At 36.9% G+C, this 104,058-nt stretch overlaps 1 protein-coding gene and 2 pseudogenes across 1 annotated transcript; 2 read left to right on the forward strand and 1 right to left on the reverse strand.

Moving 5' to 3' along the window:
- The first annotated feature begins 5,613 nt into the window (after window positions 1-5,613).
- On the forward strand, window positions 5,614-87,537 carry ADGRG4 (adhesion G protein-coupled receptor G4). The gene is made up of 23 exons (XM_016127491.2): window positions 5,614-5,689; window positions 13,565-14,197; window positions 26,790-32,795; window positions 36,240-36,334; window positions 38,004-38,068; window positions 39,557-39,596; window positions 40,811-40,890; window positions 42,349-42,512; window positions 43,975-44,107; window positions 45,868-45,986; window positions 53,245-53,461; window positions 54,496-54,658; window positions 57,313-57,447; window positions 62,060-62,179; window positions 63,331-63,376; window positions 65,049-65,152; window positions 67,409-67,530; window positions 69,412-69,680; window positions 76,166-76,244; window positions 78,724-79,004; window positions 85,476-85,577; window positions 86,514-86,681; window positions 87,413-87,537. The coding sequence occupies exons 1-23, from the start codon at window positions 5,614-5,616 to the stop codon at window positions 87,535-87,537; spliced, it is 9,342 nt and encodes a 3,113-aa protein (XP_015982977.2).
- Window positions 80,408-81,273, reverse strand: LOC107501385 (annotated as a pseudogene).
- On the forward strand, window positions 81,394-81,512 carry LOC118608555 (annotated as a pseudogene).
- Window positions 87,538-104,058: the final 16,521 nt, after the last annotated feature.

Below are 104,058 nucleotides of genomic sequence, written 5' to 3' on the forward strand. Positions count from 1 at the left end.
TGGCTTTGCCTTACCGAGAATGTGAGATATGAACATGTTAATACTTCCTTGTCCTCTGTTTTCTGCTAAAAAATTCCGAAAACTCCCCTCCTCCCCATTTTCTCAATAAAGTGAAATGAGCCTTAGTTAAGTGAGCAAGTACCTGCTTAATGGTCCAATTGAATTAAATTGATAATCAACTAGCATCTAAAGATAATCCTTAATGAAAACTGGGAGAGAGCCATAAAATTAATGGGTTATTGCAGGTATGTAATAACCTGAGAACTTTGCTCATGCTGATTTTATGCTTGGGCGAGCAGCCTTGTGACGTGCTGTGAGCCACAAAAAGAGGATCTGCCATGGTCAATAAGCTCCATAAAGCGAAGAGCAGAGAGGCTGGTTTGATTCAGAAAAGGAGGGGACTGAGGCATGGCCATTAGATAACAAGCCTCTTGCTTTTTGTTCATTCCATTTCACATCAAACATAGGGATTTATAGACTAAATCTGCTTATTCTTCTGGATTCCACAGTATCACAGGAGTGGGGAGTTAAAGGAGTCCAGTTCTCAGGTGAGTGTCTTCTCTTTCTCTCTCCCATCCTCTTTCCTTCTTTCTTTCCTTCTTTCCTTTTTTTTCAATTTTTAAAAATTATAAAAGTAACAACTATTTATCATAAAAAGACCAAATTATATATAAGGCTATGAAGTATATAGCAGATCTTAATCTCTATTCTTTCTCTTTTTTTCCCTCCTCTCTTTTTCTTTCATTTCTTAGGAAATTGTAAAAAGAATGCATGCTCCTTGTAAAACAATTAAACAGTACAGAATGGTATGACATATAAATGAAACCTATTTGATGCCCATTTTTCCTTTCTATTTTTCTCTTTGTCTTCCTTCCTGTTTTTCCTCCCTTCCCCTAGTACTCCATTACTTCCTTTTTCCTTTCTTTCATTTAAAAAAGTTACATACATAACATGATAATTTTAAAAGAATCAAGAAATATATAATTGTGTGACACATAAAATGAAAAGTCCTCAGCCCCCACCGCCTTCCTCAAGCACCTTTTCATGCCTAACAGTCATATAGATTTACCTTATTCCTTTTAATGGCTGCATACTATTCTGTTGCGTGAATGTCCCATGATTTATTTATTGGGTGCCAGGTAAGTCTCTGAAACATACCTTGAAGTTGTTATAAAAGTTTAGAGGAAGTGCAAGAAAAATATAAATTGGATTGTTAGCTGTTGAAAATTCCATTTTATAGATAGCGATCATGTCCATTTCTATAGCACTTCATACCTTGAAAATTGCCTTTGAAATTACCTCATTTAATTCTCTTCTATAGTGTCCCTGGGAAAGAGGCAGATTATTATCTCCATTTTTACAGATAAAGAAACTGAGGCCCAGGGAAATGAAGGAACAGAAATATGTTCTCATAGCTAGTAATGGATTCTCAATCTGGTCCACTTATAGCACTGTAAATTTAAGTTCCATTTCATCTTGCAAGTCATAAAAGATATAGACATCCCCTCACTTTTAAGCATGTAGTTTAGAAAATCAATCCAAGTCATACAAATTCCCTTATTATTCTAATGAGAAGGGCAGTCGAATTCTTGGTAAATGTGAAGAGCCTTATTAATGGCCGGTGCTCATAACAAGTCCAAAATTCATTTGGTTTTCTAATTGGCTTATCTTACTTTAAATGTAAAGTGAGTCTAGTCACTCAAAATTCCACTTAGAAGTGGAAAGAAATATGTTGCATTATCCTATAGGAAAAGAAACGTTTAAATCAGTAGTAAATTGTTCAGAAGTATATTTTATTTAAAATCAGAAAATGCCCATCAGCATTCTACTACCAAGATTCTGTAATATGTTTCTGTAGACTTTGGTGTTTTAGCATCATTTTGGTTGGAGAAAAGGATTTACAATGTGTTTCCCAAATAAGCGGCTGTAGTTACAATTATTTAAGGAGAGAAGCTGGGTGAATGTAACACATTGGCCAGGTTTCTCTAAACAGATCTGTTTTAAAATAAAAATGATTTGATGAGTTACTTTTGCCAACAAGGTCTTCTTGCACAGTGGTTCCTTCAAAAAATTGAAGATCATTAAAACTGCAAGTTGTTGAGGTGAAGTTGTGGGCATTAAGGTTTTCAATGCATCATGTTTTGTAATTATGCGTTTAATGTCTGTCTTCCCCCCTGGGCTAACTGCCCCATGAGGGAAAGTATCTCTGTCTTGTCTTTCCAGGACTGTATTCCCACTGTGTAACGCAGTGTCTTTCACATAATAGGCACTTAATAAAATGTATGAACAGATGTGCAAATAAATCAATCAGTGAGGTTTCAGCCAGGCTGCATAATTCAGGCAAGTGTCTATATTGCGGTTGACTGACATGGCTTTAGGCAATAGGAAAAAATCTAGAGTGAAATGTGAAGGAGAAATGTGGTCACATACACTTAGCAATTATTTTGAATCTGAGCTGGGCATATTTCTGACTTTTTGAACACAGGTTTAGACAATGAAAGGACACCTATATCAGAGGCTTTATGGATTGATTCTCATGTCGAATTTTATCTTTCTCTCAGGTAAGAAAATGTATTCTTATTACTTATTTCAATGTCTCATGTATAGTAGGGTACAGTAATAACCCACTTGAAAAGTTGTTGGGCTGCCTCTCAATGACTTTCTTTTGGTCTATATGGCTGTAGGACAAGCTGGAGCTTCAGTAAATGAGTCCATTCACTCAGGATTATGCATGACTTATGGAGAACTGGCCTCAAGTAGATAGTAGCTTGGACTACTGTTTTTGACATTGTTTTAATGCAACTCTAAAATACCATTTGGTGGTTAATCCACACATAATAGAAGTTGTGGGGGTTTGGGGGGCTATTTTTCTCATGCATAATGCTTTATTTAAAGCTATCTGGAGCATTATAATGTCATCTTTCTGTTTCTATTATACATACACGGCAACAGTCATGGAATACAGTTGGGAAAAGTGAGATGTGCCAAAAGCTAGACACTGATTCACAGTGACTTACAGGCATGTGTTCTGGGGGGGGCCCAGACCTTGCCTTGACTCTGTGACAGGAATGGGGATAGATTCTGTTCTCTATTCTGCAGCAAATAGATGTTTAAGATAGTTCAGCTGAAGTAGCTGATAATTTGGAGACTTAAGGAAAAGGTTGTCTTGGAAAACTGATTTTGTCCCCATTAAGTAAATTCAATTAATACTATTGCTTATTTAGCATATCAGTCTCTAGCTAAAACATCATACATGCCAGTGAGTGACAATGCCTGATGAAATAGATCTGGGGTTTAATTTGGACAGTTCTTAGATTCGAGAGCTAATATTCTATAAAAATACCAAATCCTCATTACCATCAACAACAAACACTGACTGACTTCCCGCTGTGAGCAGGTCCTGATGGGTAACCATGTTCTTATACTAAAGCTCAAAATGGCACACTGGCAACTTTGTCACCTGACCTTGACAACCTACACAGATATTGACTTATCTTTTCCCTGACGGTTTCCTCAAAGGCAATAAACTGTGTTTGCTCCATTTCTTTATCCAAAACATGCAGCATAGGTCTTGACACACAGGTTAGGCACTCAGCATATATTTACTGATTTAATAAATTAATGTAATTTGAAATTGCAAAACTTTAAACACCTGTATGGTGGTGGGGTATATGACGCAAACTCTAAGTAGGTTATTTTTTTGGTGAGGGGTCAGGGTTCATGGAATAGAGGGATCCAGGAATAGAGGGATCTAGAAATAGAGGGATCAAGGAGTCTTCTGTGTAGTCATGGAAGAAAAAGTGGAAGAGTGTGTGATATTGGAAAATTAGAATGGGTTTTGTGAGGAATGTCTTTGGTCAATGAAGAGTGTGATAGATGTGCAAATTTTAAACCTGCAGAGGTCAATTTAAAGTAGTTACAAGGTTTTTCAGACTAATTCTCAAAGCCATAAGTCAAGACAATGATTTCTTTAGGTTATCAATTAGGCCTAATTGTCCTTCACTTAGGAATTCATCATTTTCTTCATGGAAAAAGAAGATTCTCTCCTTGAAACAATGGTGTAACTAAGGTTCAGTCCTCTTCAGGCTCCAGACAAGTCACCAGCCTCCCAACTATGAGGGTCATGGTAGAGGGGGCCAGCGCCAAGCCTAGATTAGGCAGAGGGTGACTTAGCTTCTCTAACTGGAGGGAGCAAGAATGTGGAGCAAAACTGTGTCCATGAAAGAATACCAGAAGGAACCGAATCTGTTCTAAGGTCTAAGAGGTGAGTGTAGACCCAAGCAAGAAGGGGTGAAAACTGAGGTCAAGGAACTGAATAGTTGAAGAACGAAACAGAAGGAAAAGAATAAAGCAGAAATAGCCTCCAAACTGGTCTCCCTGCCTCTACTCTTGCTCTGTTATATCCATTCTCAACACAGTATCCAGAGTAATCCTTCAATGTATCAAGTCAGATCATGCCACTCTTGCCAATACATTTCCATCTCAATTAGAATATCATCCAAACTCCTTAATAAGACCTAAAAGCACTGCATGTTCTGGTCTTACACTCTCTCTTGGGCTTCATTTACTACAATGCTTCCTCTCTTTGCACTCCAGACACACTGGCTTTCTTTCTATTTCTTGAACATGCCAAGCATGATTCCACCTCAAGACCCTTGGACAAGCTATCGCTCATGTCTGGGTCTTTCTTTCTTCACATCTCTGTAACCCTACTCTTTTTCATCTCCTAGGACTAAGTTAAAATGGCTCTTCCTCAGAGAGGCCTTCCTTAACTATCCTATCTATTGTAGACATTCCCATCTTTCTCATCCCTACCCTTCCCATTATCTAACTTATCAGCCTCTTGATTTCCTTCAGACCATTTTTCACAATTTATGGTTCTTTTCTTTACTCATTTATTTATTCTCTCTTTCTCTAAAACATAAACTAACTAAGGCCAGGGACCTGGTGTGAACATGAGTTCATTCTATCACTGAACTCCAGCACACATAGTCAGTGCTCAATGACCATCATTGATGAGCAAATAAATTTTCCAGGGTGCTTCTGGCTTTATGATTAAGAAGACCCATTTTGTTGGGTGAGACATGAGTCTTGAACCCAATGTTTGAACGAACGATCAAATTACCTATATGGGGGTAATTCTGCCTTCTATTCTAAGAAAGACTGTTAGCAGGTCACATACATGGTCAGCAGCCTGGGTACTAGAGAAGTGGATGTGTCAGATAACTCTGTGATTGGTGACTGGTGACAAAAATGAGGCTCAAAGTTGGATATATGGAAGATCTAGTTTATCTAAAGATTCATTGGTTACTCACAAGACCAGTGGGAGACAGATAGTAACTCCTGTTTTGTGTGGTTGTCCATTTCATTGCCACAGTGATGTGGGTAAAGGAGGTCCCTGGTGTCAAGCACCTATCTGTTTTATTTGCTCAGACGGCATGGTCTGCTAGACCAGAAACTGGTCTAGAAAGTTTTTCAATGCTCTTGAACATTTTTTTGCAAAGATTTGTGATACTAAGAGCCAGAAGACCCCTTGCTCAGGTAAAGGTTTCATATACTATGGAAATGAGTGTCTACCCTCTTCCCTTTTATGAATGAGTAGTTGAAGCAAACATGGTGTACCCCTGGCATAATGCTCACCTTCAGTGTGGCCACATTATCCACAATATAAACACAGCCAATGCCTCTGGTGGGCCCCTTCCCCTAAATATGCTCTGCCTCCTCTCCTTCTTCTGAAAGTAAGTATTGCCAGGTGGTTAGCTGGGCCTTGAGCCTTATCCAGTATTATGAGTTGAAACGTGTCCCCACAAAACTCATGAATTGAAGTCTTAACTCTAAACACCTCAGAATGTGATCAAATTTAGATATAAGGTCATTACAAATGTAATTACTTATGTAAAGATAATGTTATATTGGAGTAAGGTGGACCCCTAGTCTTATATGACTAGTGTCCTTATAAAAGGAAAATTTGTACACAGACATGCACACAAGGAGCAGGCCATGTGAAGATAAAGGCAGGGATTGCAGTGATAGAGCAGACACCATAGAACACCAAATATTTCCAATAAACCACCAGAAATTAGGAAAGAGGCATGGAACGGATCTTTTCTTCAGAGCTCTCAGAAGGAAACAACTCATTAACACTTTTTATCTTGGACCTCTAGCCTCCAGAATTGTGAGACCATCAATTTCTGTTGCTTAAGCTACCCAGTCTGTTGTACTTTGTTACAGCACCCCAGCAACAAATATATCAGACACTGATGGTTAGTTAGGCTCTCTGGATCTGAAATCTTGGGCGTAATAGAAGAAAGCAGGTCACCTCATTGGGGATAACCAGTGACCAGGTCATGCTCACAGTGCCTGACCATTGGTCTACTCTTCCTTAGATGCTGCAGAGCAGTGCACCTAGAATCTTAGTCTCCTAACCTTTGAATGAAGCACTTCAGCATTTCAAGTAGAATCTTTTCCAAAAGAAGACCAAAACAAACAAACAAACAAACAAACAAACAAAGTACTGAGCATATTCAATGATTACTTAATGTGGTCTTCATAAAATAAAGGGATAAATTATTCAGATTGTCTGTCTTTTAGGGCTCAAAACCTTTTAGTCATTGACTTTTAAAATGAATATATTTATTACTTTTGAGGTCTCACAGGGAGAGGGAACTCTCAATTAATCTTTTGCCAAAAGTTCTCTAAAATGGAGGGTAGGGCACAAGTTCAGTTTGTAGTTCAAAACTTCTCATTCAATACCAAATGCTTCACCTACAGCCCTCCATCTGCCCACCTATTAGCCTCCAACTCAGTGCCCTAATATATTTATTCAGTAAGTAGCTGTAAAAAACCAACTATGTGCCAACTATTATGGTAGGTACTGGGAACTGGCATGAGGGACCAAAACTCTGGTTATGCCACTGCCCTGAAAGTCAGATAATACAAAAGTTGGAGCATTCTGGGGAAAACTTACATTGTTTAATGCTCAATGAATTCAATTCAGCTTAAAAGTTGCTTAAACATGGCATCACCTGGCAAAGCAACTTTGAAATTTAGCAAAAAATAAAATAAAATTATCAAATAGTATAACCATTGTGACAAGAGTTTTATTTCCCCCCAGGCCAGAGAAAGACCTGGGCACAATGTCTTGCTATATCAACCTACAAAAAAAGTTAAAAAATGGTAGCTGGCAGACAAAAACATCTTGAGAAAAGGAAACTACAGACTAATATCCCTTATGAATATAAATGCAAAAATTCTTAACAAAATGCTAGTAGACTGAATCCAGCAATATATTAAAGGGATTATATACCTTGACCAAGTGAAATTTACTCCAGGAATGTAAAGGTGGTTCAACATATGAAAATTAATCAATCAATGTGATACACGACATTAGTAGATTGAAGGTGATAAAAACAAATATATATATCTCTCAATTAATGAAGCAAAAGCATTTGACAAAATCCAACACCTTTCATGATAAAAATACTCAAAACACTATAAATAAAAGGGAACTTCCTTAACTTGATAAAGAGCATCTATAAAAACCCAACAGTGAACATCATTGTAATTGTAAAAAGCTGAAAACTTCCAAGATCAGGAACAAGACCAGAATGTTCACTTTTATCACTTCTGTTTAATATTACACTAGAAATTCTAGCCAGAACAATTGAGCAAGAAAAAAAATAGTAAAAGGTATCCAAACTGGGGAAAAAGAAGTAAAATTATCTCCATTCACATATAGAACATCCTCAAGAATCTGCAAAAAGAGAGATATTTAAGGTAATAAACAAATTCAGCAAAGTTGCAGGATGCAAGATCAACACACAAAAATTAGTGATGTTTCTATGCATTAGCAATGAATGATCTGAAATGAAAGTAAGAAAAGAATTTTATTTATAATAATCTAGAAGAGTAAAATACCCAAGAATAAATTTAATCGAGTAGGCGAAAGACTTCTACACTCAAACTACAAACATTGCTGAAAGAAATTAAAGAAGATCTAAATAAATGGAGAAGATTCTGCATTTATGGTTTCAATATTAAGATGGCAAGATTTAAAATTACGATGGCCGATAGTCCCCAAAGAGATCTACAGATTTGATGCAAACACTATCAAAATCCCAAAGGCCTTTTTTTTAAACAAATGTGAAAAAACTGATCTTACAATACATATGGAATTGCAAGGGACGCTAAATAGCCCAGTCAGTCTTAAGAAAGAATGAGGTTAAAGGATTCACACATCCTAATTTCAAAATTTACTGCAAAGCTACAATAATAACACTGTGTTTTTGGTATAATGATAGATATAGATTAATGGAACAGAATTTAGAGTCCAGAAAGAAATCCATACATGTATAGTCAATTTTACAAGGGTGCTAAGACCATTCAATGGGGAAAAATAATCCCTTTAAAAAATGGTGTTGGGACAACTAGTATGTAAACAAATATCTGTGTATCCACATACACATGTGTATTCATGTAAACACATTTAAACGATGAAGTTGGGCTCTCCCTTCACAGCATATGCAAAAAATTAACTCAAAACATATAAAGACCTAAATGTAAGAACTACAACTATAGAAGTCTTAGAAGAAAGCATAGAGATAAATCTTACTGACCTTGGATCTGGCAATATAGCCTTAGAAATGATACTAAGAGAATAAGCAATAAAAGAAAAAATAGATAAATTGGACTTTACCGAAGTTAAACACTTTTGTGCAATAAAGAACACTATCAAGAAAGTGAAAAGACAGCCTACAGAATGGGAGAAAATATTTGCGGGTCATATATCTAATAAGGTCCTATATCCAGAATATATAAAGATGGTTACAACTCAACAACAAAAAGACAAACAACCCAATTTAAAAAGGGGGAAAAGGACTTGAATATACATTTCTCCAAAGAAGATAGCAAATGGCCAACATGTACATGAAAAGATACTCAGCGTCATTAGTCATTAGGGAAATACAAATCAAAATCTCAATGAGATACCTAGGATAGTTACTAATTAAAGAAAAAAGCAGGAAACAATGTGTTGCAGAAGATGTAGAGAAATTGGAACCTTCATATATTGCTGGTGGGAATGTAAAATGGAGTAGTCACTGTGGAAAACAGTTTGGCTGTTACTCAATAACTTAAACATAGAATCACTATATGACCCACTCCTAGGTACATAGCCAAAAGAAATGAAAACATGTGTTCAAATAAAAGGAATGCCATAGATGTTCATAGCAGCACTGTTCATATTAGTCAAAGGGCAGAAACAGCACAAAAATCCATTAACAGATAAACAAAATGTGATATACTGATACAATGGAATATTATTCAGCCATAGAAAGAATTGCAGTACTGACACATACTACAACATGGATGAACCTTGAGAATATAATGCTAAGTAGAAGAAACCAGAACCACATATTGTATGATTTCATTTATAGAAAATGTCCAGAATAGGCAAATACATAGAGACAAAAAAAAAACAGATTAGTGATTGCTAGGGTCTGGGGGAGGGGCAAATGAGGAGTGACTTGCTTAATGAGTACAGGGTTTCCTTTTGGGATAATAAAAATGTTCTGGAACTAAAGAATGGTGATGGCCATATACTACTGTGAATGTACTAAATGCCACTGAATTATATACTTTAAAATGATTAAAATGGTGAATTTTATGTTATGTCAATTTTCTCAGTACAAATAAAATGGCACCTGGCATTCCTGGGGCTGTAACATAGCCATTTAAATGAGGTTTACGATAAGTTTTTCCTAATGTGGAAAACACTTATATCATGTTAGATGAGAAAAGCAAGGTGCCATATTTTTCATACAGTATGACTTCAGCCACGTAGAAACAAACAAAACCTGTGCATAGAAAAAAAAAAAGAAATCTACCAAAATGTTAATGGTGGTTGTCTCTGAGTGCTGGGACTCTGGCTGACTTTGTTCTTACCTTTTCACTTTTTAGTACTTTCATTTTCCTTCTAAAATACATATACAGTATCACTTTTATAAAGAAAAAAACACTTGTTTTTTAAAGTGAGGAAAACAAAAAAATGTAATTTAAAATAAAAGGAAGCAAGATAGAGGTAAAGAGACATAGAGGAGACAAATCAAGAGAGAACATGCTTCAGGAGAGCAATCATGTAATTTGGACTTAAAAATGACCAGGGAACAGATGGCAGCATCCCAGCAGACATCTGCAATGGATAGTTAAATTATATGCAAAGACACAAGTGGCCTTTAAAGCAGACCCTGGAGAGGCCCAGCAGAGAATACAGCTTGCCTGACTAAACAGAAGGGTAAAGCCCCTAGACTGCTTCATCACAGCCTGGCCTCCTTCAAGCCCTACTGGGGGCTTGGAGGCTGTAGTAGGGCTCAGCACAAATGTGCTTGCATGTGTGAGGGTCCAAAAGAGGTTGTCAGAGAAAAAAGAGGCTTCCAAGAATGACATTGGCATTTACTTGGAGCTTCACAGTCTATAAACATTCTCACATACATAACCTAAACATTAGTTATATTGCATCGTCTTTCTTAATGGACCTGTGAGTAGGTAATTATTATTCCCATCTTACCACGGAGGAACGAGACACAGAGAAGAGATGTGAGTTTATTTAACATTTATATAGTGCTCACTATATGCCAGACATGCCCTAAAAGCTCTTGCATGTAGTAATTTCTTATGTTCATGCAGCTAGTAAGGGGCAGAACTAGGGCTCAAATCTGACTTTTTGAACCCTACTACACCATGCTTCTGCTCATATCTAAGCAGAACTTACAGATATGCCTGCAGAATCTCAAATATAGCCACAAGTGGTTATATCTATCTATCTATCTATCTATCTATCTATCTATCTATCTACTATCTATCTATCTATCTATCTATCTATCTATCTACTATCTATCTATCTATCTATCTATCTATCTATCATCTATCTATCCATCCATTTATATCTATTTTTCTGAATATAAATGTAACACATGATTGTATAAAAATGCAAATATTGCTGAAATAAGTAACATAGAAAACAAAAATCCCCCTAAATCCCACACCTAAAGGTATTCATTCTTAACTGTTTCATGTGTGTTCCTCCAGATTTTTTCTATATGTATGCTAATATACATATTTTCTCTTATTTTTAAAAATAAGATAATACTATATCTACACTTATGTAACCCTCATTTACATGATATGAAGCCTTGAAAATCTCTCCATGACTATATAGATCTACCTTGTTTGTTTTAATATTCTGTTGTATAGAGGTAACGATTGCTTAACTAGTCACTTATTGTTAGAACATAGAGATTTTCATATTTTCTCAATTATAAACAATGCTGCAATAAATATTCTTGTTCTTGCACCTTTGTATACATGTACATTTGTTTAGATTAATAGAAATGGAATTGCTGAGTTGAAAGCATATACACAATTATACAAAATTAAAATCGTAATAGATGTTGGAAAATTACCCTTCAAAAAAAAAGAGAGACTATATTAATTGGTACTCCCACCAGGAGTGTATCAAAGTGACTTGTTTCCCCACAGGTCCATCAAAACTTGGTATTCTGTCGAAAATGTCATTTTAAAAGGCAAATATGGTGTCTTTTTTATAATTTTAACTTGCATTTGAAAATAATGAGAAGCCATATTTTTATATTTCTGATTTAGTAAGTTGCTTATTCATGTCTTTTGGCAACTGGTTTTATGCTAGTATATTGCAGAGAGGAGAGGCCCTTGTAGACCACATAAGATTATGGTACATTCTCTTTTAAGGGACAAATAAGCCCTGGAGATTTATGGTCATCATAAAACTCATTCTTAAATGTTGTACTTGACATCATTTTGGAGGGCTGAACAGAAACGCAATGTTGACATAATCAAAACTTGGGTTTCACTGTGATTATTGCTTTGTGGGATTAACTCCTGATTTTTTAGCCGCACGAAAGATAATATAATCATATAAGCCAGGGATAGAAATAGGATTTGTTTATGCACCATGGGCAGTTCATAAATAGCTCCCTGGCAGGTGGATAGCTTGAGTTCTGGCACATAGGGGTGTGTGTGTGTGTGTGTGTGTGTGTGTGTGTGTGTGTGTGTGTGTGTGCGCGCGCGCGTGCATGTGCATGCGTGCGTGTGGACGTACGCTGATGAATGTGTGTGTACGTAGGTACGTCCTTGTTTGCTTTTAGAAGATGTTCACTGGGGGAATAGAGGGAGAGAATAATGTAGGGCTAGAGAATATCTAGAAGCTTTCATTTGGAGACATCTCCCAGAAGCAGAGAAGTAGTTATTTCCTGCCAGCCTCTATAGTGTGCTGTTAATGTCTGTCAGTTTTAGAGTGGTGATCTAATTCAGAGAGAGGTTGGAATTCCGTTTTGCCACAAGCTTTTTTTTTTGGTTTGTTTTAGGCTGTGCAGGGACTGGAATGGAATTAAGTTGATGTTCAGCAATCATGTGATATTTGCCTAATAGCCTGGGGTATGAGGTTTGTAACGGTGAGAGTATCATGATTTGTCAATGGCTTCCTATAAAACAAAGGGCATACTCAATTTAAATTTTCATAGATATTGCCAAATTGTCCACCAAAAAACTGTACCAATGTCCTTCAGCAGTATTTTGAGAGGACTTTGCATACATCATCTCAATCTTCGAACAATCTTGTAGGGTCGGTAGGTAGGGGTATTATCTGGCATAGACTATAATATGAATGTTGGCCCCTAGAGTTGTGCATACATACAACACTATGGACTTGAATCCCCATTTTACTGAAGGAAACATTGAAGCATCAAATGGTTAAGTTACTCGCTCAAATTATACAGGTGATGAGTGTCAGAGCTAGGATTCCAACCCAGGCTGTATGACTTCAGAGTCGATGACAACCTGGTTCATGGCTGTCTAGAGTGTCTTAAAGCTGCTGCAGCCCCCTCTGGGGAGATAGAAGGAGGATATCAGGATATACTCAGAGAAGTTCCATTCCTCCCATTTCTGAGTGCAAACAGAAGTCCTGGCACTTTAATATTGTCCAGCCGGTCATCCTTCAGACCCCTTTCAGTGCCTTCAGTGAGAAGCAGTCTTCAGAGACAGAGTAAATTGGGTAATTTGGCTCAGAAAAAAGCATTGGAGAAATAAATTGTTGTTGCACTGTGACTATAATAAGGCAGTTAGGTAGATGGAAATAGTTGTCTTGTGATTATATGACTGGGGATTATGTGCAGCAAATTTTAAGTCCAAGCTGCCTTTTCCTTTGTCTTCCTCCACCCCACTAGCCACACACTTCTAAGTGCCTTCGCAAACTGTCCAGCTTGTGTGTGCTCTAAGAACGCTAATCTAATGTTTTATATCATCCCAGGCAAAATATAGTTAGGAATAAACTCTTCTACCAAAAAGTCACATACCAATGTCAAATAGAGATGGTTTTTGTATATCTACTATTCAGCTTATATGCACAAGTATTGACTCATGATAGTATTATATAATCTGGATTTGACTATATGGCTAAAGAAGATGACAAAATTGATTTTTTTGTTACTGAAATTTTATTTGCTTTCTCTTCCCCCTTCCCAAAATTTGACAGAGGCACTTTCACTAAAAGGAAAAAGGCTGGATTTTTATGGAAGAGCTGACACATATGTAAGCCTGATGAGTACCATTCCAGAACTCAGGCAATTCACAGCATGCATTGACCTGGTATTCGTGGATGACAAATCAAGTGATTGGATGGCTTTCTCCTATATTACTAATAACACCTTCCTGGGCAGAGAAGGTGTTATTAGTAATATAGTAATAGACCTTGGACTTTCAGGAGATCATCAGCAGCTAATACTATACAACTTGGGCAAGATCTTTTATATCCCTTACCACCTCACCCCATTTCAAAGGCATACAGTATGCTTGATGTGGAATGGTGTGAAGGGTAGATTAGAGCTCTTTCTAAATAAAGAAAGGATACTGGTAATGATGGATCAACCACAAAACCTGACACCTAATGGGACTTTGGTTCTAGGACATTTTCTCAAGAACAGAGATAGCCAGGTCAAAAGCGTAGTGCCTTGCTTCACTGGCAGCTTGTACTACTTTCAACTCTGGGACCACATCCTGGAAAATGAGCAGTTTATGAAGTGTTTGGCTGGAAATGTAGTTGGTTGGGAAGAAGATATTTGGCTCGTCAACAAGATCATTCCAACTGTTGACATGAGACTGTGCTTCTGTGAGTAATTTATGAATTGTTCTCCTTAGCAAAGGTAGCACTGATGAAGTACTCTTTTGCTCACCACTGCAACAACCCACTCTTAGGCCAAGGCTCTGTCTTCCTCAGAGGGGCCAAGGTTGCCACAGTTTTATCATCTACTCTTTAATGTGGAGCAAATACTGATTTATTTTGTATTTTATTTTGATGTGATTTAAAACTTTGCAAGAATAGGACATAGAACTTCTATGTATTCTTTACTCAGATTCACCAACTGTTACATTTTCCTTATATGTTTTATGATTCTCATTCTCTCTCACTTTCTCTTTCTCTTTTACCCTTCCTAACTAAACACACACACACGCATGCACACACGCATGCACATTATCTGTTTCTTAATGATTGGAGAGTAAGCTGCAGGCATAATGCCTCATTACCCCTAAATATTACCCCTAAATTTCTTAGTGTATATTTCCTAAGAACAAGGACATTCTCTTACATAACCACAGTACAATGGTCAAAATCAGGAAACTTAATATTGATATAATACTAATACCTAACTCATAGTCCATATTCAAATTTAGCCAAGTATCCTAATAATTTCCTTTATAGCTATTTTTTGCTTAGTCCAAGATCCAGTTCAGGATCACACATTGAATTTAGTTATCATGTCTCATTAGAGTCTAATCTGGAACAGAACCTTAGACTTTCCTTGTCTTTCTTGATGTCAATTTGTCCCATTACTAGTGATAATAACTTTGATCATTCAATTCTGATGATGATTGCTAGATTCTCCCACTGTAAAGTTACTATTTTTTCATTTGTAATTACTAAGTAATTTCTAAGAAGATATTTGGAGGCTATGTAAATATCCCATCTTATTAAATTTCACCCAGTAGTTTTCTGCCTGTTAAAGATTCTTGCCTCAATCACTTATTACTAGGATGGCTGCAAAATGATGATTTTTAAAATTCTGTTTACTACATTTATTAGTATTCTATTGGAAAGAAGAGTATTCTCTTCTTCCACATTTATTTATTTATTTTTTCAGTTGTTTATGTGTTTGTATCAGCATGAACTCATGGGTTCTTACTTTATTCAACGGGTTACAGTCTGTTGCTATCATTTATTTCAATGTTCAAATTGACCCAGATTTGCCCAGTGGAAGTTTTTAAATTTGGCTCTTGTGTCCTTTTGACATGTTCCCATTATTTTTTGAGTACTTCTTTACTTTCTAGCACAACAAGATGTTACAGCATATATTGCACTTTCTTTGCTCAACCATTTTACCAAAGACCCCTGGTTCCTTCTAGTGGGGAATGGTATTTATAAATCAATTCATTTTTCTTCGGGGAGCAATGATGATGTTGGAGAACTGTTTGGAATGGAGTTTGTGTAAGAAAACTGGATTTTTGGAATTACACATGTATTTGTCCCCTTTGCAGTTTTGAGGAGGAAATATCAGATTGTTTTCTCTGTACAACCCCACCGTCCCCTCAAATTCAATCTTTTCTATCTTCAGTGGCAATAGTCCTAAAGCATGGGTAAAGTGAGTAGTAACAACATCAAGAAGAGATTTTTTTTTCATTTCCTGAAACGATCACTTATTCTTTGGGGAGTATTATTTACTGTTTTTATAAATTTGGCATGGGGGTTTAGTGAGAGAATGGGGGTTAGATCCATGCCTAATAAGGCTCTCACAGACTATGGAGATATATTTTCACCAAAGGTCTGCATGCTTTTTGAGTTAATTGCAGAGGCACATTCCAGGGGGTTTCTGTGTTTCTTTAAGATCAGAATAAGCAAAGGAACAGGACACCTATTCCTTTGAGCTACTACGTGAAGGTATTTATTTCTTCTCTTCTCTTAAGCCTTGAAAATAAAAAGAGAATAGTCCTAGCTGGCTTCGATTACAAAACTGAGCTAGGGACTAGTGGGTTAAGACTGACAACTCACCCAAAGCAGTTTAAAGTAAATTTATATTTTTTTAAAAAAAGTGTTGAACTTATTTATCTATCAATTATAGTTGACATTCAATATTATATTAGTTTCAGGTATATAGCATAGTGGTTAGACATTTAAGCAATTTACAAAGTATCCCCTCAATTAGTCTAATACCCACCTGGCAACATACATAGTTATTACAATATTACTGACTATATTTCCTGTGCTGTACTTTATATCCCTGTGACTATTTTGTAACTACCAGTTTGTACTTTTTAATCCCTTCACCTTTTTCACCCAGTCCCCAAGCCTGCTCCAATCCTACAACCATCAGTTTGTTGTCTGTTTCTGTGAGTCTGTTCTTGTTTTGTTTGTTCATTCGTTTTGTTCTTTGGATTCCACATATAAGTGAAATCATATGATATTTGTCTTTCTCTATTGGAATTATTTCACTTAGCATAATACTCTCTAGGTCCATATATATTGTTGCAAATGACAATCTTTCATTCTTTTTTTTATAGCCGAGTAATATTCCATTGTATATATATACCACTTCTCTATCCAATAATCTATTGGTGGGCACTTAGGTTGCTTCCATGTCTTTTTTTTAAAAAGTTTTGAACTTATTTATCTATCAATTATAGTTGACATTCAATATTATATTCGTTTCAGGTATATAGCATAGTGGTTAGACATTTATGCAATTTACAAAATATCCCCCAATCAGTCTAATACCAACCTGGCAACATACATAGTTATTACAATATTACTGACTGTATTTCCTGTGCTGTATTTTATATCCCTGTGACTATTTTGTAACTACCAGTTTGGAATTTCTTTGGATAAATACCCTGAAGTGGAATTGCTGAGTGATAATGCAGTTCTATTTTAAATTTTTTGAGGAACCTCCAAACTGTTTTCCATAGTGGCTGCACCAATTTGCAATCCCATCAACAGTGCACGAAGGTTCTTTTTCTCCACTAATTGATTTATTGATGATGGCCACTCTGAGAGGTGTGAGGTGATATCTAATTGTGGTTTAATTTGCATTTCTCTGACTAATAGTGACCTTGAGCATCTTTTCATATGCTTATTTACCATATATATGTCCTCTTTGGACATAGACCACCTTCTTACACTATATACGATAATAAACTCAAAATGGATTAAAGACTTAAATGTAAGACCAAAAATCATAAAACTCCTAGAAGAAAACATAGGCTGTAAATTCTTTGACATTGCTCTTAGTAATATTGTTCCTGATATATCTCCTCAGACAAGGGAAACAAAAGAAAAAGTTAACATATGAGACCACATCAAACTAAAAAGCTTTTGCACAGCAAAAAAAAAATTCAATGAAATGAAAAGACAGCTCACTAATTGGGAGAAGATATTCACCAATGATATATTTAATAAGAGGTTAATATCCAAAGTTTATAAAGAACTCATTTAACTTAACACACACACACACACACACACACACACACACACACACAACCTAACAATCCAATTTAAAAATGGGCAGAGGACCTAAATAGACATTCCTCCAAAGAGGACATAAAGATGGTGAATAGACATATGAAAAGAGGATTATAAACTAAAATTCCTCTCTAGGTATGTTGAACATAATTTCCTAATCTCAGCTCAGACATATGATCCAACAAAGATTTATTCTGATTTTGTGAATGTCTGAAGATGAAAAGTTTTCCTAAAGGAATGCAGATTAAATAACTCTTAGTTATACATCTGAGAACTCCCCTCTTTGAAAAGAATGAAATAACATGAATTGAGTTTATCCTGGGAAGTCTATACTATGTCAAAACATACCATCCCATATCTGCGGAACTATTGATTTGTTAAAATATATTAATTGCTTTAATTACTTTATGAACTCAACATTCTTAAAGTGTGTAGAGATTGATTACATAGTTTATGTATTTTCTAAGGCCTTTGGCCCACTATTAAGCCTTCTATCTAATTATCAGCTCTGAAAAGAAAGGTTTCATGGGAATGCGCTCTATCAGCTAAAAGGCAACTTGGTTTTGCCCTTGTAAATCAATTCTCTGTGCTATCCTCATTTTTCATCACAACAGATAAGCAGGAGCTGTTTGTAGTTCACTCAAAACTCCTTATTTGTATTCTTTTGCACAGGGTGACATTCTTCTACAGATTCAGAGATGAAAGCTCTAGCCAGTCTCTCTCCCTATCACAAGATTCCTTATTCATGCCTTTGCCTGGAAACTGGATATAGACACCACTTAAAAAAAATGTTCTCACCATTTAAAAAATGCTCATTTCATATTTTTTTCTACTCCACAGGCAGATCTATCTGTGGTAGTTTTAGTCACCACTATCTCTCACAAATCTAATAAACACATTTTAAATTATATTTACAGAGATTGTGATTGAAAGAAAAAACAGATGTGATATGTAGACTAGAAAAACACAAAGATTTAATATTAGGTGATATACCCAAAATCACAAGCAGAATTTGGTACCTTAGAAAATATCCTACTTAATATTCTGTTGGCAGGTACATCAGCAACAAAATGCCTCATAAATATTCAGCTACTCTATACCTCTGTTCTCCAGCTTCCAATGATTACAATAATATAATTTTGTCTAGAGTGAAGAAGCAAATGGCAATTAAACCCACAGGCTCCCTGTGAATTAGCATGGATTATTCCCCACTTTAAAATAAAAGGACAGCAAATCTCATGCAAATTATTTGTGCAAGTGATCACTTGTTCACAAATAAGAACAGAATGAATATGGCAAAACACGTTTGTGAGCCCTTCAAAGATGGAGGCCAGATCCCATGGCTTCTGTGGTCCCTCCTGTAGATATGGACATTCAGTTGTCACTCAACTACCTGTATAGTGTGGGCTTTTGCATTTCCTTTTTGAAAATGAATTTTTATTGAGATAAATGTAGATTCACATGCAGCTGGAGATCCTTTGTACACTTTGCCCAGTCTCCCTCAATAGTAACATTTTGCAAAACTATAGTATAACAACCAGAATACTGATATTGATAACATTCGCCAATCTTATTCAGATTTTTCTAGTTTTACTTGTACTCATTTGTGTATGTATTAAGTTCTATATAATTTTTTTTTCACTTGTGGTTTGGATCTCTACCACCACAGTCAAGATACTGAACAGTTTCATACCACAAGGATTCCTTGTGTTACCCTTTTATAAACACACTCCCTTCTCTTCTATCTTTCCTACCAACTCTACTCTGCTGCTTGTATCCCTAACCCTTGAGTACTACTAATCCACCCTCCATTTCTAAAATTTTGTCATGTCAAAAATGTTAATAAATGGAATCATATAGTATGTAACCTTTTGGAATTGGCTTTCATTTTACTCAGCATAATTCTCTGAAGATCCAGCTAGGTTGTTGCTTGTATCAATAGTTCATGTTTCTATTTCTGAGTAGTATTCCATGGTATGACTATACTAGAATTTGTTTAGCCATTCACCTGTTAGAAGACATCTGGACTGATTTTAATTTTTGGCTATTAGAAAGAAAACCTGCTATGAACATTTTGTGTACAGGTTTTTGTGTGAACATAGGTTTTAAATTCTCTGGGATAAATGCCCAGGAGTGCAATTGCTGGGCCATATGATAGTCACACATTGAGTTTTAAATAAAACTGTCAGACTGTTTTCCAAAATGGTTGTACCATTTTATATTCCCACCAGCAATGGATGAGTGATCCTGTTTCTTTGCATCCTTGCTAGCATTTGATGTTGCTATTTTTTTTTCTTTTAGCCATTCTGGTAAGTGTATAGTGATATTTCATTGTGGTTTCAATCTGGATTTTCCTACTGCTTAACTGTATTGAACATGTTTTCTTTTGATTATTTGCCATTTGTATATCCTCTTCAGAGAATTATCTATTCATGTCATTTTCCCATTAACATTTTTTTTACTGTTGAGTCTTGAGAGTTTTTTGTTATATATTCTAGCCCTTTGTTGCATATATATTTTGCAAATATTTTCTTCTAGTCTGTAGATTGCTTTTTAAAATCTTTTTCACACATGAGCTTTCATGGAGCAAAAGCTTTTATTTTTGATGAAGTCCAATTCATGAATTATTTTTTTCTTTTTGTGGATCATACTTTTGATGTCAAGTTTAAGAATCCTTTGCTTAGCGTTAATTTTTTATCCTTTAATCTATTGAACTCACTTCTAAGTTCCAGGAGGTATTTTTTTGTTTGTTTTTGTTTTAGATTCCTTGAGATTTTCTACATGGACAGCCATGTAATCTGCAATACCTTTTATTTCTTTGTCTCTCCTTACTAGAGTACCTGCAACCTCCAGTGCTCTGTAGAGTAAGAGTGGCAAAAGGAACATCCTTTACTGGTTCCCAACCTTAGTAGGAAGGCATTCAGTCTTTAACCATTATAGTTAATGTTAGCTGTAGATTTTTTGGTGATATTCTTTATCAAGTTGATATAAATATCCTCTATCTCTAACTTGCTTAGAGATTTTATCATGAATGAGAGATATTGTCAAATGCCTTTTCTGTATCAATTGAACATGTTTGCTAACCCGTTGTAATTAATTGTTAGACTTAGAGTTTGAAAGAATCTTTAATTCCTATGGATCCTATGGACATTTGATTGGATTGCCTATATCCAGGACATGAATGATTCTTCAAGGCAAATATTATTTCAGGGCATGGTTGTAATTTGGGACTCCCATTGGATTTCTATCCTTAGGCTTGCAAAGATATCTCTATCTTTTTATTTAGCACTGCAATGCTCCTGTAAGTTTTATGTCACACTATTTTGAGTTTGCTTTTTTGTGAGCTGTTCAGAACTTGCAGAACTTGGTTTTTATTATCTAAGTTTGTCATTGGTTCTTTCAGGTAAAGTCTCTTTATTCTCCTGGGTTTTTGGCGGTTCTGTGTAAACCAAAGGCATGCACTTATGGTTACTAGACAACTGAAGCAGTGACACACATTGTCATATTTCTTCTCTGAAAATTTTACCTGTGGAACTCTCATCTTCTCATCACTGCACTTCTGTGGGCCTCATCTCTAAATGATTGAATATGATCTCTAAAACTTAGATCTAAAATTCTGTGATTTTAATTAAGGAAGACTTTTTATTAATAAAGACTTTAGAGGAAAAACTTGGTACAATAATCCCCCCAGAAAAAACTTTTCCTCTGAAAGATTTCAATGGGAGTTGTGATGAAATATATAGATCCAGACTTCAGGTTAAAACAAAGCAATGCAAATTGCATTATTTCCTCAGCGATATCTGGTACTTAAAATGCCACCTGTTTGCAATTTTGTTCAACTTATTTGTTTTTTTCTAAATCTTGTGCTTCTTTTTGAGATGCTTACTGGAACTGTTAATAACAATTAACATCTATAGCTCAGGCCTCTCTAGAAAAAAAATATCATGCCTAACTCCCTTTGTGTTCTAAAAGACTTTCCCATTACTCGTTAGGATTCCTCTAACAGGGTTCTTTGAATGCTGCATCGAAGAAGATAACTTAGGCTTTTGTGGTACTTAGTATTTTATTGTTTAAAAAGTGAATGCAGCTCAATCAATTATTTGTAAAGTAGTGGGAATTGTGAACTCTTCTCTTAACAATTAGTGCATTCATAGATAACAATTCAGGCTCTGGGATGCCATACTCCTCCAATGTGATATAAATGACACTTTAACAGGCTTGCTAAGCCAATTGGCCGTGGTAAAGCCATTTGCAAAAATGGAAACCAAGATCTTGGCAATTCTTTTACTTGTAGTTATGGACAAATTTGAAGGCAGAAAGCTTGATAGAAATATTGTACTGCTGAAATATACATTTCTTCATAAGGCCTAACAGAATGTGAACTGCTTATAATTGAAACAATATTGTAAAATTAAGTGAAAAGTACTTCTTATATAACTTTGACTTTTCTTATAAATGTGTGTACTTTCATCAATTACAGCCTTCTGATTGTCACTCATTCTACTTGCTAATGACCACAGAATCCTAAAGAATATTCTCCCCATATCTCAGTATTTCTATATATGCAAATTAAAAGTAACTTTGATGCTCAAGACAGTGAAACAACTTAGTTAATTATTTATCACCATACTTATTCCTACATCATAGGTAATATGTATCTCAGGTAGATAAATTCAAAGTGCTAATTTCTTCCCAATGGTAAATATGCATGATTTCATTTTAGGTGATTTGACCTGGGGAAAAAAAAGAAGACTCAGTCTTCAATTTTACTATGCACGATTTTCACTTGGATGTTCTACCATCACTCCAAATTCCACTTATCCAAGTCTGAACTGGGTGTTTTTCTTCTTAGTGGGGCTGTCTTTCCAATTTTCCTATATCTATGAATATTGCCACTATTTTCCAAGTTGCCTAAAAGCAAAATTTGAGTTCTCTGAAAGTTGTCTGTCTTCTTCATCTCTTAAATCTCTTTGTTACCCTACCCTCTCAATTCTTCCTTTCCAATATCTATGGGATTCCACTCATCTCATTCCAAGTCCTCATTATTTCCACTTATTCAGTTATACAAATATTTATTGGGCATCTACCATGTGCTAAGCCCTGTGCTAAGCACTGGGGATACAATGATGAGCAAAGAAAGATGAGACCCCTGCCCATATGCTGTAGCAAGGAAGGCAGTTATTAATAAGCACACACAAATGTAAAACTGCAGCCATGACAAGTACTATGGAAAAGAGGTATAAAGTGTCATAAGAGCCTAGAATAGATTGGTTTGACCTAGTTATGGAGGCCAAGGAAGGTAGGCTCCCCTGAGTAAGTGACGTATGAGTTAAAATCTAAAAGATGTGTAGAAGTTAATGAGATGAAGAAAAGTGGGGAGAATATTCTAAGTAGAGGTAATAGCATATGCAGTGAGTGGCTTTGTGGGAGGAAAAAGAATGCCAAGTGTTGGAGGACTGAAACTAGGCTGATGGGCTGAAGTCCAGAAAACAAGGGAGAAATTCACACAAATTAAGGCTGGAAGGTAAGTAGGGACCAAACCTTGCATAGCTTTATAGGCTCTATAAAGAAAATTAAGAAAAAAATCTTATGAATAATGGAAGGCCACTAAAGGGAGCTGAGTATGAGTTTGTATGTGTGTGTGTCTGTGTGTGTGAGAGAGAGATCATCAAATTTGCATTTTAAAAAGATCATTCTGATTGCATTATGGAACAGTTGAAGGTGGTCCAAGAGTAGAGGCAGAGTCTGGTTGGGAGGTTACTGCAGTAGTCCAGATGAGAGACTGATGGCGGCTTGGTCAGGAAGGTAAGTGATAGAAATGGAGAGAAACAGATGGAGTTAAGAGATATTTAGGAGATAAGATCCGTAGAATGAAGTTATGGGTTGGCTATGGCCTGTGGAAGAGAAAATGAAGGAGACAGAGGGACAAGAAGGTTTTGGTTTATTATAACTGAATATATGATTGTACCAGTCACTGAGGGAATACTGAAAGAGGAACCAGTTTGAAGAGAAGATAATGAGTTCAGATGAGGTATATTGAGTTTAAGGTGTTAATGAGATATCTAAGAGGTGATGTCAAATAAGCAATTGATTATATAAATGTAGAGTTCAGAATAGAGGTTTAGTCTAGATATAACTTTGAGATTCATCTGTGTATAGGTGCAAATTGGAATTCTAGGCATGGAGAAACTATAGAGTGAGAAGAGAAGAGCTGCTGGGACCAAGCCTTGGGGAACTCTAATATGTAATAGCCAAATAAAGTAGGATGAGTTTGCAAAGGAGACAGAGTGGTCAGAGAAGAGAAAACCCAACAGTGCATTATGTCATGGAAGTCAACAAAAAGGGTATTTAAAGAAGGAAGAAATGGTTGACATTGTCAAAAGTTGTTGAGAGGTCAAGTAAGATGAAGTTTTAAAAAAGTATCCATAATATTTGCCTATATGGAGGCCACTGGTGGCCTTGGTGAGTGTTGTTCAGTTGAATGATGGTGCCAGAAGCCAGATTAGTGTAGACTAAAGAAAGGGGCAGAGGATTGTGGAGACAGCTAGTATAGGTACTTTCTTTAAAGAAGTTTTGGTGTGATGGGGAAGAGAGAGAGAGGGTTATAGCTAAAGAGGAATTCTGGGTTTTATTTTTTTGTTGCGGGAGACTGAAATATGTTTTAAATAATGAGAGAAGGGCTACTTAGGAAAAGGACAGATGACTGCTGGTGTAAATTTCCGGAGATGGCAGCACAGCTAACATTCCATTTGTTGACTTCAATTATTTTATTTCCTATGAAATAAGAGACATTGTTACTTGATAAACATTCAGGGATAGAATTCGAGAATGGGGAAGGTAGTAGGATGGCTGAGCAGTGTAAAAAGCTTACTCGAGGTTGGTGACCACGAATTTATAGAAATACTAATTCATTCTCTTATGTGACTATGTCCATCAGTGCTTGACTATTCAAGTCTAGGTGTGAAGGTGATAAATAGTTAGGTTGGCCCAGAATTGGCAAGAGTGAGGTGGGGAGAACTTTACTAGCTTCTTAAAGGGACTCTTTGTCTTTAATTTTTTCCCATGCCTACCCATCCTGCATGCTGTCACAAAATTCATTTTCCTTAAAAACTGTTTTTTATCAACTCATTCTCCTTGCTCAAGAATGTACGCTCTTATGAATGTCACGGTTAAGAGCACAAATGATAGACCTTGGTTTGAACTCCAAATGTGAACCTGAGCAATTCATATAAAGTTTCTGATACTTTGTTTCTTGAACTCTGAATTGAAGGTCATTGTAGTATCTACCTTATTAGGTTGTTAGGTATATTAAATGAAATAGCATGTAGCACAGTGCTTGGCTTGTATTAAGTACATGAAACCCACAATATTATTTTCTCTTATCTGTTTCTCCACCTTACTCTTCAGGTTCCATCCTAGTCTGACATTTTTACTCACCCCTATCCAACCCACTCCCTCCCAGCTAGACTGATCTTTTCACTGCCTTCATATTCATTGCTATGTGCCTTTGTCTTCTCTATGCAAACCTCATCATTTCTCAAAGGCCTACATCTCCTAAGAGAAAGCTTCATTAGCTTGAAGCCAGCATTGCTCTCTCACCACATTTATACCCCATTGTACCTTAGAGACATTTGGGGCCTGATTATATTCTATAGTTCACTTTATTATAAACATTATTATTATTTTATTGTGTTTTTATTGTTTTGTTTTAAAAATATTATGTTGTATTTTGTCTAAAAATATTTCAGTAACATGACTTATCCAGTAAGAATGTGAGCTCTTTGAGGGAAGGAATCATGCCATAAACGCTATACATTTCTTGCAGGACCTAGAATACTACTCATAATACTTGTCAAATTTAACCGACTTGAATTGAGACATAAGCTAGGCTCCAGTGGTCTTCAAAATGGAGTGCAGAATTCTAAGATATACAAAGACAATACATTAGAGTACGTGAAGAAAATATTGTAAAACTATTTACATTTATTTTTATCATATTCTTTGACATTTCTATTTTTGTATGTTTATAATGTACATAATATAAATTTGTTATATATATACATATATATACATATATATGTGTGTGTGTATATATATGTATATATATATATAGTGCATATACAAAAAATTTCAATCTTGAAGTTCCAGATCAAAACTTTTTAAATCTATAGTATTTAGGTAGTAATAGAAATTTGATCAAATCTAAAATGCTAAGTTTTTATTAACAACAGTTTATTTTTTGAGCACTTATTTTTGATATATACTATACTAAGTGTTTTACATGCATTAACTCAATTCTCAAAACAATTTTATAAGGTAGGTGTTATTATCTCACATTACAGAGGAGGAAATTGAAACACAGAGAGGTTAAGTAACTAGTCTAAGGCTACATAATGAATAAGTGATGGTGCCAGGATTTAAAACTACATCTATTTGAATCCAAAGTTGGTCCTATTTTTTGGAAGATTTAAAACCACACAATCCAATTTCTTTAGTAGATATAATACTATTCAAGTTATCTATTTCTTCTTAAGTGAGTTTTGATAACTTGTGTCTTTTAAGAAATTGGTCCATTTCCCAAGCTAATCCTCTTAATCAGTGCACTACTTTAGCACATACACCTTTTCCAGGAGTGCCTATTTTTTTAATGGAGACACTATGGAATGGACATCTTCCTATTTGTTACTTAACAGGGCATTATGAAAACCATATAGAAATTTTAGAAAGTCTAAAATCATTGTATGAAAAGCCAAATAATTATATGATTTGATTATATCTGATACATATATCCTCTTAAAAATATGACAAATAAACAGCGACTCATGGACATAGACTATAGACAAGTGGTTACCAGAGAACTATAGACTAGTGATTACTAGTGGGATGGGGGAGGAGGAAGGAGGTAGATGAGGTAAAGGGGGTCAAATATAGGATTTAGGGGGAGGGTGAAGTGGGTAAACGGGATCAAATATATGGTAGCTGAAGGATATAGGACTTTGTGGGGTAAACATGCAATAGAATATACAGATGTCAAATGATAATGAACACTTGAAAATTATATAATTGTATTAACCAATATTACCCCAATAAACTTAATTTAAAAATATAAGAAAAAAATACAAACCCTTTCTTAAATTGTCTGATTTCTAAAATCAAATCCAAAGTAACATATGCTTTTCTATTTTTTCAGTTGTTTCTGAAAATCTAACAATTCAAGAAACAAATACAACGCTTTCACAACAAATAGATTTGACAACCCCATCTCAAGTTACTGGATTAAAACCACAAAAAACCATTTATTCTTCTACAGTGGTGTCTAAAAGCATGCCTGTTTTTGCAACTGATCATACAACCATAACACATTCCAATACAACATCTCCATCTCTGGAAATGACTGCACCAAATTTTTTAAAGACATCCATAGCTGAGACAGTTACATTCACAGTAGACATTTTGTCCACTTCAGCAGCCATTGCTCAACCTACCAATATTACATCCATGGGCACTACTACCAATTACACAAAAATAATTAAATCTCCATCTTCAGAGAGCACAAAAACAACAAAAATGACTGAAGTCATTGCTGCTGAGACCTTTCATCCAACTATAGCTACTGATTTCCTATACACATCTGGATTTACCAAGAATTCAATTGTATCCAAAACTTCAGCAAATGGATCTCAGTTGGCCATTAGGAAGACATCTTTATTTTCATCTATTAAGTCAACAGCCATGTCTACATCTTGGGCCAAAAAGAAATCCACAGGAGCCAGGGCACTCTCTATCTCCACAGTTAGCCAGGAGTTTCTTGCATCTACAGTGGCTGGAACTGTACCTTGGTTAACGATAAAACAAACTTCACCTGCAACTACTTACATTGAGACTGCATCAGTATTTCCACCTGAGTCTGTGCTCATTGCCACAGCTACTCCAGTAGATGTTATATTTCCTAGAAATCAGACAGCATGTACATTGGCAACAACTGATACAGTAATACCATTTGAAGTTCATTCAATGACGCTCCCAACTAAGCCTATTGTGACGACTCCTGAGCTAACAGCTGAAACAGAATTGACATCTACGAATTTCCAGTATGTCTCTCCACCCAGAGTGGAGGATACAATATCTACCTTCATGCCAAAAGAGGATTCTCCTATGGCCCTTACTTTCAGGACATCTTCTTCATTCACTGGAGCTCAGAATGTACAGACAGTTATTGATGCTGAGACCACACACACAGCCTTGACTACTGGAATCATACTTGCATCTAAAGTGGTTGAAAGTATGTTTTCCCCTATAATCACTGGGCCAGTATATACCCAGATTACACCCACGGATGGTGAAAACTTGTTTCCTTTTATTTTCACTAGATCACCTTCCACGTTCAAGGCATCTGAGTCTGGTCCCACATCAATAAACGATGAAGGTGCCCATCTATTCTCTACCAGTGAGATCACTTGGATTTCCAGGCCAGACCAGACCCTGTTAACATCGGTATTCCATGGGAGTACTTCTAATACAGGACATTCATTCACAACAACTAATATCATTATCCCATCAGGAACACCCATAGAGAATAAGGCTAGCACTACCACTGACTCTATTTTTACTACTGATGCTATTGCAGACAGGTATACAACAGCTCTATCTAACTTGACATCTTTGTGGTTTACTGATTTCTCCACAGTTTCTGGAACAATATCCGTAACCAAACTGCATGAATTTAAACTTACCAACTTACTACTAAAATCCACCCCTATGTTTCCAGTAGCTGGAAATGAACTTCTTTCAACACCTAGGGAAACAGTTATTCCACCAGTAGATAAAATATATACCCTTGCTGACATTGAACCATTTTTTTCTACTGAGGAGAATGCTTCTGAGATCACACAAACAGACATAAAAGGTACAATTGCATTTGGAGAGACAACAATCCCTGTACCAGAGTCCACAACAACACAAAGATTTAATGCTACTGTAACAAGGAAAGAAACAACTTCCCATTATCTTAAGGGAAAATCAGAGACAACCGAAGTTTCTCCATTTGCAACAATGTTAGAAACAACAGAGGAGTCTGCACAAATGGTGACAGATTCTATTACAATTTCTTCTTTTCCTGATTTAGAAAAGTTATCTACTCCATTGGATGATGAAACTGTAACTACTGAGATGAGAGGAAGTTGGCTTTCTACACAATTGGTGAAAATCACACCTAAGAGTTCATACAATGGAATGACAGAAATCCTTAATCACGCCCGTACCTACACAGCACATTGGACTTCAGAAACTCCACTTGAAGGGAATCTAACTCCATCTCTCAGTTCTGGAGGTGCACAGACATTCCCTAAACCTCTGGGTGCTTCCACTACAAAAATGTTTGAGACCATTTTTGCCACTACCCATACAAACAGAACAGCTATGTCCTTGTCTGCTGGTATCTTACCTCTACAGCCTACAGCTAGCCATTCCTCAGCAACCCTTGTGCCTATTACCCATATGTTCTCACTGCCAGGTAATATCTCTGCTGTTGCCACTACAGTGGTGTCTAAAGAGACTAATGTTACCATGTCTGAGCCTTCTACATTGGCCAGATCCTCCACATCTATAGTCTCAGATGTTTCAACTCTGTCATCAGCTAAAGTGACCACAACATCGGTGCCACCATTGGATCAGACTGCTTCCACAATCAACTATATTGCGCCTACCCACAGTGTCTTGACTCACTCCACTTCAGAGGCCATGGTTATCACTGTTAAGATAACACCCACAGCAGTTCCCTCTCTGACAGAAACTCCAGTCCCCTCACTGAGACCTACCACTCTTATGGCAACTAAGCCTGAGCCCAAGCTTCTCTCCACCTCAGTTGACACAGTAACTCCATCCACACCCACTCTGGCCTGCTCTAAATTTCTCCCTAACAATGCTCCTCTTGTGTCCTCCACTCATATGATCACGACTATGTCTATACCAGTAGCAACCCAACCTATATCTCGAGTGGAGGAAACTTCTACTCATACTCTCAGCTTTCCATATACTTTCAGTAGTAGTGAAGATGATGTTACTTTGGTTACTGGCACCATAGAAACTTCTGTTGTTGACAAGACCATGCCCTCACACACCTCTCCCAACAGGCTTAGTACTTCAGTATATGGCCATATTTCTCAATTTTCTACACATCTTGCAAACACACTGGTCCCCACCCTATCAGTGACAGATGTTTTTACCTTGTCTTCTGACAAAAAGCAGATGACCACCTCCCTGGGAAACACCCCTGAAACTATGGAGGTGACAGAAATGTCCTCATCAAAGTATCCTTTTATTTCTGAGTCCCAGAGTACTTCATCCTTTGAATTGACAGATACAAGATTTGCTGAGACCAAAAAACATTCCAGTCACCAAACACATTCATCCTCACATATTCCACTTGCAACTCCACCTGATGGGATTTCAGCTTCATCTCCTGCTTCTGGGAGTATACCTACCTGGACTTCAAGTAACACAAATGTTGACATTTCAGAAATGTCTACCAATCTTAGGAAAACAGCTCTCCCTTCACAAGCTCTGACAATTACCACACTTTTGCCTCCTGAAAAAGAAAGGATGAGTGTCCTTTCAATATATACTCCTAGAACTGAAAAAATGATAGTAAGCACCACCTCTTTGACTCGCCGTTTCTCATACTATCAAGATACTTCATTTGTAGATACCCCAGCTCCCAAGACAATCAGAATATCAAATCCTGTAAACACCAAAACAACTCTTTCACACTTGCTTTCATCCAGGACTCAACCTGAGGTGACTTCAATTACCTCTCCCATTTATGAAAGCACACAGACCTCTCCTGAGTCCCTGTCTCTTTCCACAACTGGACTATCTAGTACTAATTTTACAATTGTTTCTACTGACAGGACCACTATAGTTCCTCCTGCTCCAAATGTAACTATGGCACTTCTTGGGAAAACCTCTATGGCAACATCTATTCCTATCTACCAGATGTACTCACTGCCAGTTAGTGTCACTTCCTTCACCTCCAAAATAATATCTGACACTCCCACAATACTAATGACTAAATCTTCTAAAACAGCACCTCCAGATTGTTTGAAAAGTCCCTCTATAGTCACTTCTAGGCCCGTGTCTGAAATGTCCTCAACATTTGTTCATGATTCTGCTTTATTACCTGTAGCTGTTTCTTCTGGCACTTCCACAACAGTTAGATCATTCTCTACTTTATTGTCTTCAATTACCCCTAGGACTACTATGCCCATACAAACATCTACATTGGATATCACACCTGTGACATATGCTTGGCTTGCTTCAAAAAAGACAAAATTTTCCTCTGCTTTTACTAATTCAGAAATAACAGAGATGTTCTCCAGGATCACACCTCCATCCTTTCCCTCTCCAACAGAGTCAACTTTGTTTTCTGTGAAAACCAATCCAATCACTGGGGTGGTTGGAGTGGTGACTCCCTATGTAGGCACCACTGCCTCCTCCCTACACAGTTCTAAGATCACTGACATTATTTCTTCCACTCTAAAGACCACATTTTCACCATTTCTATCAACAACCCAACGATCATCCCAAGGTCATGAGGCTACAACTCTGGGCATATTATCTGGGATTATTAACAGTTCCCTATATTCTGTAAGCAGTGGTAGAATAGCAGCTCTCACAAATACTTATTCCAGAATTGCTGCCCCTAAAAGTATGCTTTCATCTACTCCTTCAGCTAATCTCCATACTTCCTTGAATATTCAAGTTTCCTCATCTTTGACTAGCTTTAAGAGCACTCCTGGACCCACAAAAAGTATAAAATCCACCACTTACCTTTCTTTGAATACAAAAAAGATGACTTGCTTGTCAGAAAATACAATAGCTGAACTAACAAAAGGTGCATCTGTGAATGCCCCTGTTTTATACCTTTCATGGACTCCATCCAGCACAACTTCACCTTCTTTGACATCGTTTGTTTTTTCACCTCATAGTACTGAAACTGAGTTCTCTATTACAAATACTTCTCTTCCTCCTACATCCCAAATGGTTGAATTTCCAGTTCTTGGAACAAGAACTACATCTAGTAATGACAAGTCTCTGTTTATGACTTCCTGGAACACACCCATGGCTGAAGAGTCTCAATTTCCTACTTTCACCACTACTCATGTACTTACACCTAACAAGATGGAAACAGGGGCTCCATACCCTGTTCCTGGGTCTTTGTCAACAGTCACAGCCTCTCAGACTGCTCTTATATCTGGAGATGTTATGGCAATGTCATCGATTTCCACATCAGGAATTCTTCCTACCTTGGGGATGTCTGAGAGCCCTTCATTATCAATATCTTCAAGATCTGTCCCTACCATTTTGGTTGACATTAAGCAGACATTTGAGAAGACAACCACAACTATAACTCTTGGGACAATATTCCCATCAAATCCTTCTGGTGCTGCTTCAGGTTCTATAATTTCAAAGGCTACTACTTCACCCATGCTGATTTGGATCTTCTCTAGTCTCCCTTCAGGTTCCCCTATGGCAACTGTATCTAATATCCCTCATACTGTAATGTCATCTACAGTAGAGGTGTCTAAATCCACATTTCTGACTTCTGACATGATACCAACATACCTATTCACTAACTTTACAACACTACCCTTTCCTATTGTAAGCACCACACTCACCAAAACCACTACTATGCCTACAGGGGGCAATATCACTACTGGCACCCCAACTTCTCTCCTTCTGTCTATGAAAATCACAGATGGCAGTGAATGCATTTCCAAATCCCCTGAGGCTTCCTCTAGAACCGCTGTGACTGCCAACTCCAGGACTGTGTCTCAACCTTCATCCTTTAGCAGAATGAGTATGTCACCTCCTACAACTGATCACACCCTATCTATTGGGTCTACACTTCAATCTAGCCCTACAATAACATCTATGTGGAGCAGAATCCCAGCAGCATCAACATCCCCTACTTTAGTTTTTCCTAAGCCCACACTTGACTCCCTTTCAAATATAACCACCACTACATCCACTGCTACTAGAGCCTCATTTCCACTCATATCCACTAGGATAACACATCCTTCTACAACGATTCTGTCTTCATTACTCTCTTCCTCTTTTGAGACAACCTGGCTGGATTCCACACTTTCCTTTCTATCTACGGAAACATTGACTTCACGTATTGCCACTGAGGTCACAGGTATGTTTCACAATGTGTACAGCATGCATGCATGATGAGCCATGTATTTTCCAAGGTGGCCAGTTCTCTGAAGGCAGAAAAGGTAGAAGGGTACAGGTGTTTCTTATCCCCTTCAGACAGTGGGTACAGTGGATACCTTATCCAAACACAGAATTCTCTAGCTGTCTTGCTTATTTTTGTTTTATTGAAATATAATGCAAATGTATGTACCTTTTCACTCATATGACATTTCTAAGCATCCTTTCCACCCATTTTGTTTTTGATGCTCTGACTCTGATTCTTTCAATGTGGACATGGATCAAGAACCTCACCCCATTCCCAAGAAGAGGATTATATAGTCTTAGGTCTGACATATTGACCACATACCAAAAAACACTAGAAGATACTCTAGCTTTCCCTTTTTCATTCCTTTTTTTATTTCCAGCTTTATTGAATTACAATCAATAATTAGTTGCTTGTATTTACATTGTAATATTCAATGATTTTTTTCTAATATATTTGGTATACAATAATATATTAGTTTCAGTTGTATAGCACAGTGATAGAGATCTATATAACTCACAAAGCGATCACCCCACTAAATCTAATACCTTTCCGCCCCCTTACATATTTACTACATTATTAACTACTTCCTTTATGCTAGGCTTTATATCTCCATGTCTATTTTGTAACTATCCATTTGTACTTCTTAATCTCATTGCCCTTTTTCACTGCCCCCTCCAACCCCCTCCCATCTAGTAGCCCTCAAAATATTCTCTATATTTATGAGTTTATATTTTTGCTATTGTTGTTTATTTTATTCTTTAGATTCCACATGCAAGTGAACTTATGTGATATACGTCTTTCTCTATCTGATTTATTTCATTCAATGTGATACCCTTTAGGTCCCTTGAGGCAATATCTTTTTCCATCTCCCTCCTTTTAGTCTGTGTGTGTCTTTTAATCTGAAGTGAGTCTCTTGTAGGCAGCATATGTAAAGGTCTTGTTTTCTTATCCATTCAGCCACCCTATCTTTTGGTTGGAACACTTAATTCTTTTCCATTTGAGGTACTTGTTGATAGGAATGTAGTTATTACCATTCTTTATTCCTGTTTTGACACATGTTTTTTTTCTTCTTAAAGAAGTCCCTCCAACATTTTCTGTAACCGGCTTGGTGTTGATGAATTCCTGTAGCTTATCTTTGTCTGGGAAGCTCTTTATCTGTCCTTCGACTCTAAATGGTAGCTTTGGTGGATAAAGTATTCTTGTTTGTAGATCCCAGATTTTCACCACTTTGAATATTTTATACCAAGCCCTTCTGTCCTGCATGATTTCTTTTGAGAAATCAGTTGTCAGTCTTATGGGAGCTCCCTGGTAGGTAACTAATTGCTTTTCTATTGATACTTTTAAGATTTTCTTTAACCTTTGTCATTTTAATTATAATGTGCCCTGGTGTGAGTCTCTTTGGTTTCATCTATCTTGGGACTCCGAGGGTTGTATGTCTATTTCCTTCACCAGGTTAGGGAAGTTTTCCATCATTATTTCTTCAAATAGCTCTTCAACTTCTTGTTTTCCTTCAGGTACCCCTATGACATGGACATTTTTACATTTAATTGTGTCCCGTAGGCTCCTCAAATTATTATTATAGTCTTTGCTTCTTTTTTCTTGTCGTTCTGATCGAGTGTCCTTGGCTTCCCCATCCTCTATATCAATGGTTCGATCTTCTTCTTCCTCCACTGTTAATTCCCTCTAATATACCCTCCACCTCAGACAATGTGTTCTTCATTTCTAGCAGGTTCCCTTTTATAATTTCCATTTCCATTTTTACATTTTTTTGTTGAAGTTCTCACTGAATTCATCTATGCTTCTCCTAAGTTCACTGAGCATCTTTATAACCACTTTTATGAACTCTGCATCTGTTAGATTACTTGACTCCATTATTTCTGGATCTCCGTTCTGTTCTCTCATATGGTTTCTACTTCTTTGTCTTCCTATTTTGGCTGCCTTTCGGTGTCTGTTTCTATGTACGAAGCAAGACTCCTAAGTCTCCTGGTCTTATTAGTGTGGCTTTGTGTAGTAGGTATCCAGTGGCACAGTTCTGAGAGGGGTTCAGCCACAGGCCAAGTTTAGCCCCAGCCTATGCCCCTCCAGGGCCACCTGTTAAGATTCAGCAAGCAATCTACAGATGCTGTGCTTATAGTTGCCTTAAGAGGCCATGCCAGAAACCAAGGCCAACTGCCACCAATGTGAGTCTAAGCGCGGCTTAGCAAGGAACATAGGTCTTGCCAAGGACACAACTGGATGTGGCTTGGGTGGGGCCATGAGTTGGGGGAGGCAGAGTTTCAGGGAATCCTCTGGGTGGAGCGACCTCTGTCATCCAGTTTGACGATGTCTCAGCTATGACAGTGCTGAGTTCTCACACTGGGATGGGGGAAAGCTCAATAGAGGAACAATGGGTACCACTGGCACTTTTGCCTGGGAAAGAGCCTCAGCTCTGGCCCTCCCTCCAACAACTCAGTGTCCCCTGTAAGTCCCTGGTGCCCCCCGTGCAGCTCACCTTGTGCTGGTGCTCAGAGTGAGCAGGTCCATCACCAAGAACATCCACTTGCAAAAATGGTCTCTTTAAGAGTCATCTGCAGCAGCCAGCTGCAGCGGCCGCAGCCTCTGTACCACTCAGACTGGGCAGCCTCACGTCTTCATCCCATCTTACTTTATGTAGTTGCAGAATGATTTCTTATTTCTCTCCCTAGTTGTAGTGCTTCTGTTCATCTAGATCTCAGGTGTATTTGTTTGCTATTTGCTCCATGTTTCTGTCACAACTTTGATTTGGTCACAAGAGGGATGAACAAAGCCTCTATCATCTGTGCCATTTTTTCCACCTCTTGTGAATTCCTCTTATATAAATCTCAGCTTTCTCCAATCTTTGCCTCCAGCTGGCTGTGAATGCTTATCAGTGTCCAAGGAGTATTTGTCTTCTATATTGCTCAAATTTTGGATGTTCCTTCAACTATCAACATTCTAAAATTGAAATTTTACAGGACAGACAAAAGAAAGAGGAAACCACAGAGGAAAACCTAAAGCAGAGAGAATGGCATGGAAAAAATATAAATATTTTCTTGGGACAAATATTCTTTTAAGATAACGTTTAGTTTCGTCGTTATATGGATTATAAATCTGTTGGCTAATGAAAATTGAGGATTTGTGAGATTTGTGGAATGTCTATCAACTATGTATAATTCAGAGAACTGCCCAAACCATTAAAGCAAAAATGCAAAGCTACATCCTGTTTTGCTTTTGAATGTGAAGCCAACAGTGCTGGTTTTTGACCTTGAAATCAAGCAAAATTTAAGAATGAGACTTCATTGTTTGGTTTCCTTAAAATGAAGAGCAATTTTGACCAAATCAACAGAAGTTAAATTTCTTGAACTAGATGAGTAAAATTAATCTCCTTTTTTTAAATTACAGTTTCCTTCTACAATATTAAAATGAGCTTCTCTGTCTTCAGTGAAGAGCCAGTGATCCCCATTACCAGTGTTGTAAATGAATTGGCAGGAAATTGGGTAAAATAATCTTTTGAATATTTGCTGTATATATAAAATATGTGAATGTGTATACATATGACAAAAACTGACTATTAAAACTGAGCTTTGCTTTTTCTACCCATGATACATTTGGAATTTTTTGCTGCAAATCTATCCACTCTGTAATCATCACCATGAGTATGTATGCGGTTTCTCTTTCATAGTGCCAATGCTGGAAGCTTCTATGGAAAGTTAATATTTAATTTGATTAGAACTGTACATTTCCCTCCACTGACACAAATGCTGGATCTTTGCCAGATTTTCCTATTTGAGAAAAGTAAGAGAGCAGATATAACAAAGCGTATGCCATTGTTATTTAAATATTTTTTTGTTTTCTGCATTTTATTTTCTTCTCTTTCCTACAAAATAAGTGTTTTATTTATCCTTACATTTTTCTAATAGTAAGAGTACCAGATACTCTCTGTAAAAATTCAGAAACTGCATTCCGAAACCCAGAATGTAAATGTTATCTCTCTAATATTGTTCCTTGTATTAACTCTTCTTAACAGTTTGAGGTATATTCTTTCAGATTTTTTCTATACATACGATAACATGGATGCATATATGTTCTTTTACAAAAATATTGGAGTCCTACTAATTATGCTATTCTGCAACTTTTTTTACTTAGCCATCTATCTTTGAGCATAATCATGATGAGAAATATAGATCTACCTCATACACTTTAATGCATACATAGGATTTCACTAGATGGTTGTAATTGTAGTATTTTTTTTAATCCAGGCATCTATTGGTGAACATTTATGTTGTTTCTATTTTTTTTATCTATTTGGAAACAATGCAGACAATAATGCTCTTGAATTAAATTTTGAGGAATACTTGAGTATTTCTATAGGATAACTTCCTAGAACTGGAATTGCTGGATCAAAGGATATGAACATTTCACATTTGAATAGTTATCAATAGGTGACCTTCCGGATAGGTAAAGTATCCCCACCAACAATAAATGATCATGTCTGCTTCCTTTCTTTTCCCATTAGCATTTATTTTGAAGTGTATATGACATGATTATAAGTGCTTGAAAATGGGTCAGTATATTCATCTATTAGGATTGCCATAACAAAATAAACAACATTATTTTCAACATTATAATTCTGGAGGCTGGAAGTCCAATATCAATATGCTGGCAGGATCGATTTCTGGTGAGGTCTCTCTCCTCGGCTTGTAGATGGCCACCTTCTCATTGTATCCTCATGTAGCTTTTTCTCTGTATGTGTGTATGCATGCAGAGAGAGAGAGAGAGAGAGAGAGAGAGAGAGAGAGAGAGAGAGAGAGAGAGAGATCTGACATTTCTTCCTCTTCTTAGGAGGGCATCAATCCTACTGGGTTAGAGCTCCACATTTATAACTTCATTTAGCCTTAATAACCTCCTTAAAGACCTTATTTCCAAATACAGTCACATTAGAAGATTAGGGCTTCAACATATACATTTTTGGGGAATGTAATTCAGCTTACAACTGTAGGTAAAAACCAAGTGCAGCACATAGAAATGTTGAACCAACTGAAATTATGAATGCAACTTAATGATCACATTATCAGAGGTAACTTTGCTGGGTTAAGATAGAGGAGAACTAAATAGAAGAATGCTAAATAAAGGAATACTAAAACTGATATGTTTTGTCTTTTACAGTTGAAGTCTATATTTCAGGACAGTGAATTTTCTCTCACTAATCTGGCTATTCAAATTAAAAGCAGGTATGTAAATGTCATGTATGATGGGTCAAAGGGCAGTTTGAGGGCATTCTGGGTCTGCCTATCTGGAGGTGATTTCCTTTGTTTTTGCCCAAGATGTAGGGACTGCAGCAGTTTGAATTGCATCTTTCCTTCTGAGTGTAAGTTCTCTTTGGAATGAAAAAGAAATTTGTATCATTACTGTAGTGTATAAAGCCTATATGAGAGCAAAACAGAAGAAAATATGTAGGAGAAACAGTGGAATTGAACTCAGTTCCCTCTAATGCCCCTTTCAGCTTTAAAATGCTATGATTCTGTGGCTTAAACAAAAAAAAATCATGCCTTAAAGAGACGAAAGTCTCAGAATGGCCAATGCATGAAGGCTTTTTAATTTTAGATAATGCACTATGAGAAATTAGAAATTATAAAGGGAACTTGAAATGTTTAAAGTGAGGAATGCTGACTTGTCCAAGATGTGCCTGGGGCACAAATTTAGAGAGGTGATTGTAGTGAAATCGCAGGTTCTAAGTAGTACCAGGGAGACCATGACAGAAGCAATTGGTCATCGGAGAAATATTCCCTCTGTTCTTTATCTGTACATATACCGATCCTCTGTTAAAGAAATATCCAGAAGAATCTTTTTGAAAAATAGTCATGGCTCTGGTATACCACGGTAAACTGATTTTTAAAACAGTAAAAGTGACTGCTTATCTTCCACACACTGGGAATTTGGTTTCTACTGAATGTTCAAATATAAATAGGTTCAAGAAGCTTTACAGAAAGTAATGGAAGTAAATTTATGGTATGTTATTAAAAGAAAATTGGGGTGTCTGGAGTATACAACTTTCTTTTCAAAAATTGTGTCAATTATTTTCCTTATTACAAAAATTATATGTAGCTGTCGTAAAATCTTAAAGCTTTACAGAAGTATATAACTGGGATAGCAAGTCTCCAGAAAGCCGCCTTTTCCCACTCCCTTCAAGAACTCTGGTTAATGAATTATTTTACATATTCCTCTAGATTTGTTGCCATGCATTCGCTAAGAGAATGAAATCCTACTCTACATGCTGTTTTACAATTTTCTTTTCTTACTTTAGAATGTATCATGTACATCTTTTCAGGCAAACATATACAGATTTAACTTATTCATTTTAATATTTGCATAGCATTCTTTTGTATGGGTGTGCCATGGTGTATTTATTCAATTACCTAGTAATGGACATTTCAATTATTTCCACCCTTGCAGCTATATTTTTATATACCCTTGCTATTACTATTATGGGATAGATTCCTGGAAATGAAATTGCTGAGTCAAAGGCTTACCATCATTTTGGTATGCAAATAATGACCAAGTGCCTTGAAGTGTCTCCCTGGAGCCCTTCTATCATTTGAATATTCCAAGATGGGGGATTCTACTGTTCTGCCTCAGAATTGTCTTTCTCCTGAACTTGTGCCCTTTTGCATTTGGTACTCTATTTCATCTTTATATAATTTTTGGTGCTTTTGATACAGAGACACTTCTGAGGATGAAATAACCATGGACCAAGGTTTTGTAAGTAATTTTTCAAAAGAAATATATTTGTAACCCATTCTATACCGGATTAGATATAAGTAAATAGCTCTTCCACCCAAGTGTGTATTGTTAGGCCAGGCTCAATTGTGATTATTTAAGGTCAAAATACATTAATTTCTTTGAATACTACACAAGAACCCATTAAGAAAACCATCCTCAGCTTCTCTGAACTATGTGACAGTTTTTTGAAGCTATGGGAGTATAGAATGACTTAGGGATTATAAATGTTAAATGGAAATTCTGTGTTGTGGACTTCTTGTAAAAAAGCCTGGTTCTTCCAAGAGTGACACAGTTGCTTGCAAGACTGGCATTCACATGATAAATTCACTTTCTATTTGTGTATATTTGAAGTCAGAGTGTGACAAACTATCTCTCATCATCCTTGTCCCAATTCAGGCACTTATTCCAATGCTTAAAAATTTTACAATGTTAGGCTTTAAAAGGATTAGTAAGCACACAGCTTTTAAGGTATTTAAATATGAGATAAATATTTTGAATATATAAACTACAATCAAACCTACAATGCATTCCAAATTATTTACTGCTATTTAAAATACTTTTTTGTAAATAGCTGAATCAGAATTTTTTTAATACACTATAAATAATATGACATAACTAAAATCTCCCTCAAATAATAGGTGTAAAGGACTTTTAGTGATAATGTTGTCCCCATAGTCAGCCTGCCTGGGTTAGAATTCCTGCTTTTCCACTGAGACCTTGGTCAACTTAATTAACCTTTCTGTGCCTCAGTTTCCTTGTCTGTGAAATGTGGATAACACTATTATGGTTCCTCACAGGTCTATTGGAAAGATAGAGTGGGATTATTTATGTAAAGTGCTTAGCACAGGACATAGAGCATAATAAATACTTGGTACTGTTTACTATTGTCATCACCATGTTAAGCTTCAGATTCAGAAGGATTAGATTCTACTACCAGTTCTGGGACTCATCTGCTGTGTTTTACTGTGCATATCATTTAACTTCTCTGAGCATAGCTTCCTCACATAGAAAATGGAGTGACAATACCTGGATTGCTCACCTTACAGGGTTGGTATGAGGACTAAATATGCATTGATGTTTTTCAGGGTGATTTGCAGATGGCAATGTGTTACATAAATATAAAGTATAATTATGGTTGTTGTTGTTAACAATAAACTCTGTACTCAGTTGTGACATTTGTTTGAAGATTTCAGTGGCCATGTACTTTTCTTTTGCATTATTTGGAACAGAGAGAAGGGCAAGAGATGGCTACAATTTCCCATGTACTATACAGGTAGGAGCTCAGTTTATTCATAGCTGGTACATTTAGTTCTGATTTTCCTTCCATTAATTCTGTAAGTGCAGTCTGTTGGTCTGAGTTGTCAGGAAGAGATCAAAGTACCTGGTGGTTATTTTACAGAGGCTGTAATTTGGCTCTTGCCTTCACGAAATAAGTTGTTTCGGTTGGTCACAGCACAGTGTAGTAGCCTGTCTGCTACCTCTTTGTAGTGAAGATAAAATTGGGTCCAAAGTGGTCATAATTTTGGAACGGGGGAATAAAATGTTTGTTGTCATCAAAAAAGTCCAGAAAATACAGAGCAGGGAAATTGAACAAACAACATGGAAAGCATCCTTGGTCTTGTTCAGACTCATGGTCCAACTCCTCCCAGAACACTAACTATTGCTACCCTTCTTGATACAACCCAAGAAGGGCATATAGCCAAAGAAGGCTCATGGAAAAGTCATTGAAATATTCAGGGTGCTAAGAATAGAGGGTCTGTTGCAAGAAAAAGACAAGTTTAAATAAAAGGAGCCCTCTCCAGACTGGAACAATGAAAGCTGAGAAGAGATAGGCTCAAAATGAAATGGGTAGGGTGAGCAGGGACTTCACTAAATATGGATCAATGGAGGGGGAGGCATGGTTTAGATTGGACATAGACAGAAATTTTGAGTAAACACGGGCACATCTAACTTTTCACAGCTGATAGAAAACATAGGAAATGTGTTCTTCAAAAAGATGCATCTACAAATGGAGAAAAGGTATAGGTAAGTTTTTGAATCTGAAATGTGCTCTATAATGGAATGGTAAAGGTTTTTGAATGTTTGAGGACCTCACTATAGAGGTTGAGGTCAAGGGCAGCCTCATTCATTCATAACATATCTTTTATTAGAAAGGGTATTTAGAAATTAAATGCTAGGTCTTTGTAACCTTGGCTAAGGCTCAGTTTCATTATCTGTAGAGTGGGGATAATATGAGCACTATGAGGATAACATGAATCAAAACATGTAGAGAAAGAGCTCTACAAATGTTAGCTACTATAATTATTATCATTATTATTATTTTATTGTAGAAATCAGCCTTCTGTAGAACACATCTTTATAGATTAATTGAGCATGTTCTTATTTGCCTTATTGTAGTAATGATGGATAAATTGGAGACCAAAGGGGTTAAATGTTTTCTCTGAAGTAATAAATCCTGAATACTTCATCTTCTCTATTAATTATCAAAAAGTCTTAAAGAAATAGCATGGCTAGTCAATTTCAATATAATGCCAATGTTGCTGACTGTTCTTTTGAAAATAGGTTTTGAGTTGTTTGCTCAGGGCATCAGAAAATTTATCAGAAGATTTCAATATGCGTCTTATGTTTTTCCTTAAGATTTTCCACTTACTAGCTATAAAATGTTCAGCAGGTCAAGTTGCACTCTCTTGACATAATTGCAACATCTTTCTCTTTTGTTCTGCTTTTTTAGATGTGTTTGCCAAGTCATCATAAAAGCCAATTCTTCTTTAGCACCCGCTGAATTAATCAGCAGGATCAAAAGTAAAATACATGGCAACTTCATGTATGGAAATTTCACACAAGATCAATTGACGTTATTAGTAAATTCTGAATATGTTGCAGTGAAAAAACTAGGTAACTTGAGGAGGGATTTCCATATGAATTCACTCCCATTATTATAAAGCTCATAATGCATACACAGAAAGAGATCCTGAGTTCAGAGGGGAAAGAAATGGTCTTTATGTTCCTTTCCATGTCCTCAGTGCTTACCTGCCCTAACAACCCTTCTACCTTTCTTAAAAGAGGTTATTAAAACAAACAGAGTCCAGAGGGGCTACCAGAGACTTGGTCAGCTCTGGATTTCATCAGTGACCAGTCCATCAATGGAGTGGAAGGATTGTCTCTCTTGCATAAATACCCAGAGACCTGGAGAGCTTCCTCATTACACACAACAGCTGCCCAATAGATTCTCGGTAATTTATTGATTGATTTAACCAGGCTATTAATTTTGGAAAGTGATCTGGAGAGACAGTCTAGGATTTCTGTCATGGGCATTTTCTTTTTAAATTAGCAAGACTTTAATGGTAAAAGAGAAAAGCTATTAGGGTGCTCCATCTCCTTCCCATTGCTGCTGGCTTTCTTCCTTTTCCCCAGCAGACTGTCGTAAAAAGTATTGAGCTAACCTGAATAACACACATAGGCATTAGAATGCACAAGCCTTGGTAACAAACTAATTAGGTGGCAGAGGGCAGTATGTGACTATGAATGAGAGTGAGATGGGAGGCAGAGAAGTGTTGAAGCCACATGCAGAACTGCTATGCAAATGATGCAAATGAGCAGCTTCTTTAGAGTGAGTTGAAGGCATCTTCCATCTTCACTCAGAAGAGGAGACTGAGATGGCTTGGCAAGGCTGGCTGGGCCACTTCTTGGATCATAACACCTGAGGGAAAGATTTCTGGAATTGGCTTACAAACCCAGTGAGTGGTAAAAACTGGGAGCTTATCACAGAAATTTAATAGAGGTACATCTGCCTTACAGTGACAACGCTTAGCAGCAATACCTTGCCCTCAGCACCAATATCAGAAAAGAGCTCTCCTGTCTACATTGAGTTTATCAAAACAAAATCCACCCTAGAGTCCATTAAGAAGGAAGGAGACAGCCAGAATGAGAAGTCAGCTTTTAGTATTCTATCATTGCACCTTACACTATTAACAGTGGATACTTCAGAAGGAGGGCAATTAGCGGGTGGGAACTTTTAATTTTCACTGTACACCTCTTTGTGTGGCTTGAATTTTTTTCAAAACATGTGCATCATTAAAAAAAAAATAAAAACAAAAACAAAGAAACCTGTCCTGTCAACTAGTAGTTTTAATGAAAAGGACTAAATGTGAGGTTGTACTGGGAGGCTTATTTTTTAAAAAAAGATTCCATTTAATGCTACTTTCAATGAAGCCTGCTTTAAATGGCCTGGTAGAAAAAGTTACTTTTTTATTTGCTGATATTGGTGTGCAGGGTAGTAATTATGGGTCGTGATGAATGTTCATGATACTTTTAAGTACCTTTTGCCCTTTAAAATGTGCGTATATCTTCTCTGCAGAACCAGGAAAGTGCAAAGCCGATAAGACTGCCTCTAAATACAAAGGTACATATAAGTGGCTCTTAACCAACCCTACTGAGACGGCCCAAACTAGATGCCTAAAAAATGAGGCTGAAAATGCTACTAGAATCTGGTATGTACCAGCCAAGTTCTAATGGCCAGTTCAGATACACAAAGATCTGCTTATTTGGGGGCATGTTTCTATGTCATTTGTCTGTATGCTTCCTCCCTCCTTTCCTCTACTGCCAGTCTTCCTTTCACTTTTTGGATCTACTTAAGCATACAATGCAACATAATAACATTCCAGAAAAATTTTCAAGAAGACAAAATAGAAAAAGTCACCTATAATCCCACCACCTGAACGCAGTTGTTTTCAGGTAGGCATATTTTTTTCATCTAGCCTTTCACTGCATTCCTTTAAGTTTTATGCAGTGATAGTCGCTGTCTTCATATCAATAATAGAACTTATCCTTTCAGTGGTTTATCAACATTTTCCATGTTTCACATTCATCTTCATAAGGACCACTTCGAAAAACTGCCTCAGAAACTACCTCATTGATGGGCCATAATAATTTACTAAGTTACTTTTTCTATTGTTGACTCTATCACTTTCATTTTTAAAATCATCGTTCTTTCTTCTCTTACTTTCTGTTGTCAATGGTTTATATTATTAAGTTAAGTGGGTTAGACCGGAAGGTTTTGACAAAGGCTTAAAAGCTCTCTTTTGGAGGGCAACATCTTTGACTATAGTCTACCTCTTGCTTCCTACATCTAATCAGTCAGCAAATTATGTGGCTTTTATGGTCACAATCAGAGCTCACATCTAGCCTTTCCTTTCCAACCCCACTTCCACTACATTTTATCTACTATTAGAATGGTCCCCTTGCCTTCTGACTGTTGACCAACACCAACCTATACTCCATACTGCTGCCAGCATGATTTTCTTAAAGTAGTGTTGCCATCATGTCATTCTTTCACGCTGGTTCCACATTGACTCAATAATTAAGTCCACATCCTTGAATACAGTACTGAAGACATACGGTTCCCTTCTTTACCACATTTTAGTCAAAAAAGGATGATTTTCCATTGTGTACTCAATGAGTGCTTACTCATGTCTTGCTCTGCTTGGGGTGGGGTGCTTGCTCCATCTTTGTCCTTTCAGCAACTAGCTTAACTCAAAAGCTGCAAATAAATAAGTTTTCTTCCTTAGTGGTTTGATGGTTTCAGTCTTGTTTATACAGCTTTTTATCTCATATCTTGCTATTAAATGTAGTTACATTTACAGTATCAAACCAGCAAGTTATAAGCTCCCTGAGGGACAAGATCTCCCCTATTTGTCTTCACTGCCTACTACCTACCAGTCCTAGAACATAGTGGGTTCTCAATAAATGCATTAACTGACTGGAAATGAACTGATTTGAATTGGATGAGGCATAGGGGAGGGTGGATGATGAAAGTCAATGAGCTGTGGAGGATGCTATACTAATTGCCTTGAATAAATTAATATGCTGATATAGAGACCACATTCTAGCAGGAATGAGTGTAAGCAAGGAAAGTGAGGGTAAGGAGTCATGTCCAGAGCAGCAAAATCTCTGCCTTGACTCTCGATCTGCTGGACATTGCCATGCCCCATCTCAGACTCTCTTGCCTATTCATACCTCCTGCATGGGTACCCTAGATTCACTTCCTCCCCAAGAGCAAAATGCTCTTCACTTTATAAACACTGGGCTTCTGCCTTTGCTAGCTCAGGCAGGAGGCTGGGAGTGAGCAAAGGAGAGGCATGCCAAAGATTAGCCATTTGCTTAATGACTATTTGCTTCACCATTTACTTTAAGACTATTCTGGCCTCATCCTCCAATGAGAAAGCTTGTTCTTCTCTCCTCTCTTTTTCAGCTCAATCAATATTGACACTGGCAAATCTCAGTGGGAAAAACCAAAGTATAAACAATGCAAGTTGCTTCAAGAACTTCCTGATAAGATTGTGAATCTTGCTAATATTACTATTAGTGATGGTAAGACCGTTCTGTACACATTGGAGAAATAGTGGAACCTCAGTTGGTCTGCTAGACCTGAGATCAGAGACAGTACAGGCAAACCCTCATCTAGAAAAATCTACCTTACAGAAATCCAGCTTCAGAAAATGTTGGTGGAGGTAGGAGTTGGGCATGATAAGTTAAGAGTATCCCTGTTTTTTGTTTTATAATTTTTATTTTATAATTTTTGGCTATAATTATTTTTCATTTCATTTTAATTTTTAAAATTTTTAATAGATAGCTCTTCACATAGTTCAATATCAAAAAACAAGAAAATATACAGTAAAATATTTCCTTCCCACTGCTGACCCCAACCATTCTGTTAATATCCACAGAGATGTTTTATGCATCTATAAGGAAATTTATACATACATATGGGTATATGTATACAGAAACACATATACATATACATATATATTCTCCTTTTCTGTACATAAACTGAAGCATGCTGCATATGCTGTTGTGCATCTTGTTCTTTTCTTCTTAATATTTTGGAGAAATTATCATATTAGTATATGAAGAGCTTCCTCATTCTTTATTTTGCTGCATTATATTATGCTACAGGGATATAACTTGTTTCCTATGGATGGACATTTAAGTTGTTAAAAAAAACATTTTGTTTTTAAAGAGCTGCTGAAATAGATATCATTTATATGTCATTTTGTGCAAGTTGGGTATTCTTGAAGTATAAATTCCTAAAAGTAGAATTGCTGGCTCAATCATACTTTTGATGGTGTCAAAATGCTCTCTGTAATAGTTGCATCAATTTATACTCCCACTTGCAAGGTATGAAAAGTACCTGTTTCAGGACACCTTCATCACGCACAGCATGTTATCAGAGTTTTGGATCTTCAATAAGCAGAAATTGATATCTCAATGTAGTTTAAAATTTTTATGAAGATATTCATATGTCATAAAACTCATCCATTTAATGTGCACAATCTGTGATTTTTAGTATATTCTCTAGATTGTGCAACCATCACCACTATTTCCAGAACATTTTAATCACTCCAAAAAGAAACCTGTACACATTAGCAGTCATTCTTGCTTTACTTCTCCTTCCAGCCTCTGGAAATAGCTAATCTACTTTTTTCTTCTTTTAATTTTACTTTGTTGTAGTAACAACACTTAACATGAGATTTACCCTTTTGATAAATTTTTAAATGTATAATACATGACCATTGACTAATTAGGTACAATGTTGTATAGCAGATCTCTAGAACTTTTTCATCTTACTTAACTGAAACTTTAGGCCTATTGGTTAGTAACTCCCCATTTTCCCCTCCCCCAGCCTCTGACAACCACCATTCTATCCTGTGTTTCTGTGAGTTCAACCATTTTTTAGATTTCACATATAAGTGAGATAACGCAGTATCTGTCTTTCTACATCTGGCTTATTACACTTAGCATAATGTCTTCTAGATTAATCCATGTTCTTGCAAATGGCAGGATTTCCTTCTTTTTTATGGCTGAATTACACACACACATACACACATTCTCCTTTTTTGCACACACACACACACACGTGTGTGTGTGTGTATGTATAATCAATTTTCTTTATCTATTTATCTCTTGATGGACACTTAGGTTGTTTCTAGATCCTGACTATTGTGAACAATGCTGCAACGAACATGGAGGTCCAGGTATCTCTTTAAGATAGTAATTTCATTTCCTTTGGACATATACCCACAAGTGGGATTGCTGAATCATATGGTAGTTCTATTTTTAATTTTTGAGGAACCTCCATACTGTTTTCCATAATGGCTGTACCAACAGTGTATGAGGGCTCCCTTTCCTCTGCACCCTTGCTAACACATATCTCTTGATTTCTGATAATAGCCACCCTGACAGTTATGAAGTGATATCTCATTGTAGTTTTAATATGCATTTCCCTGATGATTACTGATGTTGAACACATATTTATTGGCCTTTTCATAATATCTATTGGCCTTTTGTATGTTTTCTTCTGAGAAATGTTTAAATCCTTTGCTCATTTTTAACAATTTTGATTTTTAAATATTTTTGATTTTTCAATAACAGTTGAGATACAATATTATATTAGTTTCAAGTGTACAACATAGTGATTAGATATTTATATATGAAGTGATCGAACCTGATAAATCTAGTACCCATCTGACAGCATCCATAGTCATTACAATATTATTGACTATATTCCCTATGCTGTAGTTTACATCCCTTGACTATTTTGTAACTGCTAATTTGTACTTATTAATTACTTTTCCTCTTTCACCCATTCCCCCAACCCCACTTCCATCTGGCAACCATCAGTTTGTTCTCTATATCTATGGGTCTGTTTTTTTTTGTTTGTTAATTTTTTCTTGAGATTCCACATATAAATGAGGCCATATGGTATTTGTCTTTCTCTGTTTGACTTATTTACCTCAGCATAATACCCTCTAGGTCTATCCATGTTGTTTGAAGTGGTAAGATTTCATCTTTATGGCTGAATAATATTCCATTGTACAGATGAACCACATCTTTAAGACTTCTTTAAATCTTAAATCCATTTTCAGTTGATTTTTGTGTATGGTATAATACAAAGGTCCATTTCATTCTTTTCTATGGGGATATCCAGTTTTCTCAACACTGTTTGTTGAAGAGACTATTATTTCCCATTGTATATTTTTGGCACTCTTGTAGAAGATCAGTTGATGATATATGTGTGGATTTATTTCTGGGTTCTCTATTCTGTTCCATCGGTCTATATATTTGTCTTTATACCAGTACCACACTGTTTTGATTACTGTAGCTTTGTAATGTATTTTAATGTAAAGGTGTGTGATGACTTCGTTCTACTTTCTCAAAATTAATTTGGCTATTTGGGTGTGTGTATGTGGTTTCATATTAATTTTAAAATTGCTTTTTCTATTTCTGTAAAAAAAAAAAGTCCTTGGTTAGACTAGCTCAGTGAAATCTACTTCCCCTGCAGTGTATATCTTCTGATGCTGCTCCTTAGAAGATGCAGCCTCCAGACATGTACACATTTTCCTGCCCACCAGGGATGACTATGGAGCTGGATTCTTTGTCTCTTTCTCTATTATCCCTGCTAAGCTTCTGGCTAGTCTGCCTCTATTGGTATCACTCCCAGCTGTTAGCTACCTAATTGCTAGTTGATTGTTCTGTTGTTTTTGACAAAATCTTGGGGCACAAACTGCTCCATGGTCTGATGCAATTAAAGTCTGTCCCTTTGGTAGGGACAATGTTGCCAGTCTTTGAGGCTTTCTCCTATCCTCCTCTGGGCAAATTATCTGTCCTTTGGGGCAAAAGCTTGGGGGTGGTGGTGATGGTGAATGTGCTCTTCACCAAATATGTCACCAGGTTCTTCCCTATGCAGCAGGAGCTGTGTGTATTTGGAAGGAAGGGGGACTCACTGTTGGCACTCAGCTGCTTCCACTGCCCAGTATGAATCTTCCACAGACCAGAGTCGGAAAAATGGGAACTGCCAATGTTCACTGGCTGTCAAATCCACTCAGAATAGTTTTTCTACTCCAGAGAGCTGTGGGAGAAGGTGACTGCCTAACCCAATGGAACAATCCTTCCACAAGGCATAGCTGTGGGGGATGGGTGCAGTTCTTAGCTCAAATGCCATGGCATCCCACTGTACTTGCTAGTTTCTTTAGATTTTATTGAATAAATGCATCTCAATTTGTTGTAAAATTTCCCATCAATCACCGAAGACTTTGAATGCTTGTCATTGCTAATTTTGACTAGTGTAATAGATGTCTCTCTGTGATCTTTTCCTCAAGCCCCTCCTTACAGCACTATTCTGAAAGTCCTTTACCTCCTTATCAGTGTTTTTAAAGTATGCATAAAGGTTTTCCCCATAGAGCTTCAGTTTGTACGCACCTTCTAAGGCATAGCTCTACTACATAAAGTGAATCCATCTCACAATGAATAGTTAGAAGTTGAGGCACAGGCATTGTAGGAATTGCCTTGAGGCAGCGAACTTCTCAGATCGGTCTTCCTTGCAGATGTAAATTTGAGATTTTGCCAAGGAGTATCTAGAAGAATTAGAAGAGCAAGCACAGGCTCTGATTGTTTCTAAATCATGAGTCAGGGCAATAGAGAGTGTTGTAGCTTGAAGTGAGTGGACAGTGAGAGAGAGAGAGAGAGAGAGAGAATGAGAGAGAGATATCTGTGTTTCATGCTGACCTCCCTCCTTCTGAGTGACACATTTTTCTTAGACATGCTAATAGAATTTTCTCTGTGGAAGAAAAAGTTAACTAACAACTATGACAACAACAAGAGTATTGCATTGGGTTAGGATTTTTAGAAAATTAACTTTCAGAAGTCACTTTATGAAAAGAAAATTGGCAGAGGAAGAGAATAGTGGATAGTGGCTATAATGTATATAACTGAAAAATAAACTATTAGGTTTATTAGCTTTGGAGGAATACTTCTCATTGTAAATTAGGAGCTTAATGAAAAATACATACAATGTAAAAGAAAGAAAATATATTTATATTGAACACTTTTTCTTTAGCTTTCAATTTTGCTGACAAGCATTAGATATCTTGGTTGGAGAAAACTCTTCAGTTTCCCCCTCACATGTTCATTTCTCATAACTCCTAAATATCGTAAAGAAAAGGTACCCTTATTTCAAAGGTCTGTGGGTTCTTTGCTGTGCTTAATTTTTTTTACCTCCATAGCATTGAAGGTGCATTACACTCTAATGAATTTGGCTGAAATTTTTCATGAAACTCTCTTCTGTCTGTGTCCATCCCACTATCAGGGCAAGATAGTGTGTGATTGAGACGGAACAATGTAATTCCCAGGACATCAGGGAGAACTGCAAAGTACTGCTGTTCCAAGCCCCGACACCATGATGAAGAAAAGGGGCAAAAGCACAAATGCTGTAGTAGAACATGATACTGAAGAACACTAGCTTTGAAATCAGACAAGCTTGCATTAAAATCTGTGTTAGAACCTATGTGTCTTTATTTCTTAATCTATAAAAAGGGGATATTAGTACCCATCGCACAGGATTATTGTGATGATTAAATGAGAAAATGTATGTATAATGCCTCGTTGTAGTATCTTGTTTCCCAAATGCCCCCCATCAATTTATTCCCTGTTTGTCAATTGGAAGTTAAATCAAGACTTTCAGTCCAGTCTAGCTTTAAGATGACTCCAGTCCCAGCTGCCATCTGACTGCAACTGTGTGATAGACCATAAGTGAGAACTGCTGAGCTGAGCCCAGTCAACACACAGAATCATGAGGGATAATAATTGTTGTTTAAAACTGTTAAATCTGGAGGTAGTTTATTATGTAATAGTAGAGAATGAGAATACTGGTTCCTAGAAATTGCTCAACAAATAACAGACATTATTATTGTTTTGATTGTTGCAATTACTGTCAGATTAATAGTAACCATTTTGAGTAATACAGATCTATTTATTCTATAACAATTAAGAGAGAATTCCTTTCATTGTTTTTGCTTGAGGACTTAAAATTCTTACAATTTTTGTTGTAATTTCTCCTGAATTTTACTTAAAAACCATATTATTCTAGATGAAAAGTCTACAATTACTTTCTACAAAATAGTCTCCTAGTGGTCTGTTGTTTATTTTCATTCTGCCACAGCAGGGACTGCATGAAGTGAAGTCATACCACTGCAGCCCAAAGAATAATAACCCCAGGTAGGCAGCTCTGGCTATCCCATTCATAACAAAGCTTAAACAATTTAATAACAGCAGTAGAAAGATCTATAAATAAGCATGCTATATTTTTCTTCCATCCCTAGTCTTATTGTTTTCTCACTTTGTTTAACTGATCAGAAGATAGCTGTAACAGGGGTAGAATATTAATTTGAAAGTAATTAGTACAAACTTGTTCAATCTCCCCTCTTCCTTCCACATCCCCAGAGAATTCTCTGCTGACTCAGTTCCTATATAAGCCTTGTCAGCCAGAGGGGGGAAATGGTTAAGGGGTGGGGTTGCTGAGAGTATCTCAGTTAAGACTGCTTCATTTGCACTGATAATGAAAGAGGGGTGTGTGTGTGTGCGTGTGTGTGTGTGTGTCAGAGAGAGAGAGAGAGAGAGAGAGAGAGAGAGAGAGAGAGAGAATGAATTATATTCATGCTTTATTATTTTGTTTTCCCAGAGTTAGTTATTTATAATGCAACCTGCGTTAAGTAAGTTATGTTATGAGTGTAATATCTCTCTGGATTTTTTCTCAACAGATTGTATTTTTCAATTATTTTCCATTATATTTTGGCTGCTGAACTTGAATGTGAGTGCTTTAAATTAGAAGGGTTCCACAAAGGAGCCCAGCTTTATATGGGTTATATTGAACTAAAATCTAATTTCTGTTGTATGTGTTCAAAAAAGCTCTTAACTTTAAAAGTGGGGAATGAGTCAAACAAAGTGCTATTTTAAAAAAGCATTTATGAGACAATTAAAGACATTTGAGCACTGACTGGATATCTGATGATTTTTAGTATTATTACTAAATTTTTGAAGATACGATATTGGTATTGTGGTTATGACAAAGATTCGTTTGTGTGTACTGAAGTATTCATGGATGAAATGATATGATGTCTGGGATTTGATTTAAAATTATTGGATTGGGGTAAGTGGGTAGGAGTGTAGATAAAATCAGATTAGCTGTCTTCATTGACACTTGTTGAAGTTAGGTGATTCATGAAGTACATGGGGATTCGTTCAACTATTCTTTGGTGCATGCTTGAAAATTTCCATAATAAAAAGTGAAGAAAAAAGTAGGCGAGTTAATAGCTATTGTTCTTACTCTCTAGAAAAATCTAATTAAGTTTCTTTTTATTGTTTTGTGGTCTATATTTGCTTTTCGTGTGTGTTAGCTGCTGATTCTTGACATAAAAACATAATCACCATCCTTGATTATGAAAACATAGACTGAATATTTGCTGATATTTGAGTACAGATAGTATCTCCTTAACTCAATCCAATACTCAAAAATCTTAACTTAATTAGAATCTAATTGCAAGGTAATTCTTCAGTGACAAGGAGGTTTCCCTGGTGTATTTTTAAAAGGATTTAATGAATAAAAACTTGCCTTATGTGCTACTTTCTGAGACTCCATTTATTGTAGAAATTGAGGTCCAGCATTTTCCTTCTGTAAACTTTGTTACCTTGCTACGTATTTCCATTTAACTGCCTTTACTTTTTAAAGAAAAGGAAGCAGACTAACGTGGTCCCAAACTAACGCAGGTTTTATGTTTTGACTTTGTTTCTCTAGAGAATGCAGAAGATATTGCAGAGCATGTTTTAAATTTGATAAATGAATCCTCCTTTCTGGATGAAGAGGAAACAAAGATTATTATTTCTAAATTATCCATGATTTCACAATGTGATGAGATAAGCATGAACCTAACCCAGATTATATTACAAATAGTTGATGCTACTTTGAGAAGCCAAAACAATTCAGCATCTGATCTGCATGAAGTAAGCAATAAGTAAGTACTAATACTTTGGCAAAATAAATTATGTAATGGAACTTAAAATATTCGTTATTAATTCTATTGCATACAGCAATCACCAATTTTAAAGGTCAGATAGCTATGCATTGAAAGCTCTGTTAATACTGTGCAATGGAGTCATCCTACTTAAACCCCGGTTGTGAAAGAATGCATTCAAACTGAAATTTAGTAATAATGAATTTCCAAATAAATCGTTACCCCAAACCAAACCTTCAATCTATCTCCCAGCTCTGGTGCTTCTTCAATGTTCTCCATTTCTATAACATCCATTCACCCAGTGCTCAAGCAAAAAAAAAAAAAAAAACAAGAATAAATCTAGTTACCTTCATTTACCCCACAACCAATCAATAACCAAATCTTGTGAGGCACTGTACATAGTTTCTTAATCCCTTAAATATCCCTGGGATTCATCTACTTCTCTCCATCTCCACCATCACCACCACCACCACCACCATCACCACCACCACTCTAGTTCTAGCCCCATTTCTCCCAGCTGACTTTCTATAGTAACCTGTTAATTGGTCTCCCTGCTCTGCTTTTGGCTCTTTATGGTCTATTTTCTACATGACAGCTAGAATGACCTTTTAATGCATATATCATATTGTGTCATTCCCTTGTTTTTAAAACCAATTAGTGGCTTTCTGTTAAATGTAGAATAAAGTCCAAGTTTCTTGGCTTACGAGGCCCTGAAAATCTGGCTTTACATACAATAATTTCATTTAATCTTTAAGACAATCTCTTGAGATGAGTGCTAGTATTACCTCTGACTGCAGGTAAAGAAATGGAAGCTCAATGAGGTTATTTTATTTTCCCACATAGTTAGAAATTAGAGGAGCTAAGATTTAGACCTCAATCTGTCTGAATCTAAAGCCAGCCCTATTAATAATCCCTAAACAAAATAAAGATAGTGATTAAAACTCAAAGAAAAGTCTCACATTAAGGAAATCTTTTAAGAATGGGTGTTACATGAAAAAAAAAGAATGTTCTTCTCTACCTGTGGTTCTTTGCAGAACTCTGATGATAATTGAGCATGTTGGTCACAAGATGGAGTTTTTTGGGAGAATAGCAAATCTGACAGTACCCAACATGGCTTTGACTGTCCTGAGAGTGGACCACACATTTGAAGGCATAGCCTTCAGTATTCACTCCTACAAAGAAGGCACAGACCCTGAGGTGAGTGCAGCTCATGGATCTGAGAGCCAGTCAGTCAAGTATTGTTCTGTCTTCATTTATTTATTCTTTGAGAGGAAGAAAAGGTATGTTATAAGGTTTTAATCTCCAGAGAACCTTATAAAAATACAAACATCCCAGGGAAGATTCATATATAACCCTTAGTAGGCTAAAACTCTTGGCTGGAGTGGTATCTATGAGATGTGCAATACCACCTTTGGCCCCATGACCTGAAATCATCTCAAATGTCAGTTTACTATTTGGTATCATTTGTGGAGCACTTATTACATGTTGGGCATTGTGCTACTGTCTCCTTTGTACAGATAAGGTAACAGAGAAGTTAAGAAACTTGTCCAAAGATACATAGCCTAGTGGCTGAGTCAGGATTCAAACTTATGTCTGGCTGGCTTTAAAATCTGAGCCAGAGGCTGCTAATACCTGCTCAAAAACAATTTGAAGTTAAAAATTATCAAGTTCATATACGGGGAAATGTACATATTCTAAGTATACATTCTCTGAATTTTGACATATGTGTACATCTGTGTAACTTAAACCTCTATCATGATATAGAACATTAATATAATTCATGCCTCTTCCCAGTCAATCCCTGAAACTACTGCCTCCATTGGCATCCACCATTTCTTATATTTTTCCATTATAGTTTTGCCTGTTTACTTTATGTAAATGGAATCATATAATATGTACTGTATTATATAAGGTTTTTTTCGTATAGTATAATGGTTGTTTGTTGTTTCTGTAATTTATTATTTTTTATTGCTGAATAATATTCCATCATATGAATATAACATAGATTGTTTTGTCTATTCCCTTGTGGATGGACATTGGGATTGTTTCCAGGCTTGGGCTATTATGAGTAATGCTGCATTGAACATTCACGTAAAAGTCTTTGTGTGAACATATGTTTTCATATCTTGAATACATACCTAGAAATGGAATAGCTGACTCATAATATGTATGTTTAAATTTGTAAGAACTTATCATATTGTTTTCTAAAGTGGTCAGTGATGTGGAGTGACTTTTAATTTTTGTAGTGACCATCTGTACATCTTCTTTGGTGAAGTACTTGTTAAAATCTTTTGCCCATTTTAAATTGGGCTTTTGTCTTCTTATTATTGAGTTGTAAGCATTTGTTTTTACATATTCTGGATGTAAGTCATTTATTAGATACATGTTGTGACAATATTTTCTCTGTTACTTGCCTGTGTATTTCCTCAATGGTGTCTTTTGATGAGCATAAGTTATAATTTTGATGCAGCATAACTTATCAATTTGTTCTTTTGTGAATAACAATATATGATTTGTCCAAGAAACCTTTGTCTACCAGAAGGTCATGAAGATATTCTCTTATATTTTCCTTTAAAAGATCTATGACTTTAGCTTTATATTTAGGACTACAATCCTAATTAATTGAATTAAATTTTGCATATGGTGTGAGGTGTGGTATGGTGTATAGTTTGAAGTTCATTTTGTTCCATATAGCTATCCAGTTGTTCCAGAACCATTTATTGAAGATGTTTCTTTCCCCCATTGGCTTGTGTTGGCAATTCTAACAAAAAAATCAAATACTAGTGTAAATGTAGGTCTATTTCTTCACTATTTCCTCTCTTCTTTCTTTTTGGGACTCTAATTACATGTATACAAAATTTTTAATGCTGCTGTTCCACAGGTCCCTGAGATTCTATTTATGTTTTATATCATTACTATCTATTCTTCTGATAGTATGATATCTTTAAGTTCATTGACCTCAATCTTCATTTTACTACTGAACCCTTCCAGTGCAGTTTTAAAATTTTCAATTCTATATTTTCAGTTTTAGAATTTTATTTTTTTGGCTTCTGTTTTTCTGCTATTATTTTCTCTTTTGCATGAATTTTAAGCATATTTTATTTTAAAGACTGAACATCTGAGTCATCTCAGAGTTGATCTCTATCGATTGTCTTTCATTGAAAATGGGTCACATTTTTTTTCACATGTTGAGTAATTCTGGATTATATCTTAGATATTGAGAATGTTATGTTGCAGAAACTGAATTCTACTACATTCCTCTAAAAGCTATTGATTTTTGTTATACTAGGCAAGTAATTTGGTTGGAATCAAACTGTAGATTCCATCTCTTGGGTGGCAGCTCAAATCTCAGTTGAGTTCCTTTATCTTTATTTGGAGTCTGTCCTGTACATATGTGGTTCAAGGATCAGGCAGAGTTTATACACAGAATTTGGCCTCCCTCTTTTCTAGTTTTTTCTTCTCCAGGATTTCCAGTGGCTATTTTTTAAGACTAGCCTTTATTTATGAGAATCATGGCAAATCACCTAATTTTCCATTCTGCTTTCCACTTATGAATACCCGATGGAAGCAGATCAAAGGGAGAAAAACTCAAGGATAAGTTTAGAAAGGAAAGGGTGGTATATATGTGTGTCTGTGTCTATGTGTACTAGGTCATGTCTTAGCCTGTGATCTGTATGTGTGTGTGTGTGTGTGTGTGTGTGTGTGTGTGGTGTGAAAAGTGTAGCATAGCTTGTGGAGCTAGTTTCCACCCTTCAGCACTCTACTTAATACTCTGGGACTGAGTCTAGTGCTGGGGTGGAAGGTGAGGAGGACTTCAAGTTCAGTTTTCATTTCCTGGCATTTCGTGGCAGGTTTACCTAAACAAAGGCCCTCTGGGAAGGGTTTTGGCTTCCATATATTTGCCTAAATCACTGAGGAAGAGAATTCTTCTTAGCAACTTACAGACCATCTTGTTTAATTTCTTTGGCCAAACTTCACTTTTTAAGGTAAGTTCTTGCCTCTGGTAACTATTATGGACTATTCATAGTAATTATGAACTACTGCTATTTTCATGGTGTTCTGTTTATTTTAGAATATGTTCTCTAATTTATTCCACAAGTCTCCCAGCCTTCAACATGAATCAACATCTACTACAATTATGTTCTACAGTTTTTAATTTTCACAGCTTCTTGGCTTTGGAAGGGACCTGAAAGATTATCTGGTGACCAAACAGAAGCCTCAAGATGTTTTAAAGCCAGAAAATAACATCAAGTTCTCCTGATGAAATGCTATTCTGGCTTGTCAATGTTTTCCTCCCATATCTCCATGGCTTCCTCAAAGCCAACATACCCACTCTCCCAGACCAATTTATTTGAAGCTGACTGGTGTCCAGCAGGACACCTGCCTGTGGGCATTTGTTGTTCCTTCACAGCACCTTTTCGGAAGGCTCCAGTCCTTATCCATTATTAAAACAGAGAGTCAGTATAATGTGGTTAAGAACATGAACTCTGGGGCCAAACTGGCTAAATTTAAAGCTGGCTATGCCATAATCTACCTGTGTGACCTTGGGCAAGTTACTCAACCTCCATATGACTTAGATTCCTCCTATGTAAAACAAGATAACAGTAAGTACCTCACTGGGCTGTTGAAGTATTAAAGGAGCTAACACATATAAAGTGTTTAGAATATTGCCTGGCACATAGTAAGCACCATGTAAGTGTTTGCATTGCTATTCTTATTTTCCTATCTTGGGGCTCTGCATACCAAAAGGCCCATTGTCTCTGCTCTGTCCCATCTAGCTGTTGGGAAGACAATAGTCAGAGTTTACATGAAGCGGTTGATGATAATCACTATTAATTGTTAATATTCACACTTATTATCTCATATCTCATTTACACTTCTCACAAGAAACTGAGACTCAAAGAATGTAGTGGTCTGAATGTTTGTGTACCCCACCCCCCTCCCCAATTCTTGTGTTGAGATACTAACCCCTAAAGTAATGGTATTAGAAAGGTGGTCCTTTTGGAGGTGATTAGATCCTGGGGATGGAGCCCTCATTAATGGGTTTAGTGTCCTTATAAAAGGGGTTTGAAAAAGCTCCATTGCCCCTTCCACTATATGAGGACACAGCAAGAAGGTGCCATCTGTGAACCAGAAATTGGGCTTTCACCAGAATTTGACCATTTGGACCATCCTGATCTTGGACTTCCAGCCTCTGAACTATGAGAAACAAATTTCTGTCACTTATAAGCAATTCTATTCTGTGGTATTTTGTTACAGCAGCCTGAATAGACTAAGAAGAGGTTATGTAATTTTGCTCAAGGTCACACAGCTAGGAAGTGGTATAGCTGAGAATCAAACCCAGGCCATCTGACTCCAAAGTTCACATATTTAATAGGTCAGTACATTAACTTGCCCAGGTATGTCTGTGTTTTCTAAAGAGACTATCAAATGGAATGAATTTATAATGGTTAAATATTCAGTTATTTTGGAGGAGGTTGTACTGGGCCAACTTAAATATGCCACATACCCATACCACATACTTATTCAAATATACTACATTATCTCTAGCTATGTCTGTAAGATGTTCTGTTTCACTGGAATTCTCTAGCCACTCCCTTCTCTATCTATCTAAATTCTATTTATTCTTGTGGGTTTAGCTCAAATCCCACCTAGAAAACCTGCCTGGAGTTCACCAGCTCCTTTTCTGCTCCCCACCCCCTGACTGTATTCTTGTCTCATACTTCTGCCTAGTTTTCCAAGTAGGTTATAGCATATGTCATGGCTCTAACGTGTTTTATTTTCATGGCACCCATGGAAAAAATTAGATTGGACTCAGAACAAGCCAGTTAATGAACAAAATTCTAATAATAATTAAGAATGTGATTCATAGTACTCTGACCATTTGGGTAGGCTTCTAATTTCTCTGTATCATCTGAGATGCCACTATTTTGATAATTTTTTCTCTTTCTCTTTGTCTCATAGAATAAAAGATAAACTTGTTTTGCATAGGTTTCACACCTAATAAGTGATTTTTATTCACGAGCATTTTCCACTGAAAGGGATTAAGATTCTTTGCCAAAATTAGGCTACAGACGTAATAGTGCCAGATGAAGAAGGAATGGAATTAGCATGTCATCAAATTCAGAGCTGGAAGGGCCCTTATAACTTATAATGTTCCATCTCCTCATTTTAACAATGAGAAAATTGAATCCCAGAGAGAGCAAAGGACCTGATGGTGGTGACACAATTTATTCACTTATTTATGCAGTTATTTATTCAGCCAGCAAATATTTTTTAATTCATTTTCAATTTCAGTTGATATTCAATATTATCTTATATTAGTTTCAGGTATACAGCTTAGTAGTTAAACATTTATATAATTTATGAAGTGATCTCCTCAATTAGTCTAGTACCCATCTAGCTTTAATGAACATAGTTATTACAATATTATTGACTATGTATTCTACGAGTCAGCAAATATTTCTTGAGTTCATACTATGTGTCTTGCATGGTGCTGGAGATACAATGGTAAGCAAGAGAGATGTGGTGCCTGCCTTCATGGAACTTATAGTCTGATGGGTGAGAACAGAAACCTAAAGGGGCCAACATTGAAGGGGGTGACCCAAGAGTGGGACCTGTGCCACTAGCTGTTGAAGAGTATTTACAAGAGATGCCACTCTTTTACTACCTTTTCCTCATGAGAACTGAGTCTCACAGTGTTACTTTCATGCTGCTTCCTTTACATCATTTGATCAAAGTTTTAACTGTCATTACAATATATTACCTTAAAATTGTTGATAAGACACCACTCTTGAAAAACATGTACCTCTTCCTCCACTCCCTAACTAGTGACAGTTTTTGAGGAGAGGGACAAAGTACCAGGCATATACAATATGGCCCAGAGGCTCTGGGAGCATAAAGGACTACACCTACCCCTCATCTGGGAGATCAGGGAACACCTAGTCTGAGAGAGATGTCAGCTGAGGCCTAAGGTTGTGTAGGAGCTAGAAGATGAAAGATGGTGAGGAGGAGGGAGTAGTGTTTCAGGCAGAGAGAACAGCTTCTGTAAAGGTTCAAAAGTAAAATAGGTAAAACTTAAGCCTAGAGTGCCAAGGGTGGAGAGTTAGGAATAATTTCTTTTTCTCTCTCCTGCACGGCCACGATTTTGTATGTAAGAGAAATATAATAAAGCCAGAGAACAGGTTAAGTCCTGAGTCACTATGTTTCTCCTCCTTTGGCCTTTTTACTACAGAAATTTGTATCTCTTAGACTAAGTTGAGAGGGTTGTTAGACATCATCTTGTCCACCTTCCTCCATATCATCAATGTCCAAGAAAGAGAAAGGAACTTTCAAGGAACAGGAGGGTTTGGGCTCATACTTGGTCTTTTGACTGTCAGCCAAGGCCCTTTCCACAATATCCACCTTTATATCAGGCTATCCCATGGGTATTCCTCTGAGAAGAGACCCCTGAACCATTAAGCTGACTTTAAAAGAACAGAACTGGTCAGGAACAGGAAGTGAGTAGCTTCCTAGTAGAGACCCAAGCTGTGTTCACAATTACCCTGTTCTCAGGGCTTCAGGGCTCAGAAATATTAGGGCTTGGTATCTTCTAAAAGTGACTCAGTAGGCTTCCCAAGGAACATCATTTGAGCTCATCTCCTCTAAGCTTTCTTGGAAAATCTTCAGAGGATTTTCTCCCTTTCTCTCCTGTCTTACACCTGCCCTATCTCTCATCTCTTCACATGTGCCTCAGAAGAGGCAGTCTCCAGGTACCTTGCCTTCTGGAGCTTTGGTATGTGGCACTCTGGTTCTATTAATTAGAAAACTCCACACTTCAATTTCTACATTCTAGCTTGTTTCTTTTAAACCAACATTTGTTAACTATACCTGCTTTGTCCAAGTTTTTGAGCCTCCCCAAGCCCCAGTTTAAATAAAAAATGCTTATATTGTTTCAGTGAGCACTTAACAAAGTAACTGATTCTCTGAGGGTACAAGATAAAATATTCGTTGTGTGCTAGGCCATGTGGGGGACAATAGGACACATAACACCTATGTTCTGGCCTCAGAGTTCATGGTCCCCTAGGGAGGAGAGGAATGTCCTCAGAGACTTGTTCCATGCTGGATGTTGATCAACCTGCTTCCATCTCCAGTGAGGATGGAACAGGAAGTGGCTTGTAACTAACTTATGATGGATTTGTGTTCCTTATAAGGAGAGGTTCCTTAAAAGTAAGTAAGGATAGTTGAGGGTTAGAACTCGGATAAGTTGGGACGTGTCAGGGTCCAGAGAGTTATCAAAGTAGGGAATAGTTTCATTTTGTTGCCAGTGCAGTACTGAGTAGCAGATACAAAACCAGTGTTTATTGGATAATATTTGGATGTGTGGATAGATTAATAAATTGTTCTAAGCTTGGTATAGTTGAGACTTTATGTAAATACAGGAGATGAGCTAAGTGACCTCTAAAAATTCTTTCTCAGCTTGTGATTTTATTTTCCATATTTCTGTACCTCATGTTGTATAATACTTCAAAATTCAAGGTTGATTATTAATGTGCTATTAATGTGCAAAAATTTAGAAACTTAGGACCTGAACTCCTCGTCCTTGTGTTTCATCTATAGAGCAAAAATATCATTAAAGCATTAACCACGTATGTTGTGAGTGCCAGCATTTCAGATATATCCATTCAAAACTTGGCTGACCCAGTGGTTATTACTCTGCAGCATATTGAAGGAAACCAGGTAATATATTCATTTGCATCTCAGAAACCCCCTATGATTTTCCCATTAAAAATAATTAACTACTTCATAGATGTGATCTAAGACTTAATGAAGATTGTCACATTCCAGGTAGCTGAGGTGTATTGCATTGGGGTCTTCCAGAAACAATGCCTTGGCCTAAAGGGATAAATAATGATGCTCTTCTAACACTGTGACAGATTGGCAGAAGAGTAACTAGGGGCAGGTGGATCTTTTGGTTGTCCTGTGACACTAAATGGTATTTAATTCCATTTAATTTTGAGTGAGGAAGAAAATTAAAAATAATTGAACATTCATTTTTATCTTTCGAATTTCCATGAAGAGCATTAAAATATGTGTTAATTATCACCAAAGTTTTAAAATCATAGTCATATGGCATAACATAAGGTAGATATTACTAAGTGATCAGATTTAGCTATAGTATAAGAAAAAACTAGTATTATACTCTTTGGTGTTAATGTATGTCCAGTGTGAAGTCTTAATAGCTTCTTCCTTCATTCCCAATCTAAAAGACCATATTGTACAGCATATTTTCATAGGTCTTAATTCTATAAGAGAAGAAGGAAGAGCACAAGAGGTAATTTTTAAACACACACCAAATGAAACACTTTAGATGAGTAAGATCTCTCAATTCCGACTGGGGCCACAGCTTTCCAAGCATCCCCCAATAACCGATTTCTCTTGTCTCCAGTTCTGGAGATTGTAGGGGCTGGTGAGGCCTCAGGAATGCTCATTAGGCCTAATAAGAAGGCAGCTCAACCTTGTATCTATAAGGCTTGATTTCGGCTGTGAGCTCCAAATTCCAAAGTTCCACAGGAACTTACCACACATCTGACCTGCACCAATAATTTACAGCCTCCTTCTGGGCCTTGCATCAGGAGGGTGTTGAAAATTCTTATGTTTCCAAATATTTTAAAGGACATATATTGCATCACTAAGCAGTAACATGCTGTTTTCTCACTTAGAAATCCCAAGTTACTTCGGATTAGTCTTAAAACCAACTCTCAAATGGTGTGTGTGCGTGTGTCTACTGCATGAAAAAATGTTGAGGAAAAAACACTTGTGTGTAGTTGTCATTATCTGGTAACTATCAAAAGAAAAGGTGTTTACCTTTGACTTTTCTTTTTTTCTAGAATTATGATCAAGTTCAGTGTACCTTTTGGGACTTTGGGAATAACAGTAAGTATTTTTCTTAGCAAGCCTTGTCTTTGCCTCTCAGTGAGACTTTGCCCCTGACCATTTTCCTATTTGGCAGTTGAGGGGAGGAGTCGTACTGATTGACCAAGACACACATATGAGTTTTATAATTAATTAGGGCATGGAAGTTTTAAAAACCTCTTAAATAAGAGACTTATTTAGAAGATCAAAAAATCACGCAACTCAAGGATAAGCAAAGTTGGAAGAAAGTTGGAAGAGCCAGAGTAAAGTAGCCTCAAGCTGTTTGAAGAAAGTTGAGGAATAAACATCTGGCTTTTTTATTTGTGGTTCCCCACAGAGATTTGCAACATCTACTAGCACGTTCCCTTTTTTCCTCATCTCCTCTAGCCTGACTGTATGTCCTAGGGTAGTCCATTTACTCTCTTGGGACCCCAATATTTTTATCTTTTCATTGAGAGGATAAGACTTTCTGGTTGGTCTCTAAGGGCCTTTCCTACTTGGCTAGGTATGAGTCTCTGGGAATAGTAAGAGAAGGGTTCGGGAATGAGATTGCTCAATGGGCTTGCCATCTCCATTGGAATCTTCAGGGATATTGCCAAATCTCAGAGAATCCCCACACAGAATCAATTTCCTCTGGAATACCAGGAGTTGCTATGTGACCAATCCTTCCATTTGTGGAAGCTCTACCTGGAAACCTGTCCTTTTTCATTATCCTTGGAATTCTGTGAGAAAAGGGAAAGTCTCTTCCCATTTGACTCCCTAAGACACATAAACCTACTCCTTTTCTATAATAGAGATAGTACTGTTCTTTCCTGTTCCCTTCCCAGCCTCCCTGGATAAGAGTCCTATAAGGTGATGAACATTTCCCCCCACAGCCTCAAAAAGTTGATCTGTGCGTTCATTAATGCCAGTTCCTGGGCTACTTCCAGGTCACCCTTTGCCCCCACCCCTCTGTCCATGGATCCAGAACCTCTAGAATCAATGGAATTATTCTGAATGGACTAATTTGACCATACTTAGCTGCCTAACCAAGGATAACTTCTCTGGTCAGCGCTATCCTGGAGGTTCTACTCTAAGTCTAGTCTAATGTCCAAGATCTACAGGTTATGGAGATTTGAAGGTTGGCTCTAGAACCCTGAATATGCTCAGAAGTGAGAAACTAAGGAGGTGTCAAGGAGACCGGAGGCTATAATTAGCCCTAAGGAGCTCTAGACCATGATCTGGCTTGAGTGCAAAGCACTTGAAACCATTTAAATTCTGGTTTGAACTGGTCATTTCAGGTGTTTATTCCAGCCTCACAGAGTAGGCCCAAGTGTCAGCCTATGTTCCATAGCTCATGTCCTTCAAAATGTTCTAGATCTACCTGTTTCCTATTTGTGCTACTTAAAAAAAGCAGTCCTTACTTTGTCACTCCAACATGGTAGCAGAACTGTTGCTCGTGATTAGAGTCTGTCATAATTTGTACAAGAACAGGAAAAGTGAGAGCCAAGGAGTTATGACATTTATGAAGTCCCCACAAAGTCAATTTAGCCCACTAGATTTAATTTAATTTCACTGTTCAATCATACCTCTATCTTGCTATCTTAACAAACAATACTAATTATAAGACACGTTTGGAAGGTGCATATAATGAAAAGATAAATATTTCAGAGAAAAACAAATTGTTTTTGAAATTTCCTTCTGTCTCCTGCAGATGGGCAAGGTGGATGGAATTCATCAGGCTGTAAAGTAAAGGAAACCAATATAAATTACACAATCTGTCACTGTGACCACCTCACCCATTTTGGAGTCTTAATGGTGAGTTGTCTCTTAATCATTCCTTGATAGAATTTTGACAACTTTTATTAGATTACAGGCCAGGAATACATGTGTGAACTAAGTTATGAAAAAGTTGCATGCAAATGGAAAAAAGCTCTCCTTGTGTTTATCCAAAGTGGAGCAGATTGAAACAAATATTTGATTTTTTCCTTATAAAATTAATGCCTGTCCCTCAAAATTCAAACATTACAGAAAATGTTCCTACAGCCCCCATTCTATGTATATATTAATATGTTTTTATTTTATAAAAATCGGATCAAGTTATTAATACTGTTCTTACCACTTATTTTTCACCTAAAAGTAAATATTGGGCACCTTTCAGGCAAATACATATTTATCTACTTCAGTTTTTAAATATCTTTATAGTATTCCATTGTATGGATTTAATGCAATGAATTTAACCATCCCCTATACTTAGTTTTACCTGTTACTGTTTTCTCCCTTATAAACAATGCTGTAATACACATTTCATTCATTTTCTAACACTGGTGTAACTATTTCTGTAGGATAAATTGATGGAAGTATAAATACCAAGTTCAAGGATATAGTCATTAAACATTTTTAATTTTAATAGTTATTGTCAAATTGTAGTGTAGGAAAAATGTATTAAAAAAATACTTGCGTTAGTTAACCAAAGAGTTATATGGTCAATTTACATATCTAGGCTTAGAGTTTCAGAGTCATGGTTAACTTTTCTAATCTCCTTCATTCTCTATGGTCCTCCCTAACATTCAGATTTGCTGAGTTTTCCATTGAAATGGCTCTCAAACATGTTCTTTCTTCTCTACCCATCCCTGAGTACTTTTTAAAGTTCTCTTAAGTTACTTAATTATATATTACATACTGTAATCTAAATGTGTCATGTATGAGTTGCTTATTCTATTAATAGTAAACTCTTTGAGGGTTGAGAGTTTCTTTGCTTTGCTTCTTTTTTTAAACCATATCTATTTAACAAATAAGAGGTGCTACACTGATGTTTATTGAATTGAAAGAATTTTCTTTAGCTCCCTCTAAATTGGTTAGAACATTACATTAGGAGTCAAAAGACTAAGATTCACATTCTAGCTCTGTGATCTAACTATGTGACCTTGAAAAGGTTGTTTCCCTTGTGTGGACCTTAAATTTGTCTTCTGAAATGTGAAATGTTGGAGTAGACCAGAGTTTCTTAACCTTAGCACTATTGATATTCTGGGCCAAATAATTCTTTGTTGTTGGGGGCACTGTTCTGTGCATTGTAGGATGTTTAGCAGCATCCACAGCCCCCACCCACTATATGCCAGTAGCATCCTCCTCAGTGGTGACAACCAAAAATGTCCTTGGTATTGCCAGATGTCCCTAGGGGAGGGGCAAAATCAATCCCAGTTGAGAACTACCTGAGTAGACCAGTGCTTCTTAACCTTTTATGAGTCATGAATCTCTATAATCATCTAATGAAAGCTATGGACCTTGTTCCCAGACCTCGGGTTAAGAAATTACTGGATTATATAATCTCTGAGATCCATTTTATGTCTTAATTTTATGACACTTATTTCAGGTTTTTGGTATTATGTAGTGTTTAAGCATACTCAGCAAAGATAATGATTTAGGTTGCATCCCCAAGTCACACCTATTACTTTGGTTATATTTTACATGTGGAACACATTAATGACAGTAAAACCAAGTACTAAATGTTATTCCAGTGCTATCGATGGTTCTCCATGCCTTGTACACAGTAAATTGCACTAAGCACACTCAGCAAACAATATGCAGTTTTATCATAGATCCATCCACATATGCTGGTTTAATAAGAGCTATAGCAGATCTTCTTTGCACCCACCAGAATGGCTAAAATTAAAAATGTTGAAATTACTGAGTGTGGAACAACTAGAACTACTATACATTGCTGGTAGGAATGCAAAAATAGCACACTTTGGAAAAGTCTTTGCCAATACCTACTAACAATAAATATACATCTAGATGTTGACCAGAATTTTCACTATTAGAGAGAAATGAGTGCGTATGCCCACTAAAAATTATAATTGGATTTTTTTAAAAAGCAAGAAGGTTGGGTTAGGAAAAGATTTCTCTAATAGTATACAAAAACACTGAACATAAAAGAAAAAGTTGATAAATTGGACACTATTAAAATTAAGAACTTTTTCATCCTGGGAACCTCCTGTTAGTGAGCACTGGAAATGTTTTACCATAAACTTGCTATGGCAAATATATAAAACACAACACATTTGTTTTCCCTAGGATTTATCCAGATCTGCAGTGGATGCAGTGAATGAACGGATATTAGTGCTTATGACATACACTGGATGTGGAATCTCCTCCATTTTTCTGGGAGTTACTATAGTGACATATATAGTTTTTCAGTAAGTTGATAGAGTCTTTCTCTGAATAAATTTAACTTATTTCAATGGATGTTGTGGTCATTACAGCCTTGTTAATTTCATATTAATTTCATAAGAGGCTTCGATTCATCACAATAGGAAGAAGTCACTAGATGGTGAAGCAGACAGGTTAAAAAAGAAAACAACCAAGGCTCCTCTGAAAAAAAGATTATAATTGGATTTTTTAAAAGCAAGAAGGTTGGGGTGGAAAAAGATTTCTCAAATAGGATACGAAAACACTAAACATAAAAAAATGATAAATTGGACATCATTAAAATTAAGAACTTCTTTCATCAAAAGACATCATTAAGATAGTGAAAAAGAAAACCACAGATTGGGAGAAGATATTCACAATGCATATATCTGACAAAAGACTTGTATGTAGAATGTATAGAAATTTGTACAAATCAAAAAGCAAGAGACATATAATACAATTTATAAATGAGCAAAAGACTTGAACAGACACCTCACAAAAGAGGATATCCATGCCTAACTCTAATTTTTACCCACATGGGTAATAAGCATATAACGACATTCTTGATGTCATTACTCATTTGAGAAATGCTAATTAAAACCACAATTATACTTCTCTGTACCCACCAGAATAGGTAAAATTAAAAATGTTGAAATTAGTGAGTGTGGAACAACTGGAACTACTCTACATTGCTGGTAGGGATGCAAAAATAGCATACCTTGGAAAATTCTTTGCCAATACCTACTAACAATAAATATACATGTAGATGTCAACCTGAATTTTCACTATTAGAGAGAAATGAGTGCATATATGTCCACTAAAATATATGTACAAGAGTATTCAGAACAGCTGCATTCATAGTGGCCAAAAATTGGAAACAACCTCAATGTATATTAATGGTTGACTAGATGAATAAATTGTGGTGTACTCATGAAATGAACTGCTTCACAGTGATAAAAAAGAAGGAACTACTTCTATACAATACAACATAATATCTAATTCTCATAGACATAAAGCTGAGCAAAGGAAGCCAGAAAGAGAATAGAGCATACTGTATGGTTCCATTTATATGAAATTCCAAATACAGAGGAAAGTAAATCTATGGGAATAGAAGTTAGGATATTGGTTACCTCTAGTGGGGGGCATTGAATAGGAGAAGAAGTGAAGAGCCTCTAAAAAATTGAAAACATTTTACCTCCTAATCTGGGTGGAGGTTCCTTAGGTATATCCATATGTAAAGATTCATTGAGTTGTGCTCTTAAGATTTGTGTACTTTACAATTTATCTCAGTTAAAAAAAACCACATACACACAAAATGAAAATTGCAAAATTTAAATTAATAAATATTTAATAGAAATAAAAAAAGAATCAAATGGAAATACATATCTTTTTCTAATTTGGAAAATACTGAGTCAGTTTTCACAAAGTACAATTGAGATCACTTAGTGAAATTTAAGATCACATTTACATGATGCCAAATCTCTGGATCTTTGGAAATATCTAAGTAACTACTTCAAATGGTTTCCATAGTCATCCTGCTATTTGGACACATGTAGATCCAGCCTTAATTTGGCTGAAGGAGTGATAATAAAATGGTATATCCAGGATTCTCCTTCTTTCTTTCTTTCCCAAAAAGAAAAATAAAAAAAGGGGACTGCTTAGCTAAGAGTGGCTACTATTAATCCTGTTATTGAAGGTTACTGTATTTAGGCTACTTTAACTCTTCCTGAAAAGAGAGATGGGAGGAACTCTAAAGTTCAGTACATGTAAGGTGATATGAGTAACTTCATTATAATAGGCATTTCTTTCATTCTTTCACTTAATGTGCAAATAAGGCTTGATTAAAAATAGAGACCCTGCCTAATTAAACATTGTGCCTTTTCTTTCAGTAAACTTCGAAAAGATCATCCTTCCAAAATCCTGATCAACTTGTGCACAGCACTACTAATGCTAAATCTGGTATTTCTGGTCAATTCTTGGTTGTCATCATTCCAGGAAGTGGGACTTTGTATTGCAGCAGCAGTGGCACTTCATTACTTTCTGCTCGTTTCTTTGACATGGATGGGTCTAGAGGCAGTACACATGTATTTTGCTCTAGTCAAAGTCTTCAATATATACATTTCCAATTATATCCTTAAATTTTGCGTAGTTGGTTGGGGTAAGTATATCTGCCATTGTCCTTGATGTCCTTGATGTCTTTGATGTTTTAAGCCTGTGTCTTTCTAACTCCATTAGACAAATTATTCAGGACCAAATCTGCTATCATAAGTAAGGAATTAAGGATTGTCTCACTGATATTTGGGCATACATCTCTTTTTCTGCCTATATTGCTCTAGAAATTCAACTTTTAACCTCTATGGTAAGGAATTAGTCCACAGATATTTAATGAGCACCTGCCTATGTACTGTACCAAATGCTGGATCTACAGTCATGGACTGTCAGATCTTATCTTTCCCTTTATGGAATTTACAGTCCCAACAAATGCTTACTGATACAAAAGCCAGCACTTAGGTAGAATTTACATGCACCAGAAACTGTTCTAAGTGCTTTACATACTTATTTAATTTTCACAATATCTTTATAGGACAGGTCCCATCATTAATGCCATTTTTAATAGATGAGAATATTGAGCCACAGAGAGATTAGGTAATTTGCCAAAACTCTCACAACTAGTATGTGGCAGAACTGGGATTTGAACCAGGGAGTCTGTCTCCATAGTTTGGACTTTTAACTTCTATGATCTAAACATATTGCTTAAGGGACAGGGAAAGGAATAGCAATATGTGAAATGGTACTCGGTCAGACATGCCCTGAATTTCATCACACCTCATTACTGTCACTATCACTGCTGCCCTCTTGAAGAAGCCAAGAATGGAACTCGACATGAATATTTCCTAAATTAAATGTCATTTTATTGGTTTGCTTTCATGCTTTCCTAACTAACATGGTCAGCTCAACTCCTTTCCCCACACCCTTCCCTCCTTCATCTATTAAAAACAGATTTGGGGTTCAGAAAATGTGTTGGACACATAGGAGAAGTATATTAAGTGGGCTGTATAGGATACAAATGAAGACAGATCTTATCTTCCACTGCCTTTCTAAAGACAATAGCTTCCTAATTAGCTACTCATCCGTTTAATGAGTTCAATAACATAGTACAAACTTTTGTTGGATACACAGTCAGTGCCATCGTATATGCTAATGTGCAGACCAGAAACAGGCAAATACTAAACAAAGCATAATCAAAAAATTGTTTTGGAGATTTCAGTCAAGAAGGCGGAGTAGGTAGATGCTGTGCTGGCCTCCTAAATTACAGAATAGCATCGTTGGGAGCCACCTGAAGTCTAGCTGAATAGAAGTTCTACAACTAAGGACATACAGAAGAAACCACTTTGAGACTGGTATGAGGGGTGGAGATGCATAACAGCCTGATCCCACACTCATGTGTGGTGGTTAAAAATCAGGAGGAGTATCTCAGCTGTGTAGTTCCCCCTGGAGGAGTGAGGGGTCCCAGCCCTACCCAGACTCTGTAGCCCAGGGTTCAAGTGCTGGGAAGAGAAGTCCCCACAACATCTGGCTGTGAAAACCAGCAAAGATTGTGGCTGAGTTAGACAGAGGACTGCAGAAGTCCCACCCTCTCCTCTTAAAGGGCCACTGAATGGACTTACCCTCTGATAAACTCTCTCTGAGCTCCAGCACTGGAGGAGCAGCTCAAAAACTGCCAGTAACATATGGGGAGGAACTGACTTGTCTGGCTTCATGGCAAGGGATGAAGGGGCAGCTTTCTCCCATATAGCCCTCCCACCTCCCAGCATGCAAATGTAGGCAGCCGCCATATCTGAGTCTCCATCAGCCTGGCTAACACTGGTCACCCTGCCTCTTGATTCCATAAGACCCTGCCCCGCCCAACTCGTAGGCCCACCCAAGCCACTTCCAGTGGCTTTTCCATACAAATGGCCTGTCTTGGCTCATGCGGTGGACTTTCATTAAATCTCTCAGAGGTTCACAAAACTCAAACAAGTAACATCTGGCCTTGGCAAGCCTCATATCTGTTGCTGAGCAACCCCAAGCCAGGCAGTAGCAGCAGCTGGCCTCAGTTTGTGGCTTGGCCTCTCGAATCACATCCAAGCCCATTGTGAGTAATGGCCACCTGCAGACTGCTTGGTGGTTCATGTCCAGTAGCTCTGGGAAGGGTACAGGCTGAGGCTGATCTTGGCCTGCAGTTGGACCACTCCCAGGAGGCACCGGCCTGCATTTCTGATGGCTGGCTTCTGTCTGAGCTGGAGTACTATCCAGGGCCACATCCAAGGATGACACACTCAAAGGCTGAGTTGAGAAGGCACCAGAGCCAAGACAAAGCAAATTCTGCTACATTGGGTCAGCTCCTGCATAACACCTCCTCAGTTGTGGTCACCTACGAGTCCTTATAACCAATCAGCCTGAAGATCAATCCCTCCATTGATGTGCAAATAGCAAACAGGGCTCAACTACAACAGAAGGGAACATATAACCCATACAAAGGACACACCTGGAGCACCTGGCTCAGGTGACCAGGGAGACTGCACCACTGAGCCCCACAGGACACCTACTGCATAAGGCCACTCTACTCAGACAGGAAGACTTAACAGCTCTACTTAATACATAGAAACAAACACAGAGGCTGCCAAAATGGGGAGACAAAGGAACAAGTCCCAAGTGAAAGAACAGAACAAACTCCAGTAAAAGAACTCAACAAAATGGAGACAAGCAACCTACCAGATGAAGAGTTCAAAACACTGGTTATAAGGATGCTCAAAACACTGGTTATAAGGAGATTAGGGGAAGAATAGATGAACTCAGTGAGAACTTTAACAAAGAAACAGAAAACATAAAAATGGAGATAGAAAACATAAAAAAGAACCAGTCAGAAATGAAGAATATAATATCTGAGATGAAGAGCACAATAGAGGGAATCAAAAGGGTGGATGAAGCGAAGGATCGAATCAGTGATTTAGAGTGTGGGGTAGTGAAGGACACCCAATCAGAACAGCAACAAGGAAAAAAATCCAAAAAATAAGGATAGTTTAAGGGGCCTCTGGAACAACATCAGGCATACTAACATTCACATCATATGGATACCAGAAGAAAAAAGAGCAAGAATTGAAAACCTATTTGAAGAAATAATGATGGAAAACTCCCCCAACCTGGTGAAGGAAATAGATGTACAAGCCTAGGAAGCTCAGAAAGATCCAAACAAGATGAACCCAAAGAGGCCCACACCAACACACATTATAATTAAAATGCCAAAGGTTAAAGAGAATTTTAAAAAGCATTGAGAGAAAAGCAGTTAGTTACCTACAAGGGAGACCCCATAAGACTATCAGCTGATTTCTCAACAAAAGCTTTGCAGGCCAAAAGTGATGAAAAGCAACAATCTACAAACAAGATTACTCTACCCAGCAAAGCTACAATTTAGAATCAAAGGAAAAAGAGCTTCCTAGACAAGAAAAAGCTAGAGTTCATCACCTCCAAGCCAGTATTATAGAAAATGTTGGAGGGACTTTTTTAAGAAAAAATAAAAAAGGAAAAAGATGAAAAATATAAATAATAAAATGGCAATAAGTGTATATCTGTCAACAATTACTTTGAATTTAAATGAATTAGATGCTCCAGTCAAAAGATAGAGTGGCTGAATAGATAAAAAATAAGACCCTTATATATGCTGTCTACAAAAGGCTCACATCAGATCAAAAGACATACACAGACTGAAAGTAAAGGGATGGAAGAAGATGTTTCATGAAAATATAATCAAACAAACAAACAAACAAAAAGCTGGAGTAGCAATACTTATACCAGACAAAATAGACTTTAAAACAAAGGCTATAACAAGAGACGAAGAAGAATCCAGTAAACCTACCTTTGGGTATTTATCTGAAGAAACCCAAAACACTGCTTCAAAAGACCATGTGAATACATATGTTCATTGCAGTATTATTTACAATAGTCAAGATATGGAGGCAAACTGGGTGTCCATTAATGGATGACTGAAGAAGGGATAGTACATGTATACAATGGAATATTTCTCAGCCATAAAAAAGAATGAAATCTTGCCACCTTCAAGAAAATGGATGGACCTAGAGGGTATTGTGCTGAGTGGAGTAAATTGGAGAAAGATGGATGTCATATGACTTTGCTTACATGTGGAATCTAAAAAACGAAATAGCTAGAACAAATTTAAAGAACAGAGTTATAGATACAGGGAACATTTTGAATGGTTGCCAGGTGGGAGGGAGAACAGGAATATGGGTGAAAAAAGGGAAGGAATTAAGAAGTACAATTTGTTGGTTACAAAATAGTTATGGGGATGTAATGTACAGCATAAGGAATATAGTCAATAATATTGTAATATGTGTGGTGTCAGATGGGTACTGGATTTATTGGTGTGATTACTTTGTAAGTTACATAAATGTCTAATCACTGTGTTGTACACCTGAAACTAATATAAGCCAACCATAATTAAAAAAATATATATACATAGATGTATGTATGTATATATATACATACATGTATATATACACACATATAATATACATATATATGTATGTGTGTATGTATATATATACATATATGTGTGTGTGTGTGTGTGTGTGTATATAATTTTACTACACTTTGGAATCCAAAGCCAAAAGCCAGTCAACACTCTACCCTTTATGCCTGGCATCCTTCATCTCCAGGCAACCAGAATATTGAAAAATGTTCTGGAAGAGGCTTCGCAAATAATTGAAAGAGCCAATAACCCACATATGGCTGAGAAGGAGCTGTAAATCCTGGCCTTCTTCTTTCCTCATCATCATTCATTCTCAGCTTCCTTTTTAGACTTCATTTGCTCCTGAAATGTTGGTGTTCCCCATTCTTATCTCTTTGATCTTCTCATTACACACCCACTACCTGGGGTACTCAAAGAGGCAGGAAAGTCTAAGATTTGGTACTTTGGAGGCAGGAAATACTTGGGGAGTGTCAAGTACCCATACAAGCCAAGGCCAAGGCCTGACCGGCTTGACCAATAAAGATACAATGAGCCACTTACAGATTTAGTTTATTGCTTACATAGATGGCAAAAGGAAGAGTAGCAAAAGGTGCCGGCTCCCAAGTCCTTGTCCCGCACGCCGTGAAGAAGGACACCAAAACAAAAGAGAACAGATGCCGCTACATGAGTCATTGGAGTCCTTGCTACCGAGGAGCCAGCTCTAAACTGAAGCTATGCAGTTTTATGTTCTGCAGCTCTGTCCTGATGGGGCAAGGTACAAAGCCCCACACCTCCTCATAACATGGGAGGCAATGAAAAACTCTCATGACAGCCTCCCAGGGTAGACAGAGAGGCAAGTAGGAGATGGCCTTGGAGCATCTCCTCACATGCCTGCCATCTTCTTGAATTTGCAGAGGATCATAAAGCATTCTGCCAAAATTCAGATCAGCTGTTGTTCAAGCCTTGCCTGTGTGGATACTTGCAAGGTTGCCAGGGAGCTAATGCAGAGCCATCCCACTACTGGGAGTTTACATATTAGACAAATGTAATTAGCTGTAAGGAAAATTAATGTTAGCATCTGCTTATGTTTGAAGTTCTGTCTTCCTAATGCCAAAGCAACCTGTTGTAAAGGTTTTATTCCTTCATTTAAATTCTTGTCCAAGGCAGTAGATTTGTCCACATTTAAAAAATGACAACCAGCAGGGATTTTTTTTTAATTCTCAAAGTGTAGAAACAGCTTGGAGACTGCCTTACAACTTGCATCCTAAAAGTGAGGCCTCCCTCCATCCCTCCCTCTGGCCTCCAACAGGTAGTTTTTCACATATCTATTTTGTGATAGGCACTGTGCTACATGAGTGAAATACAGATCTGAAGGGATTATCCTGGTCATCACAGAATAGGATAGTGGAGGTTTTCTCAAGATGCTCAGCACTCTGGGATTTTGAACAGCTTTTTACAAAACCTCTAAATTTGTGCAGGTGTGATAATGCTCTTAGTTTAGGAGAAATACATTGTTAGAAATAAAGAAATTATTTAAGTTTTGTAAATGTGCATGAAATTGGATTTTTAAACCCTGTGTCTATATTCATGTCACGCTTGACCACTTTGAACTGATTGCTTTATTATAGTCCAGCTGAATTGACTGGTCACTAACTGGTTGATCTAGTCAAAATGTCAAACTAGTAACGAGTGTGGAAATAGCTCTCCTGTCAAAAAAAGCACTGAAGGCTGCAGCTGATTGCTTGTGCCCTTCGTCCAAGGTGACCAAGACAAAAAGATACCAGAAAATAAGAGGCAGTATTGAATAGAGAAAAACATTAGTGGCGCATCCTCTGAGAAAAAAGGTTTGATACAATCTTGCATCCTGATGAACTCAATACTTCTATTGCCAAGTTGGTTTTTGGTGCTCGAGCTATTTTTAATAACCAACAGGTGTTGTATTGGAGCCATTGGCATGCTGTTTAGTGTAGCAGATTAAAGAACTCCTAGAAATGTTTAACTTGAAAGAATTTACAAACATTTTGCAAACAATAGTATTTTGATGGCCGCACATCTGTGGTTCATTTAAAGTGTTTTCCTTATTGGCTCCCAGAGTCCTTGATCAGGATCTTTACCTTTGACTTGTTTACCCACTCTAGGAATCCCAGCAATTATGGTGGCAGTCGTTCTCAGTGTGAAGAAAGATTTGTATGGAACTCTGAGCTCCACATCTCCTTTGTAAGTACCAGCATCTCTGCTTCTCAGATGATTATGATCTTGACCATCAGGGTATGGTGGAGTGTTCCCCGCCTAGGACTTGGTCTTGATGCTGGCTTCAGGGAAGACTCAGTCTTAGACTTTCTGGCCTAAATATAGTCATGGGCACACTCGTTTAATGATTAGATGCTGGGCTCTGTGGGACCTTGGGCAATTTACTTTATTTTTTTATGTCCATTTCATACTCTGTAAAATGGGAATAATAATGTTTACTCTCAATGTTGCATGCAAATTAAAATGATCTTATGTATCTAAAGTGCTTAACACATGGCCTGTTCCATGGTAAGTGCCATGTAACTGGCAGCTATTATAATTAGAAAGCTTGCCGAACTTGAAAGGAACTGGAGTGGCCACTACAAGGGAACACTGAGACAGGCTGGAAAACATTTTCTACTTTTCAACAACAAAGGTCTTCCCTGAATAAGACTCCACAATATTTCTTTGTAAATTGACTCAGCTTTGCTGTCCTATTGTTTTCCTTTTCTGTTTCCTTTGTTCCCCTCTTTCTCTTTCTTTCTTTCTTTCTTTCTTTCTTTCTTTCTTTCTTTCTTTCTTTCTTTCTTTCTTTCTTTCTTCCTTTCTCTTTCTTTCTTTCTTTCTTTCTTTCTTTCTTTCTTTCTTTCTTTCTTTCCTTCCTTCCTTTTTTTTTCTTTTTGAGATATTTAGTCCATATCTTTGGTTTTCTCATCCATAGTCACAAGAAAGGAGCCAAGCCATTCACTTACTCCACTTCTTTTATAATCCTGTAGATCTTTACCATGTAGTTTTTTAGACTACACAATCTCATTTCTGATTGTTTTTTTACTTACCCATACCCATTTTCTTTAGTATTGCCTCTTGAATACTTTTTCACTATAAATTTCCTCTCTCACTGGACTGGAATCAAATGTAGGAGGTCTTGCCCCCTAGACTCCTCCATTTTTTATGTTGAGATGACAGCATCCAGAGGGTCAAAATTCTATTGCCTTTTCCAGCAGAGGCTTCCTAATTATAATTCCTTGTTATCCTTCCTTTTTCTCCTTTTCTCTTTCTTTTTCATCTCATCCTCCATCCTCCCTCCTTGCATGTTTTGTGACTTAGAGGGTTTCCCATTATCAATCCAATAGTTATTATTCTTCAAAAAGCAAAAGCAAAACTAGAACAAAACCAACTCCATGCCCCCTGAAAACAGCCTTGTCATATGTGAAGTGGTTAGTAAGAGGAAGACAGCTCTAAGAGTTTTTTAAAATTATATTTTGAGGAAGTAATAAATGTATATAGTACAAAATTCAAATGTATAACAGGGTAGAGGATTAAAAGTAAGCCTGATTTCCAACCCCCAATTATCCAGTTTCTCTGTATAGATCTTCAATTCCAAATTCCCATTTGGGTTTGTTACGCAAATGTGCGAAATTGAAGATTTATAAATATACATTCTTTGGTACTTAACAATATGTCTTGGAGATGATTTTCCTATCCAAACATATAGTGCTGCCTCTTTTTAAGTGTTCTATAGCCTTCTTTAAGGCTGAAGATGATATTCAAGGAACTCTAAGTACTATACTCAATTAGGGAAATTAAATGTCTTTTTCTCCCCACTGCCTCCCAAGACACTCATACACAGACAAACAAACTCACACATATATGAAAGTATCTACACTAACATGAATGATATGACCACACGAGTTTTTCCTGGTTCTGGAAAAGAAGTCTCAGCTAAGCTGACATACAGTTAAATTAATGAAGCTTGCTTACATTGAAAAATCAGAGTTAATACCACCAGTAATTATAAATGTTATTAGATTGAGTATCTGTTCTTATGAATCACCACATATTTCTTATTTAATAAAAATGTTAGAGCCAATAATCACCCCAGTGGCCAGTGTTGATTTCTGTAATCCAAACCTGTAGCTGTTGTGGGAGGTGTAAAATATACATCCTATTTTAAAACAGAACAACCAGAGCAGTCCTCTTTTTGTTGCATTTTCATTAACTCTGATAATCTCATCATTGTTTTATATAACATCCAGAAAAAAACGGTCATTGATGATACTATTTTCCTGTGATATTTATCATGCAAAGCAAAATTTATCTTCCAAATAAAGCTCAGATGTAAGGTGAGGAGGCCACTTAGGGGGAAATACATAATTTGTTTTTATGCTGTTGAGGAAGAGAATAGCCTCCTAGGCACTTGAACTGAGAGGTTTCTGCACATGTAGGGCAGAAATATCCTCTGGGATTTCTGACTTGACAATGGAAAGAAGTCTCAGGAGATTGAGATTCTAGTCCCAGCTCTGTTCCTGTGAGTATGAGTGAGGTCTGTCAAGTTGGCGCAGCTCTCTAGTTCCAGGTGTTCTCAATTGAAATGAAATCAACTATGGGATCATCAGAGTCTCATTGAAAAAATATGAGCTTATGTTTCTGTATCTCACAAAGGTCTTCTCTGTTTTATCTCTTACAGTTGTTGGATTAAAGATGATTCTCTCTTTTACATCTCAGTTGTAGCTTATTTTTGCCTCATATTTCTCATGAATTTTTCCATGTTCTGCACTGTTCTTGCTCAACTGAATTCCATGAAATCTCAAATCCCAAAGACTCGGCGGAAGATGATCCTCCATGGCCTCAAAGGCACGATAAGCCTGACATTCTTACTTGGCCTCACCTGGGGGTTTGCTTTTTTTGCCTGGGGACCTGTGAAGACCCCTTTTTTGTATCTTTTTGCTATATTTAACACTTTGCAAGGTAACTGTTGCTTCTTTGTACTTTCTGTGGCTACCTAGACCATCACTAAAGCTTTTGCTTCTTTGGTAAATAATCTAATTTTTAAGGGATTCGAAGGAGAGAGAGATACTCTAAAAGGTTTCAGCTGTCAATGAGTTGACAGGAAGCCATTGGAAACATTAGCTAGATCTTAGGGATTCGTTAAATGAGCCCAGTCTCTCTTAGTCAGGGTTGCAGAGAGAAGCCTAGATAGCTAACCCAACTCCAGCTAGTTAGCAATGTCTGTATCAAACACTGATTAACAATTCTTACTGTATTGAATCAACACTTTATGCTAAAAAGTGTACAGATTCACACTTGTGTTTACATTTTGAAGTGCCCAATCCAGTTACAATTACTGGAAAGTAGAAACATTAAACTTTTGACCCAATAGACCTGGGCTGCATCAGATATCCTAACATTGTGAAAAGGAGCTAGGCTAGGAAATTGTAAAGTCACAGAGGAATGAAGGCAAAGAGCAAAGAGCAGTGTGTCAAGGCAAGAGGCCAAATTTCTAGTCTTGGTTTGCTACAAATCAATTTTGAAAAAGTCGCTACAACTGCTTGAATTAGATAATCCTAAACTAATGGTTCTATAGCTCTTTAATCTCCTTCCTATTTTCTGGTGAAAGGAGTAAATGATAATTAAGCGATTAAGTAGTAGGCCAAAGATGAAATGAGAAGTAAAAGCTAGGGGTCTGGTTAATATACCTCTGAGTAATTATCGATGTTAATTTTAATCTTATTTTGCCTATTAAAAATATTAGAATGAAGAGGCATGCAGAATGATTCCAGGGAATTTCAAACTCTACCCCATGCTCTTATCCTCAAGTTTGGCAGAGTTGACTTGGGCTACTGTGGCAGGCTAGAAGTTGATTTGGGCAGTCCTTACTATTCTTAACTATTTATTCATTCAATAAAACCCTTGACCAGGATATAGTCCATTGGTGTTCCCATAGGATGCTCCAGCAAAAAAAGGGTTCTGTTTTCAAAGAAGTTTGGGAAATGTGGCAAACTACATTCCCCCATTCTTGAAATAGCACACTATACATTAGCATGGTGAAAGCTCTGAGAGATTCTGTTGGAAAAAAATACCTTTAAAAATTTGTTTTAACCCAGTATTAAAAAACTTTAGGAAATTTGTCATTATGGTTCTTAACTCCTGAGGAAACTTGAAAAATATGAATTGGTATACAGTTATATGCCAGGCATTTGCAAGGTGCTACAGGGAGATGGGGGTACAATCTAGAAGGAGGCATAGTTTTTTTTCATGTTTCATATATTTATTCAGAAGGCGAGTCCAATTCCCTAGAATGAAGTATTTTTAGCATTATGAAATACAATGTTTTAAAATATTTTCCCCTGCAATTCTGTTTACTAAGATTTTTATAAGACTGAAGAGGTTCTCTTATCCAAAATAATTGATGCATTCAGGTATTTTGCATGATGTCTGATGTGATCAGTAATAAAAAGTTACAATGAAGTAGTAGCTCTTGTAACCTAAAAACAACAGGTGTTTTCTTTTTCTGCACAGGCAGCTATAATGTTATCAGGTAGTAACTGTCCATCTGAAAGAAAGTAGTCATCTTTTCTTTGATCAATTAGTATGTCCAGTCGGGAACCTGGATAGGACTTCTCAAGATGGGTAACATCATAAGCCTTCCATTTACTTTGATCTGTTCCCAAATATCCACTAAAAGCCTTTTTGCCTCAAGGATAGAGTGCTGGATTGCAAATTCGAGCAAATGCTGAAACAGGTTTGTATTTTCCAGGAGTCTTTAAAGCATAAATCAGAGCTCCATGGCTCACATGGAGTGGCCCAAAATAGATATCTTTGGGGGTCTCCTGGAAAATTGGCACTTATGAGTTGGGGAAGCTCCTCTGTTATGTAAGAGTATATTCTGTAGTTAGTCTTCCAAGGATCTTCAGTGGCATCCACATAAAACCCAGCAACAGTGCCAAAGTCCCAGCTCTCATCTCCTCCTTTACTGTTTTCAGCCACAAGAGCTGATATCTGGAGCGATAACAACAAGGCCATGTTCTGAGGCAGCTTGATGATAACCATATTTTGATATAAAATTGTGTTCTGCGTAAGTTAACCCAGACAGCCAATATAGCGCAGGGAATTTTCCAGTTTCTGCCTTTGGTCACAAGATAGCAAATTTCATTTTGCAGTTTACTTCAACTTTGTAAAGCTCAAAAAGCTGTAATCCCCCGAAACACATTTTCCTGGAAATCTGTGTTAATGCCATTTTTTCCTGTCCAATTGCTACTTGCTTTTTTTTGTCTGCACCAAAGGGTAGGTGATTCTCCAGCAGTAGCCAAGGCATAGTTTTTGCTGTCATGTCTTATAATTTAAGAAACCATTCCCTGTCTATGGTCATGCTATCCTGAATGTGGCCAATCTCATCTGATCTCAGAAGCTAAGCAGGGTCGGGCCTGGTTAGTACTTGGATGGGAGACCACCTAGGAATACCAAGTGCTATAGGTGTAAAAAAAATGCTTCTGCAGCATATCAAGGAATAGCTATAAGCACAAAAGAAAAACTTGAGTTATCCATTAGAATTCTATCCAAAATATCCTTTTTAAAAGAAAAAAAAGAAACCATTTCCTTTTGGAGCAATGAAATATCAACTGAGACCTTCTGTCCCACCAAATCATATTAACCTTACATAGCCATATTCTGACTGAATTGTGAAGAAACACAAAATGTGTCATTCTTCTTTCAATGCTATTTTATTCCTTCTGGTAGTAAGGACAGAATTTACATGAGCTCTCCACCTAACTCTCACTTAGTTCCCTTCGAGGCTACCAGCATTTGGTAGTATCCTTGATTTTTGACTGAGGCTCTGGTGATGATTCTACACTTTACCTCTAGAGTGACAGAACTAACGAGCCTACACTGAGATAACCTGGTCTTGGTATCATGATGCTTTAATAACTAACCAGCCTTGGCATAGAATGTCCACAGAAGTGGATTAGGAACCAAGTGTCTATGCAGATTTCTTCCTCAACAATAACTCCATGCTTCTCTCTGTGTCCTTCATTCAAGGAGAAATATACTCATCTTATGGAAAGAGGGGTTAAAGGAAAAGCTAACAAAAGAACCAGAAAGAAAAGTAGTTTAAAGCTTAAAATGGGGAGGGTGTTTTCAAAGTAGGAAGTGCTCCACTCCTATGGTAGAAGAGAAAGTAATATCTAGGCAAGAAGCCTACTTGGGTAGAAGCAGAATCCAACTGGGGATCTCCTGAGGACTAAAACCAAAGTCCTAAAGATCCAACAGAGCCAAGCTGTCTCTGTCAATCAAGCATCAGGTGTTCTTAGTTCCTAGTCCTACCTATAAGAATGTGCCATCTTGAAGTGAGGGTGTTTTCAGAGCCCTAGGTTTCAAACTCAAGTCGAACACACTCCAAATATTCAAAACAAGAAGAATGAAGTAAAGCAAGTGAACGAATTAGCCATTTAAAAGACAGATGGCAAGTTTGCAGTTCGGGCTGAAGGGATTTGCCCTGTGGTCAGATGCGAAAAAAAATTATGCTTATGATGAGCCATTTCCGAAGGAAGGATTTCCAAATGAAAATGCAGGCGACAAAAACCTGACACCTTCCTTCAAGCCTATGCAGATCAATCTGTTATTAGAAAGAAAAAGGAAGGTTGTCAGGCAGAGGAGAGCTAGCAGGCAGCTCATTGGAATTCACAGAATAACCTTTAAGTCTGAGAATTAACTAGACTCCATGCAGGAAATTGGAGCAGTAATAGGTGCTTGCTGTCACTGTTGCCTCTTGTTTGTTTGAAGTTAGAGGAGTTTTACCTGCTCTGAGACTAGGGTTTGTTCTCATCGGGTTGCTACAGTACCGCCCTTCAGGTGGCTACTGTTCAGAAAAGGATGCTGGATTCATTACCACAATTGTTTGGTTACAAATGGAGACAAAGCCCTTGGGGGAGGAGGAGAGACTTGTCATTTCATTTAGCCTCCAGATTGCTGCCTCCCACCTGGAATCAGAGAGTCTCAGGGCTGGGGCTAGGGAACCTAGAGCTTCCCTATCCTATTTGCCATGAAGTGACAGGGAGTCACATGCCTCTACCTAAAACTTTCCAGAGACAGAGCTCACCATTCCATAGAGCAGAACATTTAACTTCTCTCCCTTTTTAAAATTAAAATGTATTTGACATATAACATTGTGTAAATTTAAGGTGTACACATGTTGATTAAATGTATTCACATATTGTAATATGATTGCTACTGTAGCTTCTAATTAGCTCTGAATCTTATCTAAGTTATACTTTCCGGAAGATAATGTTACAGTAGTTAAGCCCTTGGGCTCTGCAGCTAGACTGCCTGTGTTCAGTCCAGACATTGCCAGCTTAGTGTTAACTCTGTGACTGGGTTAGGTTTACAAGACTTCTTGGACTTAGATCTCTCACCTATAAAAATGAGACAAATAGCACAATGCCCATGGTCTAGTCATTGCTTAGTAAAGATTAGCTGTGATTTGTTACTACATGGTTGTTTTGAAGTTTCCTCCCATTGTTTTTAGTTCTAAACTATCAACCACAAAGAATAAGCCTAATTGATAGCCCTTTTAGATCTGTGAATATAACTTCTATCTCTCCCCACCCTATATTCCCCACTCCAGGCTTTCTCTTACCCAAACAAAACACCCCAGCTCTTTCACCATTTCCTCAAGTCTACCCCTATTTTTATTTCCTTGAAGTATTCTTGAATACTTCCATTTGTCATCATTCTCTTAAAATGAAGCCTCCCAAATGGAGCATGGTGCTAGTAGAGGAAGGAGTAAACCAGGCTAGATGGCAGGAGACTCTCACTGGCCTCAATCAAGATTCTTTATTCCCAAATGCCCTAGCTGAAATAAGCTTCAAGGGCATTTACTATTGACTTGTGCTCAGCTTGCAATGAGTTAAGACCACTTTGATAGATCACTAATCATTTACCTTCTGGACAACTGGCCTATAAGGAGGCAAGCTGAACCTTTTATAGAAAACAAAGGTTTCCAAACTGCACTTGGGCCAAAAAAAATATTTTGAGGCCCAAGAAGGTATTAGTAAGGTTTCAGAAGGCTCTCAGAGTTTGCAAATCAAGTGTCTTAGAGTTCAAGCCAACAAATATCTATTGAACTGCCACCAATAGTACTAGAGGCAAATGGAGAAGTGATATAAATGTAAAAAGGAAAGATACCTTAGCCCTCAAAGATATTACAGTTAGGTGGAGAGATGGACAATACCTGGAGATAATATGGCCAAATAGCAATTATTACAAGGAACGAGGCGTTATGGAAGTTCAGAAGTGGGAAAGATGAGTTTCAGTTTGGGGCATCTGGAAAGGATTTGTGGATATAAAAGATTTTTAGCATGGACAATAAATAAAAGTCAAGCTGTTGACAAGAGTTATTTCTGCCCATTCCATTTCCAAACTTTAGGAAATCCGATTGGCCTTTAAGGGCATTGTAATCAGTATCATCTTGAGTCCTACTTTTATCTCCAAAAAAGATATTTTAGAGGGTGGGGATGAGAAATGGCCAATATTGCTGGTAGGTACCTTCAACCAACTCTATCCCACTTGTAGGACAAAATCAGTGCTGGCAGTGGAAAATGAGGACACCAAATCTGTTGTGTCCATACAGTGTAACTGTGCCAAAGAGCATGTGCATTGGTTATTTATTGTTGTGTAACAAATTACGCCCAAATTTTAACAACCTAAAACAACAAACACTCATTATCTTACACAGTTTCTGAGGGTCAGGAATTCAGGAGCTTAACTGGGTGATTCTGGCCCAGGGATCCTTATGAAGTTGCAGTCGATCTGTCAGCCATGGCTACAGTCATTTGAAGACTTGACTAGGTCTCTAGAATCTGCTTCCGGGAAGGCTCATCCACATGGCTGTAAACTGAAAGCCTCAATTCCTCGCATGTGGGCCTCTCCACAGACTTGTCAGGGTGTTCTCAAGACATAACATTTGGCTTCCCTTAAAGTGAGTGATGAGAGAGAGAGAGAGAAAGAGGCAGGGAGGGGGGGGTGGGAAGTGAGCCAGCCACAGTGTCTTTTATAACCTAATCTTGGAAAGGACATGCCATTGCTTCTGCCATGTTCTGTTGGTACAATGTGGGAGGAGACTATACAAGGATGTGAATGCCAGAATATGTAGATCATTGTGAGCCATTTCAGAGGCTAGCTATCATTATAGGCCTGATCTCCCAAGCTCTTGAATGGACAGCAGCCCTGGGGAAAAACTGATTGACATGAAGTCTTGATACAGACCTTTTTGCTGTCACTGCCTTTGGAAGGGAGGCTAGAAAGATAAGCTCAGAAAGCCAATAGTGGTCTTGGGTTCCTTAGAAGAAGTATTTATGGTGACAAGAGTAGACTGGAATCTGGGCATTGGTGACAGCTAGTGAAATAAGCTAGAAAAAAACTGACCTTCTTCTCCTGGCATAGGATTCTTCATTTTTGTGTTCCACTGCGTGATGAAGGAGAGTGTGCGGGAACAGTGGCAGACACACTTCTGTTGCAGGTGGTTGCAACTGGATAACTTTTCTGGTAAGATGCCAGTTTGGCTAAGGTATTAAAGCTTACAAGTTTTATAAAACTAATCAGAATAACTTGTCTCCTTACTTGAGTTCATATAGCATCAGCATCAAAATGAAGGCTGTTTCCATGTCATGAAAATGATTTGTACTTTTGTCCCGAGATGAATAAAGTCAAGTGAAGGATGTGATTTGGGCCATATTTTAACTTCGTGAAGCTTCCCTTTTGGCCCAGATTCCTTGGATCGCTTGTTCTTGTGGTCGCCTGAGTCTCGATTCAATTTCAAAAAAAAAAAAAAACATTGATTAAGTGCCTACTGTGTTCCAGGCACTATGTTACAGGGACTTTCGGGCCCATAGCCAAAAGCGGGTTGAGTGGATGTGGGAAGCAAGAAGTGATGATACAGGTGGCGAGAACTTGTCAGCATCCCTAAGATGCCTGGCTACTGGTCTGCCTGGATGAACTGATGGCCTTTCATGCACAGTGGGAGGTATAGTGAAATCTGACGTTGCTTCTGGGAATATCTTCAGTTTGGGCAAAATGACTTTCTGTGTATTAAAAAGCTCTTCCATCCAACTCAGGCAGCTTCACTCAGTCTCAATGCCAAGCTCCTTTAGGGAAGGCAGTGCTTGAACTCAAATATTTTGTAAGTAACACAGAGATTCCATTTCTTTTTGCCGGGCATGTCAGTAATCTTCTGGCTCCTGTGCCAGACTCCAAGGAAAGCAAGCATCCTTGGTAAGTGAATTGGCTCTGCCTGTATAACACATTACACTTTAAACTTACTTCTTACAACTTTGTAGAAAATCTATCTCCCTGAGGTACCAGAACAAACACTGTATACATTGGATTTTATACTTTTAAAGCAGGATTTTGAGGTACAATTTATCTATCTGAAATGTATAATTTCATCAGTTTTATGTTTTTAATATTTTGGTGTCATTTCAGTTGGGAGCAGCAGATGTGGGCTAAATGTTGGGTATAAACAGGAAAGACTGAAGAAAACCTTCAAGCACAAATTGTTGATGCCATCCCTCAAGTCAACTGCAACTAGTTCTACTTTCAAATCTTTAGGTTCTGTGCAAGGGATGCCTTCAGAAATAATCTCCCCAAATGGTGAGAGAAAAAAATATGTTGTTTACACTTATGTTCCAGAGATGTTGAATTAATGTGAGGACACATAGGTGGTTGTAGGAAACACCTCTTCCTCAAAATTAAAAGCACATATACATACATACATGCATACCTGAGCTCATTTGTGGCTGAGAAAGTATGTATAGAAGCACCTAGTGAACTTAGTATGTACAAATATGGTGGGTTATTAGACTAATAGAGAAAAAAAAGAGACTGGGTAATTGAAAACAATTTTAGATTGTTAAAACCAGAAGGAACCTTAGATTTTGTTTAGTACAATCCCCTCATTTTACAGATGAGGAAACTTAAGCAGGAAAAGGAAAATCTTCATGGACAGTCACTTAGCACATCAGCAGAGAACTGGGACAAGAATTCAGGTCTCCTGGCTCTCAGGATAGTGCTCATTACACTATACCAAGAATACCCGCTGAGCTGCACAACACTTTTAGATGCTTCCCTTCTTCCATAGGAAGCCAAATTTCTAGATAGAGAGGCAGATGTTGAGATGGAGATGGGTGTTTGGAGGTAAAGTACAGGGAATGGATTGGTCTAAAGGCCTAAAATGAAGGGAAAGGTAAAGTGAGCAAGAAGTTAAGAACTCAAGTTGATATGATGACTCTGTGTTCTGTGCTTCCAGTTGGATGATGGTGCATCTACTCTATGCAAATTCCCCAATGTCATGGCTAAAAATGTTCTCTTTTTTGTTAATGCAGATGACTTTGATGAAGATCCCTACTATTTCTCTCCCTTGAGTTGTGATGTTGTGCCTAATTGTGTCAGAAGAATATTACCCGTGGAAATCAAAATGAATTCCATTCACAAACAAAAATTTCTTTAATAAATTCCAACAGAGATACCTGCCTCTCTCAAATCCCCAGATTGGGAAAATGTTTAGTTTGTGAAGCCATCTGCTCCAACTTTGTATTCTAAATATTATTTTGGAAAGGGCAGAATGAGATAGCATTTAGTGAATATTAAAGTCAGAATAATTCTCATATTTATTGTTATAGTTGTTTCTTTTTTAAATAAGATTAAGGCTATAGGGGAGAAATGTCTACAGCATTGGAGATTTTGTTTTGAAAACTCTAAGTGCCTACATTCTGTAAGTAAAAAAAAATCAAGATCAGGGTCCATATTACTCTGAAAGTCAACTAATTTCAGGTGGTAGAAGTTTCCATTTACCAAGTTGACCTGACACCCTCAGAGGAAGTAAATAGAAAGAACCACAAAGTCATACCTCTTGGGGGAGAAAAAAACAACACACACACACAAAACTTGCTATTCTGTTGGCTTGTCATGACAAAGCACCCAAAATCCTCATTATTCAAGTCATTCTTTTGATTGAAGCCCCTCATTAAAATGTAAACATGTTTTGTGAAAAGGGTGGCTCATCACTTTAGAGCTACCCATGAATTCCTTGGGGGGGGATGAATTTCTCAGCCAAGACAACCTGTGAAGGGACAGCAAGCAGTGCCCTGAGGAATGTAACAGAAGAGGAACTGTCTGAACCTGGTGGTTTTCCCTTGGAGGAAAGAACAGGTCAAAGTAAGCAAGATAGTAGGGGAATGAAGCAAAGGAGAGTCACCTGAAGGCAACAGAACGAGCATTAAAGATTAATGTTGGCTTTTTTTGTGCCAGCACAATTGTTGGCCTTCTTAATCCCATCTTAAATATTGCCACCTAAGCTTCTTAGCCAGGCAGGATGATCACATTTAGCCTTGGGTAGAAATGAGTGAAGAGATGAACGTTCTGGAAGGATATATGAGCATCTGATATCAAGGGTTACCTTCAGGATGGGTAACTAGATATCTGGGAGCAAGAAAAAAAGAGAGATTTACTTTTTACCTTATACCTTTTTGTAGCTTTCAAATCTTGTACTGAGAGAATATATTACCTCTTCAAACAATAAATATATGTATACATAAATAAGTGAAGACAATTGGACCTCTCCAATGAGAAAGAAAGATAAGCTCCTTGATTTCAATGCCATACGTCTAATCCCCCATTGCCCTTATAAGTATGTATGGTACAGTGAGCTTTCGACACAGCAGAGCTGGGTTCAGATCTCAGCTCTTAAAAGAAATGTGACGGGTTCCTAGATGTGAGACTTGGGGAAGTAATAATAATAGTACATTCATCATAGAGTTGAAGCAGGGCTTAAATTAGATGAGGTCTATAAATTTTCTAGCACAATGTCTTAACCTCATTCTCTTTCTAACCTCTACTCACCTTTCAACCCCTCATGGCCCCACCTACTATGTCTGCCCCATGAAGAGTACCACATTAAATCCTCTAAGCAAGATTAATACTAATAAACAGACTGGAGCACTGGTGCCAGCCACTGGTATAAAGCTCTTAGACTCCTCTTTCATCTTACATAACATAAAAAAATAAGTAGGTAGGCCCTTAGGCCCTTGGATGTTTGTGTCAGAGTCAATCCCCTGCCTGTGAAATTTTGCCCTGATGAAATCCTACATCTATTGTTCCTCACTGGGCTTTATGTGTACTATTTTTGTAGGGGAAGATAAACAAGTAAGTGACTAAAGACTAACTTAAATGATGAGCAAAGTGTCATGAATGTTAGAAAATATCTTTGTACTGACAATATTGTCACCTTCATTCAAAAACAGATTTAGGGAAAAGACTTGGGTGTAATTAGCAAATCTACAAATACATAACTTCTTCAAATGCTTTGATTTGGGGATTTAGTTTTGGTTGTGAAATTGCCCATGATTGTATTTATTTTCAACAAGTAATAGAACGTTGATTATTTTGCTGCTGCTGGAGTGATGAATATACAGCCTGTTTCTAATACCCTGACACGCTATTAAAAATAGAAATACTATTTTACAGAAAAGTTCATGATTCTTGTCATGACTCCTCTTGCTAATTAGTAAAATATGGATTTACTACAAATTAGACAGCCATTTGAAATTGTAGAGAAAACAGTGATTAAATATCTTTCAGGCATCTTTGGTTTGCTCTTCCTGGGCCCACAAAATGACTGACAATTCTGTGAAGACAGACCCAAGCGATTATGGAAAAGAGACCCTAGAACCTTTGGGCTGCTTTCAATCAACAATCAACCCCCAAGCATTCATTGAGTCCTGACATTGAGACAAAGATTCAGACATGTCATACTTATGCCATTACCTCCAGCAGCTTATTTATTACCTGGGCAGGAGAAACCAGATGTACACATTGGAATAATGAGTGACTTAAACAAGGATATGATAGAAGAGAAGTGCTTCACCAGCAGGAAATGTAGCATTAGCTAGTCAGGCTGAGAGTCAAGTATTCCAGGATTTTTTTTTGGCAGGGAGGTTGTAGCTTGAGTAAGGCAGAATTTCACTTCTCAATACCACAAACAAGATCTCATTACTAAGTATTTGTCAGAAAATTTACAAAGGCCCTTGGAGCTTTCAGGGTACGATCTCTATTCATTCTCTGTTGTGCTTTGGATACCCTTTGTGCAAGCTAACAAACAGTAACTAGTATTACACTCTCTCTGGGGGAAGTTTGAGAAAGCTCCTGCCCAGGACCCTAATCCTTACTGGGGTTTTTTTCCAGAAGTCCCAAAAATAACAGTGATCATTTGTGATGGTCCATCTCCCCTGTACCCAGAGATATTGGATGGTGGGAAGTGGAAGGGTAAGAGGAGGTAAGGCTTGTATCTTCCACAGCTCAGGCCTATGGTTAATTGGTGTGCTTCTGGTCCTGAAAGTCAAGAATTTAGGAGACACAAGTTTGGAGTAATAGAAGAAGGACCTAGTTACAGTTCTGTTGATTAGACAAAACAAATAAAATGGATTAAATTCATACTTATAATGTCAGGCACCTTGTAGGCATGCCATGAATATTTGTTGTGTGCATGAATAAATGAATGAATGACTGGTCTAAAGTACATGAGCATATGAAAGCAATGGCTTACTTTTCCTAATCTAGAGTTTCTTATTTTGGTGCTGAGTTAACCTATGTTCTCTATTAATATTTAAGCTTTGTGAGGGCAGAAACCGTATCTGTCTTGTTGACTTCTTTACTGTCAGTGCCTAGCATAATGTTTCAGTCTAGGTTCTTTGATTGCTAGCAATAGAAACTTTGAACTGATAATATTATCAGTTTTCATTGTCTAAGGAAAAAAATGATTGAAAGTGTTTTGAGAACTCAATATATGGGAAGATTAAAGAACAGGACTTGAAAAAATAAAGGGGTCTACCAGTTAAAAACCATAGAGGTAGTCTCCTAGCAGGGAATCTTCTTGTGAGGGTACCACTACTGGGGAGAATAAACTGTAATTTCTTCTAGCCTCATGTTACCAGTGTAAGAGTCGGAATCTCATGAGACTGCTTCTGATAGGCTTAAATTGTGTGCTGTACTATGTATTGAGAGGAAGGCTGCAGCAGAAGAAATTTTCAGGGAGCTTTTTGGTTTTGATAGTAGTAGGACAGGAGCTTGGATTTACCATCCCACCAAGAATACTCAGACTAGGGGAGAAATCATCCTACAAAAACAAATTAAGGTGCTATTAGGAATGGATAAGTAGGTGGGGAAAAATCACATATACCCACTACATGCAACATAGGACCGAATGTATTTTAGTTGAATGAAATATTAATTCAGTAACATATTTCTTCAATGAGGGTACAATAATGCTTAGAAGAGGAGGTTTCTCCCCCATCCCACATGCCTCATTTATATATTCACTTTTTTTTAAAGGGTAAGGTATATCAGGATGTTTTGATAAAGCTAAAGAACTCAAGATAAGCATCCCAGAATGATAGAGAAGAGTGATATTAGAAATATATTTTTTAGAGTTCTTGGGTATACAGGTTGACCTCACTCTAAGGAAAATCGACATATGAAAATAAGCTTAATTGTTTGTCTATGGTATTGCTACCTCTCTCCAGCGTTCACAATTGATTACATTTTTTTTGTGAAGGTGCTTCATCATGCAGCTTTCTAAGAGTTCCCCCAAATATCTGAAAATATATTTTGATCCCCATTTCTAGGACTCTTCAGCTCTGATTGGGGAGGGCACAGTTATTTGAGGAGAAAATGAGGAGGAATGCTACTTGCATTCTCCATCTTACCATGTTAAAGGCATGATATTCCATAGAAAAGGGCTAGGCAATAATGATATTCAGGGCCCTGCATTGGAGGACTCTGGTGTGAGTATTCAAAAAAATACCCGAAAGAAATCAATAAGTGATAACTTCAAATATTGAAAAAAAATGCATCTCATTTTAATGCATTAGAAAACTACAGATGTTTCCTTAACATATGCAGCCCTATGCAAATTATTATGTAAATTAAACAAGAAGTTGGGACTGGCAAATTCCCAAGTTTTTAAGCTTTACTTATATTAACCTAGTATTCATTGTAAAAATAAGGTTGAGAATTTTTGCTTACAGCTCATGTCATTTAGATGTGAGGGGAGGCAAGACTGAAGGATATACTACATTAGTAGAGTGAAAGCACTCAAATCAGGGGATATGCTAGATAGATGATAGATAGATAGATAGATAGATAGATGATAGATAGATGATGAACAGAAAGATAATAGATAATTTTTACCTTCAAAATGTTAGCCAGCTCAACCATCAATGCTTAGTTGGTTGTGGGTAGCAATGGGACTAGAAATGGGAATGAATACAAACTTCACTGAATTTTGAGGAAAGCCAAGTTCATGCAAGAAAGATTGTTAAAAATTCTTCAGCCCACAAATTTGAGAGGAATGGAAAACTTTAGAGGCAATTATGAGGGAAAAATAAAGGCCTAGTGTAACAGGCTACATAAATCTTCAGACACTTGCCCCTCAGGGGTTGAAACATAGGGGTATACTTTATAGTGGAGAAGACTTCATCAGCTGGCATCATCTGGGCATTTTAGTGAACCTCAAAAATCAGGTCGTGAGGGCTGACAATGAGCTGGATTGACTCCAGCTGTCTTCAACTTAGAAAATATTCTTCCCAGTCTTTCTCTCCCTCCTTTATTGACCTCAAACTGTAGTGTAATATACATACTCTTCTGCACCTTGACTTTTTTATTATCATTGTTGTTATCTTACATGAAATGATATATCAGGACATAATGAGCTTCTTCTTTTTAAAGGTTGCATTGTATTCCATTGCGTGGTTGTATCATAACATTCTTTTATTGTGATATTGGTTAACAAAATCCAGAAACTTTCAGGTGTACAATTTAACAGTATGATACACACACACACACACACACACACACACACACATTGCATTGTGTGTTTACTGCCCATAGTTAGATTCCTTTCTGTCACCACATATTTGATCCCTTTTACCTCATCTAATAACCACGAGACTATTGTCCATGTCCATGAGTTTGTTTGTTTGACCTGTTTGTTTGTTGCATTTAGGTTTATATTGTACATATAAGTGATATCATGTAGTTTTCAACTTTTTATGTCTGGCTTATTTTGCTTACCATAATTATCTTGAGGTCCATTCATGTTGTCACAAATGGCAGTATTTCATCTCTTCTTATGGCTGAGTAGTATTCCATTGCATATATGCACCACAACTTCTTTAGCCAATCATCTATTGTACAATACTTCAGTTGCTTCCATGTCCTGGCCACTGCGAATAATGCTGCTATGATCGTCACTGTGCAAATATCTTTTCAGATATGGGTTTTCAAATCTTTGGGGTAAATATCCAGTAGAGAGATTGCTGGATCATATGGTAGATCAATTCTTAGTTTTTTGAGGAACTTCCATACTGTTTTCCATAGTGTCTGTACCAATTTGCAGTCCCACTGGCAGTGTTCCTTTTTTTCTGCATCCTCTCCAACATTTGCTATTACTCATCCTGTTGATAATAGCCATTTTAACAGGTGTGAGGTAGTATCTCATTGTGGTTTTGATTTGCATTTCCCTAATAGTGATGTTGAGCATCTTTCACATACTTGTTGACCATTTGTATGTCCTCTATGGAGAAGTGTCTGCTCAGGTCCTCTGCCCATTTTTGATTGGATCATTTGTTTTTTTATTGTTGTTCTTGTTATTGAGTTGTATGAGTTCTTTGTATATTTTGGATATTAGGCCCTTATCGGAGGCATTGATTGAAAATATATTTTCCAATTTGGATGGTTGTCTCTTTACCTTGTCGATGGTTTCTTTTGCTGTGCAGAAGCTTTTTACTTTGATGTAGTCCCATTAATTTATTTTTGCTTTTACTTCCCTTGCCTTTGAGGTCAAATTCATAAAATATTCTTTAAGTCCAAGGCCCCTGAGTTTCGTTCCTATGTTTTCTTCTATGTGATTTATTGTTTCAGGTCTTATATTCAGGTCCTTGATCCATTTTGAGCTAGTTTTGGTGTGTGGTGAAAGACAACAGCCTAGTTTCATTCTTTTGCCAATGGATTTCCATTTTCCCAGCACCATTTATTGAAGAGGCTTTCCTTTCTCCACTGTATGTTTTTGGCTCTTTTTGTTGAAAATTATTTGTCCATATAAATATGGGATTACTTATGGACACTCAATTCTGTTCCACTGGTCTGTGTTTCTATTTTTCTGCCAATGCCATGCCATTCTTATTATTGTCGCTTTGTAGTATAATTTGAAGTCACGCAGAATGATGCTTCCAGCCTCCTTTTTTCTCAGGATGGCTTTGGTGATTCAGGTTCCCTAGTGCTTCCATACAAATCTGATGATTTTTTGTTCTGTTTCTTTAAAAAATACTGATGGGATTTTGATGGGGATTGCATTAAATATGTATAATGGTTTAGGAAAAAAGGTCATTTTAACTATGTTGATTCTTTCGATCCAAGAACACAGAATATCTTTCCATTTCTTTGTATCTTCTTGGATTTCTTTTAATAGGGACTTGTAGTTTTCATTGTATAGGTCCTTTACATGCTTCATTAGATTTGTTCCAAAGTATTTTACTATTTTTGTTGCAATTGCAGAAGGAATTATTTTTTCCACTGCTTTTTCTGACACTTCATTATTAGAGTATAGGAATGCTATGGATTTTTGAGCATTGATTTTGTACCTGGAAACTTTATTGTATTCACTTATTGTTTCTAGTAGTGTTCTTGTGGAGTCTTTAGAGTTTTCTATAGAGAGAATCGCGCCATCCACAAATAGTGAAAGTTTGACTTCTTCGTTTCCTATTTGGATGCCTTTTATATCTTTCTCTTGCCTGATAGCACTCACTAGGACCTTCAATGTTATATTGAATAACAGTGGCAACAGTGAACAGACTTGCCTTGTCCCTGATCTTAGAGGGGAGGTTTTTAGTTTTTCACCATTAAGTATTATGTTGGCTGGGGGTTTGTCATAGATGGCCTTTATTACATTAATGTGCTTTCTTTCTTTCGTTAAGTGTTTTGATCATAAATGGATGCTGTATCTTGTCGAAGGCTTGTTCTGAATCTATTGATATGATCATATGATTCTTATTTTTTTTAATTTGTTTATATGGTGTATTACATTAATCTATTTGCATATATTGAACCATCCTTTTGCCCTGGGATGAATCTCACTTGATCCTGGTGTGTAATCTTTTTAAGATGTTGTTATATTCGGTTCGCTAGTACCTTATTTAGGATTTTTGCATCTGTGTTAATGAGAGATATTGGTCTGTAGTTTTCTTTTTTTGTTTGTTATCTTTACCAGGTTTTGGTATCAAGCTAATATTGGACTCAAAAAATGAGTTGGGAAGTATTACCTCCACTGCAATTTTTGGGAGGAGTTTGAGGAGAATAGGTATTAAATGTTCTTCTAATGTTTGGTAGAATTCACTGGCGAAGTCATCTGGTTCTGGACTTCTATTTTGGTAGGTTTTCAATGATTGTTTCAATTTCCATAGTACTTATCAGTCTATTTAAAATTTCCAGTTCTTCTTCATTCAGCCTAGGAAGATTGTATTTTTCTAAGTACTAGCCCATATCTTCTAGGTTATTAAATTTGGTGTTATATATTTTTTCATAGTATTCTTGCATAATCCTTTGTTTTTCTGCTGTGTCTGTCATAATTTCCCTTCTTTCATCCCTGATTTTGTTTATTTGTATCCTTTCTCTTTTTTCTTTAGTGAGTGTAACCAGGGGTTTGTCAATTTTATTAACCTCTCAAAGAACCAGCTCTTTGCTGCATTTATTTTTTCTATTGATTTTTTTCAATTTCATTTATCTCTGTTCTAATTTTGATTATTTCTGCTGACTTTAGGCTTCATTTGTTTTTCCCTTTCTAGTTTTTTTTTAAGATGAAGCACAAGGTTGTTTATTTGGGCTTGTTCTTGGTTTTTGAGATAAACCTATAGTGATATGAATTTTCCTGTTATTACCACTTTTGCCGTGTCCCAAAGGCCACTTTTGCCATGTCCCACACATAGCTTTTAAAACAGTTTTCCTAATGATGGTTTCCAAATATTTACTATTTTAAATAAATGCTGCAATAAGTAGTCTTGTGTCGGTAAAAAAAAAATAAATCAAGTTGTGGACTTGAGATTAGGGGAATGCTTAATACTGTTGGGGCCATTGGCTGTGCAGCTAATGTGTGCTAGAAGAGGCTCTATCTCTGCTTCCTTTTGATCTGAGCTCAGGAATATGAGCAAGTAATGGTTTCAGGAAGGTTTGACATTCTTTTAATCTGTTATCTAATGAATCATACCATGCTGGTAATTATAGTTACTTCCTCTGTGCCCAGTCCTATGCCATAGAAGATACGATGGTGAATAAACTACAGTTCCACCCACAGCAAACTGGGACTGTCCTTGGGCGTAATAAAACATCCATACCTATAACAATTTTTCTATGATAACATATGTTAACTGTTCAAATTGTGTGGTATAGACCTATAGGCATAATAAACAGTTAGGAGGAACTTAATTATGAATCTTATTCCACAAATATTTATTGAGTATCCAGTATGCTTGAGGTACTGAACAGGATAAACACAGTTCTAACAATTATCTGGAGAAACAGAAAATTAAATGTGCAATAACAAAGCAGTGTGTGATACTTTCATACATTATTACTGGACATTCCAATTTACATAGTGGGTGGGAAGACAAACAGGTATAGTCTCTTTGGAAACTGTTTTGTAGTTTCCAATAAAAAATTAAATATGCTCCATTACCTAGCAATTCCATTCCTAAATATATAACTTAGAGAAATGCAAACATGTGTCCACAAAAACATTTGTATACAAATATTCATAGCCACTTTATTCATAGCAGCCCTCAAAAGTGGAAACAACCAAAATACTCATCAACAGGTGAATGGATGAACAAATTGTGGGATGTTCATACAATGGAATACTATATAACAGTAAAAAGTGAACTATGAATGCACACAATAACTTGGATGAATATAAAAACATGTTGAGTCAAAGAAGCCAGACCAATAAAAGAGAATATAATGTATGGTTTTGTTTATTTATTTTATTTATGTGAACAGGCATTGATGATTATAGAAGTTAGAATAGTGGTTATCTCTGGGAGAGGAGTATATACTGGGAAGATTCAATAGGGAAACTTCTGGGATGCTGGAAGTAATATATATTTTAATCTTGATGATGGTTCATAGGTATATATACATATAAAAATTTATCTAGCTGCACATTTAAAATAGTGCACTTTATGTACTTTATATTTGCTGTCTCTCAAATCAAAAGTAGAAGGGAAAAAGCCATACAAGTTTTTTGAGCGTACATTAGCAGTATCCATCCAAATTTAAATGTGCATATACTTATCCCAGAAATCCCCTTTCTAGCATTCTAGCATCCTAGCACAGAAATAGAGATTTATGGGCAACATTAATTACTGCATCCCTAGGGAGAGTGATTGGTAGAGACTTTCACTTTTTATTTGATATACTTATGTATTGTTTTAATTTCTGTAACAAGCATATATACCTTTGTAATTTAAATTTTTAATAATGACAAAAATATATACAGCGTTATGTTTCCCTGACTTGAGAAATCAGATAGCTGATGATGTCATTCACTCACCAAAATAGTAACTGTGGAGGTGATCAGAGGGGGATTGTTGAGAAAGATGATAAATTCAGTCTTGGACATCCGATTTTGAGATGCCTGTGGGACATTCAGTGGTGATGTTTAGAAGGAAATTGGATATGTAGGTGTGGAGCAGAGGGGAGTGGTTAGGGGTAGAGATAGATATTTTGGCATATGGATGGCAGCCAAAGCCACTATAAGAATTAATATTATTGCCAAGAGATAGTATGTAGAGGAATAATGGAGGCAAGTAGGTCCAGATATGAGGAACATCAAGGAGCAGACAGAAATGGTTCAGCCCGCAAAGGCACATCGAAAGAGTGTGTCTGAAGAGGCAGGAAGAAAATCAGAAGTATGAGGTGTCATGCAAACCAAGAAATAGAGATTCACAATGGACAAAGTACTCAATAGTGACAAATACTGGTGAGAATGGAACTACAAAAAGGAGAGAAATTGGTCTTCTGGATTTAGTGACAAGGAAACTTTGGTGAGTTCCAAGAGGTTGAGTGTATATGGGGGACAATGCGGCTCTTCCAATACATTTAGTTGCTAAGTTGCAGGAGTTAGTGATGAAGATAGGGGTCCCTGGAAGGGATTGAGGTTGAGGGAGATTTTAAAAACCTGGTACTAAAACCAGAAAGACATGAACACATTTGCATAGTGATGGGAAATAGCTAGTGTAAGTAATAGAGATTGAAATATTGAGAGGGAGAGGGTACAATTTAGCCAATTGAGCAAGAGAGGAGGAGATGGGATCCACAGCACAGATCAAGAATTTCTCATAGAAGGCGGGTCACTCCACTGTAACAGAAAGGAAAGAGGAAAGAGTGGATGTAGATGTATGCAAATTTATAGATTTGGTAATAGGAATGTAAGGGAGCTCTCATCTGATAGTTTCTATTTTCTCTTTGAAGTAGGAGGTGATATAACCTGCTGAGAGTGAGGAGAGAAGTGGTAAGACAGAGATGGTTTAAAATAGCTGCTATGGAGAATAGGAGGAAGCACTAAGTAGGAAAACAGAAGAATTTGTAGTCTTAAAGCTCAACTTGAGCTCAAAGATTATGGTGTGCATCATTTTGGGGGATTGTGTAGTCATCTCCTGGAGTTGAGGGTAGAGGTGGTGGGTCTACACAATGTCAAAATCTCTGACCAACTGGGTTAATTGATTCAAACAACTAGTGAATTCTGTGAAGAAAATCAGCTAACATAATTACTTTGCACTTGTAAGAGCCATAATCCTGATTACTGCCACAGCTGAAGCATCTGGATTTAATTCCATCCATCACCTGAGGTTTTATAGCAACTTGAAGAAAAGGAGACCCTTACAGTAGCACGTCTTCATTTTAGTCACAGCTCAGAAGCAGCTCTCTTTCGTATTTGTGCCCTCACCAACAATTCTTTTCTAAATTTGAATACTTCTTATTGCAGCATTATTTATGGTGACAGAGAGTTGGAGGCAATCTGGCATTCATTGCTGAGAGAGTGGAGAGGCAAAATCAGGAGTAGTTTTCAGCAATTAGAAGCAAGGGATTAGATGTATATAGAGCAAGATGTATAGACTTTTAAAACATAATGCTGGGTAAAAAATAGTAAGAAATAGAATAATATATAGCAATACCATTTATAGAAATGAAAAAGACATTCATTGAAAATAATAATACACATTTTGTAAGAACACATACAAAAATATAGTCATTAAACAACAACAACAACAAAAGGTTGCCAGTGAGAGAAGAGAATGTGAATGAAGTGTGGGATGACAGGGACTAAAGAAATCAAACAAGATACCAACGATGGTAAATGCATCACAAACTGGGTTTGATTAATACAACCCTTTGCACCGGGGCACTCATAGAGATATAGAAATGGATTGAAACACTTTTCTAACCTCTTGATGACTTTGTTTCAAGCAACACCTTAATCTCTAACCCAAGACTATGAGCTTACAAAGAATCAGAGCCAGAAGAGAGCATGTAGGTTGTCTAGAGCTGCCCTTCACTTCACTACTTATTTTATGGATGAAGAAACTGAGGCCCCAAGAAGGAAAATGATTTGGCTAAAGTCACACAATTGCAAAGCTTAGACTAGAAATGGGTCTCTCAAGTCCAATATACTTTTTCCCTTGTACCATGCATATCCACTTAGGAGAAATCTTAATTGTTTTATTGTTATTGTTGTTTGATTATTTTTATATATAAATTTATTTATTTAATTTAGTTTCAAGTATACAGTACATTGGTTAAACATCCATAATGTTCATAAAATGATCCCCCCAATTGCTTTCTCCCTCCCCTGGACTTCCACCTAGCTATCATATTAATGCTAACTGCATTCCCTCTGCCATGCTCACTGTGTCCAGCTATCAACTACTAATTTGTACTTCTTTAGCCCTTCACCCCATTCTCCCAGCCACCCAACCTCCTTCCCCTCTGACCATCACCAAATTGTCCACTATATTTGTGAGTCTGTTTTTGATTAGTTTGTTCTTTTTGTTCCTTAGATTCCACATATAAGTGAAATCATATGGTATTTATCTTTCTCTGTCTGACTTATTTCACTCAGCATAATAACCTCTAGGTCCATCCATGTTGTTGCAAATGGTAGGATTTCATTTTTTTAATGGCCGAGTAACGTTCCATTGTGTATATGAACCATAACTTCTTTATCCAATCATCTGTTGATGGGCATTTAGGTTTCTTCCATATCTTGGCTATTGTAAATTGTGCTGCCATGAATATTGGAGTGCATAGATCTTTATGAATTATTATTTTTGTTTTCTTTGGATAAATATCCAGAAGTGCAACTCCTAGGTCAAAAGGTATATCCATTTTTAATTTCTTGAGGAACCTCCATACTGTTCTCCATAGCAGCTGTACCAATTTGCAATCTCACCAACAGGTATGAGGGTTCCCTTTTCTCCACATCCTCACCAATGCTTGCTGTCTATTGTTTTATTGATGATAGCCATTCTGACAGGTGTGAGGTGATATCTCATTGTGGTTTTAATTTGCATTTCTCTGATGATTAGCGACCTTGAGCATCTTTTCATATATCTATTAGCCATCTCTTTTTTCCTCTTTGTGGAAGTATCTGTTGAGGTCTTCTGCCCATTTTTTAATTGGATTGTTTGATTTTTTGTTGTTGAGTTGTATAACTTCTTTATAAATTTTGGATATTAACCCCTTACCAGATGTGTCATTAGTGAATATCTTCTCCAAACAGTTGGTTGTCTTTTTGTTTTGTTGAAGGTTTCCTTTGCCGTACAAAACTTTTTAGTTTGATGTAGTCTCATTTGTTTATTTTTTCTTTTGTTTCCCTTGCCTGAGGAGATATATCTGAAAAGAAATTCCTGTTAGTAATATCAGAGAGTTTACTGCCTATGTTTTCTTCTAAAAGTTTTATGGTTTCGGGTCTTACATTTAAATCTTTAATCCATTTTGACTCTATTCTCGTATACAGTGTAAGAAGATGGTACAGCCTCTCTCTCTCTCTTTTTTTTTGCATGTATCTGTCCAATTTTCCCAACACCATTTATTGAAGGGACTGTCTTTACCCTATTGTATATTCTTACCTTCTTTGTCATATATTAAGTGAGCACATAGGCGTGTATTTATTTCTGGGCTCTCTATTCTGTTCCATTGGTCAGTGTATCTGTTTTTATGCCATACCATGCTCTTTTGATTACTGTAGCCTTGTAGTAAAGTTTACTATCAGATAGTGTGATACCTCCAACTGTGTTCTTCTTTCCCAAGATTGCTATTGCTATTTGGGGTTTTTATATGGCTCCATGTAAATTTTAGGATTATTTGTTCTAGCTCTCTGAACACCGCCATTGGTATTTTGATAGGGATTGCATTGAATCTATAGAATGCTTTTGGTAGTATGGCCTTTTTAACAATGTTGATTCTTCCTACCCATGAACAGGGTATATGCTTCCATTTATTTGTATCTTCTTCAATTTCTTTTTTCAATGACTTACAATTTTCTGAAAACAGGTCTCCTACCTTCTTGGTTAATTTGATTTGTAGGTATTTTATAGTTTTTGACGCAATTGCAAATGGGATTGTTTTCTTAATTTCTCTTTCTGAAATTTCATCATTGGTGTATAAAAATGCCACTGACTTCTGAATATTTATTTTGTAACCTGCTTCTTGACTGAATTCATTGATCAGTTCTAACAGTTTTTGGTGGAATCTTTAGGGTTCTCTATTTATAGTATCATGTCATTGGCAAATAATGTGTTTTACTTCTTCCTTTCTGGTTCAGATGCCTTTTATTTCTTTCTTGTCTTATTGTTGTGGCTAAGACTTCCAATACAGTGTTGAAGAGGAGTGGTGAAAGTGGGCATCCTTGTCTTGTTTCTGATCTTAAGGAAAGTGCTTTTAGCCTTTTCCCATTGAGTATGATGTTAGCTGTAGGTTTGCCATATATGGCCTTTATTATGTTGAGGTATGTTACCTCTATTCTTATGTTTCTTCTATTCTTTGCTGAGAGTTTTGATAATAAATGGATGCTAGATTTTTTCAAATGCTTTTCCTGCATCTATTGATATGATCATATGTTTTTTATCTTTCAATTTGTTGATGTGGTGTATCAAATTAATTGATTTGCAGATATTGATTGAACCCAACTTGCATCCCAGGAATAAATCCAACTTGATCATAGTGTCTGATATTTTTAATGTATTGCTAAATCTGGTTTGTCAATATTTTGTTGAGGATTTTTGCATCAATGTTCATAAGATACATCAGCCTATAGTTTCCTTTTTTTGTAATGTCTTTGTCTGGATTTGGAATCAAGGTAATGGTGACTGCATAAAAGAAGTTAGGGAGCCTTCCCTCTTCTTGAACTTATTGAGAAGAATAGATGTTAATTCTTCTTTGAATGTTTGGCAAAATTCACCTACGAAGCTATCTGGTCCAGGACTTTTGTTTTTGGGGAGTTTTTTGATTACTGGTTCTATTTCATTAGTGGTAATCAGTCAGTTCAGATTTTCTGTTTCTTTTTGAGTCACTCTTGAGAGATTGCATGTTTCTAGGAATGTGTCCATTTCTTCCAGATTTTCCAATTTGTTGGCGTATAAATGCTCATAATATTTTCTTATGAACCATTGTATTTCTATGGAGTCCATGGTTATTTCTTCTCTTTCATTTCTGATTTTATTTATTTGAGTCCTCTCTCTTTTTTCCTTGATGAGTCTGGCTATGGGTCTGTCAATTTTGTTTATCCTTTCAAAGAACCAGCTCTTGGTTTCATTAATCTTTTATTGTTTTTCTAGACTCTATTTCATTTATTTCCACTCTGATTTTTATTACTTCCTTACTTCTATTCACTTTGGGCTCTGTTTGCTGTTCTTTTCTAGTTCTTTTAATTGTAAGGTTAGATTGTTTATTTAAGCCTTTTCTTATTTCTTGAGGTAGATTTGAATTGCTATGGATTTCCTTCTTAGAACTGCATTTGCTATGTCCTATAAATTTTGAGTCATGTTTTCATTTTCATTTGTTTCTAAATATCTTTTTATTTCTTCCTTGATCTCATTAATAATCCATTCATTGTTTAGTAGCATGTTATTTAGTCTCCATGGGTTTGTGTAATTTTCAGTTTTTTTTTCTAGTAATTGATTTCTAGTGTCATGCTATTGTGATCAGAGAAGAAGGTTGATATGATTTCAATCTTCTTAAATTTATTGAGACTTGATTTATATCCTAACGTGATCTATCCTTGAAAATGTTCCATCTGCACTTGAGAAGAATGTGCATTTTGCTGCTTTTGGGTAAAATGCTCTGAAAATATCTATTAAGTCCACCTGTTCTAGTGTACCTTTTAGGTCCATTGTTTCCTTGTTGATTCTTTGCCTGGAATCTGTCCATTAGTGTCAATGGGATATTAAAGTCTCCTACTATGAGTCTGTTGCTATTGATCTCTCCTTATATGTCGGTCAATAATTGCTTTATGTTTATAGGTGCTCCTATGTTGGATGCATATATATTCGCTAGGGTTATGCCCTCTTAATTTATCAATCACTTTATTATTATGTAATGCTCTTTTTATCTCTTATTATAGCCTTTGTTTTAAAGTCTATTTTATCTGATATAAGTATGGCTACCCTGGCTTTTTTTTTAAATTATTTCTGTTTGTGTGAAATATTTACTTTCAGTCTGTGAGTGTCATTTGATCTGAAGTAGGTTTCTTGTAGACAACATATGCATGGGTCTTGTTTTCTTATCCATTCATATTCAGTTACCCTTGTCTTTTGATTGGAGCATTTAATCTATTTACATTTAAAGTGATTACTGATGGGTACATTATTACTGTTATTTTACTATTCATATTTGTTATTTCTGTTTTATTTTTTAATCTCTCTTTTTA

The sequence above is a fragment of the Rousettus aegyptiacus genome, unplaced genomic scaffold (assembly GCF_014176215.1).
Source record: "Rousettus aegyptiacus isolate mRouAeg1 unplaced genomic scaffold, mRouAeg1.p scaffold_m13_p_9, whole genome shotgun sequence".
In the NCBI taxonomy this organism is placed as follows: Eukaryota; Metazoa; Chordata; class Mammalia; order Chiroptera; family Pteropodidae; genus Rousettus; species Rousettus aegyptiacus.

Bases quoted from the DNA above. Each gene is read 5' to 3' on its own strand.
- ADGRG4 (XM_016127491.2), top strand. From the start codon at position 5,614: ATGGTGTACCCCTGGCATAATGCTCACCTTCAGTGTGGCCACATTATC. The intron at 5,690-13,564 runs GTGGGCCCCTTC...AAAATTTGACAG, and splicing joins AAACACAGCCAATGCCTCTG to AGGCACTTTCACTAAAAGGA. The intron at 42,513-43,974 runs GTAACTTGAGGA...TCTTCTCTGCAG, and splicing joins TGTTGCAGTGAAAAAACTAG to AACCAGGAAAGTGCAAAGCC.